A 101,038-nucleotide genomic window follows, 5' to 3' on the forward strand; every position below is an offset into this window, starting at 1 on the left:
TGTAGGACCTGCCTTGTTGATAGTGTTGTTAAGAAGGTAGAAACTAGGGCCTGTAGGACCTGCCTTGTTGATAGTGCTGTTAAGAAGGTAGAAACTAGGGCCTGTAGGACCTGCCTTGTTGATAGTGCTGTTAAGAAGGTAGAAACTAGGACCTGTAGTACCTGCCTTGTTGATAGTGTTGTTAAGAAGGTAGAAACTAGGGCCTGTAGGACCTGCCTTGTTGATAGTGCTGTTAAGAAGGTAGAAACTAGGGCCTGTAGGACCTGCCTTGTTGATAGTGCTGTTAAGAAGGTAGAAACTAGGGCCTGTAGGACCTGCCTTGTTGATAGTGCTGTTAAGAAGGTAGAAACTAGGACCTGTAGTACCTGCCTTGTTGATAGTGTTGTTAAGAAGGTAGAAACTAGGGCCTGTAGGACCTGCCTTGTTGATAGTGTTGTTAAGAAGGTAGAAACTAGGGCCTGTAGGACCTGCCTTTTTGATAGTGTTGTTAAGAAGGTAGAAACTAGGGCCTGTAGGACCTGCCTTGTTGATAGTGCTGTTAAGAAGGTAGAAACTAGGGCCTGTAGGACCTGCCTTATTGATAGTGCTGTTAAGAAGGTAGAGTAGCGCTTTATTATGGACAGACTTCTCCCCATCTTAGCCACTGTTGTATCAATATGTTTTGACAATGACAGTTTACGATCCAGGGTTCCTCTAAGCAGTTTAGTCATCTCAAGGGTTTAGTGAATCATTTGGCTAATACAATGCTTTTAGTTTTTGAAATATTTAGGCCTAACTTATTCCCTGTAACCCATGGCAGGGGGTGTAAAGCCACAACACATGCATTTTTCCAGCAGCCAGCTTCAGACGCAATCGTTAGGCAAGGGACATTTCAGTGTAGGAAAGGATGAAACAGCGTCTGCCATCAATAAGTACAGATAGTAAGATAAATCCCCTCGCACGGTCCCCGCAGCCGGACAACTTTCTCATGGCTTCTGGATGGAAATGCTGTAGGAATGCTCAACCGGTGTCGCTCATTCAGCCGACAGAAACTTTCAACCGGTTTTCCCCATTAAGCAGCGAGTCGGAGTCAGAGGCCGAGCCTTCTCTTGTCTCTACTCCTCCCTCCCGTTAGGGGGTCTGAGACGCCGAAGCCTCCCACCATTAGCTCTGACAAATTGAAAACCCTAGTCATTGGCGACTCCATTACCCACAGTATTAGACTTAAAATGAATCATCCAGCGATCATACACTGTTACCCAGGGGGCAGGGCAACCGACGTTAAGGCTAATCTGAAGATGGTGCTGGTTAAAGCTAGAACTGGCGAGTGTAGAGAGTATAGAGATATTATTATCCACGTCGGCATCAACAATGTTAGGATGAAACAGTCAGAGGTCACCAAGTGCAACATAGCTTCAGCGTGTAAATCAGCTAAAAAGATGTGTAGGCATCGAGTAATTGTCTCTGGCCCCCTCCCAGTTAGGGGGAGTGATGAGCTCTACAGCAGTCGCACAACTCAATCGCTGGTTGAAAACTGTTTTCTGCCTCTCCCAAAAGATAGAATTTGTAGATAATTGGCCCTCTTTCTGGGACTCACCCACAAACAGGACCAAACCTGGCCTGCTGAGGAGTGATGGACTCCATCCTAGCTGGAGGGGTGCTCTCATCTTATCTACCAACATAGACAGGGCTCTAACTCCTCTAGCTCCACAATGAAATAGGGTGCAGGCCAGGCAGCAGGCTGTTAGCCAGCCTGCCAGCTTAGTGGAGTCTGCCACTAGCACAGTCAGTGTAGTCAGCTCAGCTATCCCCATTGAGACAGTGTCTGTGCCTCGACCTAGGTTGGGAAAAACTAAACATGGCGGTGTTCACCTTAGCAATCTCACTAGGATAAAGACCTCCTCCATTCCTGCCATTATTGAAAGAGATTGTGATACCTCACATCTCAAAATAGTGCTACTTAATGTTAGATTTGATTTGATTGGATTTGATCCCTCACTTCAAAGTCAGTTATAGTCAATTAACTAATCACTGATTATAATCTTGATGTGATTGGCCTGACTGAAACATGGCTTAAGCCTGATGAATTTATTGTGTTAAATGAGGCCTCACCTCCTGGTTACACTAGTGACCATATTCCCTGTGCATCCCGCAAAGGCGGTGTTGCTAATGATGATAGCAAGTTTTCTTCTATTGAGCTTCTAGCCATGAAATCTATGCAGCCTACTCAATCACTTTTTATAGCTACTGTTTACAGGCCTCCTGGGCCATATACAGCGTTCCTCACTGAGTTCCCTGAATTCCTATCGGACCTTGTAGTCATAGCAGATAATATTCTAATCTTTGGTGATTTTAATATTCACATGGAAAAATCCACAGACCCACTCCAAAGGATTTCAGAGCCATCCAACATGTCTCTGGACCTACTCACTGTCACACTTTAACTCTGGACCTAGTTTTGTCCCATGAAATACATGTTGTGGATCTTAATGTTTTTCCTCATAATCCTGGACTATCAGACCACCATTTTTTTACGTTTGCAATCGCAACAAATAATCTGCTTAGGCCCCAACCAAGGAGCATCAAAAGTCGTGCTATAAATTCTCAGACAACGCAAAGATTCCTTGATGTCCTTCCAGACTCCCTCTGCCTGCCCAAGGACACCAGAGGACAAAAATCAGTTAACCACCTAACTGAGGAACTCAACTTAACCCGCTACCCTAGATGCAGTTGCACCCTTAAAAACATTTCTCATAAGAAACTAGCTCCCTGGTATACAGAAAATACCCGCGCTCTGAAGCAAGCTTCCAGAAAATTGGAACGGAAATGGCGCCACACAAAACTGGAAGTCTTCCGACTAGCTTGGAAAGACAGTACCGTGCAGCATCGAATAACCCTCACTGTTGCTCGATAATACCTATTTTTCCAACTTAATTGAGGAAAATGAGAACAATCCAAAATTTATTTTTGATACTGTCGCAAAGCTAACTAAAAAGCAGCATTCCCCAAGAGAGGATGGCTTTCACTTCAGCAGTAATAAATTCATGAACTTCTTTGAGGAAAAGATCATGATCATTGGAAAGCAAATTACGGAATCCTCGTTAAATGTGCGTATTCCTCCAAAGCTCAGCTGTCCTGAGTCTACACAGCTCTGCCAGGACCTAGGATCAAGGGAGACACTCAAGTGTTTTAGTACTATATCTCTTGACAAAATGATGAAAATAATCATGGCCTCTAAACCTTCAAGCTGCATACTGGACCCTATTCCAACAAAACTACTGAAAGAGCTGCTTCCTGAGCTTGGCCCTCCTATGTTGAACATAATAAACGGCTCTCTATCCACCGGATGTGTACCAAACTCACTAAAAGTGGCAGTAATAAAGCCTCTCTTGAGGCCTCTCTCTCTTGCCAAACCTTGACCAAGAAAATATTTAAAAAAAAAAATAAAAAAAAAACGGCCTATATCGAACCTTCCATTCCTCTCAACGTGTTTTAGAACAAGCTGTTGAGCAGCAACTAACTGCCCTCCTGAAGACAAACAATGTATACGAAATGCTTCGGTCTGGTTTTAGACCCCATCATAGCACCGAGACTGTACTTGAGAAGGTGGTAAATTACCTTTTAATGGCGTCAGACCGAGGCTCTGCACCTGTCCTCGTGCTCCTAGACCTTAGTGCTGCTTTTGATACCATCGATCACCACATTCTTTTGGAGAGATTGGAAACCCAAATTGGTCTACAAGGACAAGTTCTGGCCTGGTTTAGATCTTATCTGTTGGAAAGATATCAGTTTGTCTCTGTGAATGGTTTGTTCTCTGACAAATCAACTGTACATTTCGGAGTTCCTCAAGGTTCCGTTTTAGGACCACTATTGTTTTCACTATAGTGAAACTATATTTCACTATAACTCTTGGGGATGTCATTCGAAAACAATGTTAACTTTCACTGCTATGCGGATGACACACAGATGTACATTTCAATGCAACATGGTGAAGCCCCAAAATTGCCCTCTCTAGAAGCCTGTGTTTCAGATATAAGGAAGTTGATGGCTGCAAACTTTCTACTTTTAAACTTGGACAAAACAGAGATGCTTGTTTTAGGTCCCAAGAAACAAAGAGATCTTCTGTTGAATCTGACAATTAATCTTGATGGTAGTACAGTCGTCTCAAATAAAACTGAAGGACCTCGACGTTACTCTGGACCCTAATCTCTCTTTTGATGAACATATCAAGACTGTTTCAAGGGCAGCTTTTTTTCCATCTATGTAACATTGCAAAAATCTAACTTTCTGTCCAAAAATGATGCAGAAAAATTAACCCATGTTTTGTTACTTCTAGGTTAGACTACTGCAATGCTTTACTTTCTGGCTACCCGGATAAAGCACTAAATAAACTTCAGTTAGTGCTAAATACGGCTGCTAGAATCCTGACTAGAACCAAAAAATTAGATCATATTACTCCAGTGCTAGCCTCCCTACACTGGCTTCCTGTCAAGGCAAGGGCTGATTTCAAGGTTTTACTGCTAACCTACGAAGCATTACATGGGCTTGCTCCTACCTATCTTTCTGATTTGGTCCTGCCATACATACCTCCACATACGCTAAGGTCACAAGACGCAGGCCTCCTAATTGTCCCTAGAATTTCTAAGCAAACAGCTGAAGGCAGGGCTTTCTCCTATAGAGCTCCATTTTTATGGAATGGTCTGCCTACCCATGTGAGAGACGCAGACTCTGTCTCAACCTTTAAGTCTTTACTGAAGACTCATCTCTTCAGTGGGTCATATGATTGAGTGTAGTCTGACCCAGGAGTGTGAAGGTGAACGGAAAGGCTCTGGAGCAACGAACCGCCCTTGCTGTCTCTGCCTGGCCGGTTCCCCTCTCTCCACTGGGATTCTCTGCCTCTCTGCCAGTCACTGGCTTACTGGTGCTCTTTCATGCCGTCCCTAGGAGGGGTGCGCCACTTGAGTGGGTTGAGTCACTGACGTGATCTTCCTCTCTGGGTTGGCGCCCCCCCTTGGGTTGTGCCGTGGCGGAGATCTTTGTGGGCTATACTCGGCCTCGTCTCAGGATGGTATGTTGGTGGTTGAAGATATCCCTCTATTGGTGTGGGGGCTGTGCTTTGGCAAAGTGGGTGGGGTTATATCCTGTCCGGGGGCATCATCGGATGGGGCCCCAGTGTCTCCTGACCCCTCCTGTCTCAGCCTCCAGTATTTATGCTGCAATAGTTTGTGTGTTGGGGGGCTAGGGTCAGTTTGTTATATCTGGAGTACTTCTCCTGTCTTATCTGGTGTCCTGTGTGAATTTATGTATGCTCTCTCTAATTCCCTTGCTTGCTGCTTGGGGCTTTAGGCTGTGTTTCTGTACAGCACTTTGAGATATCAGCTGATGTAAGAAGGGCTATATAAATACATTTGATTTGATTTTGACTTTTTACGTTAGAGTATTTTTTAGGCAGGCCAAACTCTCTAGACAAAGCATTCCTTTGGTGGATACTGAAAGGCAGAGAGGGAAAGATCCCTCTACATTTACAACCAGCTGTTAAGTCATAAAACCAGCCCAACTGCCCCCTCTCCTCTCCTGTGGGCTGTTATCTGTCCACCATGTTCCAAGCTGATCTGGCACTTTTGATCCACACCAAGCAGAGTCAAATTTCATTTAAGGTGCTCCAAAGCTTTTTTGCTTTTTAAAAAAATATAATTTCTCAATGTTTCATAGTGGAGTCTCTTATTTTTAATTCAGTTTAGCAACATGATTTCTCAATTTGCGATATGTTTGCCAAGCAGTTGTGCAGCCAGACTTATTTGCCATATCCTTTACCTCTGCCCTTTCAACCATACAATTTTTCAATTCATCATCAATCATGGGGGATTTAACAGTCATTTACTTAACCTTTTTGGGACAGGGGGCAGCATTTTCTGAGGTTTGTAGTTTTTCAACTCCACTCCCATTGAAGATACAGGGTGATATTAGTTATGTTTCACTTCCCAAGGCTTCCACTAGATGTCAAAAGTATTTAGAAGCTGTTTTGAGGATTCTACTCTAAAGGAGGGGCTCATAAGAGCTCTTTGAGTGAGTGGACTGGCAGAGTGCCACAGCCTCATGTGAAAGCTACGTTCCACTTCATTTGTACAGACAAAGGAATTGTCTGGTTGTATCATTAAAGTTTTATGTTAAAAACATCCTAAAGATTGATTCCATACTTAGAAACATGCAAAACTACGGGCTGTAACGGAACTTTTTGAACTTTTCGTCCGACGTTCGGCGTGACCTGAAAGCGCTTTTGGATTTGTTTACCAAACGCCCTAACAAAAGAAGATATTTGGACATAACTGATGGACATTATCAAAACAAATCAAAACATTTATGGTGGAACTAGGATTCCTGGGATTGCATTCTGATGAAGCTCATCAAAGGTAAGTGAATATTTAAAATGCTATTTCTGAGTAATGTTGACTACCCATTATGGCGGGTATCTTTTTGGCTGCTTTGTTGTCTAAAGGCTGTATTCAGATTATTGCATGGTTTGCTTTCACCGTAAAGTTTTTTGAAATCTGACACAGCGGTTGCATTAAAGAGAAGTTTATCTAAAGTTCCATGTATAATAGTTGTATCTTTATCGATGTTCATTATGAGTATTTCTGTAAATTGATGTGGCTCTCTGCACAATCACCGCATGTTTTAGAACTACTGAACGTAACGCGCCAAAGTAAACTCAGATTTTTTAAATATAAATATGAACTTTATCAAACAAAACATACATGTATTGTGAAACATGAAGTCTTATGAGTGTCATCTGATGAAGATCAAAGGTTAGTGATTTATTTTATCTCTATTTCTGATTTTTGTGACTCCTCTCTTTGGCTGGAAAAATGGCTGTGTTTTTCTGTGGCTTGGTGGTGACCTAACATAATCGTTTGTGGTGCTTTCGCTGTAAATTCTTTTTGAAATCAGACACTGTGGCTGGATCAACGAGAATGTTATCTTTAAAATGGTGTAAAATACTTGTATGCTTGAGGAATTTTAATTATGAGATTTTTTGTTTTGAATTTGGCGCCCTGCACTTTCACTGGCTGTTGCGGGGGGTTCCGCCAATCCTAGACAGGTTAATGGCCTGCTTATTAGTAACTGGAATAAGACATGTCATAAAATGTGTCAAGTGCAGCATCTGGTTGCTCCTCATACCACAAACCAATAAATAACAACATAGGAATCACTATAAAACAACCTATTGTATGTCTTCTTATACACTTTATTAGGCCTTTGTAACCTTTCCTAGATATGGCTACTATATTGTGATCAATCATCACTACATCCGATGGATCTGGATACTTCTTTCAAGCAAATTTCTGCAGCATTAGTAAAGATGTGATCAATTCGTGTTGATGATGTCATTCCTGTGCTGTTTGTAACTACCCTGGTAGGTTGACCAGCCTGCAACCTGGTTCAGGTTAAGCTTTTTCTTGAGTGGGGCAGCTTGATGAAAGCCAGTCAATATTTAAAAATCACCCAGAAAATAGACCTTTCTGTTAATATCACATATATTAGCAAGCATTTCACACGTTATCCAGATACTGTCTGTTAGCACTTGGTGGTCTAGAGCAGCTTCCCACCAGAATGGGATTTCGGTGAGGCAGATTAACCTGTAGCCATATTACTTCAACAGTATTTAACATGAGATCGTCTCTAATCTTTACAGGAATGTGGTTCTGAATATAAACAGCAACACCTCCACCATTGGCATTTCTGTCTTTTCTGTAGATGTTATAACCATGTATTGCTACCAAGCCAATCAAAAAGGTATTATCTAAGTTTCAGAGATTATCAGAATATAAATGTAATTGGTTACTAGCAAATTTTTGATTTCATTAACCTTATTTCTTAAGCTACACATGTTAACGTGGGCTATTAAGCTGTTGAGTGTAGGGGGCAGTATTTTGATGTTTGGATGAAAAACGTACCCAAATGAAACTGCCTATTTCTCAGGCCCAGAATCTAGAATATGCATATAATTGTCAGATTAGGATAGAAAACTCTCGAAAGTTTCCAAAACTGTCAAAATATTGTCTGTGAGTATAACAGAACTGATATTGAAGGCAAAAACCTGAGGAAAATCCAACCCGGAAGCGCTGTTTTACCTGAAAGCTCTCTGTTCCATTGCCTGCCTTTGCTCCATTTAAAGGGATATCAACCAGATTCCTTTTCCTACGGCTTCCACATGTTGTGAACAGTCTTTAGACATAGTTTCGGGCTTTTATTTTGAAAAATGAGCGAGAAAGATCACATCGCGTCATTCATTGAATGGCTGGGTGCCAGCAGCGTTTTGCATGCGCAACAGTTTGGAGCAGACATTTTCTCTCTCTCTCTCTCCTATTGAAGAAGGTACAGTCCGGTTGAAATATTATCGATTATATATTGAAAAAACAACCTGAGGATTATAAAAAAGTTTGACATGTTTCTATGAAATTTACGGATACTATTTGGAATTGTCGTCTGCCCGGTCGTGACCGCTCGAGCCTGTGGATTTCTGAACATAACGCGCCCAAATGGAGGTATCTTGGATATAAAAATAATCTTTATGGAACAAAAGGAACAGTTATTGTGTAACTGGGAGTCTCGTGAGTGCAAACATCCGAAGATCAAAGGTAAGCGATTCATTTTTTTTTCTGACTTTCGTGACCAATCTACTTAGCTGTTTGCAATGTTTTGTATGCTGAGAGAGATGTCCTTACATAAACGCTTGGTATGCTTTCACCTAAAAGCTTTATTGAAATCTGACACGCCAGGTGGATTAACAACAAGCTAAGCTGTGTTTTGCTATATTGCACTTGCGACTTCATGAAAATGTAAATATTTTTAGTAATTTAATTTGAATTTGGCGCTTTGCAATTCAGCGGATGTTGACAAAAATGATCCCGCTAACAGGATGAGTGCATCAAGAAGTTAACACTTTTTTGGGATGCTTATCTTGCTTTAAATGTAGGAACAGCGCTCTCCACCATGTAGGAACAGCGCTCTCCACCATGTAAGAACAGCACTCTCCACCATGTAGGAACAGCGCTCTCCACCATGTAGGAACAGCGCTCTCCACCAGCGCTCTCCACCATGTAGGAACAGCGCTCTCCACCATGTAGGAACAGCGCTCTCCACCAGCGCTCTCTACCATGTAGGAACAGCGCTCTCCACCAGCGCTCTCCACCATGTAGGAACAGCGCTCTCCACCAGCGCTCTCCACCATTTAGGAACAGCGCTCTCCACCATGTAGGAATAGTGCTCTCCACCATGTAGGAATAGTGCTCTCCACCAGCGCTTTCCACCATTTAGGAACAGCGCTCTCCACCATGTAGGAATAGTGCTCTCCACCAGCGCTCTCCACCAGCGCTCTCCACCAGCGCTCTCCACCATTTAGGAACAGCGCTCTCCACCATGTACGAACAGCGCTCTCCACCATGTAGGAACAGCGCCCTCCACCATGTAGGAACAGCGCTCTCCACCATGTAGGAACAGCGCTCTCCACCATGTAGGAACAGCGCTCTCCACCATGTAGGAACAGCGCTCTCCACCATGTAGGAACAGCGCTCTCCACCATGTAGGAACAGCGCTCTCCACCAGCGCTCTCCACCATTTAGGAACAGCGCTCTCCACCATGTAGGAATAGTGCTCTCCACCAGCGCTCTCCACCAGCGCTCTCCACCATTTAGGAACAGCGCTCTCCACCATGTACGAACAGCGCTCTCCACCATGTAGGAACAGCGCCCTCCACCATGTAGGAACAGCGCTCTCCACCAGCGCCCTCCACCATGTAGGAACAGCGCTCTCCACCATGTAGGAACAGCGCTCTCCACCAGCGCTCTCCACCATGTAGGACCAGCGCTCTCCACCAGCGCTCTCCACCATGTAAAAACAGCGCTCTCCACCATGTAGGAACAGCGCCCTCCACCATGTAGGAACAGCGCTCTCCACCAGCGCCCTCCACCATGTAGGAACAGCGCTCTCCACCATGTAGGAACAGCGCTCTCCAACAGCGCTCTCCACCATGTAGGACCAGCGCTCTCCACCATGTAGGAACAGCGCTCTCCACCATGTACGAACAGCGCTCTCCACCATGTAGGAACAGCGCCCTCCACCATGTAGGAACAGCGCTCTCCACCAGCGCCCTCCACCATGTAGGAACAGCGCTCTCCACCATGTAGGAACAGCGCTCTCCACCAGCGCTCTCCACCATGTAGGACCAGCACTCTCCACCAGCGCTCTCCACCATGTAAAAACAGCGCTCTCCACCATGTAGGAACAGCGCCCTCCACCATGTAGGAACAGCGCTCTCCACCAGCGCCCTCCACCATGTAGGAACAGCGCTCTCCACCATGTAGGAACAGCGCTCTCCAACAGCGCTCTCCACCATGTAGGACCAGCGCTCTCCACCATGTAGGAACAGCGCTCTCCACCATGTAGAAACAGTGCTCTCCACCATGTAGGAACAGTGCTCTCCAACAGCGCTCTCCACCATTTAGGAACAGCGCTCTCCACCATGTAGAAACAGCGCTCTCCAACATGAAGGAACAGCACTCTCCACCATGTGGGAACAGCGTTCTCCACCATGTAGGAACAGCGCTCTCAACCAGCGCTCTCCACCATGTAGGAACAGCGCTCTCCCCCATGTAGGAACAGCGCTCTCCACCATGTAGAAACAGCACTCTCCACCAGCGCTCTCCACCATGTAGGAACAGCGCTCTCCACCATTTAGGAACAGCGCTCTCCACCATTTAGGAACAGCGCTCTCCACCATTTAGGAACAGCGCTCTCCACCATTTAGGAACAGCGCTCTCCGCCATTTAGGAACAGCGCTCTCCAACATGTGGGAACAGTGTTCTCCACCATGTAGGAACAGCGCTCTCAACCAGCGCTCTCCACCATGTAGGAACAGCGCTCTCCACCATGTAGGAACAGTGCTCTCCACCAGCGCTCTCCACCATGTAGGAACAGCGCTCTCCACCATGTAGGAACAGCACTCTCCACCAGCGCTCTCCACCATTTAGGAACAGCGCTCTCCACCATGTAGGAACAGCGCTCTCCACCATGTAGGAACAACGCTCTCCACCATGTAGGAACAGCGCTCTCCACCATGTAGGAACAGCACTCTCCACCAGCGCTCTCCACCATGTAGGAACAGCGCTCTCCACCATGTAGGAACAACGCTCTCCACCATGTAGGAACAGCGCTCTCCACCATGTAGGAACAGCGCTCTCCACCATGTAGGAACAGCGCTCTCCACCATGTAGGAACAGAGGTCTCCACCAGCGCTCTCCACCATGGAGGAAGAGCGCTCTCCCCCATGTAGGAACAGCGCTCTCCACCATGTAGGAACAGCGCCCTCCACCATGTAGGAACAGCGTCCTCAACCAGCGCTCTCCACCATGTAGGAAAAGCGCTCTCCACCAGCGCCCTCCACCATGTAGGAACAGCGCTCTACACCATGTAGGAACAGCGCTCTCCACCAGCGCCCTCCACCATGTAGGAACAGCGCTCTCCACCATGTAGAAACAGCGCTCTCCACCAGCGCTCTCCACCATGTAGAAACAGCGCTCTCCACCAGTGCTCTCCACCATGTAGGAACAGCGCTCTCCACCATGTAGAAACAGCGCTCTCCACCATGTAGAAACAGCGCTCTCCACCAGCGCTCTCCACCATGTAGAAACAGCGCTCTCCACCAGTGCTCTCCACCATGTAGGAACAGCGCTCTCCACCATGTAGAAACAGCGCTCTCCACCATGTAGAAACAGCGCTCTCCACCATGTAGAAACAGCGCTCTCCACCATGTAGAAACAGCGCTCTCCACCAGCGCTCTCCACCAGCGCTCTCCACCAGCGCTCTCCACCATTTAGGAACAGCGCCCTCCACCATGTAGGAACAGCGCTCTACACCATGTAGGAACAGCGCTCTCCACCATGTAGAAACAGTGCTCTCCAACAGCGCTCTCCACCATTTAGGAACAGCGCTCTCCACCATGTAGAAACAGCGCTCTCCAACATGAAGGAACAGCACTCTCCACCATGTGGGAACAGCGTTCTCCACCATGTAGGAACAGCGCTCTCAACCAGCGCTCTCCACCATGTAGGAACAGCGCTCTCCCCCATGTAGGAACAGCGCTCTCCACCATGTAGAAACAGCACTCTCCACCAGCGCTCTCCACCATGTAGGAACAGCGCTCTCCACCATTTAGGAACAGCGCTCTCCACCATTTAGGAACAGCGCTCTCCACCATTTAGGAACAGCGCTCTCCGCCATTTAGGAACAGCGCTCTCCAACATGAAGGAACAGCGTTCTCCACCATGTGGGAACAGCGTTCTCCACCATGTAGGAACAGCGCTCTCAACCAGCGCTCTCCACCATGTAGGAACAGCGCTCTCCACCATGTAGGAACAGTGCTCTCCACCAGCGCTCTCCACCATGTAGGAACAGCGCTCTCCACCATGTAGGAACAGCACTCTCCACCAGCGCTCTCCACCATTTAGGAACAGCGCTCTCCACCATGTAGGAACAGCGCTCTCCACCATGTAGGAACAACGCTCTCCACCATGTAGGAACAGCGCTCTCCACCATGTAGGAACAGCACTCTCCACCAGCGCTCTCCACCATGTAGGAACAACGCTCTCCACCATGTAGGAACAGCGCTCTCCACCATGTAGGAACAGCGCTCTCCACCATGTAGGAACAGCGCTCTCCACCATGTAGGAACAGCGCTCTCCACCATGTAGGAACAGAGCTCTCCACCAGCGCTCTCCACCATGGAGGAAGAGCGCTCTCCCCCATGTAGGAACAGCGCTCTCCACCATGTAGGAACAGCGCCCTCCACCATGTAGGAACAGCGTCCTCAACCAGCGCTCTCCACCATGTAGGAAAAGCGCTCTCCACCAGCGCCCTCCACCATGTAGGAACAGCGCTCTACACCATGTAGGAACAGCGCTCTCCACCAGCGCCCTCCACCATGTAGGAACAGCGCTCTCCACCATGTAGAAACAGCGCTCTCCACCAGCGCTCTCCACCATGTAGAAACAGCGCTCTCCACCAGTGCTCTCCACCATGTAGGAACAGCGCTCTCCACCATGTAGAAACAGCGCTCTCCACCATGTAGAAACAGCGCTCTCCACCAGCGCTCTCCACCATGTAGAAACAGCGCTCTCCACCAGTGCTCTCCACCATGTAGGAACAGCGCTCTCCACCATGTAGAAACAGCGCTCTCCACCATGTAGAAACAGCGCTCTCCACCATGTAGAAACAGCGCTCTCCACCATGTAGAAACAGCGCTCTCCACCAGCGCTCTCCACCAGCGCTCTCCACCAGCGCTCTCCACCATTTAGGAACAGCGCCCTCCACCATGTAGGAACAGCGCTCTACACCATGTAGGAACAGCGCTCTCCACCATGTAGAAACAGCGCTCTCCACCAGCGCTCTCCACCATGTAGGAACAGCGCTCTCCACCATGTAGGAACAGCGCCCTCCACCATGTAGGAACAGCGCCCTCCACCATGTAGGAACAGCGCCCTCCACCATGTAGGAACAGCGCCCTCCACCATGTATGAACAGCGCCCTCCACCATGTAGGAACAGCGCTCTCCACCATATAGGAACAGCGCTCTCCACCATATAAGAACAGCGCTCTCCACCATATAGGAACAGCGCTCTCCACCATATAGGAACAGCGCTCTCCACCATATAGGAACAGCGCTCTCCACCATGGAGAGAGACATGCTCTGGTTATTTATGTTAGTGCAGGATGAGCTGCAAACGGTGGACTTCCTGCTAGGGCACACCGCCTCATACTGTTAGCACCAACTCTGGTTCATAGGCATAGGATTTCCGCATACAATAGCTGTAGGATCTGCAGAGGCATTCAGGGCAGTAAGAGAAACATAAATTAGGTTACTTACATTGTGTCTTCCAACGCCCCTGGGATAATATACATTTGTTAAAGCATTATGACAACTCAGCAACACAATGATAGGAATTACCTGAGCAGGGCTTTGGTCATTGATAAGTCATTGTCTCAATGCAGCCTTATAGGGATCCAGGAACCCAAATGGTTTAGGCGGATCCCATCCTCCTTATAAAACGTGTTGTTTCCAAAAGGTATCGAAATTGTCAACAAAAAGTTACACCCATTGATCTTCAATAATCACATAGCCAGTTGTGACGAGAAATAATCTGTCTAAAGTGTTCAATGCTACAATTCAGCGAGGGCATAGGGCACAGGGCTCTTTAAAACCCAGTTTCAACTGTTCAGGAGGTGCCCTTCATAATGTCATTAAAACCGACAGGACAAGGAAATCGATTCCGTCTATGTCGTAGCACATTTGGGAGCAGCTTGGTAATGTCATTTACTGGAGCTCCGGGATAGGACATCGTTTTTGCACCGGGGAAGGTCACATTTCTTACCATGGAGCTGCACAAAATCACAGCTGGCCAGAAGGACAAGGAAATTCACCCACTCCCACGCGTAACAAGATTCTGAGAACCCTTTATGGACAGGCGAGAGGCAGAATAACTTGAGCCCATTGCTCTTGGCGCAGGCCTCCGACAGATGGAGAAGTCCCACTCGATCCAGAGCAGGCCTCCAACAGATGGAGAAGCTCGATCCAGAGCAGGGATGGAAGGTTGCTGACGTTGACTTCGAAATCGTAGGAATAGGCACTGCGGCCGAAGTGATTGAACAGTCGTTGATTGCCATGCTCCTCTTGCTGTGCTCCTTCGACTCTACTATCAGATGGGGAGGAAAGGCAGGAGATTGCTCCCCTGGCAAACTCTGGGCAACCCCGGCCTGATAACAAGGCGGAGATGCATCCAATGAGCGCCGTCCAGGAAAACATACCATCATACCTTCTCCCCAGTTTCTTACGTAGGCTGGCGACCAGCGTGATCAAGGAAGCCACCTCAAGCCTATAATCCTCGGCAAGCAAACAATTGGTGCAATGATTGATCCAGTTTGTCCTGAAACAAAGTGTAGTAGATACATCTCCCACAGTGCTGGAACAGTCCATTTACTTCTCCAGACAAAGAGGGCTCCATTGTTTTTCATTTCAAAATATCCAAGGGGCTGTTATTCCTGATGGTGCTCTCATCGGGTATAGGTCTCATGATCATGTGGAATCAGGAATACCATTTACCAAAACGTGACCCCAAAACCTCCATAGTACCTAAACATGGGTTTGGTGAACCATTACACCAATGTATTTGGTCTACTTAGTAGGGTGTTGGGGGTGAGCTTGATTAAGCTTGGGGTTTGCACCTAGTTTTGGGACAAAACCTAGTCATTGGTTCCCAGTGGTGGAAAAAGTACCCAATTGTCATACTTGAGTAAAATTAAAGATACCTTAATAAGGGATTACAAGTGAAAGTGACCCAGTAAAATAATAATACTTCAGTAAAAGTATTCGATACCAGCGCTCTACGTATTAAAAAGTAAATTTAATTGCTAAAATATACTTAAGTATCAAAAGTAAAAAGTTCAAGTATAAATAATTTCAAATTCATTATATTATACAAACCAGATGGTACGATTTACAAACAAAGCATGTGTGTTTAGAGAGTCCGCCAGGTCAAGATACAGTATGGACGACCAGGGATTTTCTCTTGATAAATGCGTGAAATGGACTAATTTTGCTGTCCTGCTAAGCATTCAAAATGTAACAAGTACTTGTGGGTGTCAGGGAAAATGTAGAGTAAAAATAACATTATTTTCTTTAGGACTAGAAGACCAGTTCTTATAGCCTTTAGCCGTACCCTCATCCTACTCTGTTCCTCTGGTGATGTAGAGGTTAACCCAGGCCCTGTGTGTCCCCAGGTTCTCTCATTTGTTGACTTTGCAACCGTAAAAGCCTTGGTTTCATGCATGTTATTAGAAGCCTCCTCCCTAAGTTTGTTTTATTCACTGCTTTAGCACACTCCGCCAACCCTGATGTCCTAGCCGTGTCTGAGTCCTGGCACTAAAAATTATGTAATTTCCACCCTCAATTACAACATTTTCCGTCGAGACAGAACCGCTAAAGGGGGCGGAGTCGCAATCTACTGTAGAGATATCCTGCAGAATTCTGTCACACTATCCAGGTCTATGCCCAAACAGCTCGAGCATCTACTTTTAAAGATCCATTTTATCAGAAATAAGTCCCTCACTGTTGCTGATTGTTATAGACCCCCCCCCCCAGCTGTGCCCAGGACACCATATGTGAATTGATTGCTGCCCCCCCCACCCCATCTATCTTCAGAGCTCGTGCTGTTAGGTGACCTAAACTGGGATATGCTTAACACCCCGGTCGTCCTTCAATCTAAGCTAGACGCCCTCAATCTCCCACAAATGATCAAGGAACCTACCAGGTACAACCCAAATTCGTAAACCCGGGGCACACTCATAGATATTATCCTAACCAACTTGTCCTCCAAATACACCTCTCAGAGATCAATGACTCATTGCCTGAGTCCGTTATGGGTCCGCGGTTAAACGCCCACCCCTCATCACTGTCAAACGCTCCCTAAAACACTTTTGCGAGCAGGCCTTTCTATAATCGACCTGGCCCGGGTATCCTGGAAGGATCAAATCAAATTGTCTGTCACATACACATGGTTAGCAGATGTTAATGCGAGTGTAGCGAAATGCTTGTGCTTCTAGTTCCGACCATGCAGTAATATCTAACAAGTAACCTAACAATTTCACAACTACCTTATACACACAAGTGTAAAGGAATGAATAAGAATACATACATAAAAATATATGAATGAGCGATGGCCGAATGGCATAGGCAAGATGCAGTAGATGGTATAGAGTACAGTATATACATATGAGATGAGTAATGTAGGGTATGTAAACATTATATTAAGTGGCATTGTTTAAAGTGGCTAGTGATACATTTATTACATCAATTTTTCATTATTAAAGTGGTTAGAGATGAGTCAGTTGGTTGGCAGCAGCCACTCAATGTTAGTGATAGCTGTTTAACAGTCTGATGGCCTTGAGATAGAGACTGGAAAACATCTTCTTGGTCCCCGCTTTGATGCATCTGTACTGACCTCTGTACTGATAGCGGGGTGAACAGGCAGCGGCTCGGGTGGTTGTTGTCCTTGATGATCCTTGTGGCCTTCCTGTGACATCGGGTGGTGCAGCTATTAACCTCATCCCATCAGTGGAGGATGCCTGGTTGTTCTATAAAAAAGTTATTTCCTCACCATCTTAAGCATGCCCCTTTCAAAAAAGGTTGAACTAAGAACAGATGTAGCCCTTGATTCACTCCAGACTTGACTGCCCTTGACCAGCGGAAAAACACCCTGTGGCATACAGCACTAGCATCGAATAGTCCCCGCGATATGCAACTTTTCAAGGAAGTCAGGAACCAGTACACACAGTCAGTTAGGAAAGCAAAGGCTAGCTTTTTCAAAACAGAAATGTGCATCCTGCAGCACTAATTCCAAAAAGTTTTGGGACACTGTAAAGTCCATGGAGCATAAGAGTACCTCCTCCCAGCTACCCACTGCTCTGAGAATAAGGAACACTGTCACCACTGAAGAATCCACGATAATCGAGAATTTCAATAAGCATTTTTCTATGGCTGGCCATGCTTTCCACCAGGCTACCCCAACAGCTCTGTACCCCCCACAGCAACTGGGCCAAACCCCCCCAGCTTCTGCTTCACCCAAATCCAGACATCTGATGTTCAGAAAGAGCTGCAAAATCTGGACCCGTACAAATCAGCCGGGCTAGACAATCTGACCCTCTCTTCCTAAAATTATCCGCCGCCACTGTTGCAACCCCTATTGCTAGCCTGTTCAACCGCTCTTTTGTATCGTCCGAGATTCCTAAAGTTTGGAAAGCTGCTGCGGTAATCCCCCTCTTCAAAAGGGGAGACACTCTAGACCCAAACTGTTATAGATCTATATCCATTCTTCCCTGCCTTTCTAAAGTCTTCGAAAGCCAAGTTAACAAAACAGATCACCAACCATTTCGAATCCCACCGTACCTTCTCCACTATGCAATCTGGTTTTCGAGCTGGTCATGGGTGCACCTCAGCCACGCTCAAGGTCCTACACTATCATAACCGCCATCGATAAAAGACATTATTGTGCAGCCATATTCATCGACCTGGCCAAGGCTTTCGACTCTGTCAAATCACCACATTCTTATCGGCAGAGTCAACAGCCTTGGTTTCTCTAATGACTGCCTCGCCTGGTTCACCAACTACTTCTCAGATAGAGTTCAGAGTGTCAAATCAGAGGGCTTGTTGTCCAGACCTCTGGCCGTCTCTATGGGGGGTGCCACAGGGTTCAATTCTCAGGCCGACTCTTTTCTCTGTATAAATCAATGATGTCGCTCTTACTGCGGGTGATTCTTTGATCCAACTCTACGTAGATGACACCATTCTGTATACATCTGGCCCTTCTTTGGACAGTGTTAACAAACAGCACTCCTTCCGTGGCATCCAACTGCTAGACTGTAAACTCTCCTTCCAGACTCACATTAAGCATCTCCACGCTCCAGCAGATGTATTTTACTGGTCATCCCCAAAGCCAACACCTGCTTTGGCCACCTTTCCTTCTGCCAATGATGCATCTGTACTGACCTCGCCTTCTGGATGATAGCGGGGTGAACAGGCAGCGGCTCGGGTGGTTGTTGTCCTTGATGATCCTTGTGGCCTGCCAATGACTGGAACGAATTGCAAAAATCACTGAAGCTGGAGACTCATATCTCCCTCACTAACTTTAAGCATCAGCTGTCAGAGCAGTTTACCGATTGCTGCAGCTGTACACAGCCCATCCAACCAACCACCTACATCATCCCCATATTTGTTTTTCTACTCTTTTACACACCAGTATTTCTACTTGCACATCCATCACTCCAGTGTAAATTGCTAAAGTGTAATTACTTCGCCACTATTAGCCTATTTCTTGCCTTAACTCATTTGCACACACACTGTATACAGACTTTTCTGTTGTGTTATTGACTGTATGTGTGTTTAACCCATGTGTAACTCTGTGTCGCACTGCTTTATCTTGGCCAGGTCGCAGTTGTAAATGAGAACTTGTCTCAACTGGCCTACCTGGTTAAATAAAATAGAAAGGAATATAGTTAAAGTTAATATAAATGGTATAGTAGTTTTACACCACTGTTGGTTCCATTGGACTGGGCAAACTAAATCAAGTGCAGCTCCAGTATTTGACATATGATATACTTGACCAAGGAAGTCTGAAAGGAAGTCAAGTATTGATGGTACGTAGAATTAGACTCCACACCCTTGGAGAAGTAGACTCCACACCCTTGGAGAAGTAGACTCCACACCCTTGGAGAAGTAGACTCCACACCCTTGGAGAAGTAGACTCCACACCCTTGGAGAAGTAGACTCCACACCCTTGGAGAAGTAGACTCCACACCCTTGGGTATCTCATTCAAATGCCTTTTTTAGATTCATTTTATTGAGCAATTTCTGAAAATGTAATCCAACACACACACTGTACAGTTTTGTTCAGCAAATTTCAACCAACTGCAACAAATCGGACACATCTGGGAGACACACGGTTGGTTGAGAAACTGCAGCACTGTGTCATGTGACAAGAGTACTTATCTATACAAGACACAAGAGTGCAACGCAAATAACACAATTATCTAAGCAAAATGGCCATTCTGCGTACATACAAATTGCAGGGCTGCACATGTTTGTGTAATTCGAAACTATGCAGGATCGCCATTTTGAGTAGATAATTACGTTCTTGCGTTGCATACTTGCATTAGGTATAAATTAGGCTTTAAAGATCCCGTGAAAAATGTATTTGCTGCAAATAAGTGTTGTATAAAACCCCTGACATATTGTACATACATACATACATACATACATACATACATACCCTAGTTCAAAATAACATGGCAACTTCATTTAGTCATTTTATACCGGTACACTGAAATTAAGATTGGCTGGAAAAAAAAACACACAAAAAAACATTTTACAGCCATAGTAATCTGTCATTTTCTCGAAGAACGCCTTTGGCAATCGCAATGACTGGTTGTTCCCTGGCCTGAACACAACCATTCAGTAACATTTACAATATTTTCAACATATGGCAACAAAGGATCAACTTAAGGCCCTGATTTTTGGGCCACAACATGATTCAAAACATTTGAACACTTTACTTTCCCTAACATTAAACCCGACCTAACAAAAACCTTAAACTTAACCCATTCCTTAATTTGACTGTACTTTTGTTCTACAACTTCTGGGATGGTGAAAATGTTAAATTAAATCCAGATGAAGACGCAGCAAGCCAACAAAAAAAAAAACACTAAAGAGTTGCTAAACCACAATTATGGATGTATCCCAAATGGCACCCTATTCAGTCCATTACATTTGACCAGAACCCTATGGGACCCGGTTCAAAAGTAGTGCACTATAAAGGGAAAAGGGTGCCATTTGGGACAGGACCCGTGAAGTAGGCTACCCTTGATGGACTGTGCCACTACAATACAACATGTTCAATACCAAACTTAAAATAAGTCATGGAAACAACACATCTGCAACCATTCAACTAAACTAATGATGAAAGATGGATCACAAAACACTTTGTTTCAACTTCTTCACAAATGGCCAGATTTAGCTGGTTCCCAGTTAGCACCGATGCAAAGTTAGCGTCCGATCTAAAACTAATATCTGTTCCATGTTTCCAATTTTCAAAAGTTTGGAATAATTCTGCAATCCAGGTTCAATAAAATACTTCAAAGATGAAGAGGGTGGTTGATGATGCTATTAAATGCTTTGCCCAGAGAAAATATAATTATATATATAAAAAAAAAAAGCCACTACAAAAATACTATTTATTTTAGTTAAAAAGAATAAGGCCATTTAAACTTAGTCCTGCAATGGAATTGCTACGATTCAAGTGCTTACATTCAGAAAACACAGAATAAATCTGAGGCCGTCAGTTTAAACTCAATGAAACAGTCTAGACTACACAAAAGTAGATAAAAATGGCAATCAAATGAGTCAGTGACAACAGGAAGAGCTAAATCAAGAGAAGTCTTGCACATTCATTTCAGGTGACCAAAATCAGCAAACTGTCGTGTAGGCTAGACCAAATAGGGTAAACATTTTATTTTTGTTCTTGCAAGAAAAAAGTGGTCCTACAGTGACACCGTTTACCAAATCCATCAGTCCATCCTCAAGGTACAAAACAGAAGCTCGTAAAAAAATCAACTAAATGTGCACCATTCTGCACTGTAAGGTCTATGGAGTGTCTTTCAAGCACCACCGTGTGTAACTTCCGTGACACGTCAGTTTCTTCAGTCCTGTTGACACGTTAGATCCATGACATCATCCCGTCGTTGCACAATACAAGAAACGTACTTTACTGTAGTCAGACGATGCCGACGTAATGTTCCCCTTCTGGCTTCAACAGTAAAAAGTCAAACCTCAGCGTGCTCAGTCAAGCCGTGCTGCAAAATGAACGCTAGCCTAAACCAAGAAGTCACTGGAGATATCACGCTGGTATTCTGCTACAGTTTCATATAGCGGTCGTATCTGTATCACAGGGGACAGGTTCACCTGCAGGATCCTCTGGGCCTTCCTCCTCAGTTCCTCCACTGTGATGCAGTCGTCCACTTTGACCACCTTCCACCGCAGGCTGTTCTCATCCAGACGACACTCCTCCTGATTGTTCATCACCCACAGAGACTGGTCGTCCCTCCAGGACCGTCTGTGGTTTGACACGTCAATCTTGTAGTTGTAAACTCCTCGGCCGTTTTGATACATCACTGGGGCGGAGTCTCCGATAAGGGCCCCGTTCCATTCCGGACAGGAGGGATGATACCTTTGACCGACCAATGCCACTGCTTTTGGTGTTCTACCCATGTTCTGCAACGGTATCCCTGAAAGTTGAGAGTGAATCTGTAGTCTCGCGGTGTGGCCTCTCGTCAAACCTGTAATGTTTGTTAGTTTCAGACATTGCTGTATCAGTGGAGGTTCAATAGTCATAACCGGAGGTCGGGAAAAGACAGATCCTTTGTGAGATTCTGATGCACTAGTAGTCCACGATGCGTACTTGTTGGACTCCTTCTTCTTCTTCCTTCCCCTCTTCTTGCCTGTCCTTGAGCCCTTGCTAGTCGTGTCTGTACAGCACATCTCTTCTGGTAGTGTTCTGGCTGTACAGGATCTATATCCATAAACATCTTTGCTTCGTAGCACTGTGGGCTTGTGGCCTTCTTCTTTAAGCCCTTGGAGAAAGGTTACTAGTTCCTCGGTGTCCGAGAGATCCTTTGACATGGGGTTGAGGATCTGTAATGCCTCTAGAAGGACAGTCTGTCCAGCCGAGGCGATTCTGGACCAGGAGTTGACGGCCTTCTCCACAACCGGGTCTGTGTAATTCATGACATCTGCCTTGAGGTAAAATGTTTGAGAGCTCCCGAAGTCTGTCTTGCTTTTCACCCTGTTGAGAGAATTGAGAGTAGCAGTTTCCAATAAAAAATAATAGTCGAGAAGACAAACTAAAAACTAATGCATGCTTACTGCTGTAGGCTGGAAAGGGTACCTAAATGGGATCACTTCTATGGGTTGGGACTGAATTCAAGCACTTATTTCAATTGCAAAAGAAAGAAACAATGTGACTATCTGCACAAACATGTACGAAATAGCTATATCGTCACACTTGGAAAGTGTAATGTAGGCTAAACATAAGCAGAGGTGGCTTTGCAGTTTGCTTGCAAAGAGCGGTGCTATAGCTAACTAGCCATAAATAACTTAATTGTTTAGCTAGTAGGGATGGGCACAAGTACTCCGTCAAGGTTTGTATTCGGTTACCAATGAGTACTTAACATTCTCAAATGCAACCAATTAGCAAGTTGATATAACATTTCAAACAGGGATTGACACAAAGGGTTGCCTTATTGCCTGAGCAAAGTAAACTGAGCAGTCATGCAAGTTGAGCATGGGGGGGGAGTAAACAAACCAACTGCAAAGAATTACAGTAGCCTAAAGCTGATCTTTCTGGTTCCCCAGTATTGTAAGTGAAAGACCGACAATGTATGGCAGTTGAGCAAGTTGAGCTTGCTCTGATTTTTTTTCTTCTTCCATACAGTCAACCAAAATACCAAGAATCCAGAACTGGTCTTTCTTTCTGGTTCCTCCCCTGAAAGGAAGGCAATATTGTATTTGGCATTTCTGCATGTAAATAGCTAATCATAATAATTTACGGGCAAGTGATCATAATCTTCAGGCAAGTGAAAAATACTCCCGACTTGCCTGACAAAAAACAATGTGTTAAATTAATATATATTTTATATTTGACATTCTTCTAAGTAGCCACCCTTTACATTGATATCTTTGCACACTTGACATTCTCAACCAGATACACGAGGTAGTCACCTGGAATGCATTTAAATTGGCAGGTGTGCCTTGTTAAAAAGTTAACTTGTGGAATTTCTTTCCTTCTTAATGCGTTTGAGCCAAATAATTTTTGTTGTGACAAGGTAGGGCTGGTATACAGAAGATACCCATATTTGGTGAAAGACCAAGTCCATATTATGTCAAGAACAGCTCAAATAAGCTAATAGAAACAGTCCATCATTACTTTAAGACATGAAGGTCTGTCAATCCGGAACATTTCAAGAACTTTAAATGTTTCTTCAAATGCAGTTGCAAAAACCATCAAGCGTTGTGAAACTGGCTCTCATGAGGACCGCCACAGGAAAGGAAGACCCCGAGTTACCTCTGCTGTGATGAAACTGGCTCTCATGAGGACCGCCACAGGAAAGGAAGACCCCGAGTTACCTCTGCTGCAGAGGATAAGTTAGTTACCAGCCTCAGAAAATGCAGCCCAAATAAATGCTTCAGAGTTCAAGTAACAGACACATCTCAACATCAACTGTTCAGAGGAGACTGTGTGAATCAGGCCTTCATGGTCAAATTGCTGTAAAGAAACCACTACTAAAGGACACCAATAAGAAGAGACTTGCTTGGGCCAAGAAACAAAAGCAATGGACATTAGACCAGTGGAAATCTGTCCTTTGTGATGATTCCAAATTGGAGATTTTTGGCCATGTCTTTGTGAGAAGCAGAGTAGGTGAACAGATGATCTCCACATGTGTGGTTCCCACCATGAAGCATAGAGGAGGTGTGATGTTGCTTTGCTGGTGACACTGTCAGTTGAATTCAAATGAATTAAGGCACACTTAACAAGCGTCGCTACCACAGCATTCTGCATCAAGTGGGACTATCATTTGTTTTTCAACAGGACAATGACCCGACACAACTCCAAGCTGTGTAAGGGCTATTTGACCAAGACAGAGTGATGGAGTGCTGCATCAGATGACGTGGCCTCCACAATCACCTGACCTCAACCCAATTGAGATGGTTTGGGATGAGTTGGACCACAGAGTGAAGGAAAAGCAGCCAACAAGTGGTCAGCATATATGTGAACTCCTTCAAGACTGTTGGAAAAGCATTCCAGGTAGAGCTGGAATGCCAAGAGTGTACATAGCTGTCAACAAGGCAAAGGGTGGCTACTAATATATTTTGATTTGTTTAAAACTTTTTTGGTTACTACATGATTCCATGTGTTATTTCATAGTTTTGATGTCTTCACTATTATTCTACAATATAGAAAATTGTAAAAATGACGAAAAACCCTTGAATGAGTAGTCGTGTCCAAAATGTTGACTGGTACTGTATGTGATGGGATGTATAAATACAGATACACAGTGCCGTCTGAAAGTATTCAGACCCCCTTGACTTTTCCACATTTTATTCTAAAAATTATTACATAAAAAAAAAATCCTCAGCAATCTACACACAACACCCCCTAATGACAAAGCCAAAATAGCTTAAGAAATTTCCACATTTGGTAATATTATTATTAGTTTTTTTTAAATATATACCTTATTCACATAAGTATTCAGTCCTTTTGTTATGAGACTTGGAATTGAGCTCAGGTGAATCCGGTTTCCATTGATCATCCTTGAGAAGTCCACCTGTGGCAAATTCAAATGATTGGACATGATTTGGAAAGGCACACACCTGTCTATACAAGGTCCCACAGTTGACAGTACATGTCAGAGGAAAAACAAAGCCATGAGGTCAAAGGAATTCTCTGTAGACCACCCGAGACAGGATTGTGTCGAGGCACAGATCTGGGGAAGGGTACCAAAACAGTGACCTCCATAATTCTTAAATGTTAGAAGTTTGGAACTACTAAGACTCTTCCCAGAGCTGCCCGGCCAAACTGAGCAACCGGAGGAGAAGGGCCTTGGTCAGGGAGGTGACCAAGAACCCGATGGTTTGTGGAGATGGGAGAAACTTCCAGAAGGACCATCTCTGCAGCACTCCACCAATCAGGCCTTTATGATAGAGTGACCAGACGAAAGCAATTCCTCAGTAAAAAAGGCACATGACAGCCAGCTTGTAGTTTGCTAAAAGGCACCTAAATTGTCTCAGACCATGAGAAACAAGATTCTGTGGTCTGATGAAACCAAGATTGAACTCTTTGGCCTGAATGCCAAGGGTCACGTCTGCAGGAAACCTGGCACCATCCTTACGGTGAGGCATGGTGGTTGCAGCATCATGCTGTGGGAATGTTTTTCAGCGGAAAAGACTGGGAGGCTAGTCAGGATCGAGGGTAAGATGAACGAAGCAAAGTACAAAAGAGATCCTTGATTAAAACCTTCTCCAGAGCGCTCAGGACCTCCGACTGGGGTGAAGGTTCACCTTGAACAGGACAACGACCCTAAGCTCACAGCCAAGACAACGCAGGAGTGGCTTCGGGACAAGTCTCTGAATGTCCATGAGTGGCCCAGCCAGAGCCTGGACTTGAACCTGATCGAACATCTCTGGAGAGACCTGAAAATAGCTGTGCAGTGACGCTCCCCATGCAACCTGACAGAGCTTGAGAGGATCTTGTAGTGTCATACCCAAGAAGACTGGAGGCTGTAATCACTGCCAAAGGTGCTTCAACAAAGTACTGATTAAAAGGGTCTGAATACTTACACAAATGTGATATTTTTGTTGTTGAAATTAGCAAACATTTCTACAAACCTGTTTTTGCTTTGTCATTATGGGGTATTGTGTGTAGATTGATAAGGGAATACATTATTTAATCAATTTTAGAATTAGGCTGTAACATAACAAAATGTGGAAAAAGTCAAGGGGTCTGAATACTTTCCAAAGACACTATGTATGCATGTTCCGATAGTTCCTTTGGAAAGTATTCAGACCCCTTGACTTTTTCCACATTTTGTTAGGTTACAGCCTAATTCTAAAATTGATAAACATTTACATTGTCCTTTATTATATTCTACTACCACCGCTCCCCTAATTGGAATAAACTAAATGAACACTTGGGCTTCTACTTCCAGTTTATACGTACTATATACATTTTACTGACTATTTTAGAATAGTTATATTTTGTTTGTTTTAAGTCCTGGCCTTCCTCCATTTCTGATGTCAATCCAGTTCGATTTCTACATTTTCCATGTATTTTTTTAAATGTTCTGTTAAAGGTTCTGAACCTATATGCATTTTATGGACACAGTATATTTAGTCATCTTGGTTATTATAGTCCCACCCTTCAGCTTTATTCAACCCCTCCCATCTATCTCTCAACACCATCCAGTCCATTCAGCTCCATTCAACCCCTCCCATCTATCTCTCAACACCATCCAGTCCCTTCAGCTCCATTCAACCCCTCCCATCTATCTCTCAACACCATCCAGTCCCTTCAGCTCCATTCAACCCCTCCCATCTATCTCTCAACACCATCCAGTCCCTTCAGCTCCATTCAACCCCTCCCATCTATCTCTCAACACCATCCAGTCCCTTCAGCTCCATTCAACCCCTCCCATCTATCTCTCAACACCATCCAGTCCCTTCAGCTCCATTCAACCCCTCCCATCTATCTCTCAACACCATCCAGTCCCTTCAGCTCCATTCAACCCCTCCCATCTATCTCTCAACACCATCCAGTCCCTTCAGCTCCATTCAACCCCTCCCATCTGTCTCTCAACACCATCCAGTCCCTTCAGCCCCATTCAACCCCTCCCATCTATCTCTCAACACCATCCAGTCCCTTCAGCTCCATTCAACCCCTCCCATCTATCTCTCAACACCATCCAGTCCCTTCAGCTCCATTCAACCCCTCCCATCTATCTCTCAACACCATCCAGTCCCTTCAGCCCCATTCAACCCCTCCCATCTATCTCTCAACACCATCCAGTCCCTTCAGCTCCATTCAACCCCTCCCATCTATCTCAACACCATCCAGTCCCTTCAGCTCCATTCAACCCCTCCCATCTATCTCAACACCATCCAGTCCCTTCAGCTCCATTCAACCCCTCCCATCTATCTCTCAACACCATCCAGTCCCTTCAGCTCCATTCAACCCCTCCCATCTATCTCTCAACACCATCCAGTCCCTTCAGCCCCCATTCAACCCCTCCCATCTATCTCTCAACACCATCAGCTCCATTCAACCCCTCCCATCTATCTCGCAACACCATCCAGTCCCTTCAGCTCCATTCAACCCCTCCCATCTATCTCTCAACACCATCCAGTCCCTTCAGCCCCATTCAACCCCTCCCATCTATCTCTCAACACCATCCAGTCCCTTCAGCTCCATTCAACCCCTCTCATCTGTCTCTCAACACCATCCAGTCCCTTCAGCCCCATTCAACCCCTCCCATCGATCTCTCAACACCATCCAGTCCCTTCAGCTCCATTCAACCCCTCCCATCTATCTCAACACCATCCAGTCCCTTCAGCTCCATTCAACCCCTCCCATCCATCTCTCAACACCATCCAGTCCCTTCAGCTCCATTCAACCCCTCCCATCTATCTCTTAACACCATCCAGTCCCTTCAGCTCCATTCAACCCCTCCCATCTATCTCTCAACACCATCCAGTCCCTTCAGCTCCATTCAACCCCTCCCATCTATCTCAACACCCTCCAGTCCCTTCAGCTCCATTCAACCCCTCCCATCTGTCTCTTAACACCATTCAGCTCCTCCCATCTATCTCTTAACACCATCCAGTCCCTTCAGCTCCATTCAACCCCTCCCATCTGTCTCTCAACACCATCCAGTCCCTTCAGCCCCATTCAACCCCTCCCATCGATCTCTCAACACCATCCAGTCCCTTCAGCTCCATTCAACCCCTCCCATCTATCTCAACACCATCCAGTCCCTTCAGCTCCATTCAACCCCTCCCATCGATCTCTCAACACCATCCAGTCCCTTCAGCTCCATTCAACCCCTCCCATCTATCTCAACACCATCCAGTCCCTTCAGCTCCATTCAACCCCTCCCATCTATCTCTCAACACCATCCAGTCCCTTCAGCTCCATTCAACCCCTCCCATCTATCTCTCAACACCCTCCAGTCCCTTCAGCTCCATTCAACCCCTCCCATCTGTCTCTTAACACCATTCAGCTCCTCCCATCTCCTCCCATCTGAAAGTTCTGAGCCATTCCATTCTCAGTTTCTACAGATTGAAAATTAAAGATACTCATTTCTGCTCAAAGTATTATATTACTGATTAACTATGACTTTTCAGATCGCCCAATAGTGCTATCTGCAGGGTTAGCTCCAGGTACACATTTCAATTCTTCAGCCATTCCTGGACCTGTGACCAAAAACCAGCTACATATGGACAGCACCATAATAAATTATCTAATGACTGTCTCTTCGCAGGCAAAAACTGCAGAGTTGGGAAGGTTGTGTCCGCCATTTATATAACATATTGGTTATAATTTTGCAAGAATTTTGTATAGTAATTTAAATTGAAAAAAATCTTAGTCTTGAATCTGGCGTCGTATCAGTTCATAAACCATGTGCCATATAATCAGTACATTGAAAATCTCTTCCCTATTTTTTTTTTTCAATCTATATGTTACGGCTGCCAATTTTTTGGTCCTGAAATGAAATTGGTGCACTTTTTTTATTGATCAGATTTTCTTTAACCAATTGTGGTCTTTAATGCAGGGCCGATAGACAAGTTCCTTACTTTTTCCCCCTTCCACTTGCCTCTTCCATTTTTTGCAGTAATGCTGCAATTAGTTGGTTGTCATTTTGGGTAGAGCAGATATTTCCATATCTATGTGTTAGCTGCATGTGTGACATAACACCACCAGCCTTATTTATTATATCATTTACAAAGATTCCACCATTTTTAAATCGATAAGTATATTTCAGTTTAAATCATAATATTTGCTGTATTATTGGTTCTGCCTATTCTGGTGGATTAAACTTTCTACGGCTGGTTTAAATAAAATGTCCATATTTTGGAGATTATTTCATTTTCAAATAACCTAAAGTGAGAGGTTGTAATCTGAATAAAGGGAAAAGGCCCTTCTTGAACATGCACTAAGAAATTCTTACTAACTTACTAGAGAACCAGTTTGGATTTAAGTATAACTTCTGTATGACTGATGCCTTTAGTGGGAGGTCTAATGCTTTAATGTTTAATCATTTCTGCCCCCCGGAATTCATATTTTAATTATATAAATACATTTAATAAATACATTTTAATTTTGTCTGACTTACCATTCCGAATGAAATTGAATATTTTTTGCTCATAAAAGAATAAAAGCAGGTCACTAGGTGTAGGCAAAACCATAAGCAAATAGGTAAAATGGGAAATGACTAAAGAGTTAATCAAGGTGACTTTTCCACAAATAGACAGGTATTTACCTTTCCATGGTAGCCAGAGCTTCTCTTTTTGCTAACTTTCTATAAAAATGAATTGAGTGAGAATGTATTTATTTAGGGATATGTATCCAGAGTAAATCCACCAGACCATTGTATTGGTAAACTACATGGTAATGTCAAAGTTGTATTTTTTTTGTTGTCTAATACGCATGTATAATTTGGTTGTAATCCGGAGAGGTTAGAAAAAAGTATCTAGATCCTCTATGAGGCGGTGGAGCTGAAGGGGTCATTGTATGGTGTTAAGCCCTGAATTTCTAATCCTTTAAGAATATTGTTGGAGCTGATTTTAACAGCTAACATCTCGATGGCAATATAAATAGATATGCCGATAGTGGACACCCTTGTATTACTCCTCTTGAGAGTTTAAAACGTTGAGAAGTAGACATTATTTACAATTTTACACTTAGGGTTACATGACTTTAACCCATTTTATAAGAGATTCTCCAAAATTGAAATGTTCTAGGCATTTATATATAAACTCCAGTCATACTTTATTTATCTGCCTTTTCAAAGTCAGCTATGAAAATCAGGCCTTGTTTCCCCAGATGTTGATATATGCATATTATTATTAGTATTGGATAGAAAACACTCTGAAGTCTCTAAAACTGTTTGAATTATGTCTGAGTATAACAGAACTCATATGGCAGGCAAAAACCGGAGAAAAAAAATCCAAACAGGAAGTGGGAAATCTGAGGTTTGTAGTTTTTCCAGCTCAGCCCCTATCAAATTCACAGTGGGATATGGGTTATGTTGCACTTCCTAAGGCTTCCACTAGATGTCAACCGTCTTTAGAACGTTGTTTCAGGCTTCTACTGTGAAGAGGGGCCGGATGGGAGCTGTTTGACTAAGGGGTCTGCCTGCAGCCTCGTTCTCAGTCACGCGCTTTCACATGAGAGGGGTATCTCGTTCGATTGCTTTTCTACAGACAATGGAATTCTCCGGTTGGAACATTATTGAACATTTATGATAAAAACATCCTAAAGATTGATTCTATACTTAGTTTGACAAGTTTCTTCGACCTGTAATATGACTTTTTGAACTTTTCGTCCGACTGGACCTGAACGCAATTTTGGATTTGTTAACCAAACGCCCTAACAAAAGAGGCTATTGGACATAAATGGACATTATCGAACAAAACAAGCATTTATTGTGGAACTTTGATTCCTGGGAGTGCATTCTGATGAAGATCATCGAAGGTAAGTGAATATTTCTAATTCTATTTATGAATAATGTTGACTACCCAACATGGCGGCTTTCTCAGATTATGCTTTTTCTGTAAAGTTTGTAAAAAATCTGACACAGCACTTGCATTAAGAATCAGTACATTTATATAAACAAATAAATTCATTACATTTTCATCTCATATCAAAATGAAAACAAACCAGTAAAATGTTATTTTTCAAAATCTCAACTGTGTTTGTATATTCTCCCATACAATAATCTCACTGCAGTTTGCGAACCCATGGGGACCTCCATCAACAAGAAGGGTGTGAACGGCTTGTGTCATGAACAGCCCATAGAAAGACGCGACAGCGCATTCCCCAATGCTGGAAGGGGGCCCTGAGAGAAAAGTTTGGGAACCCCTGATCTAGCTTAGTTTCTCCCACAAATCAAGCTTCGCTTTCTTATTAACAGTAGAGAGAGTCCCCTCCTGGATCTAGAGCCTTGCTGTGTAATATTTATTTTTTGCAGCAAACTGTGTAGCATTTTTGAGTTACTTGTATAACTTTAAGCTGGGATGTCTGTTCTGCAAATAGCTTAGGTCAGACTGTATAAAAATGTCTGCAATGTGCTTGTTAGCATAATCTTTAGGATTTTACATGTACCTGGGGATAGAAAATGTCATCGCTTGTGTTCAGTCCCGGTATTACCAAATATCTCAGTATGGCACTAGGTCGGTATTAAAAAAATGGTATGGCAATCTGGATACCGCTAAACCTAAATGTTAGTGTTAAATTCAGTGATACCCGATCCCTAACCTAGTTAATGAAAAAACAATCCCTACCCGATCCCTAACCATACCCTAGTTAATGAGAAAACAATCCCTGCCCAACCCTAACTCAAGTGTTGGGCCTGTCGAGCTCAGTAGAAACAACAAGATTAAATATCCGGTCTTGGGGGGGGGGGGGGGGGGGGGGGGGGTGTTGTCTGATTTATACGGCCATTCAGAGACATGTCCTAGGCGAACACGTCTGGACTCTCTTTAATAACAATCAACTGCTCGTCATTAGTTCATCTGGTAAAAGGACTGTTTTCAGTTGGCTAAATGATTTATATCATTACGACGCCCTCCCAGCCAACTTGACAACTGTGTGAAGCATTGGAGTCAACATGGACTAACATCCCTGTAAATGCTTTCAACACCTTGTCGAGTCCACGCCCTGACGAATTAAGGCTGTTCTGAGGGCAAAGGGGGGGGTGCAACTCAATATTAGGAAGGTGTTCCTAATGTTTAGTACAGTGCCTTGCAAAAAGTATTCATCCCCCTTGGTGTTTTTCCTATTTTGTTGCATTATAACCTGTAATTTAAATTGATTTTTTTATTTGGATTTCATGTAATGGACAAACACAAAATAGTCCAAACTGGTGAAATGAAAAAACATGTTTCAAACGATTCCAAAATATTACAAATGGAAAAGTGGTGCGTGCGTATGTATTCACCCCCTTTACATATGTATTCACCCCCTTTACATATGTATTCACCCCCTTTACATATGTATTCACCCCCTTTACATATATATTCACCCCCTTTACATATGTATTCACCCCCTTTACATATATATTCACCCCCTTTACATATGTATTCACCCCCTTTACATATGTATTCACCCCCTTTACATATGTATTCACCCCCTTTACATATGTATTCACCCCCTTTACATATGTATTCACCCCCTTTACATATGTATTCACCCCCTTTACATATGTATTCACCCCCTTTACATATGTATTCACCCCCTTTACATATGTATTCACCCCCTTTACATATGTATTCACCCCCTTTACATATGTATTCACCCCCTTTACATATGTATTCACCCCCTTTACATATATATTCACCCCCTTTACATATATATTCACCCCCTTTACATATGTATTCACCCCCTTTACATATGTATTCACCCCCTTTACATATGTATTCACCCCCTTTACATATGTATTCACCCCCTTTACATATGTATTCACCCCCTTTACATATGTATTCACCCCTTTACATATGTATTCACCCCCTTTACATATGTATTCACCCCCTTTACATATGTATTCACCCCCTTTACATATATATTCACCCCCTTTACATATGTATTCACCCCCTTTACATATGTATTCACCCGCTTTGCTATGAAGCCCCTAAATAAGATCTGGTGCAACCAATTACCTTCAGAAGTCACATAATTAGTTAAAGTCCACCTGTGTGCAATCTAAGTGTCACATGATCTGTCACATGATCTCAGTATATACACACACACCTGTTCTGAAAGATCCTGAGTCTGCAACACCACCAAGCAAGCGGCCCCATGAAGACCAAGGAGCCTCTCTAAACAGGTCAGGGACAGAGTTGTGGAGAAGTACAGATCAGGGTTAGGTTATAAAAACGTCAGAAACTTTGAACATCCCACAGAGCACCATTATATCCATTATTAAAAAATGGAAAGAATATGGCACCACAACAAACCTGCCAAGAGAGGGCCGCCCACCAAAACTCAAAGACCAGGCAAGGAGGGCATTAATCAGAGAGGCAACAAAGAGACAAAAGATAACTCTTAAGGAGCTGCAAAGCTCCACAGTGGAGATTTGAGTATCGGTCAATAGGACCACTTTAAGCTGAATACGCCACAGAGCTGGGCTTTACGGAAGAGTGGCCAGAAAAAAGCCATTGATTAAAGAAAAAAATAAGAAAACACATTTGGTGTTCGCCAGAAGGCATGTAGGAATCTCCCCAAACATATGGAATAAGGTACTCTGGTCAGACGAGACTAAAATGTAGCTTTTTGGCCATCAAGGAAAACGCTATGTCTGGCGCAAACCCAACACCTCTCATTATGCCAAGAACACCATCCCCAGAGTGAAGCATGGTGGTGGTAGCATCATGTTGTGGGGATGTTTTTCATCGGCAGGGAAACTGATCAGAATTGAAGGAATGATGGATGGTGCTAAATACAGGGAAATTCTTGAGGGAAACTGTTCCAGTCTTCCAGAGATTTGAGACTGGGATTTAGGTTCACCTTCCAGCAGACAGTAACCCTAAGCATACTGCTAAAGCAACACTCGAGTGGTTTAAGAGGAAACATTTAAACGTCTTGAAATGGCCTAGTCAAAGCCCAGACCTCAATCCAATTGAGAATCTGTGGTATGACTTAAAGATTGCTGTACACCAGCAGGAACCCATCCAACTTGAAGGAGCTGGAACGGTTTTGCCTTGAAGAATGGGAAAAAATCCCAGTGGCTAGATGTGCCAAGTTTATAGAGACATACCCCAAGATACTTGCAGCTGTAATTGCTGGAAAAAGGTGTCTCTACAAAGTATTGACTTTGGTGGGTGAATAGTTATAGTACACTCAAGTTGTTTTTTTAATCTTATTTGTTTGTTTCACAATAAAAATATACTGTGCATCTTCAAAGTGGTAGGCATGTTGTGTCAATCAAATGATACAACTTGAAATTAAAATCGATGTTTTTTGGGGGGGGTTGTTGTAAGGCAACAAAATTAGAAAAATGCCAAGGGGGTGAATACTTTCGCAAGGCACTGTATAGTAGTAAAATGTGGTATACCGCAAAGTAGGGCTGTGACGGTCTTGGAATTTTTGATGACTTCATTGGTTATCTAAATGACCACGGCCACCAATATAATCATTCTAATAGCAAAACAGACTAAACATTTGTATATATTTTTTTTAACAGCCAATTCTGCTCACCTTCGCTCCTGACTGCATGTGCTGCAGGGAGGAGGGGGAGCTTTGCCTAGGCAACCGAAGAGTCAGTACAACACCTTGCTGAAATAAGGAGCAACAAAGTTATTACGTTTTTATATATTTTTTTAAAAATACAAAAATACACGCGTCATCTTTTTGACCAATCAGCTGTTTGTTCCACAACATAATACTGAAACGGTACTTTTTCCTCCTCCCACCTCTCCTGATGTTGACGTTACATGAAAACCAGGCTTACTTTTACTTTGCTGCTTTTGGGTCAAGTTTGTGGACTTGAAGTTCATTTAAAATATACATTTATTGGTTAGGTTATTTTATTTACATGATGGTCTTCATCAATAATCATTGGGTATACAAATATAAAATGACCTGACAGCGCTAATGTCAAGTGCAGTGAAAATGTGTTATGGTAAATTCTAGGCGATGCCTTCTTACAAAAGGTAGTAGGCTATAATGTGAGCATCCTAGTACTAAACAAAGACTACGAAACACAAACTACACATTTAGCCTCTATGGTGGAGCAGTTGTAGCACAGGAAAGCAGTGGGCGCGGCTCACCCCCACAACAGTTGAACAGTGAGATCTAAATATTGATCATTTTTCAGTGATATAACAAGTTACTTTCGATGGAAAGTAGGCCTAAAATGTAATTTATACCATTACGCAAGAACACGATCTTTCGTAATTCTGCCGAGTTACAAATTGAGAAGTTGTTCACATTTCTGTATTTTTTGCTAAACTACTACAGCGGATTGCCATTTTGCGTAGCTAAATTGTACTTTTTGCATGTAGTTTGTTTAGTTCTGCGTAGGGGATTAATTAGGCTTAAACGTAATGGATTACTGTTCTTAGAAGTAACGAGTCGTGAATTATTACACATAACGACCCCAACATTGGCGCCCCTTGTGGTATGGAGGAACAAATTCCCCCCCCCCCCTCCATATGAAAACCTTTGGTAACTCCCAGCCAAAAACTAGCTAGTTTTATATTAAATGTAAATATGACCAAATAAACTTAGTAAGAACAGAAAGGGGTTTACAATAAACTACAAACAAAGAAAATCAAATGTATTTTAAAATTAAAATCTCAGTAATAAGAGGTAAATTAGACTTCACACAAAGCTAGCTAGCGACAGCCGGGTCACTAGTAGACTGACGTTAACACACACTTCCCTCTCAGTTATCAAGCAACACAGTTTGCTATGCGATTTTGTGTTTCCTTACGCTTTCTCTGCGTTCAACGCGAAATTGGAGCCCAGAATTGGAGGGAAATGTCATTAGATGAAACACTGACAGCTACCAATAGACGCACATTTTTTAAATCTAGATAAAACCTTACCTTTCAACGGTCTTAAACAAGCATCATTCAGTCCACTGGCAACTGAAGTCTAGATTAAAATGGCTGCAATGGGGCGAATTGACTCAGTGAAAAGAGGCGGGGATAATCAAATAAAAAAAAAGGAAACTGGGTGGAATGAACACCCATATAAGGAAGAAGGGGCGTTTGTGAACGTTCACCCGTCCCGTAAATAGTCTGCTTTTTTAGTTCGGGCAAAGATTGTCTATTATATTGACAAGATATTCGAGTGACCAGTCTAATAATGGCAATAGATGTCCACAAATATGTCTAGCAGGCGGGAGGAGACGAGATCAGGTGGGACCATTCTAGCCAATGAGATTGCAGATACGCGAGTGCACAACAGGCCATAGATATAGGTAGAGAACTCATCTTTGTATCTGTGCCATTATAGCGTCTGTGACAACATGGGCTTCGCAGGGGTTGGAACCGAAATTATTGCCCAATCGTTTCGTTTTGAACAGAACCACAATTTTTTTGTTCTGTTCCTGTGTTTCTGACCAACAAAATAAAGTTCTGAACCGGATCTAACCCCCCAAAAGTAGTGGTTTATATTGCTCCTTTCTGTTCCTTTTTTAACCTGTGAAATCAACCAATTTGTACCTTTAGCTCATTAAATGACTTCACCAATCAGCGCAGATGGAGCAGGCAAGCTAGTTGTTCTCATGAATGATGGACAGAGAAGTGTAGCTTATGTTGCAAAATGTGACATACATTTTACAGGTGGGGAGAGAGCAAGAGAGAGGGTTGAGGAGCTGGCTTGAAGCGCTAAGCATTTTATTACAAGCATTATCTGAATTAGGTCCATAGAATTATACCTAGGACGAGAGGCTTCTATGAAGGAATCTTGAATATCCTTTGAGCTAGTGTTGCACATGGGGATGTGTGAAACTTACTCCTCAGCCTAAAATGTCCCCACTTGTGCCAGTGTATAGCTCACTTTTCGAATTGCACCAACTGGTAAGACACTTCAGGAAGGCAGTCATGTGTGCTAGCAAGGCAGAGGTCCCAAGTTTGTGCTAGGTCTGGGCCAAATCGGGAGAAAGTGGTACTTGCTAAGCAAGCAGTGGTTGCATCTCCGCCCAGGCAATAGCTCGGCATCTGACTGTAAGGCACTACCCGGGTAGTGCGTCAGATGCTGTGCAGAACATCACAGGGGCCAAGCTTCCTGACATCCAGGACCTATATACTAGGCGATGTCAGAGGAAGGCCCAAAAAATGGTCATAGACTGTTCTCTCTGCTACGGGGCGGTACCGGAGCACCAAGTCTAGGAACAAAAGGCTCCTTAACAGCTTCTACCCCCAAGCCATAAGACTGCTGAACAATTCATCAAATGGCCATCGGGACTGTTTACATTGACCCTCCCCCCACTGCACATTATCTATGCACAGTCACTTTACAACTGACCTCGACTAACCTGTACCGCCACAGATTGGCTCAGTACCGATACCCCCTGCATATAGCCTTGTTATTTTTATGCAATTTTCTTGTTACTTTTTATTTTATATATATATATATATATATTTTTTTTTGCTTTAGTTTATTTAGTAAATCTTTTCTTAACTGTATTTCTTGAATATTGCATTGTTGGTTAAGGGCTTGTAAGTCAGCATTTCACAGTAAGGTTTACACCTGTTGTATTCGGAGCAAGTCCTTCACAGTGGTGCAATGACCTGGATCTACAGCTGGGGGGCACTGTTGAGTACATTTGAGTAGTGACTGTAGCACATGGGGATGTGTGAAACTTACTTCTCAGCCTGAAATGTCCCAACTTGCGCCAGCAAATAGCTAGCTGTTCGTGTGGCACCGACTGGTAAGTTTGGGCCGAATCGGGAGGAAGTTGTACTGCTAAGCGAGCAGTGTGACGTCCCTTAAACTAGCAAGCTAACAAGCTTGAGTTTCAGAGCGGCACCAGAATTAAAAACACATCTTACCTTAGTGTAATGAATAAATCCATTGTGAAACGTGATAACTAGGTTTAGAGTATCCTTCAATAGTTAAAAATAAGTGAATTCGATGTTCTCTAGCTAATAAAACACCTCTTTCCCTATCTTCTCACACTTCAAACGTCAGTACAGTAACCTATGGTAACGTCAGTTCAGTACAGTAGCCTATGGTAACGTCAGTACAGTAGCCTACGGTAACGTCAGTACAGCAACCTATGGTAACGTCAGTACAGTAGTCTATGGTAACGTCAGTACAGTAAGCTACGGTAACGTCAGTACAGTAAGATACGGTAACGTCAGTACAGTAACCTACGGTAACGTCAGAACAGTAACCTATGGTAGCGTCAGTACAGTAACCTATGGTAACGTCAGTACAGTAGCCTACGGTAACGTCAGTACAGTAGCCTACGGTAACGTCAGTACAGTAGCCTACGGTAACGTCAGTACAGCAACCTATGGTAACGTCTGTACAGTAAGCTACGGTAACGTCAGTACAGTAAGATACGGTAACGTCAGTACATTAACCTACGGTAACGTCAGGTCAGTACAGTAGCCTATGGTAACGTCAGTACAGCAACCTATGGTAACGTCAGTACAGCAGCCTATGGTAACATCAGTACAGTAGCCTATGGTAACGTCAGTACAGTAGCCTATGGTAACGGCAGTAAAGTAACCTATGGTAGCGTCAGTACAGTAACCTATGGTAGCGTCAGTACAGTAACCTACGGTAACGGCAGTACAGTAATCTATGGTAGCGTCAGTACAGTAACCTATGGTAACGTCAGTACAGTAACCTATGGTAACGTCAGGTCAGTACAGTAACCTATGGTAACGTCAGTACAGTAACCTATGGTAACGTCAGTACAGTAACCTATGGTAACGTCAGTACAGTAACCTATGGTAACGTCAGGTCAGTACAGTAACCTATGGTAACGTCAGTACAGTAACCTATGGTAACGTCAGTACAGTAACCTATGGTAACGTCAGTACAGTAACCTATGGTAACATCAGGTCAGTACAGTAACCTATGGTAACGTCAGTAGAGTAACCTATGGTAACGTCAGTAGAGTAACCTATGGTAATGTCAGTAGAGTAACCTATGGTAATGTCAGTAGAGTAACCTATGGTAGCGTCAGTAGAGTAACCTACGGTAAAGTCAGTACAGTAACCTATGGTAACGTCAGTAGAGTAACCTACGGTAACGTCAGTACAGTAACCTATGGTAGCGTCAGTAGAGTAACCTATGGTAGCGTCAGTACAGTAACCTATGGTAACGTCAGTACAGTAACCTATGGTAGCGTCAGTAGAGTAACCTATGGTAACATCAGGTCAGTACAGTAACCTATGGTAACATCAGGTCAGTACAGTAACCTATGGTAACGTCAGTAGAGTAACCTTTGGTAACATCAGGTCAGTACAGTAACCTATGGTAACGTCAGTAGAGTAACCTATGGTAACATCAGGTCAGTAGAGTAACCTATGGTAACGTCAGTAGAGTAACCTATGCTTCGGATGGGGGAGTGGCAGGTAGCCTAAACACTCACAAACACCGGCAGATTTTCAGCTTGCAGGTGTAACAGTATAACTTTAAACCGTCCCCTCGCCCATACCCGGGCGCGAACCAGGGACCCTCTGCACACATCAGTCACCCACGAAGCATCGTTACCCATCGCTCCACAAAAGCCGTGGCCTTTGCAGAGCAAGGGGAACTACTACTTCAAGGTCTCAGAGCAAGTGACGTCACCGATTGAAACGCTATTTAGCGCACACCACAAAAGGGCTTTATTACAGGCAGAAATACTCCTCAGTTTCATCAGCTGTCCCGTTGGCTGGTCTCAGACGATCCTGCATGTGAAGAAGCCAGATGTGGAGGTCCTGGGCTGGTCTACAGCTGTGAGGCCGGTTGGACGTACTGCCAAATTCTCTAAAACGATGGAGGCAGTTTATGGCAGAGAAATTAACATTCAATTCTCTGGCAACAGCTCTGGTAGACATTCCTGCTGTCAGCATGCCAATTGCACAAAAAGTTGATACTGTAAGTGTTTTACAGTATAGAATAATGGTACAGGATTTATAAACATATCTTGTCTGATAAATGAACAAGCCTACAGTCTATAGTCAGATAACATACAGTATCTAGTCTGATAAATGAACAAGTCTATAGCCAGATAACATACAGTATCTAGTCTGATAAATGAACAAGTCTACAGTCTATAGCCAGATAACATACAGTATCTAGTCTGATAAATGAACAAGTCTATAGTCTATAGCCAGATAACATACAGTATCTAGTCTGATAAATGAACAAGTCTATAGCCAGATAACATACAGTATCTAGTCTGATAAATGAACAAGCCTACAGTCTATAGCCAGATAACATACAGTATCTAGTCTGATAAATGAACAAGCCTACAGTCTATAGCCAGATAACATACAGTATCTAGTCTGATAAATGAACAAGTCTACAGTCTATAGCCAGATAACATACAGGCCAACTCATTCTGTTCTTCTGAAATACATTTTCTTCATATAGTGTTTCTTTAGACCTGCCTAAAATAAATGAGTTTATTGTGATGGTGTTTAAACAGGTGATTTATTAGACTTCAAAATGTAGATATTCCAAAGGTGCATCATCAGCTTGAATGGAGGCCTGGAGATGATCAACATGTTTATGTTCATTAACGGTTACCGTGAGACCGGCAGTCTTCTGCTTGACCTTAACCCTGACAGAATATAACTGCCACAGCCCTTAGGTCCCCAACACATGACCTTAACCCTGACAGAATATAACTGCCACAGCCCTTAGGTCCCCAACACATGACCTTAACCCTGACAGAATATAACTGCCACAGCCCTTAGGTCCCCAACACATGACCTTAACCCTGACAGAATATAACTGCCACAGCCCTAGTCCGACGCACCGGTTTGTATCAAAAACTGCAATGCTGCCTGGTTTTTCTAGTGTATATCAAGAATGGTCCACCACCCAAAGGACATCCAGCCAACTTAACACGACTGTGGGAAGCATTGGAGTCAACATGGACCAGCATCCCTGTGGAACGCTCGACACCTTGTAGAGTCCAATGCCCCAACGAATTGAGGCTGTTCGGAGGGCAAAAGGGGGTGTAACTCAACAGTGTTTCTTAAGTGATCAACTTCAATTTATAAAGGCAGGTCCCAAATCGTGGACTCGATCCAATGCGGGTTACAGCGCCAGCGACCAAAACTTTGAAACCGTTGTTCGGTTAAATAAAAGAGGGGGGGGATTTCACAACGTATCGTTGTGGCCCATCATTTCACAACGTATCGTTGTGCCCCATCATTTCACAACGTATCGTTGTGCCCCATCATTTCACAACGTATCGCTGTGCCCCATCATTTCACAACGTATCGTTGTGCCCCATCATTTCACAACGTATCGTTGTACCCCATCATTTCACAACGTGCCGTTGTGCCCCATCATTTCACAACGTGCCGTTGTGCCCCATCATTTCACAACGTATCGTTGTGCCCCATCATTTCACAACGTATCGTTGTGCCCCATCATTTCACAACGTATCGTTGTACCCCATCATTTCACAACGTGCCGTTGTACCCCATCATTTCACAACGTATCGTTGTGGCCCATCATTTCACAACGTATCGTTGTGCCCCATCATTTCACAACGTGCCGTTGTACCCCATCATTTCACAACGTGCCGTTGTACCCCATCATTTCACAACGTATCGTTGTGCCCCATCATTTCACAACGTATCATTGTGCCCCATCATTTCACAACGTATCGTTTTGCCCCATCATTTCACAACGTATCGTTGTGCCCCATCATTTCACAACGTATCGTTGTGCCCCATCATTTCACAACGTATCGTTGTGCCCCATCATTTCACAACGTATCGTTGTGCCCCATCATTTCACAACGTGCCGTTGTACCCCATCATTTCACAACGTATCGTTGTACCCCATCATTTCACAACGTATCAATGTGCCCCATCATTTCACAACGTATCGTTGTGCCCCATCATTTCACAACGTATCGTTGTGCCCCATCATTTCACAACGTATCGTTGTACCCCATCATTTCACAACGTATCGTTGTGCCCCATCATTTCACAACGTATCGTTGTGCCCCATCATTGATTGATTATGATCAGGGTTACAACCAGGGTGATTATGATCAGGGTTACAACCAGGGTTGTTTATGACCAGGGTTACAGCCAGGATGATTATGACCAGGGTTACAACCAGGGTGATTAAGACCAGGGTTGATTATGACCAGGGTTACAGCCAGGGTTACAGCCAGGGTGATTATGACCAGGGTTACAACCAGGGTGATTATGACCAGGGTTACAACCAGGGTGATTAAGACCAGGGTTGATTATGACCAGGGTTACAGCCAGGATGATTATGACCAGGGTTACAACCAGGGTGATTAAGACCAGGGTTGATTATGACCAGGGTTACAGCCAGGGTTACAGCCAGGGTGATTATGACCAGGGTTACAACCAGGGTGATTAAGACCAGGGTTATAGCCAGGGTTACAGCCAGGGTTGATTATGACCAGGGTGATTATGACCAGAGTTACAGCCAGGGTGATTATGACCAGGGTTACAGCCAGGGTTGATTATGACCAGGGTTACAGCCAGGGTTGATTATGACCAGGGTTACAGCTAGGGGTGATTATGACCAGGGTTACAGCCAGGGTTGATTATGACCAGGGTTACAGCCAGGGTTGATTATGACCAGGGTTACAGCCAGGGTTGATTATGACCAGGGTTACAGCCAGGGGTGATTATGACCAGGGTTACAGCCAGGGTTGATTATGACCAGGGTTACAGCCAGGGTGATTATGACCTGAGTTACAATCAGGGGTGATTATGACCAGGGTTACAGCCAGGGTTGATTATGACCAGGGTTACAGCCAGGGTTGATTATGACCAGGGTTACAGCCAGGGTTGATTATGACCAGGGTTACAGCCAGGGTTGATTATGACCAGGGTTACAGCCAGGGTTGATTATGACCAGGGTTACAGCCAGGGTTGATTATGACCAGGGTTACAGCAAGGGTTGATTATGACAAGGGTTACAACCAGGGTTGTTTATGACCAGGGTTACAGCCAGGATGATTATGACCAGGGTTACAACCAGGGTGATTAAGACCAGGGTTGATTATGACCAGGGTTACAGCCAGGGTTACAGCCAGGGTGATTATGACCAGGGTTACAACCAGGGTGATTAAGACCAGGGTTATAGCCAGGGTTACAGCCAGGGTTGATTATGACCAGGGTGATTATGACCAGAGTTACAGCCAGGGTGATTATGACCAGGGTTACAGCCAGGGTTGATTATGACCAGGGTTACAGCCAGGGTTGATTATGACCAGGGTTACAGCCAGGGGTGATTATGACCAGGGTTACAGCCAGGGTTGATTATGACCAGGGTTACAGCCAGGGGTGATTATGACCAGGGTTACAGCCAGGGTTGATTATGACCAGGGTTACAGCCAGGGTGATTATGACCTGAGTTACAATCAGGGGTGATTATGACCAGGGTTACAGCCAGGGTTGATTATGACCAGGGTTACAGCCAGGGTTGATTATGACCAGGGTTACAGCCAGGGTTGATTATGACCAGGGTTACAGCCAGGGTTGATTATGACCAGGGTTACAGCCAGGGTTGATTATGACCAGGGTTACAGCCAGGGTTGATTATGACCAGGGTTACAGCCAGGGTTGATTATGACCAGGGTTACAGCCAGGGTTGATTATGACCAGGGTTACAGCCAGGGTTGATTATGACCAGGGTTACAGCCAGGGTTGATTATGACCAGGGTTACAGCCAGAGTTGATTATGACCAGGGTTACAGCCAGGGTTGATTATGACCAGGGTTACAGCCAGGGTTGATTATGACCAGGGTTGATTATGACCAGGCGTATAGCCAGGGAGTAAGTACAAGGAGTTGATGTCCACTCAGCAATAAATGAACCTCAAATAATCCTGGTCAGTCGTCGACCTTGCGAGCCAGCCGGCAGAAAGTCCTGCGGTGCTCCACTGTGTTCTCGTTGGCCCTCTCACTCATCTGGTGGACCCTGGTGTTTCTGAAGCCCTGTTTGGAGATACAGTCCAACAGGAACACTCTCAGAGACACCTCCTGGTGATCGTCACACGGAGCAAAAGGTGAAGGACACCTGGAAGTCACTGGAATAGTGTTTGATCCACTTGGTGAAGCTGTTACACACCCTCTCCAGTAGGGAGTGGACTTTGGTGGTGATGGTGAGCTGGGTGACGGTGACGACGGCAACAGGGTTGGAGTACTTGGACAGCTTCCTGGTTGACGAGAGCTCCACCACCTCCTCAAAAGGTGTCCGGGGGGGTAGAGGGGTTTAGTGTCGGTGAGAGACTGCATCAACGGCTCGATCTGGTAGAAGTCTGCCTCCGAAGAAGAAGAAGGATATTACTTTAATGTCAAGACAAAGATACTGAAATGTTTATTTATTTTATCTTAACACCCACGAGAAACACACTAAGAGGATAATCCCCTGCTGGCTCAGATTTGAACCGGCAACCCTCCAGTTGCAGGCCCACCGCTCTAACCCCTAGGACACCTTACGCAGCAGATCCATCTCCGTGATGTCACAGGGCAGGGTGAGCTCTGAGGTGCGTAGGAGGTTGAGGACGTAGCGGAAGAGGGACCCATCTCTGTCGATGAAGTAGTGTCCCTGTCAAATCAAAGATGGTCATATTCCCATATCACGCAGACATACCGGTATGTACAGTGCATTCAGAAAGTATTCAGAACCCTTGACTTTTTCCACATTTTGTACATTACTGCCTTATTATAAAATGAATTAAAGAATATTTTCCCCCTCATCAATCATGCAGTGGGGAGGTTGTCTCAGCGGCAGGTACTGGGAGACTAGTCAGGATCAAGGGAAAGATAAACGGAACAAAGTACAGAGAGATCCTTGATGAAAAGCACTCTGGAGCAGGTTAAGAATGGGGAGAAGGTTCACCTTCAAACAGGACAACGACCCTAAGCACACAGCCAAAACACAGGAGTGGCTTCGGGACAAGTCTCTGAATGTCCTTGAGTGGCCCAGCCAGACCCTGGACTTAAACCCGATCGAACATCTCTGGAGAGACCTGAAAATAGCTGTGCAGCAACGGTCCCCATCTAACCTGACCGAGCTTGAGAGGATCTGCAGAGAAGAATGGGAGAAACTCCCCAAATACAGGTGTGCCAACTAAGCTTGTAGTGTCATACCCAAGAAGACTTGAGGCTGTAGTCGCTGCTGAAGGTGCTTCAACAAAGTACTGAGTAAAGGGTCTGAATACTTATGTAAATATGATATCAGTTATTTATTTTAATACATTTGCACAATTTTAAAAACAAACAACAGTTTTTGCTTTGTCATTCTGGGGTATTGTAGGTAGATTAATGAGGGGGAAAAACTATTTAATCTATTTTAGAATAAGGCTGTCACGTAACAAAATGTGGAACATTTTCCAAATGCACTGCATACCTACAGAACTGTGGCAAAGTACCTGAGCGTCGTGTGTGGTGGATGAAGTCCCTGTGGAACATGGCCCCCTAGCATGGAGTCAGGGTAGCGCTGCAGGGTGGACTGGGACGTGGTGTACAGACAGCCACCCACGTTGAGGGTCATCGGGTCAGTCATCTATAGACAGAGACAAACACATTACAGTGCCTACAGAAAGTATTCCTTGACTTAATCCACATTCTGGTGTTACAGTCTATTATTAAATTACACTTTGGATGCTGTATCAATACACCCAGTCAATATGAAAATACAGGCGTCCTTCCTAACTCAGTTGCCGGAGAGGAAGGAAACCGCTCAAGGTTTTCACCATGAGGCCAATGGTGACTTTAAATCAGGTACAGAGTTTAATGGCTGTGATTGGAGAAAACTGAGGATGGATCAACAACATGGTAGTTACTCCACAATACTAACCTAATAGACAGAGTGAAAAGAAGGAAGCTTGTACATAATAAAAATATTCCAAAACATGCGTCCTGTTTGCAACGAGGCACTAAAGTAATACTGCATCAAATGTGGCAAAGCAATTACCTTTTTGTCCTGAATACTAAGTGTTATGTTTGGGGTAAACCCAATACAACACATCACTGAGTACCGCTCTCCATATTTTCAAGCATAGTGGTGGCTGCATCATGTTATGGGTATGCATGAAGTCGTTAAGGACTAGGGAGTTTTTCAGGAAAAAAAAATTAACGGAATGGAGCTAAGCACAGGCAAAATCCTAGAGGAAAACCTGATTCAGTCTGCTTTCCATCAGACACTGGGAGATGAATTCACCTTTCAGCAGGACAATAATTTAAACCACAAGGCCAAATCTACACTGGGGTTGCTTACCAAGAAGACAGCGGATGTTTCTGAATGGCCGAATTACAGTTCGGACTTAAATCTAGTTGAAAATCTATGGCAAGGCCGGAAAATTGTTGCCTAGCAATAATCAACAACATATTTGACAGAGCTTAAAACAATAAATGGGCAAATGTTGTACAATCTGTGTGGAAAGCTCTTACAGACTTACCAGAAAGACAGCAGTAACTGCAGATTTTTCTACAAAATATTGACTCAGGGGTGTGAATAGAAATGAGACATTTCTGTTCTTCATTTTCAATACATTTGTAAACATTTCTAAAAACATGTTTTCACTTCATCGTAAGTTATTGTGTGTTGATGGGTGAGAAAAATAATACATTTTAAATTCAGGCTGTAACAACAAAACGTGGATTAAGTCAAGTGGTGTGAATACTTTCTGAAGGCTCTGTACCAATCAAGGGGTGTGAATACCTTCTGAAGGCTCTGTACCAATCAAGGGGTGTGAATACCTTCTGAAGGCTCTGTATCAGTCAAGGGGTGTGAATACCTTCTGAAGGCTCTGTACGAGTCAAGGGGTGTGAATACCTTCTGAAGGCTCTGTACGAGTCAAGGGGTGTGAATACCTTCTGAAGGCTCTGTACCAGTCAAGGGGTGTGAATACCTTCTGAAGGCTCTGTACCAGTCAAGGGGTGTGAATACCTTCTGAAGGCTCTGTACCAGTCAAGGGGTGTGAATACCTTCTGAAGGCTCTGCACCGTCTAGTCTGGCCCAAGGCCCGTCTGTACCGTCCAGTCTGGCCCAGGGCCCGTCCAGTCTGGCCCGTCTGTACCGTCCAGCCTGGCCCAGGGCCAGCCTGTACCGTCCAGCCTGGCCCAGGGCCCGCCTGTACCGTCCAGCCTGGCCCAGGGCCCGCCTGTACCGTCCAGCCTGGCCCAGGGCCCGTCTGTACCGTCCAGTCTGGCCCAGGGCCCGTCCAGTCTGGAACAGGGCCCGTCCAGTCTGGCCCAGGGCCCGTCCAGTCTGGCCCAGGGCCCGTCCAGTCTGGCCCAGGGCCCGTCTGTACCGTCCAGTCTGGCCCGGGGCCCGTCTGTACCGTCCAGTCTGGCCCGGGGCCCGCCTGTACCGTCCAGCCTGGCCCGGGGCCCGCCTGTACCGTCCAGCCTGGCCCGGGGCCCGCCTGTACCGTCCAGCCGGGCCCAGGGCCAGCCTGTACCGTCCAGCCTGGCCCAGGGCCCGCCTGTACCGTCCAGCCTGGCCCAGGGCCCGCCTGTACCGTCCAGCCTGGCCCAGGGCCCGCCTGTACCGTCCAGCCTGGCCCAGGGCCCGCCTGTACCGTCCAGCCTGGCCCAGGGCCCGCCTGTACCGTCCAGCCTGGCCCAGGGCCCGCCTGTACCGTCCAGCCTGGCCCAGGGCCCGTCTCTACCGTTCAGTCTGGCCCAGGGCCCGTCCAGTCTGGCCCAGGGCCCGTCAAGCCTGGCCCAGGGCCCGTCTGTACCGTCCAGTCTGGCCCAAGGCCCTTCTGTACCGTCCAGTCTGGCCCAAGGCCCGTCCAGTCTGGCCCAAGGCCCGTCCGCACCGTCCAGCCTGGCCCAGGGCCCGTCCGCACCGTCCAGCCTGGCCCAGGGCCCGCCCGCACCGTCCAGCCTGGCCCAGGGCCCGCCCGCACCGTCCAGCCTGGCCCAGGGCCCGCCCGCACCGTCCAGCCTGGCCCAGGGCCCGCCCGCACCGTCCAGCCTGGCCCAGGGCCCGCCCGCACCGTCCAGCCTGGCCCAGGGCCCGTCCGCACCGTCCAGCCTGGCCCAGGGCCCGTCCGCACCGTCCAGCCTGGCCCAGGGCCCGTCCGCACCGTCCAGTCTGGCCCAGGGCCCGTCCGCACCGTCCAGTCTGGCCCAGGGCCCAACCAGCCTGGCCCAGGGCCCAACCAGCCTGGCCCAGGGCCCGCCCAGCCTGGCCCAGGGCCCGCCCAGCCTGGCCCAGGGCCCGCCCAGCCTGGCCCAGGGCCCGTCCAGTCTGGCCCAGGGCCCGCCCGCACCGTCCAGCCTGGCCCAGGGCCCGCCCGCACCGTCCAGCCTGGCCCAGGGCCCGCCCGCACCGTCCAGCCTGGCCCAGGGCCCGGCCGCACCGTCCAGCCTGGCCCAGGGCCCGCCCGCACCGTCCAGCCTGGCCCAGGGCCCGCCCGCACCGTCCAGCCTGGCCCAGGGCCCGCTCGCACCGTCCAGCCTGGCCCAGGGCCCGTCCGCACCGTCCAGTCTGGCCCAGGGCCCGTCCAGTCTGGCCCAGGGCCCGTCCAGTCTGGCCCAGGGCCCGTCCAGTCTGGCCCAGGGCCCGTCCAGTCTGGCCCAGGGCCCGTCCAGCCTGGCCCAGGGCCCGTCCAGCCTGGCCCAGGGCCCGTCCAGCCTGGCCCAGGGCCCGCCCGCACCGTCCAGCCTGGCCCAGGGCCCGCCCGCACCGTCCAGCCTGGCCCAGGGCCCGCCCGCACCGTCCAGCCTGGCCCAGGGCCCGCCCGCACCGTCCAGCCTGGCCCAGGGCCCGCCCGCACCGTCCAGCCTGGCCCAGGGCCCGCCCGCACCGTCCAGCCTGGCCCAGGGCCCGCTCGCACCGTCCAGCCTGGCCCAGGGCCCGCTCGCACCGTCCAGCCTGGCCCAGGGCCCGCTCGCACCGTCCAGCCTGGCCCAGGGCCCGTCCGCACCGTCCAGCCTGGCCCAGGGCCCGTCCGCACCGTCCAGTCTGGCCCAGGGCCCGTCTGTACCGTCTAGCCTGGCCCAGGGCCCGTCTGTTCCGTCTAGCCTGGCCCAGGGCCCGTCTCTACCGTCCAGTCTGGCCCAGGGCCCGTCTAGTCTGGCCCAGGGCCCGTCTGTACCGTCCAGCCTGGCCCAGGGCCCGCCTGTACCGTCTAGCCTGGCCCAAGGCCCGTCTGTACCGTCTAGCCTGGCCCAGGGCCCGTCCAGCCTGGCCCAGGGCCCGTCTGTACCGTCTAGTCTGGCCCAAGGCCTGTTTGTACTGTCTTGCCAACTGGATCATATATGTTATAGAAGCCAACTGTTAGACCTACTCATCATCACATGACAGCACTAACAGATCTGGGATCAGGCTACCACTGACCTGTCCTAGCAGATCTGGGATCAGGCTACCACTGACCTGTCCTAACTGCTGTAGCCGATTTCGTCACATTTCACCTCCTTCATAAGACTATTCGCCTATTCCTCTTTGATTTAGAAGATACTGTTGCACAAACAACATGCTGATTTAAGCCTCCACCAGTACTGGTATCAGGCTGTATTAGCTAGCTACATAGCCAGCTAACTAGCAATTAGCATTAGTGGCTAACACGATTTAGCTTAACATGCTAAGAAAATACAAACTAGCTGTTTGCAGATGTAATAAACACAAACTAATATTCTAATTATAGGATGTTTGTCAATTTATATTAAGATGAAAGTGGAAACAACAACGTCATCAACATTGTTGCATTGACCATTCAGACTGAACACAAGTGTCTCGAGGTCAAGCAACAACAAACGAGCTCCTTGAGTGACGGGGGAGGGGGGTCTGTGTGGAAAGCAGTAAAATATAGATTTGGAGTTAGATAACCTTGGATTTTTTTTGGCAGGGACATGTACAGGATTCTACCCTCCACAGCATAACCTTCGCTCCAGATCAAAACATGCAACCTGTTTTTGGACGGAATTACCTGGAAGGCCCAAGCTATACAGCAAATGCTCTGGCAAACCAACAGAAAACACCATCCAACCTGGAACTGAGTGAGTAATGTTTAGTCTGAAGCTATATTTTAATATTCAAAAGCCATGAATACATTACAATTATATATTTTACTTTATGAGGACTGAATGCTGAGTTGGACTACCAAGCCTGCTAGGACAAGGAGATACAACTTCAACTAGCACTGACGTGTCAGATGAGAGGTGTCAGAGACCTTTAGCCCAACAATGGCAGGAGAATCCAACCGGCTACCCCAAACCAAATGCAGAGGGCTTTGAAGCTGCCTCCCACTGTTCAGAGGTAATTAAAATACAGTACCCTCAGTATGTAAAAAATGGCAAGAAGGCAAGAAAAGAGTACAAAATGGAGCTCCTTATGGAAAAATCAAGACACTTTTTGCTGACTATTTTAAAAATGGGAACATCAGCAGACCTATGCCCCTCCTGCCCACCCCATGCCCCCCACTCCCACAAAGAGGGCCCAAACATGGAAGTCACACACAAATTATGCTAATTTGGTATAGAGCAGACCTAACTCACTCCAATAAATTAATAAAAATAGGAACATTTTACATTTGACTAGAAATTCAAAAGGAAATTAACAGAGAAAAATGTCCTCCTGTGTGCTACCTATATCCCCACACTAGAATCCCGATATTTTAATGAAGACAGCTTCTCCATCCTGGAGGGGGAAATCAATCATTTCCAGGTCCAGGGACATGTACTAGTCTGTGGTGACCTAAAATACCAGAACCAGACAAGAACCTGACACCCTCAGCACACAGGGGGACAAACACCTGCCTGGAGGTAACAGCATTCCCTCCCCCATATGCCCCCCTAGACACAACATAACCAACAAAAACAGGTCACAACTCCGTCGCACACTGGGTCTGTACATAGTCAACGGTAGGCTTCGAGGGGACTCCTATGGTAGGTACACCTATAGCTCATCTCTTGGCAGTAGTACTGTAGACTACTTTATCACTGACCTCAACCCAGAGTTTCTCAGAGCGTTCACAGTCAGCCCACTGACACCCCGATCAGATCACAGCAAAATCAGTCTACTTGAACAGAGCAGTACTCAATCATGAGGCATCAAAGCCAAAGGAACTGAGTAACATTAAGAAATGCTATAGATGGAAGGAAAGTAGTGTGGAAACCTAATAAAAAAACAATTAGGCAACAACAAATTCAATCCCTTTTAGACAATTTCCTGGGTAAAACGTTCCACTGTAATAGTGAAGGTGTAAACTTGGCAGTAGAAAATCTAAACAGCATATTTGACCTCTCAGCTTCCCGATAAAATAAAAAAAAATCAAACAGAAAACCGAAGAAAAATGAACAACAATGACAAATGATTGATGAAGAATGCAAAAACCTAAGAAAGAAATTGAGAAACCTGCCCAACCAAAAAAATTGAGGCCCAGAAAACCTGAGCCTTCACTATGGTGAATGACTAAAACAATACAGAAATACACTACGGAAAAAGAAGGAACATCACGTCAGAAATCAGCTCAATGTAATTGAAGAATCCATAGACTCTAACCACTTCTGGGAAAATTGGAAAAAACTTTTAAAAAAATGAAGAATTATGTATCCAAAATGGAAATGTATGGGCAAACCACTTTTCCAATCTTTTTGGCTCTATAACAATGAACAAACAGCAAAAACATGTACATGATCAAATACAAATCTTAGAATAAACTATTAAAGACTATCAGAACCCACTGGATTCTCCAATTACGTTGAATGAACTACAGGACAACATACAAACCCTCCAACCCAAAAAGGACTGTGGTGTTGATGGTATCAATGAAATTATGAAATACAGACCACAAATTCCAACTGGCTATACTTAAACTCTTTAACATCATCCTTAGCTCTGGCATCTAACCCAATATTTGAAACCAAGGACTGATCACCCTAATCCACAAAAGTGGAGGCAAATTTGACCATAATAACTACCGTGGGATATGCGTCAACAGTAACCTTGGAAATTCCTCTGCATTATCATTAACCGCAGACTCGTACATATTCTCAATGAAAACAATGTACTGAGCAAAAGTCAAATTGTCTTTTTACCAAATGATCGTACGACAGACCACGTATTCACCCTGCACACCCTAACTGGCAAACAAAGGCAAAGTCTTCTCATGCTTTGTTGATTTAAAAAAAATCCTTAGACTTAATTTTGCATGAGGGTCTGCTATACAAATTGATGGAAAGTGGTGTGGGGGGTAAAACATACGACATAAAATCCATGTACACAAACAACAAGTGTGCGGTTAAAATTGGCCAAAAAAAATAAAAAAATAATTCTCACAGGGCCGTGGGGTGAAACAGGGATGCAGCTTAAGCCCCACCCTCTTCAACATATATATCAATGAATTGGCGAGAGCACTAGGAACAGTCTGCAGCACCCGGGCTCACCCTACTAGAATCTGAAGTCAAATGTCTACTGATGATCTGGTGCTTCTGTCCCCAACCAAGGAGGGCCTACAGCAGCACCTAGATCTTCTGCACAGATTCTGCCAGACCTGGGCCCTGGCAGTAAATCTCAGTAAGACCAAAATAATGGTGTTCCAAAAAAGGTCCGGTTGTCAGGACCACAAATACAAATTCCATTTTAGACACAGTTGCCCTAGAGCACACAAAAAAACGATACATACCTCGACCTAAACATCAGCACAACAGGTAACTTCCACAAAGCTGTGAACGAACTGAGAGACACAGCAAGAAGGGCCTTCTATGCCATCAAAAGGAACATAAAAGTAGACATACCAATTAGGATCTGGCTAAAAATACTGGAATCAGTTACAGAACCCATTGCCCTTTCTGGTTGTGAGGTCTGGGGTCCGCTCACCAACCAAGAATTCACAAAAAAAAAAAAGAGGGACAAACATCGAATTGAGACTCTGCACACAGAATTCTGTAAAAATATCCTCTGTGTACAACGTAAAACACCAAATAATGCATGCAGAGCAGAATTAAGCCGATACCCGCTAATTATCAAAACACAGAAAATTATACAACCACCTACAGGAAGCGATTCCCAAACAAAGCCATCACCTACAGAGAGATGAACCTGGAGAAGAGTCCCCTAAGCAAGCTGGTCCTGGGGCTCTGTTCACAAACACAAACACACCCTACAGAGCCCAAGGACAGCAACACAATTAGACCCAACCAAATCATGATAAAACAAAAAGATAATTACCTGACACATTGGAAAGAATTAACAAAAAACAAAGCAAACTAGAATGCTATTTGGCCCTAAACAGAGAGTACACAGTGGCAGAATACCTGTCCACTGATTGACCCAAACTTAAGGAAAGCTTTAACTATGTACAGAGTCAGTGAGCATAGCCTTGCTATTGAGAAAGGCTGCCGTAGGCAGACCTGGCTCTCAAGAGAAGACAGTCTGTGCACACTGCCCACAAAATGAGGTGAAAATGCACTTCCTAACCTCCTGCCAAATGTATGACCATATTAGAGACACATATTTCCCTTAAATTACACAGAACCACAAAGAATTCAAAAACAAACCCGATTTTGATAAACTCCCATATCTACTGGGTGAAATTCCACCTTGTTCCATCACAGCAGCACGATGTGACCTGTTGCCACAAGAAAAGGGCAACCAGTGAAGAACAAACATCATTGTAAATACAACCCATATTTATGTTATTTATTTTCCCTTTTGTACATCGTTACAACCCTGTATATATATATATATATATATATATATATATATATATATATATATATATATATATATACACACATATGACATTTGTAATGTCTTTATTCTTTTGCAACTTATGTGACTAATGTTTACTGTTCATTTTTATTGTTTATTTCACTTTTGTATATTATTTAGTTCACTTGATTTTTCAATGTTAACATATGTTTACCATGTCAATAAAACCCCTTGAATTGAGAGAGAGGGATGACTCAAGTAGCGGACTAAACTATACAAATGGAAGTTAAACACGCCGTATCACATTTAACAAACCAAATACTGTTATAAAAGATCAGGTAAAAACCCAAACCGGTCCGTGCATCAATACCGGTATATAGTCAAATACAGTATACCACTCAGCCATGAGAGTATCACATTCATGCACCAATTTAATTCATTTCATTTGGGCTAGATCAAAAGTGGTGGCTAGAAATGATCCACACACAGAGCCTTCAGAAAGTATTCACACCCCTTGACTGGTACAGAGCCTTCAGAAGGTATTCACACCCCTTGACTGATACAGAGCCTTCAGAAGGTATTCACACCCCTTGACTGGTACAGAGCCTTCAGAAGGTATTCACACCCCTTGACTGGTACAGAGCCTTCAGAAGGTATTCACACCCCTTGACTGATACAGAGCCTTCAGAAAGTATTCACACCCCTTGACTGGTACAGAGCCTTCAGAAGGTATTCACACCCCTTGACTGATACAGAGCCTTCAGAAAGTATTCACACCCCTTGACTGGTACAGAGCCTTCAGAAGGTATTCACACCCCTTGACTGGTACAGAGCCTTCAGAAGGTATTCACACCCCTTGACTTATTCCACATTTTGTGTCACAGCCTGAATTCAACATTTATTAAATTGATGTTTCTTACCCATCTACACACAATACACCATAATGACAAAGTTAAAACAGGTTTTTAGAAATGTTTGCTAATTTATCAGTTTATTATTGTTACAGTCGTATATCGTTCTCATTCTCAGAGTGGACACGTTGTTTGCAGAGCTCAAAACCTATCCTACACTTGTGAGAAACAAGTTTTGGTTTATTTCCATTCCATTTACGAGATGTAAATCTATTTATTGTGATTTTTTTGGAGCGCTCATGTCAATATTTGAGTAAAGACACGCACCTGATTACTCATATAGAAGTAGGCCTAGGCTAGCTGGCCTGCGCGCAAATGAAGGCCTATAAATGGGGATGTCCGATAGTATTTCTGATGGTCTTAACTTACCACCACTAATGAGCTGTGGAGCTTCTCAAATTACTATTTATTTCTTCACCTCAAAACAAGTATTTTTTTTATCCATTGAGAGTGACAATAGTTCCTCAATGTTTTTGAAAAATATTTCCAGCTCTCGGTTGCCACTCGGGATGAAATGGAAAAATGTCACTGATCCAGCCATAAAATACCTGAGGACTTCTGAGCGCTTGCACAAATAGCCTACAGCGGTGTCTGTTCCGAGCTCACTGTGGCCCAGAATATTTTACACAAGCTTAGGCTGGACCCAGTTAATAGTTCATACAAGCTTAGGCTGGACCCAGTTAATAGTTCATACAAGCTTAGGCTGGACCCAGTTAATAGTTCATACAAGCTTAGGCTGGACCCAGTTAATAGTTCATACAAGCTTAGGCTGGACCCAGTTAATAGTTCATACAAGCTTAGGCTGGACCCAGTTAATAGTTCATACAAGCTTAGGCTGGACCCAGTTAATAGTTCATACAAGCTTATGCTGGACCCAGTTAATAGTTCATACAATGTTTCACATTTGTTGTAGAGATGCCATGCCTAGCCAATGTGATTCACAGGATATTATTACAATTTTTTTTAAATTAGGATATTTTCTACCTGTAAGCTGTTATGTTTTTATTTGTTGGCTTTATGTAGGCTCTTTTTACATCTTTGGCTATGGAAGTTATTTTTAGATTGGTATCATTGTCATTTAGATATAATTTAGATGAACCACATGACAATGATTTTAAGATACAAAAGAATATTATAAATTAAATGAAACTGTTCCACGAAAAGGTGCTTATGAAAATCATAACTGGCCTGCAGATCGGGTTGAAATGGTAATATAACTTGGCAGTCCGAATGGAAAAGGCTGCCCCTGACACAGTCTATTACCAGCAACTACAGGAGTATAATGGCTGAATCTGCCAAGACCAGCAGCTGGAGAAGGGTCTTCTTCAGGATAGGCTCTCTCTGTTTCCCTCGAGTCATGTATGTCTTAAATATTTTATCAAACAGTGAGCGTAAAGCATCAGACAAGCTCAGTACATATAGTTGATTTGATTAAAACACAGTGTCTATATGGAAAAACACACGTTTTAACATTTCAACCAATCGATTGGTAAAAATAAAAAAATGTTAAAAAAGGGGCAACTCTCGGTTGCTCAAGATTTTATTTTAACCGGGGACTGCCCTATGAGACTCTCACGAACATGAGCAGGGGACTGCCCTATGAGACTCTCACGAACATGAGCAGGGGACTGCCCTATGAGACTCTCACGAACATGAGCAGGGGACTGCCCTATGAGACTCTCACGAACATGAGCAGGGGACTGCCCTATGAGACTCTCACGAACATGAGCAGGGGACTGCCCTATGAGACTCTCACGAACATGAGTCGGGGACTGCCCTATGAGACTCTCACGAACATGAGCAGGGGACTGCCCTATGAGACTCTCACGAACATGAGCAGGGGACTGCCCTATGAGACTCTCACGAACATGAGCAGAGGACTGCCCTATGAGACTCTCACGAACATGAGTCGGGGACTGCCCTATGAGACTCTCACGAACATGAGCAGGGGACTGCCCTATGAGACTCTCACGAACATGAGCAGGGGACTGCCCTATGAGACTCTCACGAACACGAGCAGGGGACTGCCCTATGAGACTCTCACGAACATGAGCAGGGGACTGCTCTATGAGACTCATGAACATGAGCAGGGGACTGCCCTACAAGACTCTCACGAACATGAGCAGGGGACTGCCCTACGAGACTCTCACGAACATGAGCAGGGGACTGCCCTACGAGACTCTCACGAACATGAGCAGGGGACTGCCCTACGAGACTCTCACGAACATGAGCAGGGGACTGCCCTATGAGACTCGCATGAACATGAGCAGGGGACTGCCCTATGAGACTCTCACGAACATGAGCAGGGGACTGCCCTACGAGACTCTCACGAACATGAGCCGGGGACTGCCCTACGAGACTCTCACGAACATGAGCAGGGGACTGCCCTATGAGACTCATGAACATGAGCAGGGGACTGCCCTATGAGACTCTCATGAACATGAGCAGGGGACTGCCCTACGAGACTCTCACGAACATGAGCCGGGGACTGCCCTACGAGACTCTCACGAACATGAGCAGGGGACTGCCCTACGAGACTCTCACGAACATGAGCAGGGGACTGCCCTATGAGACTCGCATGAACATGAGCAGGGGACTGCCCTATGAGACTCTCACGAACATGAGCAGGGGACTGCCCTACGAGACTCTCACGAACATGAGCCGGGGACTGCCCTACGAGACTCTCACGAACATGAGCCGGGGACTGCCCTACGAGACTCTCACGAACATGAGCAGGGGACTGCCCTATGAGACTCATGAACATGAGCAGGGGACTGCCCTATGAGACTCTCATGAACATGAGCAGGGGACTGCCCTACGAGACTCTCACGAACATGAGCCGGGGACTGCCCTACGAGACTCTCACGAACATGAGCCGGGGACTGCCCTACGAGACTCTCACGAACATGAGCCGGGGACTGCCCTACGAGACTCTCACGAACATGAGCCGGGGACTGCCCTACGAGACTCTCACGAACATGAGCCGGGGACTGCCCTACGAGACTCTCACGAACATGAGCAGGGGACTGCCCTATGAGACTCATGAACATGAGCAGGGGACTGCCCTATGAGACTCATGAACATGAGCAGGGGACTGCCCTATGAGACTCGCATGAACATGAGCAGGGGACTGCCCTATGAGACTCTCACGAACATGAGCAGGGGACTGCCCTACGAGACTCTCACGAACATGAGCCGGGGACTGCCCTACGAGACTCTCACGAACATGAGCCGGGGACTGCCCTACGAGACTCTCACGAACATGAGCAGGGGACTGCCCTATGAGACTCATGAACATGAGCAGGGGACTGCCCTATGAGACTCTCATGAACATGAGCAGGGGACTGCCCTATGAGACTCATGAACATGAGCAGGGGACTGCCCTACGAGACTCTCACGAACATGAGCCGGGGACTGCCCTATGAGACTAATGAACATGAGTCAGGGACTGCCCTATGAGACTAATGAACATGAGTCAGGGACTGCCCTATGAGACTAATGAACATGAGTCAGGGACTGCCCTATGAGACTAACGAACATGAGTCAGGGACTGCCCTATGAGACTAATGAACATGAGTCAGGAACTGCCCTATGAGACTAACGAACATGAGTCAGGGACTGCCCTATGAGACTAATGAACATGAGTCAGGGACTGCCCTATGAGACTAATGAACATGAGTCAGGGACTGCCCTATGAGACTAATGAACATGAGTCAGGGACTGCCCTATGAGACTAATGAACATGAGTCAGGGACTGCCCTATGAGACTAACGAACATTTGTCTCCGTTTTGCTCTACGCCCTCCTCAAGCTCGCGGGACTCGTCTCTAGTTGGTACCGCCGATCTGCCAACTTGTGTCTGTCGCGTCCCAACAGTTTGGACTACAAACTAATGTGACCCCTCTGTGGAAAGGTGAGACGCTGTAGGATGCCCACAAGACTCGTCTGAAGGTAGCCTGGCACCAGTTTATTTTTTTAAGAATGGAAGTGTGTGTATGTATGTATATATGAGTAATTTAGTGCCAAAAAAATGTTAAATATGGGGGGATAATATTCTGATCTTATATCTCTCAAAAGAAAAGGTCTGACACTTTAAAACACAAACTTCCTTTAGATAGATTTTTTGACTATTTTTCCCCATGTATGAATCTGTTTTTCCAATGTGTTTCTATGGGCTAATAGCAGTAAGGCCATATTTAATGTTTCATCAAGCATTTGTCCTATACCTAAAAAAAGGGACCTAAAATTCCACGTTAGCTTAGAACGTTTTCATGATGAAAAAAAATGACTTGAGAAATACTGCACCAAACATCTTAGGGCGTAAAATTGAGCTCTAAGATATATGACAAAAACGTCAAAATGTATGATTTCTTGAGGAAGTGTATACTGGCTACGGTGTCTCAAAATTGATAAATTAAATTTGGGGGTAAAAAGCCAACTCGGCTCCTGCATCAATTTAATCAGATGGCTCATTCATCACAAAGCCCACTGATTTTGCCAACTACTTTAATGACTTTTTCATTGGCAGTTACTTATGGCTGATATGCCAGCAACAAACACTGACACTACACATCCAAGTATATCTGACCAAATTATGAAAGACAAGAATTGTACTTTTGAATTCCGTAAAGTCTGTGTGGAAAAGGTGAAAAAAGTACTGTCTATTAACAATGACAAGCCACCGGGGTCTGACAATATGGATGGATAATTACTGAGGATAATAGCGGACGATATTGACACTCCAATTTGTCAGATCTTCAATTTAAGCCTACTAGAGAGTGTGTGCCCTCAGGCCTGGAGGGCAGTTAGTCATTCCGCTACCCAAGAATAGTAAAGCCCCCTTTACTAGCTGAAACAGCCAACCTTTAGCAAACTCATTTCCGCTGCTTGGGCACCTACAATTTTCTATGGAGTCGAAGTCTACGCCTCTTCGTCAGGTGATTGGTCAAGAGAAGAGATTCTTCAATAAAATCTTTGTTGTCATTCAACGAGAGAACTTGTTCTCATGCACACACAAAAAAAAAATGATTAAAAAAAAAATACTGTCACCAAACATCTTAGTTAGATGTCAAAATGCGCGACTAACATCTCTTCGGCAGAAACGTCAAAATGAATGACATTTCTTGAGTTACCTTAGATTGATTCAGACTATTTCAAGAAAGTGAATACTGGCTACGGCGTCTCAAAATAGACAAACGGTACTAATTGACGCCTTTTCCCCTTGTATTTCAAGTATGCTTTTGGGGGAATCCCCGCGGACATATTTGTCGTTGGTCCAACGATTGGCCAAACAAGGGAAGTCCGCAACGTAAGCCCCTCAAACCTCGTTTTTAATCGAGTTTACAATTATTTTCACTTCGGGGCCTGAAATAACCCATAATTCAATTCGCGATGATTGTACATCCGCTAAGAAAAGTCGGCCAAAACGTAAAACCTCAATATGGAGAAGTTAACATACAAGTCTAAGTACAAACAAATGTAAATACATTTGAAATTGTGCTACTAATGCACATTATGGCACAAACACGTCTCGTAAAAGTATTTGTGTATTTGTTTGGTTAGTTTTTGGAAATTGTAGAACTAAAACATGTTCCTTCTTCAGAAGTTCCAGCTAGGCAGGCTAACATTAGCTAATTCATTTTCTAGCTATCATACAGTAGGCCAATATTCATTATTATATATTTAATGTAAGTAGACATGCAATCACAAGTGACCTTAGCGCAAATAAACCCACAAACTACCGGTGGCTGAAAACACAATCATTGCGGTACAAACGAGTGACGAATTTCCAGACAAGGGCGGTCCACTTACAATTCCTCCCTTCCTCGCCCTGCAAGTGTGTACTCATCAAATGTCATCAGAAGTGGCCACCTAATTTGAGGGTGTGGCTTTTAGGTGTTTGGAATTCAGACAAAGTCTTAAGGGAATATAAGAGCACTTTCGTTCGGGTCAGGTAGACGAACTGAAGCATGCCGACTCATTTAGTCCATTATAGGGATAATAACTAGCCAGCCTTGCTTATTATCACAGGTTACTAGTTAGCTAGCTAAACTCCCATAGCAAAAATAGCAAAAGCGAATTATTTACAGACCATAGTAGGTCATGTTTTAAGCGTAGTAACGTTAACTAGCTGGCTACATCCATGATTGGATGCTGGGATACAAACAGTAGGGGATGTTAGCCAGTTAGCATTGGTTAGCCAGTTAACATTATCTAAATGAAACAAATACTAGTTAGTTGCACAATAGCTAACTGTGCGATCGCCCTTTCCAATAAACATTGTATCATGAACTAGGTTTATGAGATAAATTTACCCAACCTGTTTGCGATGTTGCATTTGTTCCTCTGTAGCTAAATAAGATGGGATCCATGTTGAAGCAGTGAGTTGGTCAGTCGGACATTTTAAACCATGGCACCAATATCAAAGAGGATGTTTCAGTGTGGCTCCGCTACCTGCGCCACAAATAGCGTGACTAGACAACCAACAAACCAACCAACCATCAACAACATTGTCGCTAACTAACAACTTCCACCTGGATGGTCTTCTGTGGGGAGTTAGTCTGAGCACCAGTCTGTCTGTATGCTGTCAGAGAGGAAGAGGCGAAGCGAGAGGTTTTACTCCGACACAAATATACACAGGGTCGTTAAAATATGTCCACGAATATAAGGCCACGAAGTGTGAGAGGAGGTGGAGGGGGGGGGGGGTTGTTGTCATTGCTCATTTGTTACGTGAGGCTTATTTGATCGAATTAAAGTTTCATAATGATTAAGTTGTTACGAATGCACTGATAATAGTGGACACACATGTGGCCTTCCGGCAACTTTGGAGAAAAACAATTTACGTTATATTGGAGTTGTGCCCGTTGTCATAAGGGATATCACCAGTTTTAGCATTGCCATTGAGCGCTTCCTTATTTTTAAAGTAGTCAACTGGGTGGGTTTTCATGCGTTGGGAGCGATCAGCCAATGAAGAAAATTAACTACTTTAAAATGTTGTCACAGACGTTAAAATAACAAAGACACAAAGATCAGTCCTGTATCTCAATGGTCTGTGGTTCACAGCGTATCTGCCGTTTCATTGGATAGAATGGTCCCACCTGATCTCGGCTCCTCCCGCCTGCCTTCCATCTTTGAGGACATGTATTTCCATTGTTTACAGCAGTCACTCGAATAGCTTGTCAATATAATAGGCTGGTAATAAACGCCATTGTGAAGCAGGCAAGAATAACAAAGTACTTCCGGGTCACGGACTTTTGGAACGGTTCAGAATAAATCCTGTCCTTATACTATGTTATTTAATAATTATGGAACATATATTATACTTCTTATCATACAAATAAAAGTATTTATATAAGATATTGGTTTATTTAAAAAAAAAATCAAACCTAAATGGTCATTTTTGTGTCCTGAGTGTTACGGACTGCTGTGGACAACTGTTTTTCAAGACAAGCCATGTATCCTGAAATGTTTAATCGGAAATCAATCGAATAATTGTTTTTCTCCAACCGTGGGTCCTGCTCATTGCCACCTACCTTGGCTCCTCTGGTCCTTGAGTCTACACATGGACCCCTTCCCCCTTTCACTGTGACATAATAGACATTTTGTAAGATGCCTTTTTTTTTTTTAACTAGGCAAGTCAGTAAAGAACAAATTCTTATTTACAATGAGGCCAATATGCATGTCCAATATGAAAAAACTACTGAACATCCTGCAGTACGAAATAACAATGGGATTTCAATGTTTCCTAAAGTGTATTTTATAATTATCAATATTAAACAGTAGAATGATACAGGTTTATTTTATTGGTATTACTGTGTAATCATTCATTTTATTGGTATTACTCCCTTTAATGAGGTTAATGGCCAATGCTATAATACTTGTGCTATTCACTTTTTCCTTTTTTGTTAAACAAAATTCTAAGTCAACTAACAGTTTCTAAATAAAATGAATTATGTTATGAATTTTGACCATTTGTATAATTTACCATCTTCATTGCGGGGCTTAAGGGAGATCGTCGAGGTCGAGGCCTTATTCTTCCTAGGTCCTCGCTCATTACAGCATTTAGTAGCTTGTGTCCCGGGCATTCCGTTGCGTTTGCATGACACCTCCCCTTCCGCACTGACGGACGTGTAACACCTAGTCTACAAAGATATTTGCACATTTGAACTACAGCTAGATCCTGGGCTGGATTAGCTTGTAAGTGAAAATCCATTTGTCCCGAGTCGTTCAATGTAATCACCATGCACTTACATTTATCATTTTAGTCATTTAGCTGCTACTCTTATCCAGAGCTTATGCTTGGGATTAAAAACAGCAATATTTCAAGACTGATAAAATGGGAATTTTATTTCTGTAACAGAGCAATTTATAGCAATAAAATAGTCTGATGTTACAATAAGAAATACACTTCCTTTACAATCCACAATGTATTCTTCTTCTTAGAGAGAGTTTCTTTTCACCAATGGATCAATGACAGATCCCTACTAGATGACTTGGTTTACTTGACATCACCATCTTCTTTGTCCCCCATCCAATCAGGAAACAGAAGAGCAAGTAATTGTAGGTATTAATGTATCTGAATAAGGACAATGTTCCCGTAGCGATGTGCGTATATTTACTGCTAAATTGACATGGGAGGGTGGGGGGGTAAATTGACATGGGAGGGTGGGGGGGTAAATTAACATGGGGGGGGGGGGGGGGGGGGGGGGGGTAAATTGACATGGGGGGGGGGGGGGGGAATAAGTACTTCCTGCAGTACTTACTATTGTATAAGTAAATACTGAGAAGGTAAATAAGGTTGGTCTGCAAGTAACGGAGGGGTCGGAGGGAGACATTTGGTATGTTTACATATTCAAGACCTTCTTGACTGAGAAGATGATGTCTTTGATCTGAGGTACACTGTGGTCCTCCAGGATCTTAGCGTAGGGCATGGGGATGTCGACACCGGTCACGCGGACTGCAGGGGCATCCAGGTAGTTGAAGGCTGGGCCTGGAAACAGGACAGATCGTTGTTAAACATAAACCTGAGAATGACTTGTCTGTGTGTGTTTTTAAATAGTCATAACTCTCAGAAAAACACACACCCATGTATGTATTCCTACAATTAGCATAATACAACTTCAGGTTGCTTTATGGGCTGTTTCCCAGATACAGATTAAGCCTAACGTGCCGGAGTGATCTGGGAAAACTGCCCATAAAGCTCTGTTCACTCGGTTTGAAGGCAACGACATAACCCATCCACACAGTGCATTCAGAAAGGATTCAGACCCCTCGACTTTTTCCACGTTTTGCTACATTACAACTTTATTCAAAAAATCTATTCAATTATTTCCCCCCTCAATCTACACACAATACCCAATAATGACCACGCAAAAACAGGTTTGTAGAATTGCTTGCAAAAAATAAATATAGCATTTACATAAGTATTCAGACCCTTTACTCAGTACTTTGTTGAAGCACCTTTGGCAGCGAGTACAGCCTCAAGTCTTCTTGGGTATGACACTACATGCTTGGCACACCTGAATTTGGGGAGTTTCTCTCATTCTTCTCTGCAGATCCTCTCAAGCTCTGTCAGGTTGGATGGGGAGCGTCGCTGCACAGCTATTTTTCAGGTCTCTCCAGAGATGTTAGATCGGGTTCAAGTCTGGGCTCTGGCTGGGCCACTCAAGGACATTCAGAGACTTGTCCCGAAGCCACTCCTGCGTGGTCTTGGCTGTGTGCTTCTGATCGATGTCCTGTTGGAAGGTGAATTGTCACCTCGGTCGGAGGTCCTGAGCAGATTTTCATCAAGGATCTCTGTACTTTCCTCCGTTCATCTTTCCTTCGATCCTGACCAGTCTGCCAGTCCCTGCCACTGAAAAACATCCCAACAGCATGATGCTGCCACCACCATGCTTCACCGTAGGGATGGTGCCAGGTTTCCTCCAGACGTGACGCTTGGCATTCAGGCCAAAGAGTTCAATCTTGGTTTCATCAGACCAGAGAATCTTGTTTCTCATGGTCGGAGAGTCCTTTAGGTGCCTTTTGGCAAACTCCAAGTGGGCTGTCATGTGGCTTTTACTGATGAGTAGCTTCCGTCTGGCTATTCTACCATAAAGGCCTGATTGCTGGAGTGCTGCAGAGATGGTTGTCCTTCTGGAAGGTTCTAGACCCCTTCCCTTTTTCCACATTTTGCTACGTTACAGCCTTATTCTAAAATTGATTAAATCATTTTCTTCCCGCATCAATCTACAGAATGTGATTTCAGTTTATTTTTAACACATTGCAAAAATGTATTAAAAAAAAAAAAACATTTTTGCTTTGTAATTTTGGGGTAATGTGTGTAGATTGATGAGGGAAAAAAACTATTTTAAAATAAGGCTGTAATGTTTAAAACAAGTCCAGGTCTGAATACTTTCTGAACACACTAAATAACTGATAAAGCCTACCGCGTAATAACTGATATAGCCTACCGCGTAATAACTGATAAAGCCTACCGCGTAATAACTGATAAAGCCTACCGCGTAATAACTGATATAGCCTACCGCGTAATAACTGATATAGCCTATCGCGTAATAACTGATATAGCCTACCGCGTTCTCTCTTCCTTCAAACTACCCAGGAGTTCTATTGGCTGCTGTATTTAACATTCAGCAAACAAGAGCGTGCATCCCTCTTCCAATAGTCTCTTGGTATAAGAAACGCTAACAAAAATAATGTCCAGCAACCTATTCTAGTCTAGCTTTTCCTGCATGGGACTCCAAGAGCTAATGAGCGTTTCAGTTAAAGAGACAGGCCAGCGGAGGACAAGGAAAGCTGAAGGGGATACTGAGTCAGATGTACAACAACGCATTTAACTGAAATGTCCTCTGGCCCCACCCTGAGCATTAATGATTCATCATTCAGGGGCCTGAGATGGGCTGTCTGTCCCCACCCTGAGCATTAATGATTCATCATTCAGAGGCCTGAGATGGGTCGTCAGTCCCCACCCTGAGCATTAATGAGTCATCATTCAGAGGCCTGAGATGGGCTGTCTGTCCCCACCCTGAGCATTAATGATTCATCATTCAGAGGCCTGAGATGGGTCGTCAGTCCCCACCCTGAGCATTAATGATTCATCATTCAGAGGCCTGAGATGGGCTGTCTGTCCCCACCCTGGGCATTAATGATTCATCATTCAGAGGCCTGAGATGGGCTGTCTGTCCCGACCCTGAGCATTAATGAGTCATCATTCAGAGGCCTGAGATGGGCTGTCTGTCCCCACCCTGAGCATTAATGATTCATCATTCAGAGGCCTGAGATGGGCTGTCTGTCCCGACCCTGAGCATTAATGAGTCATCATTCAGAGGCCTGAGGTGGGCTGTCTGTCCCTCCACCCTGAGATGGGTCGTCAGTCCCCACCCTGAGCATTAATGATTCATCATTCAGAGGCCTGAGATGGGCTGTCTGTCCCCACCCTGAGCATTAATGATTCATCATCAGAGGCCGTAGAGATGGGTCGTCAGTCCCCACCCTGAGCATTAATGATTCATCATCAGAGGCCGTAGAGATGGGTCGTCAGTCCCCACCCTGAGCATTAATGATTCATCATCAGAGGAATCTCTCGATTCGCCTCTTCCACTACGGTACATTTCATATCGCACTACGAAAACGTAGCCGTAATGTACAATACAAGAGAACTTCAACGTACCCTCCATGACTCTGGCACAGATCTCAGCCCCCACTCCGTACTGGGGCCAGCCCCCCTCCACTGTGACCAGATGGCCGGTTTTCATCACACTGGCCTCAATGGTGTCCACATCCAGGGGCCTTATGGTGCGCAGGTTAACCACCTAGGAGGGGGGGACAGAACAGGTTAACCACCTAGGAGGAGGGGACAGAACCCCCTAAGAGGAGGGGACAGAACAGGTTAACCACCTAGGAGGAGGGGACAGAACAGGTTAACCACCTAGGAGGAGGGGACAGTCTCCTGACCCCTCCTGTCTCAGCCTCCAGTATTTATGCTGCAGTAGTTTATGTGTCGGGGGGCTAGGGTCAGTTTGTTATATCTGGAGTACTTCTCCTGTCCTATTCGGTGTCCTGTGTGAATCTAAGTGTGCGTTCTCTAATTCTCTCCTTCTCTCTTTCTTTCTCTCTCTCGGAGGACCTGAGCCCTAGGACCATGCCCCAGGACTACCTGACATGATGACTCCTTGCTGTCCCCAGTCCACCTGGCCGTGCTGCTGCTCCAGTTTCAACTGTTCTGCCTTATTATTATTATTCGACCATGCTGGTCATTTATGAACATTTGAACATCTTGGCCATGTTCTGTTATAATCTCCACCCGGCACAGCCAGAAGAGGACTGGCCACCCCACATAGCCTGGTTCCTCTCTAGGTTTCTTCCTAGGTTTTGGCCTTTCTAGGGAGTTTTTCCTAGCCACCGTGCTTCTACACCTGCATTGCTTGCTGTTTGGGGTTTTAGGCTGGGTTTCTGTACAGCACTTTGAGATATCAGCTGATGTACGAAGGGCTATATAAATAAATTTGATTTGATTTGACTTGACAGAACAGGTTAACCACCTAGGAGGAGGGGACAGAACCACCTAGGAGGAGGGGACAGAACCACCTAGGAGGAGGGGACAGAACCACCTAGGAGGAGGGGACAGAACCACCTAGGAGGAGGGGACAGAACCACCGAGGAGGAGGGGACAGAACCACCTAGGAGGAGGAGACAGGACAGGTTAACCACCTAGGAGGGGACAGGACAGGTTAACCACCTAGGAGGAGGGGACAGGACAGGTTAACCACCTAGGAGGAGGGGACAGGACAGGTTAACCACCTAGGAGGAGGAGACAGAACAGGTTAACCACCTAGGAGGAGGGGACAGGACAGGTTAACCACCTAGGAGGGGACAGGACAGGTTAACCACCTAGGAGGAGACGACAGGACAGGTTAACCACCTAGGAGGAGACGACAGGACAGGTTAACCACCTAGGAGGAGACGACAGGACAGGTTAACCACCTAGGAGGAGACAGGACAGGTTACCCACCTAGGAGGAGGAGACAGAACAGGTTAACCACCTAGGAGGAGGGGACAGAACAGGTTAACCACCTAGGAGGAGGGGACAGGACAGGTTAACCACCTAGGAGGAGGAGACAGAACAGGTTAACCACCTAGGGAGGAGGAGACAGAACAGGTTAACCACCTAGGGAGGAGGAGACAGGACAGGTTAACCACCTAGGGAGGAGGAGACAGGACAGGTTAACCACCTAGGGAGGAGGAGACAGGACAGGTTAACCACCTAGGGAGGAGGAGACAGGACAGGTTAACCACCTAGGGAGGAGGAGACAGGACAGGTTAACCACCTAGGGAGGAGGAGACAGGACAGGTTAACCACCTAGGGAGGAGGAGACAGGACAGGTTAACCACCTAGGAGGAGGGGACAGGACAGGTTAACCACCTAGGAGGAAGGGACAGGACAGGTTAACCACCTAGGAGGAGGGGACAGGACAGGTTAACCACCTAGGAGGAGGGGACAGAACAGGTTAACCACCTAGGAGGGGACAGAACAGGTTAACCACCTAGGAGGAGGGGACAGAACAGGTTAACTACCTAGGAGGAGGGGACAGAACAGGTTAACCACCTAGGAGGAGGGGACAGAACAGGTTAACCACCTAGGAGGAGACAGAACAGGTTAACCACCTAGGAGGAGGGGACAGAACCACCTAAGAGGAGGGGACAGAACAGGTTAACCACCTAGGAGGAGGAGACAGGACAGGTTAACCACCTAGGGAGGAGGAGACAGGACAGGTTAACCACCTAGGGAGGAGGAGACAGGACAGGTTAACCACCTAGGGAGGAGGAGACAGGACAGGTTAACCACCTAGGGAGGAGGAGACAGGACAGGTTAACCACCTAGGGAGGAGGAGACAGGACAGGTTAACCACCTAGGGAGGAGGAAACAGGACAGGTTAACCACCTAGGGAGGAGGAGACAGGACAGGTTAACCACCTAGGGAGGAGGAGACAGAACAGGTTAACCACCTAGGGAGGAGGAGACAGGACAGGTTAACCACCTAGGGAGGAGGAGACAGGACAGGTTAACCACCTAGGGAGGAGGAGACAGGACAGTTTAACCACCTAGGGAGGAGGAAACAGGACAGGTTAACCACCTAGGGAGGAGGAGACAGGACAGGTTAACCACCTAGGAGGAGGGGACAGAACAGGTTAACCACCTAGGAGGAGGGGACAGGACAGGTTAACCACCTAGGGAGGAGGAGACAGGACAGGTTAACCACCTAGGGAGGAGGAGACAGGACAGGTTAACCACCTAGGGAGGAGGAGACAGGACAGGTTAACCACCTAGGGAGGAGGAGACAGGACAGGTTAACCACCTAGGGAGGAGGGGACAGGACAGGTTAACCACCTAGGAGGAGGAGACAGGACAGGTTAACCACCTAGGGAGGAGGAAACAGGACAGGTTAACCACCTAGGAGGAGGGGACAGAACAGGTTAACCACCTAGGAGGAGGGGACAGAACAGGTTAACCACCTAGGAGGAGGGGACAGAACAGGTTAACCACCTAGGAGGAGGGGACAGAACAGGTTAACCACCTAGGGAGGAGGAGACAGGACAGGTTAACCACCTACGAGGGGACAGAACAGGTTAACCATCTACGAGGGCACAGAACAATACTTTAGAAATGTTGTACGTTTTCAAAAACACTCGTTGACTCAAACCTCATTCCAGGGATTGTTTAAAGGTGCTATGCATCAATGGTCTACAGAACTTAAAACACAAAAAGATTTCAATTACCTATACAGAGTCTTCAGAAAGTATTCACACCCCTTGACTGGTACAGAGCCTTCAGAAGGTATTCACACCCCTTGACTGGTACAGAGCCTTCAGAAGGTATTCACACCCCTTGACTGGTACAGAGCCTTCAGAAAGTATTCACACCCCTTGACTGGTACAGAGTCTTCAGAAAGTATTCACACCCCTTGACTGGTACAGAGCCTTCAGAAGGTATTCACACCCCTTGACTGGTACAGAGCCTTCAGAAGGTATTCACACCCCTTGACTGGTACAGAGCCTTCAGAAGGTATTCACACCCCTTGACTGATACAGAGCCTTCAGAAAGTATTCACACCCCTTGACTGGTACAGAGCCTTCAGAAGGTATTCACACCCCTTGACTGGTACAGTGCCTTCAGAAGGTATTCACACCCCTTGACTGGTACAGAGCCTGACTGGTACAGAGCCTTCAGAAGGTATTCACACCCCTTGACTGGTACAGAGCCTTCAGAAAGTATTCACACCCCTTGACTGGTACAGAGCCTTCAGAAGGTATTCACACCCCTTGACTGGTACAGAGCCTTCAGAAAGTATTCACACCCCTTGACTGATACAGAGCCTTCAGAAGGTATTCACACCCCTTGACTGGTACAGAGCCTTCAGAAGGTATTCACACCCCTTGACTGGTACAGAGCCTTCAGAAAGTATTCACACCCCTTGACTGGTACAGAGCCTTCAGAAGGTATTCACACCCCTTGACTGGTACAGAGCCTTCAGAAGGTATTCACACCCCTTGACTGGTACAGAGCCTTCAGAAGGTATTCACACCCCTTGACTGGTACAGAGCCTTCAGAAGGTATTCACACCCCTTGACTTATTCCACATTTTGTTTGTGTTACAGCCTGAATTCAAAATGGATTAAATATTTTTTTTACTGCTGAACTTAGGTTGAATACCTATTGACTCAAGACATCAGTTTTCATTTATTTATATATTTTTTCAAATCAATTAAATTTTGGGGTGTGAATACCTCCCGAAATTAAATGTTATTTGTCACATGCGCCGAATGTAGACCTTACAGTGAAATGCTTACTTACAAGCCCTTAACCAACAATGCAGTTAAGAAAACGTAAAAAGAAAATAACAAGGCTATATACAGGGGGTCCAGGTTAGTCGAGGTAATATGTCCATGTCGTTAGGGGTAAAGTGACTATGCAGACAAACAGCAAGTAGCAGCAGCGGAGGGGAAAAGGGGTCAAATAGTCCGGGTAGCCAGGATGATCTCGATGGTGCAGCTGTAGAAGTTTGAGGATCTGGGGACCCATGACAAATTTGTTCAGTCTCCTGGGGGAGAAATAGGCATTGTCATGCCCTCTTCACAACTGTCTTGGTGTGTTTGGACCATGATAGTTTGTCAGTGATGTGGACACCAAGGAACGTGAAGCTCTCAACCTGCTCCACTACGGCCCTCCTTTTCCTGTAGTCCACGATCAGCTCCTTTGTCTTGCTGACACGGAGGGAGAGGTGGTTGTCCGACAATGACGACCTCCCTATAGGCTGTCTCATCGTTGTCGGTGATCAGTTGTGTCGTTGGTAAATGATGGTGTTGGAGTCGTATTGGCCATGCAGTCATGGGTGAACAGGGAGTACAGGAGGGGACTAAGCACGCACCCCTGAGGGGCCCCAGTGTTGAGGATCAGCGTGGCAGACGTGTTGCTACCTACCCTTACCACCTGGGGACAGCCCGCCTTTTACTGAGGAGTGGCTTCCGTCTGGTCACTCTACCATAAAGGCCTGATTGGTGGAGTGCTGCAGAGATGGTTGTCCTTCTGGAAGGTTCTCCCATCTCACCAGAAGAACTCTGGAGCTCGGTCAGAGTGACCATCGGCCCTAATCCCCTGATTGCTCAGTTTGGCCGGGCAGCCAGCTCTAGGAAGAGTCTTGGTGGTTCCAAAATTCTTCCATTTAATGATGGAGGCCACTGTGTTCTTAAGGACCTGCTGCAGAAATGTTTTGGTACCCTTTCCCAGATCTGTGCCTCGACACAATCCTGTCTCGGAACTCTATGAACAATTCCTTCGACCTCATGGCTTGGTTTTTGATCTGACGTGCACTGTCAACGGTGGAACCTTATATAGACCAGTTTATGTCAAAATCAATTAATTTTACCACAGGTAGATTCCAATCAAGTTGTAGAAACATCAAGGATGACAAATGGAGACAGGATGCACCTGAGCTCAATTTCGAGTGTCATAGCATAGGATCTTAATACTTAAATAATGTATGTTTTTTATTTTTAGTACAGTTGCAAAAATGTCCAAAAACCCATTTTCGCTCTGTCATTATGGGGTATTGTGTGTAGATTGAGGATTATTATATATATTTTTAACTACATTTTAGAATAAGGCTGTAACATAACAAAATATGGAAAAAGTCAAGGGGTCTGAATACTTTGAATGCACGGTCACTGTAGGGATGACGTCATCGATGCACTTAGAGATGACGCCGGTGACTGATGTGCTGTACTCCTCAATGCCATCGGATGAATCCAGGAACATATTCCAGTCTGTGCTAGCAAAACAGTCCTGTAGCTTAGCATCCGCGTCATCTGACCACTTCCATATTGAGTGAGTCACTGGTGCTTCCTGCATTGGTTTAATGCTTGTAAGCAGGAATCAGGAGGATATAATTATGGTCAGATTTACCAAATGGAGGGCGAGGGAGAGCTTTGTATGCATCTCTGTGTGTGGAGTACAGGTGGTCTAGAGGTTTGTATCCATCTCTGTGTGTTGAGTAAAGGTGGTCTAGAGTTTTTTTTCCTCTGGATGCACATGTAACATGCTGGTAGAAATGTAAAACTGATTTAAGTTCCCCTGCATTAAAGTCCCCGGCCACTAGGAGCGCCGCTTCTGGATAAGCATTTTCTTGTTTGCTTATGGCCTTATACAGCTGGTTGAGTGGCCTTATACAGCTGGTTGAGTGTGGTCTTATACAGCTGGTTGAGTGGCCTTATACAGCTGGTTGAGTGGCCTTATACAGCTGGTTGAGTGGCCTTATACAGCTGGTTGAGTGGCCTTATACAGCTGGTTGAGTGGCCTTATACAGCTGGTTGAGTGGCCTTATACAGCTGGTTGAGTGCGGTCTTAGTGCCAGCATTCGTTTGTGGTGGTAAATAGACAGCTATGGAAAATATAGATAAACTCTCTTGGTAAATAGTATGGTCTACAGTTTATCATGAGGTACTCTACCTCAGGCGAGCAACACCTTGAGACTTCCTCAATATCGCACACCAGCTGTTATTGACAAATAGACAGACCACTTCCGCTCGTCTTACCGGAGGTAGCTGTTCTGTCTTGCCGGAAAACCAAGCGTATATTATCCATGTTGTCGTTCAATGACGACGACTCGGTGAAACATGAGACATTGCAGTTGGTAGTATGGTCTCGAACAGAACTCATCCAGTTTATTCTCCAGCGATTCCACGTTGGCCAATAGGTCGGATGGTAGAGGCGGGTTACCCACTCTCCGACGAATTCTCACAAGGCACTCCGACAGCAGTATGTCCCCTGGTCTGGGAGCAGCAGCAGTATGTCCCCTGGTCTGGGAGCAGCAGCAGTATGTCCCCTGGTCTGGGAGCAGCAGTAGTATGTCCCCTGGTCTGGGAGCAGCAGTAGTATGTCCCCTGGTCTGGGAGCAGCAGTATGTCCCCTGGTCTGGGAGCAGCAGTATGTCCCCTGGTCTGGGAGCAGCAGTATATCCTTTGTGAGCGACTGGTTAAAGAGGTGAGTAATCACTGCTCTGATATCCAGAAACTTTTTGGTCATAAGAGACATACAGTTGAAGTCGGAAGTTTAAACTCAGTTTCACAATTCCTGACATTTAATCATAGTAAAAATTCTGTCTTAGGTCAGTTAGAATCACCACTTTATTTTAAGAATGTGAAATGTCAGAATAATAGCAGAGAGAATGATTTTCAGCTTTTATTTCTTTCATCACATTCCTGGTGGGTCAGAAGTGTACATACACTCAAGTCATATTTGGTAGCATTGCCTTTAAATTGTTTAACTTGGGTCAAACATTTTGGGTAGCCTTCCACAAACTTCCCCTCAATAAGTTGGGTGAATTTTGGCCCATTCCTCCAGACAGAGCTGGTGTTTGTTTGCCTCCTTGCTCGCACACGCTTTTTCAGTTCTGCCCACAAATTGAGGTTAGGGCGTTGTGATGGCCACTCCAATACCTTGACTTTGTTGTCCTTAAGCCATTTTGCCACAACTTTGGAAGTATGCTTGGGGTCATTGTCCATTTGGAAGACCCATTTGTGACCAAGCTTTAACTTCCTGACTGATGTCTTGAGATGTTGCTTCAATATAACCACATAATTTTCCGTCCTCATGATACCATCTATTTTGTGAAGTGCACCAGTCCCTCCTGCAGCAAAGCACCCCCACAACATGATGCTGCCACCCCCGTGCTTCACGGTTGGGATGATGTTCTTCGGCTTGCAAGCCTCCCCTTTTCCTCCAAACATATCGATGGTCATTATGGCCAAATAGTTCTATTTTTGTTTCATCAGACCAGAGGACATTTCTGCAAAAAGTACGATCTTTGTTCCCATGTGCAGTTGCAAACCGTAGTCTGGCTTTTTTATGGCGGTTTTGGAGCAGTGGCTTCGTCCTTGCTGAGCGGCCTTTCAGGTTATATCGATATAGGACTCGTTTTACTGTGGATATAGATACTTTTGTACCTGTTTCTTCCAGCATCTTCACAAGGTATTTTGCTGTTGTTATGGGATTGATTTGCACTTGTCCCATCAAAGAACGTTCATCTCTATGAGATAGAATGCGTCTCCTTCCTGAGCGGTATGATGGCTGTGTGGTCCCATGGTGTTTATACTTGCGTACTGTTGTTTGTACAGATGAACGTGGTACCTTCAGTATTTTGGAAATTGCTCCCGAGGATGAACCAGACTTGTGGAAGTCTACAATTCTTTCTGAGGTCTTGGCTGATTTCTTTTGATTTTCCCATGATGTCAAGCAAAGAGGCACTGAATTTGAAGGTAGGCCTTGAAATACATCCACGGGTACACCTCCAATTGACTCAAATGATGTCAATTAGCCTATCAGAAGCTTCTAAAGCCATGACATCATTTTCGGGAATTTTCCAATTGTTGGAACAATTACTTGTGCCATGCCGATAGCACTTTGAGGCTAATGTAGTTGCAAAGGTTGCTTTCGTTGGTGTGTGTGTGTGTGTGTGTGTGTGTGTGTGTGTGTGTGTGTGTGTGTGTGTGTGTGTGCGCGCGTGCGTGCGTGCAGGCCGACAGGAAACCCACACAAACACAGCAGACAGAAAGACAGACATGCAGACACACAGGCAGACACACAGGCAGACGTGGTGCATGACAGCTTCCATGGTGTTTATACTTGCATACTATTATTTAAAGGTAGGCCTTGAAATACATCCACAGGTACACCTCCAATTGACTCAAATTATGCCAATTTGCCTATCAGAAGCCATGACATAATTTTTTGGAATTTTCTAAGCTGTTTAAAGGCACAGTCAACTTAGTGTATGTAAACTTCTGACCCACTGGAATTGTGATACAGTGAATTATAAGTGAAATAATCTGTAAACAATTGTTGGAAAAATGACTTGTGTCATGCACAAAGTAGATGTCCTAACCAACATGCCAAAACTATAGTTTGTTAACAAGAAATTTGTGGAGTGGTTGAAAAACGAGTTTTAATGACTCCAACCTGAGTGTATGTACAAATAAAGTTAAAACAATGCAAAAAATAAAAATAGCACAATTTGTTAGTAGCCCATAAAAACGGGAGCCACCCACTCCGGCACCATTCGTATCTAACAGTTGGGCTACAGGTGATAATGCTTACTGGACCCAAACTGTTACAGACCTATATCCATCCTGACCTGCCTATCTAAGGTCTTCGAAAGCCAAGTCAACAAACAAACTGACCATCTCAAATCCCACCGTACCTTCTCCGCTGTGCAATCTGGTTTCCGAGCCGGTCACGGGTGCACCTCAGCCATGCTCAAGGTACTAAACGATATCATAACCGCCATCGATAAAAGACAGTACTGTGCAGCCGTCTTCATCGACCTGGCCAAGGCTTTCGACTATGTCAATCACCGTATTCTTATCGGCAGACTCAGTAGCCTCGGTTTTTCTAATGACTGCCTTGCCTGGTTCACCAACTACTTTGCAGACAGAGTTCAGTGTGTCAAATCGGAGGGCATGTTGTCCGGTCCTCTGGCAGTCTCTATGGGGGTGCCACAGTGTTCAATTCTCGGGCCGACTCTGTATATATCAATGTTGCTCTTGCTGCGGGTGAGTCTCTGATCCACCTCTATGCAGACGACACCATTCTGTATACTTCTGGCCCTTCCTTGGACACTGTGCTATCTAACCTCCAAATGAGCTTCAATGCCATACAACACTCCTTCCGTGGCCTCCAACTGCTCTTAAACGCTAGTAAAACCAAATGCATGCTTTTCAACCGTTCGCTGCCTGCACCCGCACGCCCGACTAGCATCACCACCCTGGATTGTTCCGACCTAGAATATGTGGACATCTATAAGTACCTAGGTGTCTGGCTAGACTGTAAACTCTCCTTCCAGACTCATATCAAACATCTCTAATCTAAAATCCAATCTAGAGTCAGCTTTCTATTTTGCAACAAAGTGTGTCACTCACGCCGCCAAACTTACCCTAGTAAAACTGACTATCCTACCGATCCTCGACGATGTCATCTACAAAATAGCTTCCAATACTCTACTCAGCAAACTGGATGCAGTTTATCACTGTGCCATCCGTTTTGTTACCAAAGCACCTTATACCACCCACCACTGCGACCTGTATGCTCTAGTCGGCTGGCCCTCGCTACATATTCGTCGCCAGACCCACTGGCTCCAGGTCATCTACAAGTCCATGCTAGGTAAAGCTCCGCCTTATCTCAGTTCACTGGGCACGATGGCAACACCCACCCATAGCACGCGCTCCAGCAGGTGTATCTCACTGATCATCCCTAAAGCCAACACCTAATTTGGCCGCCTTTCCTTCCAGTTCTCTGCTGCCTGTGACTGGAACGAATTGCAGAAATCGCTGAAGTTGGAGACTTTTATCTCCCTCACCAACTTCTAACATCTGCTATCTGAGCAGCTAACCGATCGCTGCAGCTGTACATAGTATATCGGTAAATAGCCCACCCAATTTTCTTTTCTGCTCTTTTGCACACCAGTATCTCTACCTGCACATGACCATCTAATCATTTATCACTCCAGTGTTAATCTGCTAAATTGTAATTATTCGCCTACCTCCTCGTTCCTTTTGCACACAATGTATATAGACTCTTTTTTTCTACTGTGTTATTGACTTGTTAATTGTTTACTTCATGTGTAACTCTGTGTTGTTGTCTGTTCACACTGCTGTGCTTTATCTTGGCCAGGTCGCAGTTGTAAATGAGAACTTGTTCTCAACTAGCCTACCTGGTTAAATAAAGGCGAAAAAAAATAAAAAATAAAAATAGGCATTGTAAGTTCAGTTTATATAAAAACAAGTACAAATCTAATTGTTGACCCCATAAATAGGACACTCACCTCACATTCAACCCCCTCCTTAGCCAGGACAGTCGCTGCATCCAGACAGAAACCCACACACCGGGAATGTGACACTAGAGTGATATGGGTTCCTGGAGTAAACAGACAGGCAGAAATGGTTGGGTAGTGTACAATGCTTTGTATATCTGTGTTGTAACAAGAGCCTACGACTGAACTTAAGAGTTTTCTGTTTTCCACCACCCACGACTAAGTGGCACATTCCAGGCCAAGAGTTCCAGTTCTGTTATTGACCCCTTCAAGCCATCACAAGAACAAATAAACTGCCTGCTTTTTTTTACCTGAGTGGCCCGGAGGAGGGGGTCAGGAGACCGAAAAAAACAGATTCCTTCTGCAAATCAGCAGACCGCCTTGTGAACTGCATGTTTTACTGGGAATGACCAGCCAGGCTTTCAAATAGCCAAGGAAGAGCAGTAACCAGGGTAGCGTATTGCAGGGGAAGAGCAGTAACCAGGGTAGCGTATTGCAGGGGAAGAGCAGTAACCAGGGTAGCGTATTGCAGGGGAAGAGCAGTAACCAGGGTAGCGTATTGCAGGGGAAGAGCAGTAACCAGGGTAGCGTATTGCAGGGGAAGAGCAGTAACCAGGGTAGCGTATTGCAGGGGAAGAGCAGTAACCAGGGTAGCGTATTGCAGGGGAAGAGCAGTAACCAGGGTAGCGTATTGCAGGGGAAGAGCAGTAACCAGGGTAGCGTATTGCAGGGGAAGAGCAGTAACCAGGGTAGCGTATTGCAGGGGAAGAGCAGTAACCAGGGTAGCGTATTGCAGGGGAAGAGCAGTAACCAGGGTAGCGTATTGCAGCGGAAGAGCAGTAACCAGGGTAGCGTATTGCAGGGGAAGAGCAGTAACCAGGGTAGCATATTGCAGGGGAAGAGCAGTAACCAGGGTAGCGTATTGCAGGGGAAGAGCAGTAACCAGGGTAGCGTATTGCAGGGGAAGAGCAGTAACCAGGGTAGCATATTGCAGGGGAAGAGCAGTAACCAGGGTAGTGTATTACAGGGGGAGGGCAGTAACCAGGGTAGTGTATTGCAGGGGAAGAGCAGTAACCAGGGTAGCGTATTGCAGGGGAAGAGCAGTAACCAGGGTAGCGTATTGCAGGGGAAGAGCAGTAACCAGGGTAGCATATTGCAGGGGAAGAGCAGTAACCAGGGTAGTGTATTACAGGGGGAGGGCAGTAACCAGGGTAGTGTATTGCAGGGGAAGAGCAGTAACCAGGGTAGTGTATTGCAAGGAAGAGAACTAGGGCCTTTACTCTTTTAAACATAAGAAATGGCACCAATACAGCCCAGTGACCCTTATGAACAATATATTAAACTGGAGGACATGTTGGCATGACATGTTGGCATAACATGAAGCATAACGTGACCATTTTCTTCTGGTTGTTATGTCATTAAAAGGGGTAGAATGAGGATGTACTGTTTGGTACCTGCAGGCTACGCATTTCATCCTAGAGACAAACAGTTTACTGTACAGTAGAAACATTCTGCGAACACTTCTGAACATAAATGTGTGGGGTTCCCCTAATCAGAGTCCGCCCTCTGTGAGTATCACTATAAATTACAAGATTCTCTAACAGACGCGGGGATCAAGTTTCTTCGAGATGCGTCCACACCAAGTTGAACTGAATAATTCCATCTCCTTGGAAAACAAACACCTACCGACGAAACCCTATCCTACTCAGACAGAATCAATCATCCCAGAGAATCTGCGGAGAGCACTGTTGCTCACTCAAGACCAACGGACCGAGTTCACAATACATCCCGGGTGGGATCAGAGAAACGGTGGAAAAAAACTAGTAGACATTACTTTCCTGGACTGAGGCCAGAGCGGAGCTGGTCTCGCTCCTTTGGCTGTGAGCTATTTTTTGGCCTCAGCACGACTGTCAAGAGAAGAGGACAACAGACCTTGACTTCATCCTATCCTAGCGGGAGCTAACCGGGCAGGCAACGTCAGCATACCAGTAAATGACCCATAGCAAAGGGGCATTGTGTGTGTGTCTGTAAAGAAGTAGAAGTCATTGAGTAATAGTGGGATCGCAGGTATAATTTACAAGCCCATGATCAATACTGTCCCGGCATTGTCCACAACAGATGCTAACTGACAGCCTAGCCCATTGTCCACAACAGATGCTAACTGACAGCCGAGCCCATTGTCCACAACGGATGCTAACTGACAGCCTAGCCCATTGTCCACAACGGATGCTAACTGACAGCCTAGCCCATTGTCCACAACGGATGCTAACTGACAGCCTAGCCCATTGTCCACAACAGATGCTAACTGACAGCCTAGCCCATTGTCCACAACAGATGCTAACTGACAGCCTAGCCCATTGTCCACAACAGATGCTAACTGACAGCCTAGCCCATTGTCCACAACAGATGCTAACTGACAGCCTAGCCCATTGTCCACAACAGATGCTAACTGACAGCCTAGCCCATTGTCCACAACAGATGCTAACTGACAGCCTAGCCCATTGTCCACAACAGATGCTAACTGACAGCCTAGCCCATTGTCCATTCCTGTTTGGTGAAGCTCTCTATAATTCACAGTTGTGACAGCTGTCAATGTAGCCCTCTCACACTTTCTTTTTCAATGAATACGAATCCTATAATTCTCAAAGTCCTGTGAAAGTGTTTTTGTATTTGAGTTGAGTACGGAAGCCATTCATATTCAACTTTGGAGATTCACCTCAAACTGCACTGTATCCATTAACTACCTAATATTACAACTTATTCTAGTAAATAAAACCTTGAATTAATTATTTGTGACATTAAGTTAATTTGTGAGCGATTGGGTTATTGAGGTTTCCAGGGGTAAATAAAAATCCCATAACTGAAACTTCAGTCTCAGATGGACTTTCTGGGGCCAAGTTAACTTCCCCATCCATGTCAGAAAGTCACGGCCATCTTGCTTTTAAGGAAAGAGGATCATTTTTGTACATGTATTAAAACTCCAAGTTGGACCAATTCCAGTCGCCTTCCTCAGGTAGTCCAGGGACTGACAAGCTCGGTTCTGGTGACTTTCAAAAAAAGAAATTCAAATAAAATGACGCTAACACCATCTACAATATAATTTTCACCTCCAGAAATGGGCCCAATAAATGTAATCAGTAAAAATGATGTTAAATTAAATTTGTACATATCAGACAATGCATTTAGCTTTGTTGTCTATATTATCAGATGTGCTATTAGCAATAAGCATTATCACCTGTCGCCCAACAAGCAGCATAGCGACATAGAAAGTACATGGCTGAAGAATGGGGTGTGTCCATCTCCATTTACCCCAACATCCTGATTATTATTAGTTTCTATTACAAAGTATGTCACTGCCCTTTTAAGACGCCATTGCCCCTTTAAGAGGCCTGGTACACAGCCGCTCCTAAACCCTGCTTGCAGCGCTGGTTGTAAAACGATGCCACACAGACAACTGAAGGAGTAGAAACATACGATGGAAAACCGGGATCCCCTCTTTTCTAACAAAGGACAAAACTATTTTCAAACGTGTTTCCCCGCAATTGGATTAAGAATTGTTGTGTATTGACTGCTTGTCAGAAGACATGTTTCTCTCCTATGGCTCTCCCAACTGGAATGGATCCTGAGAGGAATATTAGTTAAAACACAAGCCGACTAGGCAAATAGGTCATCTATTGTCTGGTTTAGTTTAATAACACAATTACATGACTGGGTAAATAGATGATCTATTGTCTGGTTTAGTTTAATAACACCATTACTGGACTAGGTAAATATATCATCTATTGTCTGGTTTAGTTTAATAACATGACTAGGTAAATATATCATCTATTGTCTGGTTTAGTTTAATAACATGACTAGGTAAATATATCATCTATTGTCTGGTTTAGTTTAATAACATGACTAGGTAAATATATCATCTATTGTCTGGTTTAGTGCAATAACATGACTAGGTAAATAGGTGACAAAAACAGTAGGAGTGGAAAGCTCCATCCTGAGAGACTTTACCAACAGCTACACACTGCTGTCTGAGTTGAGTTCCATCCTGAGAGACTTTACCAACAGCTACACACTGCTGTCTGAGTTGAGTTCCATCCTGAGAGACTTAACCAACAGCTACACACTGCTGTCTGAGTTGAGTTCCATCCTGAGTGACTTTACCAACAGCTACACACTGCTGTCTGAGTTGAGTTCCATCCTGAGAGACTTAACCAACAGCTACACACTGCTGTCTGAGTTGAGTTCCATCCTGAGAGACTTTACCAACAGCTACACACTGCTGTCTGAGTTGAGTTCCATCCTGAGTGACTTTACCAACAGCTACACACTGCTGTCTGAGTTGAGGCTGCTGTGGTGCACTTTGGACTATTTAATTCATCTGAACATCGGTGTCAGCAACAATCATGAATGGCAGTTCAGTGCACACAGCTTAACAGAAAATAAAATACATTTGGGAATATATTTCCTAGAACAGACATGCTTCTGTCTGATCGACAAACCATCAATCCCCAACTCTCGCTCACAATGAAATTAACAATAAACTCAATGTTTTTCTAGGGGAGGGTACAATGAACATAACTTTTTTTAAAAATATATATTGCATGAACATTTAAATTCTCCAGCGGTTGCTAGTTACCTTGTCTTTCCACCTTGGCCTTTCCAATAGGTACGACAAAGTCTTTCTGCATAACCTCCTCAGACAGGTCAAAAGGCACACCATACATCAGCTCATTCTCCAGGAACACCACTGTCGGAGGAGAAATACAAGACAACGTGGTTTTGATTAGCAGGTGTCACCATGGTTACAGCACAGGAACTTATGTGTCTACACTACAGGACGTGAGCAGATGGCCAGTGATTCCCCCCATCTGCTCTACAGGACGTGAGCAGATGGCCAGTGATTCCCCTCATCTGCTCTACAGGACGTGAGCAGATGGCCAGTGATTCCCCTCATCTGCTCTACAGGACGTGAGCAGATGGCCAGTGATTCCCCTCATCTGCTCTACAGGACGTGAGCAGATGGCCAGTGATTCCCCTCATCTGCTCTACAGGACGTGAGCAGATGGCCAGTGATTCCCCTCATCTGCTCTACAGGACGTGAGCAGATGGCCAGTGATTCCCCTCATCTGCTCTACAGGACGTGAGCAGATGGCCAGTGATTCCCCTCATCTGCTCTACAGGACGTGAGCAGATGGCCAGTGATTCCCCTCATCTGCTCTACAGGACGTGAGCAGATGGCCAGTGATTCCCCTCATCTGCTCTACAGGACGTGAGCAGATGGCCAGTGATCCCCCTCATCTGCTCTACAGGACGTGAGCAGATGGCCAGTGATTCCCCTCATCTGCTCTACAGGACGTGAGCAGATGGCCAGTGATTCCCCTCATCTGCTCTACAGGACGTGAGCAGATGGCCAGTGATTCCCCTCATCTGCTCTACAGGACGTGAGCAGATGGCCAGTGATTCCCCTCATCTGCTCTACAGGACGTGAGCAGATGGCCAGTGATTCCCCTCATCTGCTCTACAGGACGTGAGCAGATGGCCAGTGACTCCCCTCATCTGTTCTACAGGAGCGGATGTGAGGAGACATGAAAAGGCGATTAGCACCCTATTCCCTTCGTAGAGCCTTACGGGCCCCTGGTCAACAGTAGTGGAATAGGGTGCTAAACTCAGAGGAGAAAAATCTACTTTCGCTCACTGTCAACGGCGTATATTTTCAGCAAACTTAACATATGTAAATATTTGTATGAACATAAGATTCAACAACTGAGACAAACTGAACAAGTTTCACAGACATGTGACTAACAGAGATGGAATAATGTGTCCCTGAACAAAGGGGGGGTCACAATCAAAAGTAAGTCAGTATCTGGTGTGGCCACCAGCTGCATTAAGTACTGCAGTGTATCTCCTCCTCATGAACTGTACCAGATTTGCAAGTTCTTGCTTCTTAGGAGTCTCACAGTACAGACACTGCAATTTATTGGCCTGGCCACATCTGAAGTCCTCATGCCTCCTTGCAGCATGCCTAAGGCACATTCACGCAGATGAGCAGGGACCCTGGGCATCTTTCTTTTGGTGTTTATCAGTCAGTAGAAAGACCTCTTTAGTGTCCTAAGTTTTCATAAGTGTGACCTTAATTGCCTACTGTCTGTAAGTTCCACAGGTGCATGTTAATTAATTGTGTACGGTTCATTGAACAAACATGGGAAACAGTGTTTAAACCCTTTACAATGAAGATCTGTGAAGTTATTTTGATTTTTACAAATTATCTTTGAAAGACAGAGTCCTGAAAAAGGAACGTTTCTTTTTTTTGGTCAGTTTATTTGGGACGCAACTCAATGCTCACCAGGGTTGTCGTCCCTGATAGCTGCTTTAAGGAGCCCTCTGGCGTCTTCAGAGTTCCAGGGGCTGACTACTTTGAGACCGGGGCAGTGGCCGTACCAGGCAGCGAAGCACTGGGAGTGTTGGGCTGCCACGCCTGCAGACAAAAAAATCTAAAAAAAGTTTTAGTCAAGGCACATAAAGTTTCCCCAAAGGTGACGTTCCCAGAATAAAACTCAGAACGGAGCATAGAGTCCGCATAGATCAATGCAATCCTGATCCTGGGGAACCAAAAGGGCCAAAAACCCCAGGACCAGTATTGGGAAACACTAGCATAGATGTTTGCTAATTTACCTGCGGAGGAGCCGTTGGGGCCGCGGAACACAATGGGGACAGGCTGGGCTCCGGCTGACATGTAGTAGGTCTTAGCAGCGGAGTTGATCACCTGGTCGATGGCTTGCATGGAGAAATTCCAGGTCATGAACTCACAGATTGGCCTCAACCCGGCCTGGAAACACAGCATGATGGAGGACTCTCAAACGGCAGCCTATATAGCGCACTTCCTTTGGCCAGGGCCCATGCACACGATGAGAAGGCTGTCATCTTTCTACCAAAATCAGATGTAGATATTCAATCGTTTGTGTTTTATTACATTTCACACTCAATATAAAGGGTTAGTGAAGAGACGCTTGTACGTTACTTTCTATAGGAATAGGACATACCATTATAATAATACTAATTGACTTACGAATGCAGCACCAACAGCAATGCCAGCAAATCCCATCTATAAGGGGAGAAAACGCATCCGTTATATTCCTTAAGAGACCAGACTGACAACATAGAAACAACTTTCAAAATAAACAGTCTTGTTCACCTCTGTGATTGGCGTGTCAATGATGCGTTTGTCTCCATATTTCTTCCACAACCCTCTGCTGACCTACGAATACACAAGCCAAAATAAATTAATACCATTCAAGTTGGACGGTGGACGTTTTTGAGATACTGTCGCCGGCACGCCTGACACCGACGATCAAACCACTCTCAAAGTCACTTAGGTCACTAATATATATATATATATATATATATATATATATATATATATATATATATATATATATATATATATATATATGTATATAAAGCCACGGCCACATGACTCGCGATCCATTTTGGTGAAAGGGGTGGTGTACCTAATAATGAGTGTACATTCTTACCTTGTAGGCTCCATCATACTGAGCCACCTCCTCCCCCAGAAGGAAGACCCTCTCATCCCTCTCCAGTTCCTCGTCCATGGCCTGGTTGAGGGCATCTCGGACATTCACCTGAAATAAAGACAAAAAATACATTCAGAAAGTATCCACCCCTTATCCACTTTGTTACTTTACAGACTTGTTCGAAAATGGATTAAAGAAACAATTTAATCGACAAATAATTCCCCATAATGACAAAGCAAAAACGGGTTTAGAATTTTTTGCTCATGTATTAAAATTAAAACACCATATGTACATAATTTTTCAAACCCTTTGATATGACAGCTCAGGTCCTGTTTCCATTGATCATCCTTGAGATGTGGACTCCAATCAAGATGTAGAAACCTGTGGTAAATTCAATTGTTTGGACACCTGTCTATATAAGATCACACAGTTGACAGTGCATGTCAGAGCAAAAACCAAGACTTGAGGTCGAAGGAATTGTCCGTAGAACTCCGAGACAGGATGGTGTCGAGGCACAGATTTGGGGAAGGGTACCAAAACATTTCTGCAGCATTGAAGGTCCCCAAGGCTACAGTGGCTTCCATCATTATATAACGGAAGACGTTTGGAACCACCAAGACTCTTCCTAGAGCTGGCCGCCCGGCCAAACTGAGCACTCAGGAGAGAAAGGCCTTGATCGGGGAGGTGACCAAGAACCCGATGGTCACTGACAGAGCTCCAGAGTTCCTCTGTGGAGATGGGAGAAACTTCCAGGACAACCATCTCTGCAGAACTCCACCAATCAGGCCTTTATGGTAGAGTGGCCAGACTGAAGCCACTCCTCAGTAAGAAGGCACATACTTGGAGTTTGCCAAAGGGCACCTAAAGACTCTCAGACCATGAGAAACACGATTCACTGGTCTGATGAAACCAAGATTGAACTCTTTGGTCGGAATGGAAATCGTCCCGTCTGGAGGAAACCTGGCACCATTCCAACAGTGAAGCATGGTGGTGGCAGCATCATGCTGTAGGGATGTTTTTCAGGGATTGGGAGACTAGTCAGGATCAAGGGAAAGATGAACAGAGATCCTTGATGAAAACCTGCTCCAGATCCAGAGTGCTCAGGACCTCAGACTGGAGTGAAGGTTCACTTTCCAACAGGACAACAACCCTAAGCACACTGCCAAAACACAGGAGTGGCTTCGGGACAGGTCTCAATGTCCTTGATTGACCCACCAAGAGCCCGGACTTGAACCTGATCAAACATCTCTGGAGAGACCTAAAATAGCTGTGCAGCGACGCTCCCCATCCAACCTGACAGAGCTTGAGAGGATCTGCAGAGAAGAATGGGAGAAACTCCCCAAATACAGGTGTGCCAAGCTTGTAGTGTCATACCCAAGAAGACACGAGGCTGTAATCACTGCCAAAGGTGCTTCAACAAAGTACTGAGTAAAGGGCCTGAATACTTATATAAAATGTGATATTTCAGTTTATTTTAAATACATTTGCAAACATTTCTAAAAACCTGTTTTGCTTTGTCATTATGGGGTATTGTGTGTAGATTGAAGTAAAAAAAGTAATCAATCAATTTTAGAATAAGGCTGTAATGTAACAAAATGTTTAAAAAGTCAATGGGTCTGGAAACTTTCCCGAATGCACTGTATGTGTTTTATATAGAGATGTTCATTACAAGCTACATCTCAAAGCCACTTTAAAAACAAAGTTGGGGTGAGTTAACATCCTGGCTCTAGACACATATCCTCCTCTCACCACCGGAGATCGATGGAGACAGCAGTTCACATTCAAGTCATTATCCCTCAGAATTCCATTGACCCATTAAGGAGTGAGAATGCTCCAGGTAGGCTGTCAGCTAGCTGAATCGAACAAGTGTGCTCCATACTCTCTTAAGACCTTGTCTTGAAAAATTAGAAAAAAAAAAAAAAAACAGCAATAGTACTGTTTGTCCAATTTTGAGACGCCGTAACCAGTATTCACTTCCTCAAGAGTCAGAATTAATCTAAGATAATTCAAGAAATCTGTCATTGACATATTTTCCATGGAGATCTTAGTTGTGCAATTTTACATGATGATGATTGGTGCAGTATTTCAATTAAAAAAAATGTGCATGAAAACACATCGTCGCTCGTTGAACAACAAATACTTATTGAAGAATCCCTATCGTGGACCAATCACGGACGAAGGTTTGGTGTGCCCAAACAGCCCAACCCTGGGTAGGTCAACAGTTGGCCCAACCCTTGGCTTTACTAGCACATTATGTGCAATAACATCAAATAGACATATGCACCCACACGCAACTGCTGAAGGCCTTTTCATTCCAGACTTTATCTTTTTGGTTTCTGTCATGGTAGGACGCAGAGGTAATAATGAAGTCAGTGGCGTTTCCCTTCTATCCACCAATCTGTCTGTCCTCCTCCACCCCCCCTCTGTCCTCCCTCCGTCCCCTCTCCGTCCACACGGTGTGTGTTGTTGCTTTCTTCTTCACCTTCATTGTTTTGGTCTCACATGCCATTGGTTATTTACACTAGTCCTTACCCAACCGCGTTCCGCAGGTGGTCTAGAGAACAGAACAGGCATCATCCACGAGTCCTTGGCCCGCTCAAACGACGCAAATCCCGAAGCATGAAAATGTGTCTGGGATAGCAAAAATGTGGCGAAATCGTGTAGTGTATGTATGCCCAGCATAAAATAATCTGTCCTTGTTAATGGGTCAGTCAGGCCTTAACATCGCACAAGACTATAAGACGTTCATCATAGGCCGTGAGCTGGCCAACTTGTTATGATGACTTGAATCGACAGTACATGCTACCGTCCAAGCAATTCAATTACACAAGCAAATATCAGGTTTTGGGGTATACAACATTGACAGCTGCAAGCCACAAAGTCAGAAACCCCACCCATTTCTACATTTAAAAACACATTAACACGGAAAAGGCACGTTTTTGTTTTCATGAATTTTTACGATATAGACCATTTTGACTTTGCCTGTGGTAACTAGTGAAAACACGTTGAAGGTTGTTAGTTAGATCAACCCATTAGCAAAGATGAAACTAGCCCTCACCTGCACAGCAGCCGGAGGTGTCTTGCTGAACTCCCTTCGTAGGACCACCGACACGGCATTCTGCACAAGGCAACACACAAAAGGCCTCGTTTGTTTGTCTCATCCGAACAAATAGGTCATTGTCTGCACATGGATTTAAAGTTAATAAATACCTTCCCGGGGCGAAGAAAACACCCCAACGACGCCATCTTTGACCTGTCCTCTGAGTGGGAGGAGCGACTTGTCCTGGAGAAGGATCCAGTCCAATCAGAGCAGCTGTCTGAGTCCGTCCAGAGATACTACTTGAGGAGATGGGCATCTCACTAACACCCATAAAGCATATGCGTCTGCAATAGGCCTCGCGGTGCATTCTGGGAGATTCTGCGACAATTCTGGGACAACGCGATCTCTCCTTCAATATGCTCCAAAACCCAACGTTAGCATGATTTTCGTCAATAAGTGGTACACCACATTTTACAAGATGTGAGATAATTAGCTATGCTCTCTTTAATGTAGTATAGCTGTGGAATTGTGACATTATGTACTTTCGATAAAAAATAGGCAGGTTTCTCGACTCATACCCTAACTTTGAGAAGGGATTGCGTGACGATTAGTTTAGCAACCGAGCGACGCAGCATAACAACGTGAAGGCGATTGGTCGACCGTCTGCTGAGTGCGGCGTTTAACGTTTTTCCATTCAATCACCCTTGGAATTTATATATCCTCCTTTCTGAAATGTCTCTGGTCAGTCTAAACAAGCAAGGTATTGAGAACCAATCAGGACCACTCTGATTGGCCGTCATTGTAAATAGGAATGTGTTCTTAACTGACTTACCAAGTTAAATAAATAGCATATATTTTAATTAAATCTGTGTGCATATCTGTCACTTAAGACTACTATGCTGAAGTTTGATGTAGCCTAGCTCAGACTAGAGGCAGTGATTACAGCTACCACCAGAGGCTGTCTGGATATTTACATAGAAGGCTCACAGTGCTAGTCGTATTTAGGCATGATGTTGGACATATTTGGACAGCGCACAGGCAGGGTTGGGGAGTAACAGATTACATGTAATCCTTTACATGAAAGGGATTACAAAAACCGGTAACTGTAATCCGTTACGTTACCAGCAAACATATTCTAATCAGATTACAGATACTTTTGAAAAACTAGATGATTACTTCGAGGATTACTTCTAAATTCAGAAAGGATGTTTGCAAAAAAACATCTTAGAAATGTCTCTGCTTTCTCAATGATATTCAAATCAGCATTGATAAAAGGCGCAAGTTTAAATGTGTTCCACCTGAGCGAGTCTGACCATAAATCAGAGACCACTATGATGACACACCAAATGTGTTTGATGGATCGAGGGAAAAGAGCAGGAATAGGCTTTTGTAGGCTACAGTCCAAGCTATGTCTTCCAATGGTGCGACTGCTGTCGGCATCCAAATATTATCCAACTTGAATAAACTCTTGGAGGACAGGATGACAGCAGTGGTGTAGTCTACGGTGATACGGATATCACTTATTATTGATATCTACATAGCACATTGATGTGAATCACTCCGCTGCTCTCTCATTTAGCTATTTGCGCCTTAAGGATTGTGGTTGTTAAATGTGTATTTTAACCCAATAATGGTTGAATTCAAGAAGTTTAAGTTTCATTGTTTTTGAAACCAGTGGACAGCCAGTGAAAAATGCGCTATTGCAACAGCTGCATAGTGTGGATCCCAGCCTATAGAATAACAGTGTGGATCCCAGCCTATTGAATAACAGCTGCATAGTGTGGATCCCAGCCTATAGAATAACAGCTGCATAGTGAGGATCCCACCCTATGGAATTAAATTGGGGCTTTTATTGCTCAATCTAATTCATGCGGATAAAAACAAAATAGAAGAATATAACTTATAAATGCCTCATGATCTTAGTTCAACTGTCACACTCCATGAGAACCCAAAATATAAACTTGTTTTTCTCCAATATTTGTGAACATTGTAAATGTAAATAACACTGTATAGCCTCATAACATGGTTATAACTATAATGTTGATATCATGGATGGCCAGTCCTGTATAGCCTCATAACATGGTTATAACTATAATGTTGATATCATGGATGGCCAGTCCTGTATAGCCTCATAACATGGTTATAACTATACTGTTGATATCATGGATGGCCAGTCCTGTATAGCCTCATAACATGGTTATAACTATAATGTTGATATCATGGATGGTCAGTCCTGTATAGCCTCATAACATGGTTATAACTATAATGTTGATATCATGGATGGTCCTTACATCCACAGCTCTGTCTATTAATCTGAGAGTGGTTACATTTCTCCAGGCCCATCTCTCAGCTTTTTACCAACAGAGGCGGGGTGTCCGTTTGTTGTTTCATCTGTGGATTTGCCCTTTAAACAGCTGTATATTATCAAGATATCAAAGTGTCACCAACTAAAAGGTAAACAAGAGGCCTACAGCAAATGCAGCATATGGAATTCATTTTTCACATGTAAATAGCACTTTTTAGTAGAGCTCAAAGCATGCCATTCCATGAGCACAGAATTTATTTTTCAGCTTGAATCAATGAGCCCAATCCTAAACAACAGAGTAGGGCTGGCTAATAAGTCTTTAGTTTTGGGGTCATGCTCAGGTAAAACAATTTGTCTAATCTATACTTCCATATTTCCAAGTCCTATTCTTGAAGATCAAGGTGTATAACATTTACTGGAATTACTGGAATTCTGATACTTTGGTTTTTAATGTAAAGATATCATTTAATCGTATTTATTATATGTAGTAGAAAGCGATGGGTTAGAAGAAGCCTACATAACCAACCCATAAAGTACAATGTAACATCCATATATGGCCAGCAATGTAACCTTTAACATTGATTTATCCTGCAATAGATGACATTCAATTGGTAACATACATTTTTGTCTTCTTCTAATGCCCTTCCAGAGGCATTAAGGGGCATTAAAGTATCCTACCCAACCCTGCACACAGGCTATAGACAGAATCTGTCAATTCTGTGCAAAATCCAACCCATAGATATACAGTATTATTAACAGTAGATTACAGTAGGTTATAATACAGTAGGTGGCAGTAGGCGATAATACAGTAGATTACAGTAGGCTATAATACTGTAGATTACAGTAGGTTATAATACAGTTGGTGGCAGTAGGCGATAATACAGTAGATTACAGTAGGCTATAGTATTGTAGATTACAGTGGGCTACTGTATAATATTGTAGATTACAGTAGGCTACAGTACTGTAGATTACAGTAGGCTATAATACAGTAGTTTAGTTTATTTACATTAGCTACAGCACATGCAGAAGCTACTCTTCCTGGGGTCCACATAAAATGTACAAATACATGACAAAGTACAGAAGTTATAGACAAGGATGTTAAATTCGATATATATACACTACCGTTCAAAAGTTTGGGGTAATTTAGAAATGTCCTTGTTTTTGAATGAAAAGTACATTTAATGTCCATTAAAATAACATCAGATTGATCAGAAATACAGTGTAGACATTGTTAATGTTGTAAATTACTATTGAAGCTAGAAAGGCAGATTTTTATTGAACATCTACATAGGTGTACAGAGGCCCATTATCAGCAACCATCACTCCTGTGTTCCAATGGCACATTGTGTTAGCTAATCCAAGTTTATTATTTTAAAAGGCTAATTGTTCATTAGAAAACCCTTTTGCAATCATGTTAGCACAGCTGAAAACAGTTGTCTTGATTTAAAGAAGCAATAAAACTGGCCTTCATTAGACTAGTTGAGTATCTGGAGCATCAGCATTTGTGGGTTCGATTGCAGGCTAAAAATGTCCAGAAACAAATAACTTTCTTCTGAAACTCGTCAGTCTATTCTTGTTCTGAGAAATGAAGGCTATTCCATGCGAAAAATTGCCAAGAAACTGAAGATCTCGTACAACGCTGTGTACTACTCCCTTCACAGAATAGCGCCAGCTGCCTCTAAACAGAATAGAAAGAGGAGTGGGAGGCCCCGGTGCACAACTGAGCAAGAGGACAAGTACATCAGAGTGTCTAGAAACAGATTCCTCACAAGTCCTCAATTGGCAGCTTCATTAAATAGTACCCACAAAACACCAGTCTCACCGTTAACAGTGAAGAGGTGACTCCGGGTTGCTGACCTTCTAGGAGTTCAAGTAACAGACGCATCTCAACATCAACTGTTCAGAGGAGACTGTGTGAGTCAAGAGTGTGCAAAGCTGTCACAATTTGACCATGGAGGCCTGATTCATCCTGATTCATGCAGTTTCCTCTGAACAGTTGATGTTGAGATGTGTCTGTTACTTGAACTTTGAGCTGTTCTTGCCATAATGTGGACTTTGTATTTTACCAAATAGGGCTATCTTCTGTATACCAACCATACCTTGTCACAACACAACTGATTGGCTCAAAAACTTAAAAAGTAAAGAAATTCCACAAATGAACTTTTAACAAGGCACACATGTTAATTTAAACGCATTCCAGGTGACTACATCATCACCCTGGTTGAGAGAATGCCAAGAGTGTGCAAACCTGTCATCAAGCAGAGGGTGGCTGTCACGTTCTGACCTCTATTTCCTTTGTTTTGCATTTATTTAGTATGGTCAGGGCGTGAGTTGGGTGGGCAGTCTATGTTTGTTTTTCTATGTTTTGGGGCAGTTCTATGTTTTCGGCCTAGTATGGTTCTCAATCAGAGGCAGGTGTCATTAGTTGTCTCTGATTGAGAATCATACTTAGGTAGCCTGGGTTTCACTGTTTGTTTGTGGGTGATTGTTCCTGTCACTGTGTTTGGTGTCACGGGATAGGACTGTTTTGCGTTTTCACATTTCTTGTTTTTGTTAGTTTGTTCATGTGTAGCGATATATTAAAACATGAATAACCACCACGCTGCGCTTTGGTCCGCTTCTCTTCCTCCTACAGACGAACGCCCTTACAGTGGCTACTTAGAAGAATCTCAAATAAAGTGTATTTTCATTTGTTTAACACTTTTTTGGTTACTACATGATTCCATATCAAATGTATTTATAAAGCCCTTCTTACATCAGCTGATGTCACAAAGTTGTACAGAAACCCAGCCTGCAACCCCAAACAGCAAGAAATGCAGAAGTAGAAGCACGGTGGCCTGGAAAAACACTCTAGAAAGGCCAGAAACTAGGAAAAAACCTAGAGAGAAACCCGACTCTGACGGGTGGCCAGTCCACTTCTGGCTGTGCCGGGTGGAGATTATAACAGAACATGGCCAAGATGTTCAAACGTTCATAGATGATTCCATATGTGTTATTTCATAGTTGTGATGTCTTCACTGTTATTCTACAATGTAGAAAATAGTCAAAATAAAGAAAAACCCTGAAATGGGTAGGTGTGTCCACACCTTTGACTGGTACTGAATATCAGGAAATGCACATAGTGAACTCGTATGCATTGTAAATATTTAAATAGAATGCACTATTTCAGAATGTGACATACCGCTTGAATAGAATTCAGACTGGAATGAATTGAAGTTCGCAAATATCCCCCTATCTGCAAGGTTGACCAATGGCAGAAAAACCTTATGGATATGAAAGTTGACCTATTTCCTTTACATGCCCCCATTTCCCAGTGGTTCATTTAAGCAAAAAGGCCCAAGGAGGTGTGGTATATGGCCAATATACCACGGCTAAGGGCTGTTCTTTAAGCACGACGCAACGCATAGTGCCTGGATACAGCCCGTAGCCATGGTATATTGGCCATATATCACAAACCCCAAAGGAGCCTTATTGCTATTATAAACTGGTCACCAATGTAAGAGCAGTAAAACTAAATGCTTTCTCATACCCGTGATATACAGTCCGATATACCAGGGCTGTCAGCCAATCAGCATTCAGGGCTCGAACCACCTAGTTTATAATAGTAGTGGTGTCATTTCCTAGGGGTTTATCAGTAGTTGTGTTATTTCCTAGTGGTTAATCAGTAGTTGTGTCATTTCCTAGTTGTTTATCAGTAGTTGTGTCAGTTCCTATTGGTTAATCAGTAGTTGTGTCATTTCCTAGTAGTTTATAATAGTAGTGGTGTCATTTCCTAGTGGTTTATCAGTAGTTGTGTCATTTCCTAGTGGTTTATCAGTAGTTGTGTCATGTCCTAGTGGTTTATCAGTAGTTGTGTCATTTCCTAGTGGTTAATCAGTAGTTGTGTCACTTCCTAGTAGCTAATCAGTAGTTGTGTCATTTCCTAGTGGTTTATCAGTAGTTGTGTCATTTCCTCGTGGTTTATAATAGTAGTTGTGTCATTTCCTAGTGGTTTATAATAGTAGTGGTGTCATTTCCTAGTGGTTTATAATAGTAGTTGTGTCATTTCCTAGTAGTTTATAATAGTAGTTGTGTCAGTTCCTAGTAGCTAATCAGTAGTTGTGTCATTTCCTAGTGGTTTATCAGTAGTTGTGTCATTTCCTCGTGGTTTATAATAGTAGTTGTGTCATTTCCTAGTGGTTTATAATAGTAGTGGTGTCATTTCCTAGTGGTTTATAATAGTAGTTGTGTCAGTTCCTAGTAGTTTATAATAGTAGTTGTGTAATTTCCTAGTAGTTTATAATAGTAGTTGTGTCATTTCCTAGTAGTTTATAATAGTAGTTGTGTCATTTCCTAGTGGTTTATAATAGTAGTTGTGTCAGTTCCTAGTAGTTTATAATAGTAGTTGTGTAATTTCCTAGTAGTTTATAATAGTAGTTGTGTCATGTCCTAGTGGTTAATCAGTAGTTGTGTCACTTCCTAGTAGCTAATCAGTAGTTGTGTCATTTCCTAGTGGTTTATCATTAGTTTAGTCATTTCCTAGTGGTTTATCATTAGTTTAGTCATGTCCTAGTGGTTAATCAGTAGTTGTGTCACTTCCTAGTAGCTAATCAGTAGTTGTGTCATTTCCTAGTGGTTTATAATAGTAGTGGTGTCATTTCCTAGTGGTTTATAATAGTAGTTGTGTCATTTCCTAGTAGTTTATAATAGTAGTGGTGTCATTTCCTAGTGGTTAATCAGTAGTTGTGTCATTTCCTAGTGGTTAATCAGTAGTCGTGTCATTTCCTAGTGGTTTATCATTAGTTGTGTCATTTCCTAGTGGTTTATCATTAGTTTAGTCATGTCCTAGTGGTTAATCAGTAGTTGTGTCACTTCCTAGTAGCTAATCAGTAGTTGTGTCATTTCCTAGTGGTTTATCATTAGTTTAGTCATGTCCTAGTGGTTTATCATTAGTTGTGTCATTTCCTAGTGGTTAATCTGTAGTTGTGTCATTTCCTAGTGGTTTATCATTAGTTGTGTCATTTCCTATTGGTTAATCAGTAGTTATGTCATTTCCTAGTGGTTTATCATTAGTTTAGTCATGTCCTAGTGGTTAATCTGTAGTTGTGTCATTTCCTAGTGGTTTATCATTAGTTGTGTCATTTCCTAGTGGTTTATCATTAGTTTAGTCATTTCCTATTGGTTAATCAGTAGTTGTGTCAGTTCCTATTGGTTAATCAGTAGTTGTGTCATTTCCTAGTGGTTTATAATAGTAGTTGTGTCATTTCCTATTGGTTAATCAGTAGTTGTGTCATTTCCTATTGGTTAATCAGTAGTTGTGTCAGTTCCTATTGGTTAATCAGTAGTTGTGTCAGTTCCTATTGGTTAATCAGTAGTTTAGTCATGTCCTAGTGGTTTATCAGTAGTTGTGTCATTTCCTAGTGGTTTATCAGTAGTTTAGTCATGTCCTAGTGGTTTATCATTAGTTTAGTCATTTCCTAGTAGTTTATAATAGTAGTTGTGTCATTTCCTAGTGGTTAATCAGTAGTTGTGTCATTTTCTATTGGTTAATCAGTAGTTGTGTCAGTTCCTATTGGTTAATCATTTATGTATCCACCCGGTACAAAACGTGCACAGGTAAAGTAAACATCAGATTTCCTAATAAGCTACAAGCTCAAATATCTCCACTGGTAAAATGGTCAACCACAACAGCCCACAATAACAGTAGAGCTCAACGGTCTCCATTCTGTGTGATATTTGTAACAGTGTGTGTAATCTGGGTTATATGAGGTACTGCCAGGGTCAAGGCTGACACTAGAGAAGCCTTTCTTTCAGTGATTGAAATGGATACATCCTCCTGACATTTCAGTTCAGTGCAGGTGGTTTCACCTTAACAGAGACTCCCAGGGCTTCAGGTTACCTCACTGTGATGAGCTCATACAGGCCTTCTTGTTTCCATATTCAGGCTGAATTATCATATAACTTCACTGCAAATGTTTAGACTACTATGGGTCTTCGCCAATATCATTTATATAAATGGTGAACAAAACAGGCCCTAAAACGGAACCTTGCTGAACACCTTTTTGGTGTAATATAAATTGTAATCTATACAAGATTAACCCAGTTTATTCCAGGGCTAAAACATGACCATTGAGCATCCTTTTTTTAGTCCAGGAGCAGGCTTAATCTGGGTCCAGGAGCAGGCTTAATCTGGGTCCAGGAGCAGGCTTAATCTGGGTCCAGGAGCAGGCTTAATCTGGGTCCAGGAGCAGGCTTAATCTGGGTCCAGGAGCAGGCTTAATCTGGGTCCAGGAGCAGGCTTAATCTTTAGTTTTCTACTTTGTCCCCCTGTGTTAGTTTTCAGTCTCAAACCAGGTTTCCATCCAACTTTTTTATGCGAGTAAAGTACATGTCACGACAGGCCTGATGGAAACAGCACATTTATGAGTAAACTTTCCAAATGTTGACAAAACAAAATAAGCTAGACAAGGTGGGATCTATTTGTGTCTAAAATGAATAATGAGAGAAATGGCGATCAATATAACTAATATTGATATACCAACTACGATAACACTTTACAATAAGGTTCCATGTCTAAAGGGTTTATATAGAGGTTATAACTACATTATGAATGATTATTTAATCATTTCTAAATACACTAAACCATTAAAATGGTTATATCGCATTGGTCAAAATAGTGCAATAACTTGTCAAATAGTGTGCCGATATTTACCTCCAGTTGTTATAAATGCACTTATGCTTATAAGATGAACCCTTGTTATCCTGGTGTTGAAAGCATCAAATCAAATGTATTTATAAAGCCCTTCTTACATCAGCTGATATCTCAAAGTGCTGTACAGAAACCCAGCCTAAAACCCCCAAACAGCAAGCAATGCAGGTGTAGAAGCACGGTGGCTAGGAAAAACTCCCTAGAAAGGCCAAAACCTAGGAAGAAACCTAGAGAGGAACCAGGCTATGAGGGGTGGCCAGTCCTCTTCTGGCTGTGCCGGGTGGAGATTATAACAGAACATGGCCAAGACACAGTGATGAGCTTGATGCACCTTTCCAATAAATATCAAGGGTCTTATTCTGGTGACATGATGATCGACGCTTGGCTGCTGTTTGACGTAATCATGCAGGTAGCCTACTCACACTGTATCTGCTAGCTGCTAGGCAGTTAACCCACTGTTCCTAGGCCGTCATAGAAAATAAGAATTTGTTCTTAACTGACTTGCCTAGTTAAATAAAGGTAAAAAAAAATGAATAAATAAAAAATCTAGTCACCAATTGTATGGAAACCTAGCTTAAGTCTCACAAATCAAATCAAAATCAAATCAATTTGTTGTTGTTGATGTGCCATTGAGCAAGGCACTGAACCCTAATTGCTCCTGATAAAGGATGAAAACGTCAGTATGAATCTGTACCGTGCCAGTCATAGGTCAGGGTATTTATACCAGGCAACTGATGAAGAGGTGACCAGACCATGCTAGCTTGTTAATTATAAACCACAACATTTCAGATGTGGGTTTCCTTGTTGCTAGGAGACCAGTTGAACCTGTGACCAACTCATGTCGAGCATGGCAGCCTGCTTTCTCCTCATGCTTGGCAATTTTTTCACATCTATTATTTTCACACAGGAATGTTTAAACCACACAAACCTGACAGCAAGTAACTAGAAAATGTTTATCCAAACATATATTATAACACATTTTCTCCAACAGTTATAACAGTTTGTATATGTAAAGTAACAGTGTTTTCATAAGAATTGCATATGAACATAATTTATAGCTAACACACATCTGTATATCCTATAGAAGAGAATATATTTGTTATAAATCAAACAAAGATAGCATGCTTATACAGCGAAAAACAAATTAAAGTTCATCAATATCGAGAGAATTTAAGAATAAAGTATAAAACCAGCTGAAAAATGAAGCCTTTCGCTCGTCATCCAAGACGATCCGTTTCGGAGGGAAAATGGAATATTCCATTCCTGGCGTAAAAATTGTTCCTCACGACTCCTGATCTCCCATTGGCTGGCGACCTGTAGTCTCTTCCGTAGTCACCTACACACAGATGGAATGTTGACGTTGTAATACCCCATTTAAATGTGTACTTCAATGTCCTTCTTTACCGTGCATTGCTTTGTGATAAACATGCTCAAACAAACACAGACTAGTTTGTGATCCTTTCAAGCATCTTTATTTTCTATTTTCTTATTTTATTTGATTATGTTACATTTATTAGCCAGGGAAATAGCATTGAGGATCAACATGATATTTTTCCATTCAGCCCTTTAAAAGGTCTGGCTATATGAAGCATCCCAGAACCAATCTCCATCCATAGTCATTAGAAAGGCTTGCTTATAACCAGCAATGAAGCGTTATACCTGCAGACATAATGTGTTATTAAGTGTTACCATACATTTCACCAACTCTCCATCCATAGTTATATAATGTCATACACGCTTATAACAAGTACTCAAGCTTCAAGTACAACATTACCAAACATCTCACCCAGTCTCCATCCGTAGTCCCAGGAAGAGAGTAGAGGGTAGTCAAACTTCTCCTCTGGGCCTTTCTGGGTGCGTGTATGGAGGTACAGGCTACGCCCCTTCCCCTCCTTGGAAAAACCCTGGTAGAGAGATTCCTTGGTCTGGGGTGTCACTTCTCTCATCAGGGGAGCCTCGCTCAGTGACCTGGGTTGAAGGTAACCAGGAACATCATTCCGGTAGACATTAATACGTTTTAAATCCTCAAAGATTTTTGATATGAAATTGTACTGTAATAATTTTTCTAAAAACGGCCTTGTCTGATGTATTCTGAGCCTGTGTGGGGACAACTGAATGGGTCCATCTTAAAGGTTGAGTTCCTTCTCATTAAACCAAAAAGGTGGCGTAGCCGAATCTCGTTGCCTGAGGCTTAGACCCCTAGGTTTAGACCCCTAGGTTTAGACCCCTAGGCTTAGACCCCTAGGCTTAGACCCCTAGGCTTAGACCCCTAGACCCCTAGGTTTAGACCCCTAGACCCCTAGGCTTAGACCCCTAGACCCCTAGTTTTAGACCCCTAGACCCCTAGTTTTAGACCCCTAGGTTTAGACCCCTAGACCCCTAGTTTTAGACCCCTAGACCCCTAGGTTTAGACCCCTAGACCCCTAGTTTTAGACCCCTAGACCCCTAGGTTTTGACCCCTAGACCCCTAGGTTTAGACCCCTAGACCCCTAGGTTTAGTCCCCTAGATCCCTAGGTTTAGACCCCTAGACCCCTAGGCTTAGACCCCTAGGCTTAGACCCCTAGTTTTAGACCCCTAGACCCCTAATTTTAGACCCCTAGACCTTTAGGTTTAGACCCCTAGACCCCTAGGTTTAGACCCCTAGGTTTAGTCCCCTAGACCCCTAGGTTTAGTCCCCTAGACCCCTAGGTTTAGACCCCTAGACCCCTAGGCTTAGACCCCTAGGCCCCTAGGCTTAGACCCCTAGGCCCCTAGGCTTAGACCCCTAGACCCCTAGGTTTAGTCCCCTAGACCCCTAGGTTTAGACCCCTAGGTTTAGTCCACTAGGTTTAGTCCACTAGGTTTAGACCCCTAGGTTTATACCCCTAGACCCCTAGGTTTAGACCCCTAGACCCCTAGGCTTAGACCCCTAGACCCCTAGTTTTAGACCCCTAGACCCCTAGTTTTAGACCCCTAGGTTTAGACCCCTAGACCCCTAGTTTTAGACCCCTAGACCCCTAGGTTTAGACCCCTAGACCCCTAGTTTTAGACCCCTAGACCCCTAGGTTTTGACCCCTAGACCCCTAGGTTTAGACCCCTAGACCCCTAGGTTTAGACCCCTAGGTTTAGTCCCCTAGATCCCTAGGTTTAGACCCCTAGACCCCTAGGCTTAGACCCCTAGGCTTAGACCCCTAGTTTTAGAACCCTAGACCCCTAATTTTAGACCCCTAGACCTTTAGGTTTAGACCCCTAGACCCCTAGGTTTAGACCCCTAGGTTTAGTCCCCTAGACCCCTAGGTTTAGTCCCCTAGACCCCTAGGTTTAGACCCCTAGACCCCTAGGCTTAGACCCCTAGGCCCCTAGGCTTAGACCCCTAGGCCCCTAGGCTTAGTCCCCTAGACCCCTAGGTTTAGTCCCCTAGACCCCTAGGTTTAGACCCCTAGGTTTAGTCCACTAGGTTTAGTCCACTAGGTTTAGACCCCTAGGTTTAGTCCCCTAGACCCCTAGGTTTAGACCCCTAGTCCCCTAGGCTTAGACCCCTAGACCCCTAGGCTTAGACCCCTAGGCTTAGTCCCCTAGACCCCTAGGTTTAGTCCCCTAGACCCCTAGGTTTAGACCCCTAGACCCCTAGGTTTAGTCCACTAGGTTTAGACCCCTAGACCCCTAGGTTTAGTCCCCTAGACCCTTAGGTTTAGTCCCCTAGACCCCTAGGTTTAGACCCCTAGACCCCTAGGTTTAGACCCCTAGACCCCTAGGCTTAGACCCCTAGACCCCTAGGCTTAGACCCCTAGGTTTAGTCCCCTAGACCCCTAGGTTTAGTCCCCTAGACCCCTAGGTTTAGACCCCTAGACCCCTAGGTTTAGTCCACTAGGTTTAGTCCACTAGGTTTAGACCCCTAGACCCCTAGGTTTAGACCCCTAGGTTTAGTCCCCTAGACCCCTAGGTTTAGTCCCCTAGACCCCTAGGTTTAGACCCCTAGACCCCTAGGCTTAGACCCCTAGGTTTAGTCCCCTAGACCCCTAGGTTTAGACCCCTAGTCCCCTAGGCTTAGACCCCTAGACCCCTAGGCTTAGACCCCTAGGCTTAGTCCCCTATACCCCTAGGTTTAGACCCCTAGACCCCTAGGCTTAGACCCCTAGGCCCCTAGGCTTAGACCCCTAGGCCCCTAGGCTTAGTCCCCTAGACCCCTAGGTTTAGTCCCCTAGACCCCTAGGTTTAGACCCCTAGGTTTAGTCCACTAGGTTTAGTCCACTAGGTTTAGACCCCTAGGTTTAGTCCCCTAGACCCCTAGGTTTAGACCCCTAGTCCCCTAGGCTTAGACCCCTAGTTTTAGAACCCTAGACCCCTAATTTTAGACCCCTAGACCTTTAGGTTTAGACCCCTAGACCCCTAGGTTTAGACCCCTAGGTTTAGTCCCCTAGACCCCTAGGTTTAGTCCCCTAGACCCCTAGGTTTAGACCCCTAGACCCCTAGGCTTAGACCCCTAGGCCCCTAGGCTTAGACCCCTAGGCCCCTAGGCTTAGTCCCCTAG

General features: G+C 44.7%; 4 protein-coding genes and 1 pseudogene across 4 annotated transcripts in view; 1 reads left to right on the forward strand and 4 right to left on the reverse strand.

Annotated features, from left to right (window-relative positions):
- Nucleotides 1–19,393: 19,393 nt before the first annotated feature.
- On the reverse strand, nt 19,394–36,023 carry LOC139369959 (uncharacterized). The gene is made up of 2 exons (XM_071109243.1): nt 35,954–36,023; nt 19,394–22,421 (listed from the first exon to the last, which is right to left on the reverse strand). Exon 2 carries the CDS (start codon nt 22,361–22,363, stop codon nt 21,452–21,454), a length of 912 nt encoding a protein of 303 aa, XP_070965344.1. The 5' UTR covers nt 22,364–22,421; nt 35,954–36,023; the 3' UTR covers nt 19,394–21,451.
- Nucleotides 36,024–43,837: 7,814 nt separating this feature from the next.
- Nucleotides 43,838–61,195, reverse strand: LOC139371472 (BTB/POZ domain-containing protein KCTD6-like; annotated as a pseudogene).
- On the forward strand, nt 44,547–49,348 carry LOC139369526 (spidroin-2-like). The gene is made up of 2 exons (XM_071108767.1): nt 44,547–44,561; nt 47,045–49,348. The coding sequence occupies exons 1-2, from the start codon at nt 44,547–44,549 to the stop codon at nt 49,346–49,348; spliced, it is 2,319 nt and encodes a 772-aa protein (XP_070964868.1).
- A 2,149-nt stretch (nt 61,196–63,344) lies between the features above and the next one.
- Nucleotides 63,345–87,787, reverse strand: LOC139369961 (pyruvate dehydrogenase E1 component subunit beta, mitochondrial-like). Its single transcript, XM_071109245.1, has 11 exons — nt 87,705–87,787; nt 87,553–87,612; nt 84,495–84,602; nt 84,155–84,217; nt 84,029–84,064; nt 83,635–83,788; nt 83,306–83,437; nt 81,599–81,709; nt 76,978–77,069; nt 66,277–66,418; nt 63,345–63,597 (listed from the first exon to the last, which is right to left on the reverse strand). Exons 1-11 carry the CDS (start codon nt 87,738–87,740, stop codon nt 63,452–63,454), a joined length of 1,080 nt encoding a protein of 359 aa, XP_070965346.1. The 5' UTR covers nt 87,741–87,787; the 3' UTR covers nt 63,345–63,451.
- A 9,679-nt stretch (nt 87,788–97,466) lies between these two features.
- LOC139369962 (protein SPMIP1) overlaps nt 97,467–101,038 on the reverse strand; it is a 6,518-nt gene continuing 2,946 nt past the window's right edge. Inside the window, exons 2-3 of the mRNA XM_071109246.1 lie at nt 98,314–98,495; nt 97,467–97,863 (exon numbers count right to left, since the gene is read on the reverse strand). Of these exons, the coding sequence (XP_070965347.1) occupies nt 97,745–97,863; nt 98,314–98,495 (301 nt within the window). The 3' untranslated portion in view covers nt 97,467–97,744. The remainder of the gene's footprint in view (nt 97,864–98,313; nt 98,496–101,038) is intronic.

This window comes from Oncorhynchus clarkii, chromosome 17 (assembly GCF_045791955.1).
Source record: "Oncorhynchus clarkii lewisi isolate Uvic-CL-2024 chromosome 17, UVic_Ocla_1.0, whole genome shotgun sequence".
In the NCBI taxonomy this organism is placed as follows: domain Eukaryota; kingdom Metazoa; phylum Chordata; class Actinopteri; order Salmoniformes; family Salmonidae; genus Oncorhynchus; species Oncorhynchus clarkii.

Bases quoted from the DNA above. Each gene is read 5' to 3' on its own strand.
- LOC139369959 (XM_071109243.1), bottom strand. From the start codon at position 22,363: ATGAATTACACAGACCCGGTTGTGGAGAAGGCCGTCAACTCCTGGTCC.
- LOC139369961 (XM_071109245.1), bottom strand. From the start codon at position 87,740: ATGGCGTCGTTGGGGTGTTTTCTTCGCCCCGGGAAG. The intron at 84,065-84,154 runs GTGAACAAGACT...CTCCCCTTATAG, and splicing joins TTGACACGCCAATCACAGAG to ATGGGATTTGCTGGCATTGC. The intron at 63,598-66,276 runs GTACGTTGAAGT...TCCTGTTTCCAG, and splicing joins CTGTGCCAGAGTCATGGAGG to GCCCAGCCTTCAACTACCTG.